General features: G+C 39.4%; 7 protein-coding genes across 19 annotated transcripts; 2 read left to right on the top strand and 5 right to left on the bottom strand.

The window, feature by feature from the left end:
* Nucleotides 1–9,870: 9,870 nt before the first annotated feature.
* grk7b (G protein-coupled receptor kinase 7b) lies at nucleotides 9,871–16,599 on the bottom strand. The gene is made up of 4 exons (XM_042414533.1): nucleotides 16,000–16,599; nucleotides 15,402–15,839; nucleotides 13,896–14,167; nucleotides 9,871–11,604 (listed from the first exon to the last, which is right to left on the bottom strand). The coding sequence occupies exons 1-4, from the start codon at nucleotides 16,597–16,599 to the stop codon at nucleotides 11,280–11,282; spliced, it is 1,635 nt and encodes a 544-aa protein (XP_042270467.1). The 3' UTR covers nucleotides 9,871–11,279.
* A 2,394-nt stretch (nucleotides 16,600–18,993) lies between these two features.
* Nucleotides 18,994–21,158, bottom strand: rnf7 (ring finger protein 7). The gene is made up of 3 exons (XM_042414344.1): nucleotides 20,913–21,158; nucleotides 20,722–20,769; nucleotides 18,994–19,463 (listed from the first exon to the last, which is right to left on the bottom strand). The coding sequence occupies exons 1-3, from the start codon at nucleotides 21,076–21,078 to the stop codon at nucleotides 19,345–19,347; spliced, it is 333 nt and encodes a 110-aa protein (XP_042270278.1). The 5' UTR covers nucleotides 21,079–21,158; the 3' UTR covers nucleotides 18,994–19,344.
* Nucleotides 21,159–25,582: 4,424 nt separating this feature from the next.
* Nucleotides 25,583–53,230, top strand: LOC121898996 (transmembrane protein 255B). Of its 2 annotated transcripts, none has more exons than XM_042414541.1 (10): nucleotides 25,583–25,788; nucleotides 26,095–28,421; nucleotides 30,304–30,443; nucleotides 31,189–31,251; nucleotides 38,519–38,608; nucleotides 40,189–40,269; nucleotides 40,792–40,877; nucleotides 41,053–41,212; nucleotides 46,543–46,647; nucleotides 52,146–53,230. In XM_042414541.1, exons 2-10 carry the CDS (start codon nucleotides 28,358–28,360, stop codon nucleotides 52,293–52,295), a joined length of 939 nt encoding a protein of 312 aa, XP_042270475.1. In that variant the 5' UTR covers nucleotides 25,583–25,788; nucleotides 26,095–28,357; the 3' UTR covers nucleotides 52,296–53,230. The 2 variants fall into 2 exon arrangements, with proteins under 2 accessions (XP_042270475.1, XP_042270476.1); XM_042414542.1 differs by having other exon boundaries at nucleotides 25,595–25,633.
* Nucleotides 53,231–69,314: 16,084 nt separating this feature from the next.
* On the bottom strand, nucleotides 69,315–97,851 carry rasa2 (RAS p21 protein activator 2). The gene is made up of 24 exons (XM_042414622.1): nucleotides 97,775–97,851; nucleotides 94,572–94,695; nucleotides 89,513–89,616; nucleotides 89,327–89,421; nucleotides 86,729–86,805; nucleotides 83,603–83,686; nucleotides 82,596–82,668; nucleotides 82,361–82,437; nucleotides 81,700–81,801; nucleotides 79,429–79,582; nucleotides 78,927–79,075; nucleotides 78,450–78,564; nucleotides 77,965–78,039; nucleotides 77,744–77,867; nucleotides 76,055–76,161; nucleotides 75,867–75,950; nucleotides 75,484–75,561; nucleotides 75,309–75,382; nucleotides 74,014–74,120; nucleotides 72,552–72,634; nucleotides 72,062–72,270; nucleotides 70,981–71,084; nucleotides 70,360–70,540; nucleotides 69,315–70,266 (listed from the first exon to the last, which is right to left on the bottom strand). Exons 1-24 carry the CDS (start codon nucleotides 97,830–97,832, stop codon nucleotides 70,236–70,238), a joined length of 2,469 nt encoding a protein of 822 aa, XP_042270556.1. The 5' UTR covers nucleotides 97,833–97,851; the 3' UTR covers nucleotides 69,315–70,235.
* Nucleotides 97,852–97,938: 87 nt separating this feature from the next.
* trip12 (thyroid hormone receptor interactor 12) lies at nucleotides 97,939–143,862 on the top strand. 9 transcript variants are annotated; one of them, XM_042414610.1, is made up of 43 exons: nucleotides 97,939–98,037; nucleotides 98,768–98,848; nucleotides 118,837–118,983; nucleotides 119,362–119,487; nucleotides 119,699–120,486; nucleotides 123,453–123,558; nucleotides 124,800–124,936; nucleotides 125,160–125,243; nucleotides 125,354–125,449; nucleotides 125,547–125,698; nucleotides 125,886–125,921; nucleotides 126,031–126,126; nucleotides 126,604–126,696; nucleotides 126,798–126,959; nucleotides 128,145–128,213; nucleotides 128,347–128,512; nucleotides 129,148–129,265; nucleotides 130,128–130,284; nucleotides 130,590–130,743; nucleotides 131,242–131,470; nucleotides 131,693–131,811; nucleotides 133,670–133,877; nucleotides 134,242–134,342; nucleotides 135,080–135,254; nucleotides 135,440–135,581; nucleotides 135,798–135,989; nucleotides 136,146–136,297; nucleotides 136,401–136,558; nucleotides 136,855–136,928; nucleotides 137,057–137,256; nucleotides 137,589–137,716; nucleotides 138,093–138,244; nucleotides 138,439–138,581; nucleotides 138,706–138,862; nucleotides 139,084–139,182; nucleotides 140,742–140,856; nucleotides 141,130–141,284; nucleotides 141,748–141,912; nucleotides 142,058–142,222; nucleotides 142,347–142,460; nucleotides 142,671–142,765; nucleotides 143,060–143,163; nucleotides 143,267–143,862. In XM_042414610.1, the coding sequence occupies exons 3-43, from the start codon at nucleotides 118,886–118,888 to the stop codon at nucleotides 143,461–143,463; spliced, it is 6,177 nt and encodes a 2,058-aa protein (XP_042270544.1). In that variant the 5' UTR covers nucleotides 97,939–98,037; nucleotides 98,768–98,848; nucleotides 118,837–118,885; the 3' UTR covers nucleotides 143,464–143,862. The 9 variants fall into 9 exon arrangements, with proteins under 9 accessions (XP_042270544.1, XP_042270545.1, XP_042270542.1 ...); XM_042414611.1 differs by lacking the exons at nucleotides 97,939–98,037; nucleotides 98,768–98,848 and adding an exon at nucleotides 115,199–115,282; XM_042414608.1 differs by lacking the exons at nucleotides 97,939–98,037; nucleotides 98,768–98,848 and adding an exon at nucleotides 115,619–115,726.
* zbtb38 (zinc finger and BTB domain containing 38) lies at nucleotides 100,049–112,992 on the bottom strand. 4 transcript variants are annotated; one of them, XM_042414618.1, is made up of 3 exons: nucleotides 112,559–112,992; nucleotides 111,666–111,955; nucleotides 100,049–104,411 (listed from the first exon to the last, which is right to left on the bottom strand). In XM_042414618.1, the coding sequence occupies exon 3, from the start codon at nucleotides 104,409–104,411 to the stop codon at nucleotides 100,707–100,709; it is 3,705 nt and encodes a 1,234-aa protein (XP_042270552.1). In that variant the 5' UTR covers nucleotides 111,666–111,955; nucleotides 112,559–112,992; the 3' UTR covers nucleotides 100,049–100,706. The 4 variants fall into 4 exon arrangements, with proteins under 4 accessions (XP_042270552.1, XP_042270553.1, XP_042270554.1 ...); XM_042414619.1 differs by lacking the exon at nucleotides 112,559–112,992 and adding an exon at nucleotides 112,225–112,552; XM_042414620.1 differs by lacking the exon at nucleotides 111,666–111,955.
* fbxo36a (F-box protein 36a) lies at nucleotides 113,085–115,164 on the bottom strand. The gene is made up of 4 exons (XM_042414623.1): nucleotides 115,045–115,164; nucleotides 114,471–114,579; nucleotides 113,780–113,952; nucleotides 113,085–113,548 (listed from the first exon to the last, which is right to left on the bottom strand). Exons 1-4 carry the CDS (start codon nucleotides 115,162–115,164, stop codon nucleotides 113,399–113,401), a joined length of 552 nt encoding a protein of 183 aa, XP_042270557.1. The 3' UTR covers nucleotides 113,085–113,398.
* Nucleotides 143,863–144,179: the final 317 nt, after the last annotated feature.

The following is a 144,179-nucleotide window of genomic DNA, read 5'->3' as shown; positions in this document are numbered from 1 at the left end:
AGGAGAGATTAAGGTAGAAAAGACAAGAGAGGAGAGTGATTTTACTGATACAAATGCACATACAAAGAGAGAGCATAGTGATCTGGACAGTGACTGAGAAGTGGAGTTGATCTTTAAAGGATCTTTCAAGTCTGTCTTAAAACAACAGTCAGGTGCCCAAATGAACACTGAAAGAGGTTTTGCTCGTTGTTATCATTCCTCCTGTTCATACTGGCCATTATAAGATCCCCTCCAAATGTGATTACATTGTAAGTGATGGGGGACAAAATCCACAGTCCTCGTTTTGAGCAAACATGTATTTAAAAGTTAATCTGAAGGTAATATGAGGCTTCAGCCATCTGAGTTAGTCAAATAAAGTGGATATCCGCCACAGTTACAGTCTAATTACTAAAAAAATCAATTTTGTGTCTCGACGGACAGTGTTTTCCTGTTCAGCTGCAGTGGAAGGATTGTAACAAAAAGAGGGAGTGTGGCCCTAAAAAGACTGTAACTTTAAGACATATTGATGTGATTTGACTAATTTGGGAAACTGAATCTTCATATAATCTTTAGATGAACTTGTAAATACATTTTTGCACAGGAGGACTGTGGATTCTGTCCCCCATCACTAAGATTGTAAGTGCATTATGAAGGGATCTTCTAATGGTCAGTATGAACAGAAGGAATGATTACAGCAAGAAAAACTTGTTTCAATGATCATTTGTGAACCTGACTGTGCTTTTAGGACAAACTTTAAAAACTGTGAATCTATCCTTTAACTCAAGATGGATGACACCTGCAGCAGGACTCCTGAGGAACTTGGCCGACTGGACATGAACATAAAACACACAGAAAAAGGCTCTTTTGAGACTATTGACTTTTAAAAAAATGTGTACCTCTAACCATGTGTTATGATAACATTGTACTCACCAAAGTAACTGCTGAGATCTCTGAACACGATGACATTGCTAAAAATAGGTCTAATGGGGCAACGAATGATCATCAGTCAGATGATCATACAGGCCAACGGTTTATCAAGATTAGCTACCACTTTATCTGGAGGGAAAACAAAAGTGAGTGCAGCCCTTAATGCTGTTAATAATCCCTCATTACACAGGAAAACTGTGAGTGTGCACAGTTACAGCAAGTGCGGTGGGTCAAAGTTGAGCCAGGACGTTGGTCTGTGCACATGGGGAGAGAACATTTGGCCTCATGTGACAACTCTAATGACTGTCATTTACACTTGTCCTCAGGTGACTCCAACGACTCCGATGACTCTAACGTTACAGCAGCCAGGAGCACTAACGAACCAAGTGGTACCAATGACCTTGATAATGACTCCACACAGGTTAAATACCTGGGACTCCCCACCAGCCAGTTAGAACTGAAGAACCCCCTTGGATGAGAGGCAAAACATCTTCAAGTATCTTCAACCAAGTCCATTTGCCCTCGATTCAACCCTCCTTGAAAACCATGATGACTGAGAATCTTCACAGACAAAGGAGAGAACAATTTGAAGTGTATCACAATATTTACCGAGGTTAGAAACAGACTTTGGTGATTACACACCATGGATGTGAAGCATCTTCATTAGGTGTAGACACTAGTGGACAACCTGGTGGTGATGGGGAGCTGGTGGGTTGTGCAATAATAGGTGTGAAACTAAGAATGACAGAATTGCAATAATATTTAAAGAACAGCATCCAGGGGCTGACTGGCTCACTGAACACAGGCAGATTTTGGATCAGATTTCAGTTCGAACATGTATACACATGTATCTGAGAAGTTGACATTTTGAGTAAAGAATGAAAAAAGTAGACTACTACTACTATAGTTTGTTTCATGGTTTGTTAACTTAGCCTCCGCAGCTGGTGGAAGTCTGCCGAGTGGCAGCTTCTGTGAGCTGCTGGCCAATCAGAACAGATTGGGGTCATTGGGAAGGGGGCCTTAAGGAGACAGGACCTAAAACGGCAGACAGAGGCTGAACTGAGGGACTGCATAAAGGGTCAGTATGAGTTAAAGTTTTCTGAAAAACAACCTGTATATGTGTTAGGGATGTGCAGAGAGCCCAGTATCTGTATTTGTATCTATATTTGTTTAGGCAGCAAAATTATTTGTACTTGTATTTGTATTTGAATAAAAGTGGAGAGAGGCTTAAAAATCCTGTTTTTGTTTTTATTACGCTTTTAATTTTAGAAAATTAAAGTATTACAATAAGTGTTCATGAATAAACAACCTTACGAGGGAGGTCCCTACACCGGGTCTCAAACTGGAGCCCAGATCATAGACAACTGTGCTGACTACTGATCTAAAACTTAACTCATCACCTCATTGCAGACAGACTTCTACCTATTTATACACCCAGAACACAGAGACAGCACAGCGTTTATTGCCTATTTTTTACAACCTAACTTTGTTGAAAGGGAAGGGGAACGACGGAAGGTTATGGAGAGTCCCTCGGGAGCACTTTGAATCTGTCAGTAGCTCAGTTTTATCTCTGGGGAACACCCCCAATTCCGGGAGTGATGTCCAAATTAGGAAATGTGCGTCATGTAGCAGGTGGATGTGACTCCCTTCGTTGAGACCTGCTGATAGACATAACAGCGGAGCAGAGGAGAGAGACTGAGATAGCGATGTAACCAACCTGCATGCTGGTATTTGACTTTTTTTTTCCTTTCCAAAAACAAATAATTTTTAAAATATTTGGATAAAACAAATATTCGTGTAAAACCCACTATTTGTGCTTTGCCGAATAATGTATTTGTATTCGGGCACATCCCTAATATGTGCATGATGTGTCCCTTTTAAACTTAAAGCTTACAGTTAAAGTTGTAATAAACCATATTTTCCTTTAAAATCCAACAGTAAACCAATGATAACAGAGGTTGTGGCAAAATCAGATTAGTTGAAGTGAATAGCAATAACCACACTGAGTCAACGATGCAGGAAACATGTATAAATATGAAATGATTAGTGAATTGCATGGCACCTTTGGGACACCTGCCACGGCATGTCTGACATATACTCAAGGAAATATGTGCTGGTGTGCTGGTGGTGTTTCAAGAGAGCAGATACGTTACCAGCATCAGTAGAACCTTTTGGCGAAGCATCGGTATTTGGACGAACATTCCTTTGTGCTTGCAGTTTTATGCGGTGTCCACCTCCAAAATAATATATTTTTTTGTCAAAATACACATAAAAAAACAAAAACTACCCATTTTATGTGTACCGAAGAATATTTCTGTTTGAACCGTTGTGCTTCTGTGTTGGATCAGGAGACCTTGGGAAAAAGGGTTCCAGTGGAAAAGTGCAGAGCTCTGTTGTGCAGGGCATGGAGAGTTAACTATGCATGCAGGGATAAACAAATGGTACTGGAGTCACAGCAGACCATGTCAAAAAACATCTGGGGGCAGTGTGTGTCTGTGTGTGTGTGTGTGTGTGTGTGTGTGTGTGCGTGTGTGTATATATGTATTTGTTCTGGCATATTTGTGTGTGTGTGTGCATTTGTGTGTAGGAGCCAATAGACCACATCCTCCTGATGATCACAAGATAAAGCTCAGCCGATTAATCCCGTTATATGTTTGAATATAAAACGTCATTCACCAAAGATAAAAATAAGAGCGATAAGGTTACAGTGTGGAGTTTTTAGATTTGAGGCGTGTTACCGCTGAAAGCATTCTCTGTGTTATGGCCACCGTTACTGAAACGGCAACTTGAGCTCAGTTGGATTTTAAATGCCAAGAGATACCCTGCAACAAGAAAGAGCCTAAAGTAGCCTCCCTAAATTAGCCTGTCTGTCAAAACAAGATGTAGTGCCTCTGAGGACGCAGCATCCAGAGAGAGCACGCTAGTGAGCGTGTATGAGACAGTGTTTTCCATCTGGGAACTGACATTATTAATCATTTTTTCTGCTCATTAGGATGAAAAATGTTTTGACTAGTATTTAATTAGACTACAATATTTTATGTTGAAGCTACACAGCAAAGTTATGGCAGCATATCCTCATTATATGAACCTGGAAAAACAGCATCCATCCATCCATATTTCCAACAACCTTTTCCTCTTTGACCAGCTCCTCATGATCAGATGCTCTTGAATCACCCTGATCTCATTCTTTTGGTCACTCCCAGGTCTTATTTGATTGAAGCAGATGTTCTCTCTCCAGTCACCTGTTGATGAGGTAACTCTAGCTCTCGGTTAGGATCAGATGTCATTAGATGATGCACAACTTTAATTGGGTGTTTTGACCCTCAACCATTACGGCTCCCAGCTGGTGGGTCAGCAGAGCTGGCCAATATGCCCCCTACTCTGGACTCATCTACTTCACATCCAGCTGAGATGCTCTCCCTACTTTTGCAGAGATACATCCCTCTTCCTCCTTGCAGTGATACCCAGAACAGTCACGAAGCACCGAACTGATGCTGCATCTGACCTCAACAGGGAACAACCAAGCGGGCCACTGTTTGTCTCTGCCAGTGGTGGAGGAAGTATGAGGATCCTTTAAAAGTAGCAAAGCTGCAATGAAAAAATACTCCATTACAAGTAAAAGTCCTGCATTTAAAATCCTACTTAAGTGGAAGTACTGCAGTATTATCAGCTAAATTTACTTAAGGTATTACAAGTAAAAGTACTTGTTTTGTAGAAAATCTGCCCCTGTGGCTAATATATGAAATATGTTTAATAAAGTAATACTGATGAATCAATGTGTAAGCATTTGACTGATGTAGCTGGTCTAACTACTTTATATACAGTCAGCAGGTTTAGTCCAATGGTTCCCAATAGAGTTGCAATGATTAATCGATTACACAGGAAATTAATCAACAACTATTTTTGAGTCATTTTTTAAGAAATATTCTCAAATTCTTCTGTTACACCATCTCAAATGTGAATATGTTTTGGTTTCTTTAGTCCACTATGATAATAAACTGAATATCTTTGGGTTGTGGGAAACAGGGATCAACACTTTTCTCAAACGGCTATTCGATAATTCAAAAAAACAACAAAAATAAGCATCAGCCGCAGCCCGAGTTCCTAAAGGGTCTTCTTGTGAATAAAGCAAAGAATTAAAAACAAAGGTCTGATACAATAATTTGGATTCATTTTCAAACTTTTCTCTAATCTTTCATTTCTTTACTGTGAAGTATTGGAGAGTTTTACTTCTTTGGGCCTTAAACAGTTATTTATTTGACAGTTTAAAGGGGAAAATGTCTTTTTGGTGGAACTGCTAAGAACTCATTGACGTCTGAAACACAAGGAGCCACAACTACACACTGATTTTTATAAGGGGTCAAAAGCCAACAAAGTTACAAGAAAAGTTACTACTATTTTATTGTAATTCACAACTGTATCATATGTTATTTTATGTAAACTATTAATCTGAACAGCAACTAGTAACTAAAGCTGTCAAATTAATGGAGTAGTAGTGGAGTAAAAAGTACAATATATCCCTCTGAATTGTAGTGGAGTGGGAGTATTAAGTAGCATAAAATGGAAATACTCAAGTAAATTGCAAATACCTCAAAATTTTCCACCACTGGTCTCAGCAATCCTGAGCTAAAGGTTCATATTTTGAGGCTTTCCTTTCATGTGCCTCTTGCTCCTGTTATTAGCGCTGTGAGTTGCACTACAGTTTTCCTTGTTTCTTCTGTGGACAAAAGCACAATTTCAGTACACGGATAACATAAAATGATGTGAAGGACAGCATGAAGGCTGTAAATTGAAAGTTTTGCTTAGGCTCCCTTTTTAAACCGATGCACCTAACCATTGGTCAGTCTCCTTCTAACCTTAATTACTCCTAAGATTATGTTCCTAAACTCTTCCAGCTGCATCTCAGTCATCTAGGGCAATTTGTACTGCATGAAACGTGACATCATCTGAAAACAGCCGGGATGCCAGCCTGCTGTCACCAACGTGGACGCAGAACTCGGCTGACATCCTGTCCATAATGAACGAGAAACAGGGACAAGGTGCATCCTTTTAGGAGTCTAAACATTCTGCCAAGAATCTGAATATACCTCTTCCTCCTCTTCCTGTTAGCATACAGGGACCAAATGAGTCATGGTATGAAGAGTACCTGTGAGGAAATACCACATCATCTGCTCATAGTATGAGGAATAGTTTGTCTCTTTTTAGTGTTGAGCAGACCTGCTAGTATATACACATCCTACACTTCTTTGTCGGTAAGATTTGATCCATTAGCAGCTGTGTATCAGCACACCCCAGATGTCCGAGGATGATGTGATAGAAGTGAATTTAGTGACACACACACACACACACACACGCACATACACACACACACACAGTGATACTGCAAGTTTGAACCAAAGTGACAGACTGGGAGAGGCAGGTTACAGAGTCTGGGAGCGCACACTAACCACAGAGATGGACTTGGATTCAGTCCAGACTGCCTTCCACGCCAACTGTCAGTCATATTACACCGCTAACAAAGTATGCAATAAGTACCAGCTAATTAAGTCAAACTGGATGCAGTCTTAGAAACCAATACCACCTCACAGCTTACATTTCTGTTTTCGTGTCACTGTCATCCAACACTGTAGAATCGATTGCTTTTATACCTGTCACTGAGACATAAACACACACACACACAGGCGGGCAGAGACGTCAACACGAACACAGATGCCAAAACCTTCTCGGTCAGTGACCCCCGGAGGCAGCATGTTGTACTGTAATTAAAGTATATTAACACATGCACCATGACTGTTTTTTTCTTTCACAGTCCAGGAAGAGGGGTTGTAAAGTGTTTCCCTGATACAGTATTCTGTATCATTATATCCCCCCTCCCTGCGTTTGATGTGCTGATCTTCAATCAGCCTGCAGTGGAGGGGTGAGGAACATCAGAAAGCTTTATACTGCCGCCAACTCGGGTTTCAGGATGCTGTAACTTTTTGAACTTTAAGCTGTTTCCTTGGGATTTTCTACTTGTGGGAGAGAATTTTATTCCTTGTGACAGGTGACCAGAGAGCAGAGTGATGGGAAAGGGTAAACTGTGAAAGTTAAGAAGTAGGATAAAAAGTTTGGTTTAGGCCTAGCCTAATAACCAGACTGAATCAATGAAGAATTTAGGTCCATACACTGTATATTGTATATTATATAGTATATATACTGTGCATATACATCTGCTTTGCTAAGTGTTACTGCTTTAGCAGATACTTGATACTGTGAGACTTTGGTTGGACACCCAGAAACCAACCAGTACTCTCACGCTCGAAAAATATTATGTGGCCCTCGGTTTTACTGTGTGTCAAGTACTTTGAAGCAGTTTCACAAAACACAGGAATGTGCACCATCTGAGCCCAACATAAAGTGAAATAATTAACGTCTAAAAACTAGATTTTGACACAGGTTCCCTCCTTAAGACCAAGATTAGGAAATGAAAGACCCCTCTTAGTTGATATTGTACTTTAATGGTGCAAATTCCGCAACAAATTTGTAATTAATCAAGCTATATCCATCTGATATTAAGTAAACTTGGGGCTCTTAGGGTTCCTGGATGTCTGTGGCGGTTGCCTGCTTTGCTGGGCGGATAATCTAGCCTTGTGAGTGAATCACTTATTTATTCATTTATATAGCAAAAATGTAATTTTTTCAGCATAAAATCCAAAATCTCCTGCAAAAATTCCCATCAGTCATTTCCATCTTCTGAGTCTTAAAATCTTATTTTCTTTAATCAAGTGAAAACAATCTGCTAAAGTGCTAAAGTGGTGACATAACTTTCCCTGCTTCCAACACTATTCAACTTGTTTCAAGAATTCTGTGCAAATGTGTTATTTTCTTGATCCTAATTTCCCTTCAGTTATCCATTTATAGAAAGTTCCCAAATATGGGATTTGATGGGAAGGAAGTGGGATTATTTTGCCCCACTGGCAGCATTCTTTTCTTGCTGAAAGAAAAATAAGTCTTGAAGGGTTGAATATGAGACTAAATGACATAGACAGATGATTTTTGCAGTAAAGGGACCAAAGATGGCGGGGAGATAGGACGAGAGCTGACAGTGTGGGACTGTTTACAAGTGTGTGTGTGTGCGTGTGTGTGTGTGTGTGTGTGTGTGTGTGTGTGTGTGTGATCAAGCTCTATCCGTGACGTTGTCCAGCCCCTGGCAGTGGAAGGGGACTGAGGTCTGGCCGCCATGGAAACTGCCCATTGGGCCTCAGTGGGGAAGAATATCACGCACACACGCACACACGCACACACATGCTCTGTTTCTGTTGGACCGCCCTACAGGAATTCACTTATTTGTGGAAATGTTAAGAATTCAAGCAATGAAGCTTAGAGAATTGAACGTTAACCAAAAACGAAACACTTCCTGAGCGGCAGTAGGGTCACTCTGGTGGCTCAGCACAATGAGGCTCATACCATTTGCTTCTAGGTCCTGAGCTCTCTACAGTGTAGTAAAATAAAATGCCATGAAAAACTGATTTTATACCAAAAATAAAGACGTTACTCGCATGCTGGCTATGAGTGTGAGACAGCGAGTAACGACCTACCGTCTTCTTCCTGTTCAATCTCTCTCCCACATGGCTGCCTTTCACTTTCCTTGCATAGACAATAGCCATACTGTCTCGACTGTTTTCTAACCTATCCTAAACACTCACACACACACTCTCACAGACACACCCTCACGCACACATGAGTGCACATACAGACACTGATCAGTGCGATTTTCATGTTAACATCAATGTAAATGCATGCAGACACACACGTTTGCAGGGAGCACAAATACAGGCGCACACTCACACCCAAAAAAGGAAAAAAGCAGCAATATCACGGGTGTGATACCATCCTGAGGATGCCAGGGCAGAGCTAAAGTGTGGCACATGCCTTTGATGTGAATCCAGAGCATGGGCATGTAACAAACGCAGATACCAAATTACACCCTGTCCTGCTTTGATCTCTAAAACCCCATGCCTGCTTCTACAGAGGTAATAAGATTGTGTGTGTGAGAAAGAGTGTGTATCAGAGTGTGTATATGAAAGTGTTTATTCAGAGGTCTGCCTGCATGATCAGCTGTGACACAAGCATGCAAAGATGCATATATTTGTATGCATGTGTGTGCGTGTGCATGCATGAGTGCAAATGTGCAACGATCTGTGCAGTGTGTGTGTTGCAACGTGTGTGTTTGTCTATTGGAGGGCAGCAGTAACTGTGACGGGCCGTTGGGAACTAAACCCTGGCAGAGGCTTGTAGGCGCCTGGTAAAAACATGTTCCTGGAGACCTTTTGCCGCGTTTGTCTTGTCGTCACGTTGTCCACAGTGGACTCCCCACTCTGCCTTCGTAGCCGATGATGATCAGGTTGCGTCTTGGATTTCCATCTGAACCACCCTCTAATCTCATGACAGTCGAGCGTGAATGGAACCACTTCTCAGCCCTGTAAGGTCACCCGCTCACAGGAATTAGCACAACACATGTTTATGTGTCCCTCATTACCTAAATGCGTCTCAGATTTTGGAGTGATACACCGAGTGATGGGTGATGCACTCAGAATCAAACACTGAAGTGACACTATGTCGTAAGTATGAACGTACTGTGGTTGATATGTTTTAAAGATACAAGCGCCCTCCTGTTTTTCAAACTGATCCTTGCTGATAGATGCTGATAGATGATGCACCTGAGTTGAGCAACAAGAGGATAAACAAAATAACTGCCGGACTGTTAACCTGTAACTTTGAATGTCATCACGTAGAAGACTTCTGGGAACTGAAATCATTACACGCAGTGCAGATATGACGTAAGAGAGTTGCTTTTTTCCCCACTCAAGCCTTTTGAAAATCGGTTTTATTTTATCTTTCTTTTCTTGCTCAAACATTTATTAAAAAAGATAAGAAACATTTAAAATACATGAGCTCAATCATTACAAATCAAAATATGTCACATAAAGAATTGAAAAATAAATATTAAATTACAAAATTACATTTAAATATTACAAAATTTGATTGGCACGGACATGCTTTGAGTACATTGTTATTTAAGGCTGGACACGGGTAAAATCAGTCATCTGAGTCAGAAAAAAAGACACCTGGGTGGCCCGGAGATCTAAGATGTTGATCATTTCATTGCAACGCCTCTGGTTCGAGTCCAGACAAGGATCTTTGTTGCTCGCTATCAAATCAAGGCAAAAATGTTTGAAAAAACACCTGAAAATGAAGAAGTTCCCTCAAGTAAAAGCTGTAGTAGTGTTTGTTTTGACTGTAATCACTGTTGTCCATCAGGGGCTGAAAAATCCAAGATTATGCAATACTTACAATATTTATTAACAGCAATTGGAGATAAATGTTCTGCTATCATGCAGCAGGATCCATATATGGATACAAGAAGTAACCTTCTGTGAAGGCTGCATAGATTAGGTTTTCAGAAACAAGCGATGTTGTTTGTTGTTGCTATGCTGTAAGTAGTTCACATCTTTTAATTATGTTATGTATTGCCTGTAAACACAAGATGATTTGGGGAGCAATAAAGGGGGTTGGCAATGCCTCGTTAAAGCTGTTAATATCTTTTTTTTTAGCGGGAAAGTAGGACAGTTTGTCTCCCTGCATCCCCTTGGTAAAGCTGAACGAGTCATCCAGTGCTTGTAAATACCTGAGCAGCACAGCCAGGCTAATGGGGGATGGTGATGATGAACAGTGCTGCGGGAGGTTGAATGCACTTCACGGGTGTCTGGCGGCACTTAGTGGTGAATGTCTGCTACTGAGAGACATCAGTCTGTGGCACTGAGGTCACATGCGGTGGGTCCACTCACATGAGCAAAAGGCCTTCATGGCATCTTATGTGACACTTAACTCTTTCAAACCGGTGTGTCGCATCACTGCAAATACTGATCATAATTCTGCTGCTATTCAGTGACACACAGCCAGTATGCAGCTTGTTTACAAACACGTGTAAACACTTAAGCCTGCCAAAATGGCCGAGTGATGTAATGGAAACTATGAACGCACTGGGATCTGCTGTCTCACCAGGAATAGAGGGCAAAGTATGAAGCAGCGGCACAATGTCAGCATGTGTTACCATCCGGGCATGATTCTGAAAGCAGCAATGGTTTTATTTTACCACCGAGACAGATGTCCCATCATGTTTGACTCTAACTTCCAAGATGATTCTTCTTAGAAAGATTAAGGCAAAAGGCTTAAGGCAAAAGGCAAAGCTGTTGGTACTTAAGGTGCTTAGTGTATAGCGTTATAGCGGGCACTTCATATCTGTAAGACGAATTAAATCAAAGGACATTTGCATGTTTTCAAGTGTTCAAAAGGAGTGTTGTTTTTCCCATATTGGTGAGTAGTTGAGTTGCTTACAAAATGATGCACGTCCTGGATCTCCATACAGCTTCACGATCATGGCTGCTCAGTTTGGGGTCATTCAGTTCATCGAACAACCCGCAGTCAATCATCTCCTTCTGCCACTGGATGGAGACTGCGCCTGTGCTGAACTCCCTGAAGAATTTCTCATCCTTGGCATCGAGCTTAATGTCATTGACCTCAGAGGTGACCTTGAACTCGTCTGTGTCCTTGGCGTAGACCACGTTGGACTTTGGCACCCAGGGGGGCTCCACCAGCCCTGCGTCCAGACGATGGAAATCGATGCTCTTGAAAAACACGTGGTTTCGTGGGTCACCACTTGTCCAAAAAAGACACATAACAGGTAATGATTTTACTATTGAAAAATTGGACAGTTTTACTTGATAGGGGGCAGGTGAAACAGTGCAATTGGGCAATAAAAAGAGTTCATTAGGGGGCGTTAAAGGTTGGATCAAAAATCCATTTGATGATGATATACTGTGATATATTAAATTCTCACAAGGTTACATTATTCGTTAATTAATTTAATACAACTGATTGCTTCATTACTGTATATGCTTTTCTTAACACAGTTGCAAGACGGAAAAAACAGGGAATAAGACATCCACTATCAGTGAAATAAGAGAAATAATAGTAAAATAAAATAACAAAATCAACAAATATAAATGAAATACAAGTAGAAAAGAGGTCAAACTAGTTAAAGTACCCTACACACCCATGGTACATCCCACAGGTTTTTCAATTATTTAGCCTGGTTAGAGCTCTTCCCAGAACTCTGTGAGCATGTACAGACTTTGCTTAATAGGACTTTTTTCACAGCAAACATTTTTTAATGTCATTCTAGTAAAAGTGTGTGACTAAGGACATTAACTATGGTTCTGGGTAAAACCTGAAAGTGGTGCAGCTAAATAGAAGTGAGCCATCGTTAATGTGATAATTTACACCTGTGCTTTTCCTACTGTGACATGTGAAAAATGGTTATTGACGTCTCGCTCACTCTCCTGCTACCTTTACTGTAGCTGCACATTAAGGTGGGATAGCTTTATTATTCTTATTAGTGCATAAAATAAGGTGACTTCATGTAAATCACACCCAATTCCATCTAAGAAGAAAGATGTCCCATCCTTAATTTATTGGTAAGATCAGTTCCCTCATACAAGTGAGCGCTCCGATACACCCAAGTGGCTGCAATTGGAGTCACAGGCAGTAAGAAACTTCTCTTTCAGCTCTTCTGTTTTGAGGATTATTCAACTGCATCTGGTGGAAGATAGTTTTGTCCTGCAAAACTCACTTAAAATTTGAAAACAAATTAAAAGGGTGGTTCAAGCACCTGAATTTTCTGTATATTCTCCTGTTTGTTTCAATCTTGTTTCAATTTAATTTCATTTAATCCCAATTTGATCAAGCCTTTACTTACTGGAAGGATAAAAGTCTGACAACCATCACAGACTTGTATATAAATAATCACTTTGCATCTTATATGGGGCTGAGAGAAACTTTCGCCCTTCCTCAAGCCCACTTTTTAAATTATTGAAATTTTGTTGAAAATAATTTTTGAAAACCCACTCAAGAAACACTCTTTTTATGCTTTAATGAAACAACATCCTGACTCTAAACATCTTGTCTCAAAATTTGTGCTGCTGTTTTCTAATATGACTGTTGTATCATCAATCCATGTCAAACATGCCTGGGAGGCAGATGTTGGTGTAGAGTTGACTGATGAGGTGTGGGGGGAGGGGTTGGTTCAATTAATGCAGCTGATTCATTTCAAAGTCACGCGTAGATTACTTTATTCTAAAGAAAAGATTACAAGCAACACACAAGGTTTTCATGAAAAAGTCGAGAGTACCTGGTTCCCAGTTATTACACAACTTAACTCTCCTGCTTGTTAGCAGAATACCCTCCTGTCTGATATCAAGTTTTGCCATTCTCAGCCATACGCTTTTTTAAATGTTTTTCTTTTTTTAATGATATAGGCTGAAACATTGTTGTATTTTTCTCTGTCTAGTCTGGCTTTATGTGGTTGTTGTCTTTTTTTAAATTTTGGTTCTGTTTTGCATCAACCAGAATGTGGCTGCAAAATGAGGAGGAAGTATGTAGTACATTAAAGTATATAAAATCACTTAAAAGGGGCAGTTCAGAAGAGATTTAGAATTACACCAAATTGGGGAACTTACGAACGATAGATTTAATTTAATTGTATTTAATGGGAACCCAGCTGAGAAAAAACAGAATATGTTGTGATCTCATTTCCTTGTTTAAGTGCATGATCTGGCTGGTGTGTTTTCAACAAATGTCAGAGTATGTTTTCATAAATTCAGCACCCCCTCGTGCTGGCAGGAATCTGTTGCTTCTGCAATATAATTTCTCTGATCTCTGAACATCTGAACATTGTTATGTAGACTTTTAATTTAGGATGGTACTTGTATAATAGCAGGATAACAGCATGTTTTCATTGGTTTGTGGGAGAGTTAAACATTGGACATCATCAATTAGACATCTATTTGGATCAAAAGTGCTGCTGCCAGGTAATGAACTGTGTTACTCATTACACCTACACCAACAAACCTCATGTAAGGAACTTAAGTTTGAGGGGTTTTTTTACTTACCGGCACCCAAGGCGTTGGTGCACTCTCTTCTTCAAAAGCCGGCTGATGATATCTTTGGTGGGAGAATCAAAGCAATTGTGGTCAAACTTGCACTCATCCTCCAGAGTGCGGCGGGTCACCTCGTCATTCTGCACCTTTTCTCTGAAGTCTTTAAAAGGCAAACGGGCAGCCACCATCTCATAGACGCTGCAGCCCAGAGCCCACCAGTCCACAGACATGCGGTAATTCTCTTGCCTCAGTATCTCAGGAGCCATGTAACCTGACGTACCGGCCTGACGACACACAGAGAGAGGAGAAAAAAGAAGAATAAGGGAGGATTCAAATCTTTCTCCATAATTGAGGGTATACAAAGGTTTTGCAATCTTACAGTCTGTTGAGGTTTTTAGGTCTATTAAAATTCTGGTGGCCAGGGACAACTGTGTTTTTGTGATAGCGCTGCCTTCTGTTTCTATAAACCAATGGTTCTCAAGCTGGAGGTCAGGACCCCCACAAGATAAATCTTTGCTTTTTTCTTGTGAATTACTTGAACATGTTACCTGGATAGGCCTCTAAAAATGATGGACAGGCATATACAACTGGTGACAAAGGGTTATGAGTATACATTGCTTCATTTTGAGGGGCCACAAGCTAAAAAGGTTGGGAACCACTGCTATAAACAGCAGTGTAGATAAACAGTATAACACTGAAAGACAAAGATTCAACACAAAAGACAAATGTATGCTATAGTGAGTTTAAAATGCTTAAAACTCATCTACAAGGAGATTTTAAAAGATACTATTGTAGGTCCCGCGGTGAGGTCAATATGATGTACGCTTTTCTCAAAGGTGGAAGAAAGTTTGTGAGACCAGACAGACTTATCTAGTTTAGAAATAATTTCAGTCTGTTAGAGAGCATCTTGACCTGCATCCACATGATGGAAAACTAAATTAAATAATGAAACATGGAGACACAAATACAGACACAAGAATGCAATGTGAAAAAATCTAAATGGGGGCCTGACAATCAAACATTGTTAAAGCAGATAATGTTTGCATTAGGTACACTTCATCAGGTCTGTCAGCTGACAGTTGAGGCTTCATTGTCCCGCTTATATCCCATCTCTAGTGAATGGAGACTCGCTGTGAATCTCCTGACTCATCTCCTTGTACAGACATGTGGAAGCCATCGTTGGTATCAGTGATACAAAGATTAGCCAGATAATGCTAACAGGCTCTGGTCAGTGTTCCATACATTTCCCAGCCAGTGCAGCGTCCAAGTGGGGATGGGGTCAGGCACCTTTTAATAAGATTAATTTGTGCCAAACAGGGTTATGATCTTGTATGTTGTTGGTCAGAGCAGGATTAAGACCCATCATATCTATTCCTGGTAAGCTACTTGTAGTAGTGTGTGAACAAATATACTGTATTAAGAGGGAGGGAAGATGAGCGGAAGAACAGTGCAGTGAACTTCAGGGAGCAAAGGTCACAAAAAGGTAGGTTCAGCCAAAGGACAGGTCATTACACTAACCTTCTGGCAAATCATTTTGCCCTTTGGCAGCTCAACAGCCAATCCGAGGTCTGACAGCCGACACTGGCCTTTACTGTCCAGCAGCACATTCTCAGGCTTCAGGTCACGGTACACAATGTCCATCGAGTGCAGGTGGAGGATCCCGGTGGTTATCTGGGCCGCATAATAAACAACACGATCCATACGGATGCCCCGCTTCCCAAGGTCGTAGATATGGAACCTGAGGTCTCCTCCATTCATGAGGTCCATGACCAGGCACAGGTGGGTACTGTTGTCGTAAGCGTAGGCCAGGTTTACGATGAAAAGGCTGTTGACCTTCTCCAGGATCTCCTTCTCCACAAGGGCCAGCCTCTCGCCACCTTTCTTCTTCAAGCGCCTCTTATCCAGCTTCTTGCAGGCGTACATCTGGCCTGTGTGTTTCACCTGCACCGCACACACCTGCGAGACAGTTTTATTCATTAGCTGTTCTTCTTTTATTGTTTGTTGTCTCTATGCCATCCTAAAATATATTTCTGCACTGTCTTTCACTCAGTTGTGAGTTCATCAAGGTGTTTCCTAAATAGCAATTTGAGATTGTCATAAGATGCTGGACACCTACCTCACCAAAGCCACCTTTTCCCAATATCCGAAACTCATAAAAGTATTTGTCAGTGATCGTCTGTTTCTCATACTCCTTCCACTGCAGAAACCTATAAAAGTAGATGCTTTCCAGGTATTCAGAGAAAGGTTTGCCTTTCAGGAAGTCCCGTGTGGCTTCTCTTATCTTGCTCACCACCGCATCGTCAAAGTTCTCGTCTGATAACTTCTTGCATCCTTCAGCAGCCTCTCCTGTTAGGTAAGAGAGAAAACTCCTGGACTCAGGTTGACAGTACTTGGCAAGGACTCTCCATTTGGCCGTCTCTCTGGTTTCCGCTTCGGCAAAGGTCATGTCACTCAGCTCCTCCAAGAACTCAGCAGCAGCCACATACTGTGAATTCGAGGCAAGGAGAAACTGCTGGAACAACTTCCTTCCAATAGGCTGCTGCTCACACAGTGACTCGTACTGTTCCTCTGCTGCTGCCCGCAGAGCAGAGGACTTATTTGGTTTGGGCAGCGTCAGGGAGGCTCTCTTCTTTTTCAGCTCATTGCGATCTATCTGCTGAGCCTTTAGGTAGGCCGTGTTTGCCACCAGGTTGTCTAGTCCCACGAGGTCACCCATATTGGATGTGTCCTGTGGCCCGCCTGTAGGCAGCTGGGCCAGATAAACTAAAACACTCAAGCTCACTCATCTGCAGGTTCCAGTCAGAGAGTGAGCACCTCAAGCACCTGCACCCTGAACATCCTCTGCCTCTTGTGCCACGCCTCTTTACGACCATTAAAAGTACAACTGTCCTTGGGGATTTGTTGGTAGCTAAGTGTCTATGCAGGCTTATTTGTAGACGGCACACAGGGAAAGTAACTTATGTGGTTTGAACTTAAGAGGATTTAGGCTTGTCTATTTTTAGAAGATGTTAAGTGCCTGTGCACAGTAATTGGGCTGCCAGCATGACATGATGAGGTGGCACATCCTGACCTAAACAAGTTATGGTTGATTATGGCTTGTTAAGAGATAAAGAAGCCACTGAGAGAGCAATTTGTGTGTGTTGTGTGTCGTATGCAATGAAGTAGGTACACTTCATACTTACTAGAGGGGAAAGAATGAGGACTTCACTGACTTAACAGTAATTAAGCAGCCTAAGAAATTAATGTTCATAACAGATCAGTGATGCAGCTGTAGGCGCAGTCATTGCTGAACATTCATCAGTGTTCAACAATGATTTTAAAAGCCCCTGAGATACATACTGATCATCAATATTCCTCTGCACAACAGTGGACTATTGCCACACTTCCGCTTATACATTGTGTGGACAAAATAACATGAACACCTGCGTAAACTAATGCAATTAAACAGCCTTGCTATAGATATTACACTTCCAAAGCTGAAAAGGTTCAATATTTTCTGAAAGTGTCAGAGAAATGTTGTATGAACTCTGTTATCTTTTGAGAACACAGTTGGTATGAAGTGTTGCTGTATAAAGATGCATCACATGGTAATGGTTGTATTGATAATTTGATGGTTAAGCTTATCAGATACTTCTCAAATAAAATTTTCTGCTTCCTCCTGTCTGACATTATAGTAAATTGAATATCTTTGGGATTCAAACGTACTCAGGACAAAACAGGATATTTGCTGACATCCCCTTGAGCTCTAGCAATTGTGTTTCGTATTTGTCACAGTTTTCCTAATTAAATCAATTTCATAGATGATTAGAATATTATTGGCAGAATTAACTGATAATGTAAATAATTGTTAGCTGCAGCCGTAATATCAATTAAACATCACATTCAGGGTCCTACTCGTGTGAAATTTGCTGGATGAGACGTCAGGCAGTGCCTCATGTTCACTTCCCTCACATGGTCAACGGGTTTGAAGCTACGATCTTCCAGTCATTAGTTGCACGTCTAAGTGAATTAACCCAATCAGTCTTCCCCTCTTACAATATTCCCCCAACAAAGAAACTGTGTTCAACAAGGAACACGAACTGTCCTACACAACAGCAGCTGCAGAAAATCCACAAAAACATTTTTAACATGTTGATGCACTCTATATGTTTGAAAAATTCTAATTATCATCAAATCCCATGTAATTATTCCACAGTGTGCACATTTATCACATTAAATTTCATTGATCTTGGCTGGGTTTCGCCTTGCATTGAAAGCAATGAGAAGGTTAAGCTTTGAATTGGAAGTAGCCCAGCCTTACCATCCATGTATAACATAAACGCTAGTGGTGGTATGGTGGTTAACATGGCTGCCTTCCAGATAGTTCACTTTGACTGCCAAAGTACTTATGGTGGTGTTTAGTAGCTTATTCTGACACATCTTGTCTATCAGGATCTCATGTACAGTATGGGCACCTAAACTGGATTAATCTAGACCTCCGGTTACTGTGCAGATAAAGTTGCTCATTTTGTGAGTGTGTGTATCAGTGGAGATAAACAGTTGATGTTAAGATCAAGGTGGTTATGAGGTTAAAGGTGCCAAGTCAGAGATGATGCCCTTTCCCAGTGACTATTTCAAATGCGAAAAAACATGTATTTAACAGATAACTTCGTCCTTCAAGCTCTATACTGCAGACATGATACCTGTTTTAGTACCAAAACTAAAATTATATTTTTGAGAAATTATCTTATAAAAACTGAACTTTTACTTAACTATTATTAAACATTTTCCACAAAAGCAGTTGTACAATAGTCTAAAACTTGCATAATTATGCTTTGATTCAGAAACTGTCTGATGAAAGAAAAAGAAAAGCTGCATAGCAATTTTAGCAGGAATTTGGTGCCAAATTTTAGTACTTGACAGCTTTTAATTCTTGGTCCAACAGAGACGTTTCTGTTGATAACAAAAAAATGTTTGCTACTCAGTATTTAGCAGGCCAATGTGCACTTTTTCAAATCTGGTATTGAATATCTGTTGTAGAGCTGCATCAATTTATATTGCTTATATTAATTATTTGCCAAGCTTATCCACACAAGTAATACATACACAAACTGAACACAATGTTTACAGCTATACACAATGTTTTTTATTCTTAAAAAAACAGTCACATATTCAAGATGTGCCAAACACCACCACCAACAATAATGTAACGCTAACAAATGACCAAACACTGCAACAAGTTTCATCCATCTCTTCACGACTCTTCATCCTTCCAGGTCATATCAACCAATCGGTGACCAAGGAGTCTGCGCTGCTTTATTTTGGCCATACTCCTCCTTCGCCACTTGGAGTACTGGAACATGCAATCATATGTAGGAGGGGAGCTGTAGACAGTGGCTCTGTAATGATCATTGTCAAGTCTGACACCACTTTTGGGTGCATTCAGGTGTAGTCTGAGAATGAGACTGCCTGGAGGTGGAGCTTATTTGCCGATTCTCTGAACCACCCAGTCCTGCTGGCAGAGGGGACAGCGATTGTTCTGCTTCACCCACAGAGACATGCAGCAGTTATGGAAGGAGTGGTTGCACTCTCCCCACACAACTGAAAGACAGAGACGGACAGAGCATGATGAGTGACATGGTGAGAGATAATGGACGAGCACCAACAGGGAATAAAACTGATTATCTTTTAACTGGTACTTTTATGTACACTATGATTTCAGTTCAGTATCACACTTTTGCAAAAATCACATCTCTTGGTGTTGTGCTTCAGTGCAGTGAAACAAGGTAGTGGGGAAGCTTACAGAGACTACTAAAAAGGAGAAATTATAATATACTGAGCTGGTTATGATACATTTTCAGAAAAAAGAAACTTACAAATATGGTATTTGTTATATCTTTCTTCATATAAATAATGCTTACAATATTTACTCTAAGATGGCTATAAAAAAGCTGGAATAATCCCATCTACAGAATAAATGATGGTAGGTAATCCAAATTGACTGAAGCTTTTTACATTTAAAAACTATCCTAAAGCATGTTTTTGTTACAGTCTAAAACTGTCAGTGACTACAATACAGCACCAGAACAGCCATTTATTTCAATATCATTTAATTCCTAAATGATTTTTCATATTCACAATTAAATATTTAGACTATAAAATGTCAGAAAATAAAGAAAAGGGCCTTTCACAATTCCCCAGAAGCTACTGCGTCATCTTTTTCTTGATATGTTCAGCCAGTGCTCAAAATCAAGACAAATTTAAACTGATGTCAGAGAAAAGCAGCGTCTGCTCACATTTGAGAAGCTGAAACTGGAAAATGTTTTTGCTATATTGTTCAACTTATCAATTTATCGAAATTGTTCCATTATATTCTGATGATCAATTAATCATCTGAGCACTAACTGTCAGTTATATTAATTTAGATTATGTCAGTGGTTTATAGTGTAGGTATCCAGTAATCCACTGGTATATTGTACTGTTAACTGGTTCATGATATATGTCTTTATGCATTGCACTGCTTTACTCACATTAGTTATATAACAGTTACTTTGCATGTAGCTCTTATCAAATGTTGACTTATGTCATTATCACATTCATTTCAAACGTTATATAACTAAATAATGTGTTTCACTGTCTCTCTGTGCAGATTCTGGCTGATTTAAGTACATTTGATTGACATTAAAACGGTAAAAAGAGGAATTTAAAGCTCCTTCCTCTGTGATTATCTGGCTTGGTGGATTTCCGTGACAGCTAGCTGAGGTTAGCTGGTTGGATTAACCTGCTGAGTAGCTTTAGTCGTGTGATGACTAAACACTAAACACTACTAACAAGTTTTTAAATGCTGACATGATCTTACCAACACAATCCTCCTGTTTGTTTTCCGCCTGGCATCGGAGACAAGCGTCTGCAAATGAAAAAAGACACGTTACAGTTGCACGACGCCTGGGACTGCAGATAACTGTTAGTTAACGCCGGGTAACATTAGCCATGTTAGCTTCACTGACTGAGCTAGTAGCCGACTAAACGCCGTCAGCTCCCCAGACTCACCCATCACCTGCACCCGACAAATGGCACAAGTGTCACATTCAACGTCCCAGCTCCACATGGCTACAGCATTCCACTTCTTTAAGGAAAACATCTTGTCCCCGCCCGACTTAGAGCCCGAAGAAGTGTTGTGAGAGAGGACTATACCCGGCTCGTCACCGTCATCCATCTCTGCTACACAGCTAGCTAGGCTAAACAAAATGGACGGAACTGAGGCGATGCTAGCCCCGATGCTAGCTGGGTTAGCAAGCGTCTTGTTGTCATAGCGACAGGAGAGGGCGCTGTTTTCTAGGATATAAAGTAACTGCTCCTAATATTATGTCCACCCCATTAAGGGGGGCAAAATATTAGGAACACTTTTCAATATAATGCACTCCAGTACACCACCACCCACTACGACCTCAGTAATAAACATAAAGCAGAATTATCACATTTCTGACAATGTCAACAAAAACTGAACATGTATAAACTTTGTAAATGTAGAATTTTCTGTTGTATTGGATTGTATTAGATTGCACAGGTGTACCTAATGAAGTGGCCGGTGAGTGTATGTACTATAATTACTTATATATGCATGTCTAGGGGTATGTAAAGATGTATATTTGATTGTTTAAAGACATTTGGTTTTTATTTATATACTAAAACAGTGTTTTTGTTCGTCACCTCAGGGCAACATTGTGCAGTTAGACCACTCTTGTTAGGGCATCATGCATGGAGATGTGCTGGGATGCATAGTTATAAGACTGCAAACACACACTCGAGCATATATGTAAAGAGAGAAGCTAAGGCTACACACACACATATTTTTTTTGGGGGGGAGGGGGGGGTGTTGTCCTCTCAATGTAGATAATATCAATCATATATATGATTAATATATTATCATTAATATATTACCCCCAAAAAACAAATGTACACTTACAGTTTTGGTCTTCCATAATGGGTGATTAACAGTGGGAAAAGGCTTGTTGTATTCAAAATAAATACTACATTAATAATAGATTCAAGATTCCTTTATTGTCATTTCTCGGTACTAGAGTACATTGAATTGAAATTCTGTTTCTCCCACATCAAAAACACTTGCCGAATAAGTTATTTAAACAAACGTAACTATTAAAAATACAAGATTACTAAAAAATATACTTAGCAAATATATTAAGGAAGTTTCAGAAACATAAAGTAATGGAATTATATAAATACACACAAGTACACAAAAGTATAAAAGCCTTCAAACCGGAGCAATGGTAAACATGAGTATCCTTCAAGATTTTTCAATTCGATTTTTACAACAAATTTGTCCTGTAAAGGAAGTGTGGGAAAGATTTAGGCTAAATATAGACTATGCCTGTGTTTTTTGCAAGTCAGATAGGGAAACAATATTTCATTTGTTTTTTCACTGTGCTCATTCAAATTTATTTTGATTAGATATGCAAAACTTTATATATAGGAAAATGTGTACTAATGTACAGATGGATATATTTGATGTTATATTTTGTGTTCAGTGGGATGGATAGCAACATTACCTACCTCTACCTCCTACCTAACTTGGTAAATTACATATCTGCAAGAAATAGTCTGACTCCAAAACTGCTTTCATTGGTTTGTTGTTGAACTCAAGCATTATGGCACCTTAATTGAAGACGTGAAGAAAAAAAAGCCAAGAAGACTTTCAATATTTTAAAGGAAGTTTAGAACATTTTATTTGAACTCTAAAATGACTCACAGTGAATGGACTTTGGACTCCTCCGGTTTTTATGTTTTTTTTTTACTGTTTTTGTATGACAATTGTTATTATACCAAATGTACATTTAAAATATAAAATATAAAGTCAAAAATATACTAACAAAATACACACACAAACACACTCACGCACACACACACACTATTAACTATCAATAATGTGTAACACAAAAAAGTTTGTAGTCATAAAATTCAGGCACTTGCTTCTTTATATGAATACATATATTTATACATAATTTAATAATGATACTGCCATCTGTTGGCCCAAAGGTAAAATGTCCAATTCTGTGGACAATAAATTATATTCTAAACCATGTGTGTCTGTTTCTTTATGTGTACTGGAGGCTCTGTGTCTAAATGTGTCTTTTCTTCTGACAAATAGTAGCAGATGTAACACTAGGCTGAGCGTTTATTAACTTAAATTTTATTTGTATTGCAGGAAAGAAGTGAAAAAAAGGCACTAAATACCTCTGCTCACTAGGTTATGTACCAATCAGGTAACACCTGTCTTCAATCAGGTTTAACGACTGCTTCTCTCATGCTGTAAAGTTTATGCACACTGACGAAAGGCCTAATAAATAACTTTTGTAAATTTTGTCCTTCCTCTGAATGTTTCAAAGATGTTTCAGTCCCTTGTTTTGACTCGAAGATTTTTTTCAGATTCTCTTAAATTATTGCATCTTCCCCAAATCTTATTGATTCAAGGTTGTTCTTGCTGTGCTTGACCTTGATTTATACAATATCCTTTAGCCAGACTCTCAGTGTGGAAGCTTTTGTTCATTGTAGAATCTAAGAATAAATTATTTTAATATGTTAAAATAAGCCAAATTAATACCAGACTCTCATTAAATATTGAGGGGAGTTGTTCAGTTAAGCGTGAAGTGACTGAAGCCAACTTCTCTTTTTGAGACAATAAATACTCTTGAGTTTCATTGTAAACTTAACCATGAACTCATGGACAAGATGCTATTGAAACAAATGTCTGTCTGCAAGTGATGATGAAGTACTCCCTTCGAATGTGAAAGAGACATCCCGCATTAAACTTCACAGTGTGACATTCAATGTCAATGTTAAACTATTCTTATGCTGCCCCTGCAATCAGAAATAAGAATCCCTGCATTAGGTTCTTCTTGAATAACCTCCCATCAAATGTGTCAAAATAAGTCCATCTACTCATTATTATGGGAAAATGTATAATTTAATGCACCTGTATATAGTATCAAACCCTCATTCACCCTGCATATGAAAATGCATGAATGAAAAATCTAAAATTTAAGAACAAAAGATAATTGAGATTAAGGAGTTGCTTCATATACAATTCTGGTGAAAACAAATGGTTTTCAGCTCCTTTATTTGATGTCTTTTCATTTAATTTCACTGGGCATGATTTTTAATGGCACAAATGTTCAGTAATGCCTTCTTACACTTGTTCAATTACATACAAACATTATGAATACATTGTGGGTTTCAATGTCAGCTCATAAACTACTAAAACCTAGTCTGACAATGTGATCTAGCATCACCAGATTTACAGAAGTTAATCTGTAAATCAGTGATGCTCCTATAACGTTTACACATCTCTATCTATCAGCTTTGTAGTGCCGCCTTATTCTAACAGTTGTTAATTCAAAAATATAGACTTTTTTCTCTCTTTCAGCAATCAAAAATTCTGCACAAACAGATCAGAAGCTGTGAAACCACTAGCATTCACCTTTTACAGTAGACAATATAGACAGCAAACACTAATAGTGTGTTTAGTTAAAATACCAGCTAACTAGTCAGAGTGTAAGTCCTAAAGCACTATGGGAGTGTCTCATCCATCTCTGCTGTCTGTCTTGCACCACTTCTGCCCTCACAGAGTCTATTTTCTCAAGAGCAAGCTGAACAGGCATCATGGCAAGCAACATCTGTTTTTCTTGAGAATTCCTCAAACAAACCTGATGGCAGAAAAAAAGTTCAGGGGCCAGCTGAGATGGGAGTGCACTGTCAAGTCATCCTTGATGTAGTGTGTGTGGATACTCATTATCTCCACCAGGTTTAAGCCTGGAAGGAGATCATGTGTTTGGTCATGTGTGTGTGTGTGTGTGTGTGTGTGTGTGTGTGTGTGTGTGTGTGTCTGTGTGTCTGTGTGTATCTGTCTGCAGCTAATCTTGCATACTACTGGACTTATCAGTAGTGCACATTTATCACTGTATGCTCAACGATCTCTTGTGAGAGGTTTGAAAAACCTATTGTATAATGCCAAAAGCTTACACTTTCATCTTGTTAGCAGTCCTCGCCATTTTACGATTTCCGTTACGACATAGCAAAAGGCATGTCCGGTAATCGGCTAGGCTAAAAACAAAGCTTACTTAGTCTGTTGCAGGCCACATTTTGGCCTTTGTCGTGACTCAAAAACTGACATCCATAGAAAACTTTGGTCTAATCTTGAACTGCAGCATCTGCAGATTAATTCCATCTCCGATATGTTATGATCCACTAAAGTTAGGAACAATACAGGATGAATACATCCCCATTTTTGTTATCTTCGCCCCTATCTCGACTGTACACACCTGGTGGAGATCTGAACTCTATCGAGTGCACTCTTCTCGTTCCTCACTGAATTTACTCCCATCCTAAAACACAACCAGTAACACACAGAAATCTGTTTTACATCATGTATACTGTATGCAGGCATGGTGCCACGAGGCCCTCTAAATTTAGGTTTTAAATAAAATCATGTTGTCTCAAACCCACCTCACAGCAGATAACATTACCATTTCTTTCGATATGATAAATGAGACAAATCCCTTCTGTGTGTTTCTGAGTAAGGCACAGCATGGAGATAGCCTACACAGTATGCATGTGTTATCTTTAATTTATATCTTCATATTTTAAACGCCAGGTGTGACCTGGTATAGATTTGCCTCAATCAATCAACGTACAGCCCTCCCAAAGTATCCCAACAGGTCAGACCAATAACTCCACCTATGACTTCCAGGATCACAGTAAGTGCACTGGGAGAAGAAAATAGTGTAAAAAGCTTTGAGGGTCATGCTCTTTCAGGATTAAATGTGTTCTAAATTCATGTTTTAAACAAGGCTGTATGTTGTGCAGATCATTTACACCAAAACAAGGAGAAACCAGATTTAAACAAGACAAGGTAAAAACCTCATATATGGCTGGACCGACTGTGTATGGTCAATGTGTGAAATTGTGGCCAATTTGTTACAGGGATAGTCAGTGGTAGTGTCTATAATGTGAATTCCTGGATATTAAGTGTGCATCTGCAATTTTCTGTAGTGGTCCCAGTAAAATTTGTTGTTAAAATGTACAAGAACAATTGCCTACTTTCCACTCATATCTTGGGATGTTTGAATTGAAATATAACTTATTTTAATTATAACTATTCTAATTATCTTTTAACTCCTGCTTTTTCATCTGTTTCTATCTGTCTGTAAACATATAGTCTCATCCATTAGCATGCTACGCTAACAGTCTGTCACCGCTGTGACATCTCTCAGAGCACACAAACACTGTAAACACACCTGTGACCTGCCCAGCACAGGGCTGTTAAACCAGAAACACCACGGCTACACCTTATTTTTATACAGTTTATGGGCTACTCATAGCACAGCACACCTATGCTAATGATGCTAGCCATGCTAACTAACTGCTAGCCGCCGTGCAGGCAGGTAAATTGGATCCATTGCGTCTCTTTATATCCGTGGGTTGGTGCTCCTGTCAGCGTCGCAGCCTTCGTGTGAGAGGCTTCAATCAGTAGATGTGTGTTTTTAAAACTTATTTTGGGACGAGACAGTTTCTGTTACGCCCCCTAAGGACGTAATATAAACTGTGCCATTTCATTTTCAAAGAGCAACAGCCAGTGGGGAAACTCCAACATTGAGCCGGCCAACCAATGGTGTAACCTCATCAGTCATTGAGTCATTGACGGACATTCGGGGTTATAGGGCTGATCCAGCAAAAAATGATAGTATTATATATAAGAGTTTCATACACTAGCCAGAAAACCACACAACATGAGATTAAGTGTTGAATTTAAAGATTGAATTCACTGTCTCCAATAACAATTAACCATCCCTGAGTTTAGAAGAGAATCTGGTGCTTTGCCTGCCGCTCAGACTGAAGGGCCATGTTGTTAACTCAAATTTGATTCTGGCCATTAAATCACTGGACAGAGTGTGAGATCTGAGGGGCACTTTAGATGTTTGGAACTGGGCTAAGTAGAGCTGACTCCTCTTATCTCGGTATCTCCACCTATCTGTCTGCTCCATAAAAATGATTTATCACGCGATAGATTTCCCTGGCTCTAAATACTGTATGTAGAGTTTCTTGTAACTATGTCCAGCTGGCTGTTGGGATTTGATTGATTACCGTGACGATTGGGTGGTCACAGAAAGAAGGATAAACTCTTAACAAACTTGTCACTAATATGGATGAATTAGAGTTATTACTCTCCAAAGGCCATGATGATTATAATCATTAATGATTTATGAAGTGTTTTTCCAACTAAAACAGCCTATAAAAGCAGGAATTTCCTTGTAATTGTGTAATTGGTCTGGATATAGATGTCATTTTACATAAAATTTTATTATCTTCAGTATGTTTCTTCACATGTTTGCTGGAATAATGAGGCAGTGTTCAAGCCATCATGGCTGCAAGTTTAGTGCTAAAAATTTGAGTGAGAAAATGTGACATGCCTAAAGACGAACTCCAAAGCTTGCAGCAGAATTTCACCATTTACTATTAATATAATTGTAGCCTACATATGTGCAGTCTTTACAGTGAAACATCAGTTTCATCGTAACAATATAGTGTTGAATAGCTTGACATAATGTTTCTGTTCTTGCTCATTGTTAACTAGTCAGTGCATCATGCCAAACATTTGGCCCAATCCACATGGTATGACAAGACACCATTATATGTTAAAATAACAAAATAAAGCCAATTCTAGTACTACATACAAAACAAAGAGAAAAATAATATTAATAATACATATTCTGGATTACCAACCAGCCAAAGTGGGCACTTGCCTGGGCACTTCAGTGCTATGTGCTAATTTAATTGAAAATTTGATTGGGAATATGTACCAAAAAGAAAAACTCATGATAATGGCTTTTTAACATTGCTGCTGCTTTAGTGCTAAATTAGATGGTTTCTTGAAAAAAATCTGTCAAAATCAAGTTTTAGGATCTTTATTGTTACAGCTTATAGTAATAACATAGAAAAGTGTGCACATTTCATAGAGAGTGGGAGGAATTGGGGGTTAAAAGAGGCCCAGCAGCAAATTTTTGTCTCCCCAGATGTTTAATCTGTCCAGGCATAGAGGTAAATTCCCACTGATGAAGATCTGCTTTAGGAGATGTGTTCACATGATATGCACATGTTCTCAGCAGCACATAAAATAAAATAATATGGTGTTGCTTGATTTATAAGAGTAATATTCTTTTATTATTGGCACCACCACTTACTATTGCTTTGGCTTCCAGTAATTGTTAGAAGTAGCTTATGTGAGGACAGCAGTGCACACACACAGGTTTCTGACTGTCCTTGAATGCAGCAAAGGCCGGAGCAGATGCACCCTGCACACACAGCTGCACAGAAGTAGACTCACACACATACACACAGCAGACTCTTGCAACTGCTCAGGGTTCAGCAAGCATTCAGGTGGGAGAAGAGGGACTTCTTTCTTTCAGATAAGTGGAGCTATCATGACTGCGAGAATCCAGGGAGTGGCGGGCCAGGACAAACCAGTGCCAAAGAGCCGTGCAACAGGTAATTTACACATGCATTTTTATTAATGTCATATTGAAACTGAGTTAAACAGCTTTAAAAGTTCAGGTTTTAGACCATTTTTGCCAAAATGATCCTTTTCCTAATATATGTTAATCAAATTTGTATCAGTGAGACAGGTAAATGTTGCCTTTTTTATTTTTCAATATATACAAACAGGTGTGCTTCCTGATATGAGTCTATACTTTTAGTGTAGTTCATTGCAAAAGTTCAGTGATATATAGTTTTTCACATTTTTGTGTGTCTACTTTTTAGTAGAAGCCTCAGGGTGCCGACTAATTTCACAAAAGCACATTTAGCTGTGGTGGTTTTATACTCTAATGATCATGGTCATGACTGAAGTTTATGGCCAAGAGGATACGCTGTTGAAATGTAATTCAGTCGCTTTTTACCATAGAAACTCAATAATAAGAGGACTGCAGGGCAAGAAGGTTTGGGTTTATCCTTTAATTTAGAAAGTCTGTGATGTTGTTGTACAATTCAGATTACTGTACTAGTTTTGAGGTTGCGTGCACTTCCTAAGAAGAAGAGAGGAGAGGAATTGAAATAATATGTGAACTCTCATTTAGCATTTTACTAGCTATAATCTTGTCCTGTGTGTGATGTTTGTCTAACAACGACACACAAAATTAAGAAGGAATTGGAGCCATTTTTCTTCAGTTTACACAGAGGCTTTATAACAAATGTGTTAAAGTTTTGTTTGTTTGTTTGTTTGTTTTAGCAGTGTTGGCAAAGGAAGAAACAAAAAAAACAAACAATGTAGGTGGCTCAGTGATCATCAGACTTTAGTACAGAGTTGGTTGAGTTTGCTTGTTCACTGTATTTGTGGGTTTTTCTTCAGTTCTGCTGGATTGATGAGCATATAATTTGCTGACATATTTGAGTAAATACAAAGAAATGAAGGACAAGAGAAAGAAACACTTCATTTTTAGGATAAATTGGATAAATATGTTTTAATGTGTGGCAACAGTTGCCTCCATGTAATGAATACAACAAATTGTATCTAATAACAGACTAAGTAATGTCAGCTGTGGGACATGTCTGTAATGAATGTGGTATGTACTCTTCAGTGGGATTATCTCTGATCTTTTATTTTTCTTATTAATAGGAAACCTGCTTGTTGGTATAATATAGCCTGAGGATTACAAGCTGAATTTTGCTTGTTAAACTCAGATAGTTTGTTTGTTGACCATATTTACACTGAATATACAGGAGCAATGGAGAATAATGACACCACTTTGTTTCAGTTAGGGCTGCAACTGGCGATTTTTTTCTCTATTAAGCGATTAGTCGTTTGGTCTATAAAATGTCAAAAAATGGTGAAAAATGTCAATCAGTGTTTCCCAAAGCGCAAGGTGACATCTTCAAATGTCTTGTTTTGTCCCGACCAACAGTCCTCCACCCAAAGATATTCAATTTATTATCATACAGGACTAAAGAAACCAGAAAATATTCACATTTGAGAAGCTGGGATAAGATAATTTGGACATTTTCTTCTTAAAAAATGACTCAAAACGATTAATTTATTATCAAAATAGTTGGTGATTAATTTAATAGTTGCCAACTAATCAATTAATCGTTGCAGCTCTAGTTTCAATAGGCTGAATTGTAATCATTCATGGCATTTAAGTTGAACAAGATGGAGACATGGGGATTGAATCATTGTTTTTAAAATTAAATCGAGTTTAATTAAATTAAATCAAATTGAGTTTGTTTTATCGACCTTGAAATTAAATTAGAAATATACAGGTAGGCAGCTGCCAGGAGGCTCACAGCTGGCAAACATGTACTTTTATGTTTCAGTCTTAATGTACTTTGCCATGTAACACGACTTTGGGTTTTCTTCCTACTCTGTGGGTGGCAGAGACGATGATGAGGGTCAGGAGAGCTCTGTGGCTGGTACTGGGCATGCTCAGTCTGTCCCTGCTGCTGGTGGTGCTGGGAGTCTACATATCGACCCGCACAGAGAGCCTGACTGTCTCTGGCTACACTTCTGGAGTTATTGTAAGCAATATTTATTTATCCCTTGAGAAATTCCTGTCATGATTTATTCAGTGAGAAACAGTGAGATGACACATTGATATGATTTTTTTTTAAAAAGATGTAAAAATTGGGTTTTCAGTTTGTAGCTACCAGGAAATCAGCTGGAAGTTTTAAAACACAACAAAATATCCTCCAGCATGTGATATCCATTATGAAATTAAAGCTGCAATCCTTTAGTCTTGCAGCGCCGGCCAATAGTTTTGTTTCACTCATTGTGGTCTGAGGGGCGTTTTTTTGAGACAGACACAGTTTTAAGTAGGCTGCGAAATTGATGATTGACATTGCTTTGTGCTTTAGTCAGACATCAACGTGAACACTTCCTACAGTGATTGGTGCTTGGCTGGCATTCAAGTTTTCTTCTTTTTTCCTGGAAAAGCATGATCTTGAAATTCCTCCTGAACTGTATCCACCATAATCAGTTTCACTGGCAAGATTCAGGCCACGCAGTTGCTGAATTATGCTTTATTTTATATGTTAAAACACCCTTTGAAACAGTATGTCCACAAAATTGTACCAAATGAGATTTATTTCTATACATATAACTGTGAAATGTTAATATTGCCTTGTCATTCTTCATTTTACAGATTGATTTCCATGGTAGAAAACTAAATCATAACAAAGTGTCACAGTTCTTATGAAAAAAATGAACAGTATTTCTTTATTTTGCACAACACTTACTGTGTTCATTATACTATGTTCTCTACAGCTGACCCTTGGATCATTCCTGGGACTTCTGGGACTCCGCCTGGAAGAAAACCGCAAGCAGCTGGTATATTCTTATGCTGTACTTGAATCACTTCATCTGACACACACACACTCACGCACAGTCACACACATACATCCTCTGTCATAATTTTTCCTCATCTTTTCCCTGTGCACTAGGGGTGGCAAACACAGATGAATTCACAATATGATACTGTCACAATATTCTTCCCACGATAACGATATATCACAACAAAGGCGATTCTGCGATACACGATATATCACAAAGAAACACAAAATATATCACGATATCTGTAACTGAAGAAGAAAGAAAAAAATTATTTCAAAGAGCAAGAAATAGTCAGATAATTTACAATGTTTCTTGACAGTACATTAGTTTCACTGAGCTGCTCGTACTGTTAGCAAGTCTGATAAGAAACAACAGAGAGGTGATGTCATGCTAATACCCTGAGATATTTATTCCTTTTCTGTGGCAGTAAACACAACACACAACCTGCTGATAACTAACTATGCTATATTTAAAATTTTAAGAGACATTCAGGGCTAACGACGGCAACATTAACATGATAAACAGCAGGGCTACAGCTACATACTGACCCTCCCCCACAGACACACCGGAGACACTGCTAGCTCAGCTACAACACAGGTACCGCACAGAAACTTTTACAAAGAGCCATGAATGTACTTCTAGTGACTGTCAAAGCTCCGGCGGACTGTCTGTGCTTCCAGCGTGTTCATGGAGAGTCTGACAGCAGCTGATCATGGCTGGTTATTTTACTTGCATTTCTTCTTCGTTGTCACATATAATTGCCTGACCACCACCAGTTTGTTCAATGTCTACATAAGGAGACGGAGTGTAGTGGTGCTCTTGTAGTGGTAAGCCAAAGTAGCTGAATCAATTCTGAGCGGTCCTATGTTTAAAAAAAACATATTGATACTTGGTACCAGTGTATCAATAATGTATCACAAGTGGAAATATCACGATATGTTGCAATATTGATTTTTTGTCCCACCCCTACTGTGTACACCTAGCCCCAACCTGCCAAAAGGGAGTGAACTTTGTTGCACTATAAGCTGCAATCGCAGTTAGCATGTCTGGCTGACTAGCTTATTGGCTAGCTAGCTTTCTTCTGCTCTTCAAACTGGAAAAAACATGATGGGTCTCATGGAATTGTTGTCAAATTTCTACTAAACTGTATCCACCAAACTCAATTACTATGGTGCTGCTGAATCTTATTTATTTATTTTATATCTCAGGCCCTCCAGGAAATTGCGATTTTTTGCAATAATTAACACAAATTCAGGAAATCTCTGCAATATTTTCGAGAGCTTGCAATTTTGCTAAATTACCGATTTGGACCAATTGTCGCATTTTGTGTCGACGTAACTTACGTCAGCACAGTGCGCATTCAGGTGGAAGATGGACAAATCCCACCTGCCAACAAAAATTACTGCAAAAATTTACTACAAAAAGTTTGTTAGTGGAGCTTGGAGCTGAGATTATTTTGTCACAGTACAGTCAGGTAGGCGTGTTGAGGACTTGGCATAAAATAAAACAAAATTTAATATAGACTGATCTGCTCATTTTAATACATTTATATTTATTGAAATGTGGTGATATCTGTACATATAGAGCCCCAGAGGCAGTGCTGTTGTTCTGTCCAGTAAAAACATGAAGCTTCACTTAACATTCAGACAAACTAATGTGGCAACTACAATTGTTAGATTGTGCAGAAACATTACAACCAGTGGTATATCACCAAAGAGCTGCAGATTAGTTCACTGGATCATTTTCTCTCTGGGATGATGACAGAGGACTTTGGCTGCTGCTGCCAGATGACCAGCTGGCCTCACCCGGCCAGCGGCTCCTCAGATCTCTGAAAACATCGTAACAGATTTACGAACAGGTGTTATTTGGATAAACTGACCACATATTGGGAATCTACATGGTTTCTTTATCGCTTAAAAAATATTAAAACTTAATAAAGTGACATATTAACAGTCCAAGAGCAAAAATTACAACAGTGTCACTCAAAAAGATACCATCGCCCTCGGATATCTTTGTCGGACTGCAAGGCATACTAATGTAGGCCCAGCAAAAACCCTCCTGTCTACACCAAAACGCTGACAGAGTTGAAACCAGTGACACTGAAAAAAGCTGACAGCATAAAAAAAACCCCTGTCACTGACAAATGACAGGGAAAACATATCATAATGCAAAAAATACCAAAATAAAGTAAGATAATAATATCGTAATCTTTTTAATGCCCGTGTTTTATTTTTCAGTGGAGTTTTTTCAGTGCCAGTACAACTTTTTCCAATACAAGTGTTGCAACGCCAATTCTTTTTCAATTCAGGTTTTGTTTTCATTGCCAAAATTTAACTGCCACTATTCTGGCCCCATAAAACCGCAGCTAGTGTTACCCAAGATAGCGTTATGTTTGCAAAACACTTTGGCTTGTCATTTTCTTTTTTAATACTAAAACTGAAAATATAGTTTTGAAAATAGAAAACACGAACATTTGCCAGGGATGCTGTGGTGTAAACATCCCAAAGTCCAATAAAGACCAGTACAGAGCTGCTAATTTTACCCTAAATGCTGATAGCACCCTGTTACACAAATTTTTCCTTCCTGCTTTAGCCTCAGTCTTTGGCATGATATCATATGTATAGCTATCATGTGCGTATTTAAGACCACTTTTTTAGAGCCTCTTTTAAACCTTTTTTAAAAATCTGTTCTTGATGAATGAGTGTACAGTTTCTCAAATATAAAACACTGGCAGCTATCACACAAATGAGCTAATTCATGAGAATCTATCTGGTATTCATCATCTGAATGTACTGTAGTGCGTATTTGTGTCTTTGTGTCATTTTATTTAACTAGCCTAACTACATGTTCAATGTTTTGAACAATGCTAGCGGCATATGGCTGGATAGCAATGTCTATCTGCCAGTTGATCACTCGGTCCACCGTTTATCTCAACAACTATGAGATGGATTGCTATAAAGTTTTGTACACACATTCATTATCTCCAGAGGATGAATCTCAAAGCATTTTCAAACCTGCATTGTTTAGCCCAGTTGAATTGGACTCGTTTGTTTTTTTCCCTTGGTATGATTTGTTTGGACAGGTCTGAACACAGAAATAATACTGTGCTGACCAAAAAAAAAACAAAAACATTGCGATCCTTTGAGGATGTGGTCTTGGTCCAGTCCCAAATGAACACTGGAGCAGTTAATTTGTGGTGAGAATGTGATCCAACCTAATGTAGATCCGACCCAACTATAGTGCACTTCGCAGACTAGGATGCGGATTTGTGAAATCAACAGTTGCTAGCAGCTAGCCGGAGATTGAATTGAGGTCTGGCCTGGACTAGCCCAACGAAGAACATTGCCTTCTTGATATTTGGACTGATAGCACCTTCTTCTGGACCCTCTTCCTGTTTCTATATTCTTGCTCCCGCTCCAGATAGCCTACACCTCAAGGCTTTTAGTGATGCAAAGAAACCAAACCAACTCATTCACTGAATTGGACCAGAGCAAATAAACTCTAGATTTTAAAACTCTTTTACTGACCTTGGTGAATCCCTGACTTTTCCTCTTGCACCACCACAAGGATGACACTTGTGCTTCAAAGAGAAATATCTTGACAACTAATAGATGGATTTCCAGAAATTTACAAATGATTCAAGGTCCCTAGAGGATACTTCTAACAACTTTGGTGATTCTCTGACTTTCCCTCCAGCACCTTGAAATGTCTCAAACAACTATTGGATGGGTTACTGTGAAATTTGGTATACACTTTCATGGTCCCCAAAGGCCAAATTGCAATAACTTTGATCTCTTGACTTTCCATCTAACAACATCTGGTCAAAATTTAATTTTGTCTAATACTTCGGTTTATGACCAAATATCTGCAAAACACATGACAATCCCATTAGCCACAGCTGTACTTTATGTTCAGCGCAAATTAGTAAATACTTGCATGCTAAACCAACAGAATGAACATGGTTAACATTATTCTTAGCATCAACATGCTACCATTATTATTCTGAGCATGTTAGCATGCTGATGTGAACATTGAGCCTCACAGAGCCACTAACATGGCTGTAGACTCTTAATCTTGTTTAGATGTATATCCTGTTCTGTATATGAAGCTTACAGTAAATCATTGCAGTAGAAATAAGGGGAAAAACAGACTTAGATGCTAATCTGCGCTTCAGTCCTTCAACATACATTGCTTTCACTAAAATACAGCTCTAGATAAGGCAACTAGTCCCAGTGTTATTTCTACATTTGTGACACATACCTCTATCTGCTCATCACTGACTGAGTTTTATTTTTTCACTGGTGACATTTTACTGAGTCAAAACAATTTAAGAGCTAATAACAGTACATTAGATAGAAGTACCAAAAGTATGTCTGGTCACAGTATGAGAATGGGAAATGAGGTAATTTGATTATTTCTAAGAAAAGAGCTGTGTATGTTGTTGCTTACGTAAATGGACTGGCCTGCTGTAATCATGTTATTCTAAAATGTTCTCTAAACAAACTTTCCAAAAGTTAATTATCTCCTCACCCATGTATCAGTGTCATGTCTGGGCCATATATTTATGGTCTGATATACTCAGATAAGTGTTATACCTTTTTTCTCAAGAAATGCTCAAGAAATATATAATTGAAGATGAATTTACAATTAAAAGAATTTACAATTAAAATTTACAATTAAAACAACAACTCTGTCCTTTTTAGACAGCATGTGCTTTTCTTCTTCCTCAACCACAGGCTTCAGAAGTCAACTTTGCATGCATGGTAAATGCATAATCGCGTTGTCAGATTGGCCTTAAATTCACTGACCACATTCATGCTTTTAATTTAAATCACCCTGTTGTCTTAAGGGGGACATATGCTTTTTGTGATTTTCTGTTATTATTAAACTGTTATGATGTTGGATATCTATGTTAAATTTGGTTCCAAAACTTGAGGTTAACATATGTAGAAATGCTCCCTGCAAGTCAAAAGCCAGGGCTTCAGCCTGCTCTGCACGATCCGTTTGTGAAGTTTTTTTCTACTTTGACGATGAGCTGACGTCGGCTTGTTGCATATGCCCGTAAATGGCTGTCCACTTCATAGCCTTTGGTGCTAAGGTTGTTACCAAGGTTTTATGTGTTGTCTACGTTGTCCATTCTCACATTTCGGATCATAGTTTGGCTCAAACATGTATGGATGTATTTAGGAAGTCTCCATGTTGAGTAAAGAATGAGTAAAATAAGTGAAATTCTTACTGCAACTGTTTGTTTACTTCCCGAGCCAACGGAAGTCTGCTGAGACGTAACCTCCATATGCTAATAAATCAGAACATCGGGAGGGGGGCCTTAAAGAGACAGGAGCTAAAACGGCCTGTTTCAGACAGAGGCTGAACTGAGTGACTGCATAAAAGGCCAGTATAGACGATACTCTTAATGCAAAGATATTCCAGTAGAGCCCCAGAATAAAAATATAGACCTGGAAAAGTGCATAGTATGCCCTCCTGAATTCAGGACAAACCTGCTGCTGGTCAAGGCTGGGGTATGAGTGAAACAAACCCGTTTTGCCATCCAAACATGTCTAAAAGTTTGGCAAGTTGTGAGAGTGTAATTTATTTTAAGTGGAGTTTAACAAGCAGTGTATTCAACACATGTCTGTCCTGGCTGCACATCACCTCCATGGCTTCCAACATAAACACAGTTTATATCATACACAGACTACATATAATGGAATATGAGTCGATACAGTAAAACACTACATAATATAACACAAAAAAACACTTGTATATGTTTTGAATACTTATCCAGGCAATGTGGAACTCGTGAAACAAACAAAACAAACAAATGTAAAAAAAAAACACTCAAGGAGCAATGTGCCAGAATGAACAAAACAGAGATTTAAAACAGACAGTAGATACATTTTTTTATGATTGTTCATTGCAAACTGAAGGCACACTCAAAGAACCAGACGTGATCTGAGCATAGTACTCATGGTCATTACTTTATCCTTACCTGATACGATATCAAAAGATACTGTCAAAACAATCCCAGTTTATGTCAAAAAGGTTAAAAACACCAGATCATCATGTCCATGAGGGACGTGAGGGCATTTGTGGACAAGACTTCCATTGGTGAAGTTTTTGGATAGAGCTGGTTGTGCTTGGTCACGCTTTTAATCCATTTCAGTGGTGAGATAAATTTCCCTGATAACAACTTGAAAGAGATGAAACTAATTCAGTGCAGAATAACATTCTGTTTTCACATTCAATTTATTCAGCTGTCGCCATTTTTCCAAGATGTGGTAAACCGAGATTGTGATTAATGAAGAGCAGGAATAGAAGAAAGATACTCTGTCTGTTCTGAGTGCTGCACAGTGAGTGGATATAGCTTACACTGTGTTAACACAATTGTCTTGCTTTGTTAGCTGTCAAATAGGCAGAAATAATGTTAAGATTTTGAACAGTCACTGTTCAAACAAAGAGGACTATCACGTTTCTGATATCAGGCCTTCAGAGAAAGGCTTTAGAGATCTCACCCACAGCAGCCACGTGTTTCCTTCTGCCCTGGTTGACCTGCAGTTTACTGTAGTGGATACAATTAATCTGCAGTAGCAATTAAAAATTAAACAAATACAGTATCAGCACAAAATATGTAACAAATGCCGAGATTGTTATAAGAGGCTGTTTAATGGAAAACAGTATTACCCAATGTTTAAACAAAGTCTGTGTTCACATCCTGTAGTTTTCACAAGGGAGTAATAAGACATCGTTCACAGCTATTAACTACTTAAAGCTATGTTTTCTTCCAAATAACTTTCTTTTTTTAAACTGCCCCACGAAGAAACCAAATAGCTTCACATGTATCAGATAAATAAATAAAATCGTGGTTTGTATGTGTGTGTTTTGGGGGATACAAAAGTATATATACATGTATGTGTGAGCATGTATGTGTACATTTTTATGTGTATGTGTATTTTACTCAACCATTTGCACCTTTTTAACTATCTCAGGTCACTTTTACTGCACATATGTATATGTATTTAAGTATATTTATGTTTTTATTATTATTACCTGGTCCTGTGAGGAACAATATCTCATTCTGCTGTATGTATATTCTTATGGATATCGTTAAATAAACTTGAACTTTGTTAGAAAAAATCAAGTTATTTAACTCAAAGTTTTCAGTCATAATCAGCGTTCTTGCATTCAAACTGTGCTCTCATGCAAACCAAGTCATTTCAAAAATTCAACATGTAAATTCCTTCCTTTGTGCTTTATCCTTCTCCAGCTGACTGCTGCGATAGTTTTCCTCAGCTTTGGGATCATCTCCTCTTTTCTGTGCCTGGTGATTGATGGTGTCTGTATTGTCTTAAACCTGGTGAGTTGCATGCCCTCGTATGTGTATATTGTGACAGTAGATAGGTATCAGATGATGAAACTAAGCAGTAATAGGAGACTGTGAAACAATAATAAACCACTGCGTCGGTTGACTTGGATCCACCTGGACAGCCTCTCGGCCCGCAGTGTGTGCCAATATTATTCTGTTGGCAATATTGACACTTGACTCAATTTTTCCCACAAATTATAGCTCAGTCTTTATAACATTCGCCAGCTTTGTTTTTTGTTTTTTTTGTTTTGTTTGACCACATAAATTACCAGTTGTGAAAGCACATGTGAGAAAAAAAAACTGGACTTGACTGGACTGGATTTGGTTTTAAAGATGTTTTGACCAAGAGGCTCCATCACTGCAGAAGTATTGAAGGAAGTCTAGTTGCTTTTGGCCTAAAACACACAGACATGAAGACCTGGATGACTGAGAATTTTCAGACACAGTCACTGAGTTTGATTGATGTTAATGTTATAGAGAGCAAGCAGCCTCCCTAAAAGAACAACTGGTTTAAAAAAGCAAAGAAGCATATATACATTTGTTGCAACTCTTAAAAACATCACCAAGCAGTGCATGACTTACATGTCTGTCTGATTTTTTATCTTTTTGGACCAAACAGTCAAATTTTTCAACAAGGATGGGACGGCTGCTGATTTTAAATACTGTTTGACACCATAATGTTCTTAAAAGTTTAAATTACATGCAGCATAGAATAGAAACATGACAAAAGGGAAATAGTGCTTTGATTTATTGTAACTATAAACAGCAATTTCCTTTAAAAAAAATTAGATGATGTAATCATGCTTAATCACAGCACTGCTGTGCTTTCAGAAGAGTTACGAGAAGGGACCTCCCTTTCTAAGTGTTTCAGTGTGTTGAAGAGTCTATTTGCTGTGTAGTGTTTAATTTTAATTTAATTTAATTTCTTAACTTAATTAGTTTATATTCATGGTATTGGTTTTAATGCTACATCAGGAAATAGTTGGAAACGTGTAATATTAAAATAACCACTTTAAGATGTAGCCCTTTTTGTTTTTGTTTTTGTACTACAACATCATTGACTGGTCAACATTATTCCCTCGAAAGACCAACAATCATTAATCAGAATAAAAAAGAGCAAATTACCGCTTGTGTTGAGTTTTGTTTAACCACACAATTGTTGGAACAGAGTTTCCAAAACTTCATAGTTCCAGTCAACATCAGTGTAGGTCCAAGTCAAACAACACACTTAGAGGCCATGATGGACAAAGCAACTTCTGACAAAGTGTTATATGATGTATTCCATAATATATATCTCAAAATGTTGCCAATATAGCGATCAGGAGAAACAATTTCCACCTTTGTTTTACCAATTCTAAAGAGCCATAAAACAATATTCAATCAAAGTGGACTGAGTGTGTTTTGGAAAAGCTTGTGTTGTTGTCATATTGTACGCATGGCCATCTGGATTATCTTGTATAATAAATGTCAGTTCATTTTTATTTTTTTCTCACTTTGTTCTCACTAAAATTGGATCTGTCTTGTTTTGAAATGGAACTTGTGGCTGACATTTCTTCGTAAATTTTTGCCAGGACATGCGGCCACTGAAAGCAGGAAGATGCCAGTATTACAGCAGTGGCAGCAGCTACATTTATGAAAATTTCTACACCTCTGTGAGTACTGCTGTGTTACTATGTGAATGATGAGTAGTATTTTATACTATACTACTAGAGGCAACTGACAATCCTCCAGGCACTAATGGGGAAAAAGGATCGCGAGTTTAGTCCAATCCAGCAGAGTATGAATTTATGTAAAATACAATGCCACTTTACTCAAAAATAACTGTGACATCTTCCTTTGGGAGGTACTGACATACCTGAGAGCACTGCATCTTTACCAAAAAAGGCCCACATTTGATTTGGGATATTGGGGCCATATTTGCTATTTAACATGTGGGCCATTTCAGGTTCACATTCATTTTGTCTCGGCCAGAAGAAGGCCAGCAGTGCCACATCATTGCCTGAAGTAGCTCACTTCCATATGCTATATGGGCTTCCTCTTCAGCTTCAGGTTTATTATACTGGACTATAAAGAGAGAATTCAGTCTCAATATGTCATCAGTACTGAGACTAATTTCTCTTCATAGATTTATCTGAAGTGCACTGTGGTACAGTTGAACTTGTCTCTTCTTGCAGGTGTCGTGTTGGAATGTAAAGGAGTCTTGCAGCATGACGGTACGAAGTGGCACCTGCTACTGCTGCGACCTGTACGACTGTGCCAAGTGAGACAATGCATCATCATGCGTGTATTATTACCACTGTCGTACCATTGTTTTTTAAATAAGCACACATTACCACACCAGCGCACCATCTCAGAGGGTCACAGGCTTTTGTTATTTCTACCTGTCATCCTCCAATTTTTGTCCAATAAATCAAAGCTGTTGTTTTGTTCTCCAGCGGAGGCTATCTCAGCAACTACTACGAGTTTGTTGGAGTGCGCAGCTGTGAGGAAGTTTTCACTCTGTACATTTTGATCTGGACCCTCACTGGACTGAACCTCGTGGCCTTTTTCACAGGCATACTGACCACAGCAGTACTTGGCAGCATCAAGGACTTGGTAAGACACACAAACAAACACACACACACACATACACATTTCTAAAGTGCATTTTGTGTGTGCACATGGTTACATGATTTTATTTTACATTGCAATTAAGAGCAAGTAAGTATATTACTGTTATATCCACACATACAGACATAAATCAGACCTGCCCAGAAGGCTAAATGGGATTTTTTCTGGATATATGTAAGGGTTTCTCTTTCTTTTCAATAATGAAACATTTTTGTCTGCACAATGGGAAGAGTTATGTAACTTTAGATGGATTTAAAGCAGCATTCATTGATTTTTAGCTACCAGGAGGCAGAAGCACTCCAAAACAAGCTGGAGCACTTTGTCTTTACCTTAATTTACACCACCGAGAACGAGAATTGGTCTCTTCACATATGCGTACAACTTTCACTGACTGTTTTTATTTTTACTTTTTAAGTTGACAGCAACTTTGTGGTGTTGTCACACAATCACCATAGTTTCTTACACTGTGGCAAAAAACATCAAATCTGGATGAACCTGAAATAACGTAGGCAGGGATTTTGGCAGAGGTTGAAGCTGATCCAAGTATTTATCAAACACTCACTGCCTGCTATGCAGCATCCTTCATATTCTGGTGCTTGCTGTTTTCACCTTGCAGTTTTACAAACAAGGAAAGGCAACAATCAATACCTTCTGAGAGAGAAATCTGTCCCATGACCTCTCTAAAGTTGGCTGGATGCTGGTTGCTCTCAGTATTTCACAGACCAAAGTTCAGTTGGACTGAAACTCTGCACAAAAGCAAAGGAGGCAGGAAGCACATCATGAATGTGAAGCATTAAACCTGAGTCACCAGGATGCTGCACTGTTTTCTATTTCAATAATCAATGAGAAAACTGTTTTTATTTAGGAAAATCACTTTCACTGCCAGCGTTACATGCGGATCAAATTTAAATGACAGCCAAAAGGGCTATGGTAGGCCATATCCAACAGATGCACCACAAAGGTGACCTGCAGAACAACGCCTGCCTGGAAAGTTGAAATTGATAGCATTCAGCCACACGATGAAGCCTTAACCCTCCTGGCGTGAAGCATTTCTCACTGATTGTTTTTCATGCACAAGATGTCCACTTGTAAATTTATAAGAAAACAATGGATAAGTGTGGGGATGTGGCTCACAAAGTACAGGAAATTTTGACTATGTGCTGTCCACAATGTTCTACCGTGCAAGCCCAATATGGGACTCATTGTGAAGAGATTATGTCTGGCTCAAGGCACGATGTAAACGCAGTCTCCAGACCTGTCAGTGAGAATCATCCCACCATGATCGGCTGATGAACATTACACTGAAAAGACAAGTGGGTTTAGAAGAGGCCTGGAGTGCATTATTAAAATTTTAGAGATGGTTACACAGCAACTGAACCTTCATTTTCTGTGCAGCTTTTAAAGTCGTAACTTCATGCCTGAGGTATTACTTTTAATATTGAAGTTTATGGGATATCCGCTAACAGAAAGCTAACTTTATTCTTGGCTTTATATCTTAGCATGGTCAACTATTTAATGGGCTTATAAAATGCTTATTTTGTTCCAGGCTGTTTCATTGTGTATTTAACAAGTGTCAGCCAAGAGCTTTAATCTCTTTCACAGAGGGGTTATAACATTGGGTGGTGTTTTAAAACACCAAATGACGGATACTTTGCAAGTTTGTGGTCTTGGCATTCTTTGGTTGCATGCTTGCATGTTATCTACTAAATTCAATCTCATTTCAAGGAAAGACAAAGTAAGTACTCCATACAGTATATACTTGGGACTGATGTCAGGTGTAAAGAATATAAAATGGCTAAAATTGAGTGCAGGATTTTTAGGATTTGTGGAACAAAACCTGGTGGGAATGCAATGTGTTCCTAATCCATGACAAGCATTTTTAATCATAGTTACATCTAATTTGGTAAATGTGGTGCTGCTTCAATAGCATACCAACAAACAGCCTGAACAGATGATCTCAAGACCACATTATGCATTTGAGGGAAAGAAAATCAGTCTGGTTTACTTAACCATGAGAGTATGACTGTTAAGAGTCTCGCATGCTGTAGTGAGATGGCTGGAGAACAGTCACTACCAAATCAGAAACACTAAACTGGTAACAGGTTCACATAATTGTTCAAGTCCACATCTGTCCGAATGCTGTTGTGTTGCAACAACACTCTGGTGTACTGGGGCGGCAGCTTGCCTGCATAATAAACTCTCCCTTATCTCTCTGTCGATCCCAGCATGTTTTTATGGTCTCTTAGAGAAAAGTAAACACACAAGGTCATAAATGTCATTTGCAATATTCTGAAGCCTGTGTGGCTTTAAATCAATCCACAACTATGTCCAGTTCTGTTCAGATCAGAGATTTTTTGTGCAGCAAGACAAACATAAAACAGTAAGAATAAAAAAATCACTACTAAACATGACTGCGATAGCGCCTGCACTCACACATCGATTGCAGATGAGTAATGCTTGTTGAGATCAGTTCATGTGGCTGTAGTGCTTGTGGTCAGTTCACCTCTGACCTTTGTGACTCTCCTCCTCTGCCATTAGTGGAAGTAAGAGCTCAGGAGACAGGATGTGAAGTTAAAGACCACGAGAGCTAATAAAACATGAAAAACACTGATGGGTGTGATAAGTTAAGCAGAACCGTCTCTGGATGCTAAACCCCTCTTCATCAGGGAGGAGACACAGAGTCCAAGACATTTTTCCAACCAGCCGGAAGCTGAGAAAAAACATTTTCTATAATTTTCTACATTTGAGAACTTGTTGAAATGTTTTGCATGTTCATCTTATTACAGCAGTTTTCAGTTTGAAAGGAGATTACAGCATTATTACAGGAGCAAAAACTAGTGTCAGTAAAAGTTTTGGTTTCCATTGTTCTACATGTGCTGTGTTTGATGTCAAGTGATAGCAACTTTGGGGGGGAAATTGCTCTCAGAATGATATATGGTAATATATACCAGCTATGTCCAAATTTAATAATACAGTAAGTGATGTATCCTTAGGCTTTGCACCAAGATAAGGGCCACTGCTCCTGGTCGCTGCTCCTTCCAACTGAAATCTATAACTGGTCTGGACATCTTATTGTCCAGAGAACAGACAGAAGAGGAAGGAAGAACAAGAACTTTGTTCTTTAATGATGGATTAATTGTTTTAAGCTGTTTTTTTTATAAACAAAAATGCTACAAATTCACATTTTCCAGCTTCTCAAATATTCATATTTGAATATTTACAGCCCTCTATGTTGGTAAGTTAAATATCTTTGTGTTTTGGACTGTTTGTCAGACAAAACATGCAATTTGAAGACATTAACTCAAATGTTTGATCTAATTTATTATATTTTGAAGACCAAAAGATTTATTGAGAAAAAAAAAAAAAAAAAGTTAGTTCCAGCTCTGCTTGATTTGTCTGTCCAAGGAACCAGCCTGGTCGACACCAAACTGATATCAATCTCAGCCCTGACCCCAATTGTCATGGTTTAGCTGCCTGGATAGCACTGAACCAAAACAAAAACCTCAGTCTGACTGGTTTTGGATCTCAGAATCAGTTTCAACTGTCCCACTAAAATCTGCATTGAAAACTGCTAACCTAGCCTCATTAAACAGCAAAGATTCAGCGTGTTTGTGGTCTTTTGAGAGCTCAGTGGGTCCTCTGCTGCCAGAGATTGAGCTGATCTGCACCGAGTGACCCCAAATACTGCCCACAGACCACACAGACTCTGTCCTGCCATCATCCTTCACCGAATGCTGCCAAAGCTACCATCTCGCTATTATACCATGCAAAAAGTATTTCTGTAAATAATTTAGGGAGTAGACTTCCTGAACGGTCATAGTTTTCTCTCAGTTATCTGTAGATCAGCAGTTGGAATGTATTCAGATTTTCCTCCTCATGGTCTGGAATTTAATATGATTAAATACTTAAATCATTGATCAGTCAACCACTCTCCCACATTCCACGTCCTGTATGATGTGTGTGTGGTGTGAAAATACTCTAAGTAAACTTCCATGTAGGAGTGGAAATGTTATTACTCCTCAGCGTGAAATGAATCTAGTATCAGAGTCCCTGAGGTTTCCATTATTGGAGTGGTGACTTATTGTCCAGTATTGTCCATCCCATACTTGCTTCATACCTATGAGAAGATTGATCATGTTATAATATTTACATTAATTGTTTTGCAGATGTTTAACTTTTTTTTTTCCTATCTGGCTGCAGCAGATTATATAAAAAGGCAGGGAAAGTAACAGTTTGTAAAATTTATAGATTCCCAACAGTTTGGGGTTTAACCTCAAGTGTGCTACAGACAGACCACCCAAATGGAGACCAAAACAACACTGAGGCGCAGATTCATCAAAAATTATTTTGCAGGGAAGAATGCATGTATGCATCACCAAAATGACCATGAAAGACCACTCGTCACTAACTGTGTACACCAAGTGTCAGATGTGCCACAAAGCAGCTCGAAAAAATGTAGCTTTTTGAACCACAACCTGACCTAAAGCAACTGGGATGCAGAATAACATGTAGAAAACAACGTGGTGAAATGATTCAGCATCAGACAGTTAATATTATAACATCATTATTATTATTATTATTATAGATTAAACTTAGTGTTAGTTCAGGCAGAGCATCAAAATCGCGCTTGCGATTATTTTCTTGATTAATCAATGAGTCATATGATCTATAACGTGTCAGAAGATGGTGGAAAATGTCAATCAGTGACGTCCTCAGATGTCTTGTTTTGTCCTGACAGTTCACAGTTCACAAAACAGACAGTTTACTATCATAGAAGAATAAAGAATTCAGATATTTGGATATTTGGGATATTTTTAATCAAACTAGTTGATTGATTGATTGATTGATGTATTGATTGATTAATTGACAGTGTCTCTGACTGAACTGATTTTGAAGCTTTCAGTTCAATCTCCAAGCCCAAACTACAGGGTCACATTCACATTTGCACAGATTTCAGTCATGTAAATAAGATGTTTGAATTGTGATGGTTCCAACTGAATTTCTCATTTGGGAGGAGAGACATGAGTCTGTCCGTGGTGACCCGCCCTATAAGTGCTGACCTTTCCATAACTGTGCACAGAGTGTTCAGATCATCTTAATCTTTTCATTTCGAAAGTCTGAGCACGACAGTTTTCATTTATGTTTATGCATTGAGCTGTATATGTAAGAAACTTAACAGATCGTTACAGGTTGTTAATATAAATTTATGGCTCTTGAAGGGATTTAAATCAAACTGTGTCTCTGTGGGTTTCTGTTTCTTCGAATGTATGATAATATTTTGTGTGTGTGTGTGTGTTTCTCTTTATTTGTCTCAGAGGAGTAGCAGCCAAGCGTCCAAGCCCTCTGAGAGTGCAGCATCCTCCCCCACAGCTCCTCTGCTGATGGACGCCAACACACACAGAGCACACCAGCTCCACACAGTCAGTGTGCACTGCAACACACAAACACACACACACACACACACACACACACACACACACACACACACACACACACACACACACTAGCAGAAAACTGCATCAGTCTCTTCTTTATGTTTCTCTTTTGATCGCTCTCTCTGTCTTTATCTGTGTTCGTGAGACTAACTCAGTCATGCAAACAACACAAACCTCAACCCACATCCTTTGACTCACAGTCAATTGAAAATCATTTATATCCAGGAAGTACCATCCTATTTCTCTGTAGAACAGGGTTTGAATGAGCTCCATCAGTCTGATTCTGTACGTAAAAACTGAACACACAAAGCAATAAGTTGCAACAAATGTAATTGACACTAGTGAGTAGGACTTGTTAAATGCATATAAAGTGAAAACAATACTACATGGAAAACAAGTTACTATTAATTGAAGAAACAAACAACAATGGTTTGTACCATTTAAATTTTTTTCTTGTTTTTTATGGTACTTCTTGCATTTTTTAGGGTTCAAGGTTCATTTTAATTGTCAGCAAACTTTTGCACAATGAAATGCTGTTGTAGCCCCCTTTATGCTACACACACAAACAATATATTAACAAATATTAAATATTTTAAATTAGAATAGAATAAAACAATCACTTTGGAAATAAGATATAAAAAAGTATATAAAAGTAACAGTAAACAATATTTAATTGTGAGAATATGTATCACCAACAAATTTACAAATATTTTCATTTTTTCAATAGGTGTCCCCTTCTTCCCACCCCTTCTACCCCTACCCCACATACATACATATAAACATACACACAAAGTACACAACATCAAAAACTGAGGACCCTGACTGAGAAAACTGAGATATGAACTAGCATTAGGGTTTCCAGCCTACATTATTCGGTATGTCTATTTGGGATGTCAGTGACATAGTGTCATAGGATGAGTCAGTCAAATGAGTCAAGTCAGTATATTAATCTGAATGATCAGGGGATACATTCTGTGAATTATTGAAATAAGAGATCAGGGGTTGTATGAAAAAAACAGACCCTCTGGTTGTAAATTAGATTTTTTTTTCCAGTTGTAAAAAAGACAGGATGTAGTTGGTGAGGGAGTGTCTGATTTCCAATGTAGGAGTATTTTTCAGCAGGCAATTAAAGAGGAAAAACCAATGACACTAGTCTGTTTAGCAGATAGACCCGCATCCTCCCAAGGAACCCCAAAGATAGAAATTTGAGGAGATGGATATAGTGTCAAAGAAGGATTACCAAAACCCAGCCAGCCTCAGACATGACCAAAACATATGGGATAAGTCCCCTGGTGCTTGAGAGCACCTGCTGCAGACATCTGCTATTTCAGGTTATATTTAAGATAATTTAGTTTTATTGGAGTGAATTTTATGGAGCACTTTATGACCTGGCTCATGATGAAGAGGCATTTACACGTTCCAGTGCCTCCTCCCACCACTGATCAGAGAATGGAAACCCTAACTCTGCCTCCCAGCCTGTTCTGATCTTAAGTATGGATGAAGCCAGAGTCAAGTTTGGCAGGCAAAAAAAGGTGGTTGTTACAAATGGCTGCTGAAACAGAGGGTGAAGTCCATTCAAATCTCTGTCTAATTTGGCCTCAGATTTTCAGTGTGGAAATGACAGTTGGGTTATTACAGTACTTAGAGGGCGATAATGTTAAATTACTACAGGCTCCAAGAGAGGATGTACAACAAGATTTAGCCTCCAATTGGCACCAGTTTCTCTCTGGCTTATTCAACCAAAGCAAAACATTTTGTAGGTTGGCCCAATAATAACAGAAGAGGTTTGGTGAGCCAAAATGTCTCTGCAATAGGAATATGCGAGCCCTTGGGTTTTTGCCACCCCAAATGAATGATGAAAGAATGCTATTAATCTTGTGAAAGAATACTTTAAGGAGAAAAATTGGAAGGCATTGAACTAGATATAGATAGCTAGGCAATACATCAGTTTTACAGATTGTACCCTTCCAGCTATAAAAAGGCATAAGCCACTCCATCTCTGCAAATCAGGCTTCATTTTAGTTGTCAGGGCAGTGAAGTTATGTTCCTGAAATGCATGAACAGACCTGTTGATATTAACAGCCAGGTATGTAAAGCCTGGCTTGGAAAGAAGAAAAGGTATGTGGGACTGACATATGTTCTGAACCAAGTTGTTAATAGAACATTCACATTTCTGTATATTTAATTTATAACCTGAAAAACGTCCAAATACACTGAGAATAGATAAAATATGCAGAATGCTGGATACCTGGTCAGATATGTAAAGAAGCAGATCTTCAGCATATAGGGAAACTTTATGCTCAGTATCCCATCTCCTGACCCCAGAGAACATGGTACTAGCCCTAATTGCTATAGACAGGGGTTCATTGGCAAGGGTTAAAACACACCTTGGGAAATGTATAAAGTAAGCACATCCAGGAGGATATTTTGTCTCCAAATACAAACTGTTTCAGAGTGAAAAAGAGGTAAAAAAAAGAAGAAAGCTTTTTCAGCATCAAGAGAGACTACTACCTCAGGACTAGTAGGAGCGGGAGAATGAATGACACTTAAGAGTCTATGAATGTTTGTAAAGCAATGACGGTTCCTCATGAATCCTGTCTGATCCTCAGAATTTACAGTAGGTGAAATCTTTGCTGCTACCTTTGCTAGTATCCTTATGTCCACATTAAGGAGTGAAACTGGACGCGATGAAGAGCAGTTTGTGAGATCCTTGTCTTTAAGAGGTGTCATCTGGAGCCTTAGATGTATGTAATTGGGAGTAGAATGATCTGAAAGCACCATTAGGGGTCATGGGTCCATTGTAAGGGTGTCCAAGCTGTTGCAAATTTGTTGAATTAATCGTGATGCAGTTCTGCTCTTCAACTGTTGGGTCAATAGACAACCTGCCCAATCCCCATGTTCATGCAAACACCCCGTGTCTTAAAGCAAGATTATGTAACATCTGCTGAACAGCAGCAACAGCAGCCTCTGCTGCAACATCTGGTAATTAAAGGACGTTGGTGTATTTAATTCTGTTGATAACAGGGCAGCCAAAAATCTGTCAAGTGCGAATAAATGTTTTCATTGATCGCACAGGTGCGCCTGAAAGTTTTCTCCTATGTTCCTGTTTGTATTTTCAGATATCAGCCTTATTTTACTGTTTCCCGATCACTTTCAGCCATATCGGAGCCAGAGCTAAGATACATACTAGCAGCCACTGGACTGGGTGATGATGATGTGGATGGTAATGTAAGTCAGTCAGTATAATAATAGCTGTTAGCAACTACATTTTAGCACACAGCTGCTGTGGGTTCAGATGTTGATGATCACAGAAATAAGATCAGCCAGAAGCACATTAAGGGATGTCACAACAGTAAGTGTTGAAGTCTGTTCCCCTTCAAATAGTGTTCCCTCATGTTACAATACTGTGGTACCCTCACTGCAAGGTAAAATAAGTTGTTTAGGCTACCTGATGGAGATGTGCTGTTTGCCGAAAATGCACTAAGAGCCTGTCATCCGCAACTCTTCATCAAACCTCTCACTGTGGCTGTTTCTGCTTTTACTGTTCCTCTCTGCAGTATTTCTAAGTGATCTGCTGAACAAATAGCTCCAAATAACTCCAAATCTTATTGTGTCAACTTGTTTTTATTAAAGAATAGAACCACTAACGCAGCCCCGCTAACAAAGCTCCGCTAACTCAGCGATAAACACTTTTCACTACCTATAAGCTCTTCACAGTAAAATCCTTTCATTAGTTTCTAAGTGGAAAGCTTTTAATATGAAGCAGCAGCAGGAAATGGAGTTACATCCAGTTGACTGCTATTTCTTGCAGGTGATGGTACCTACTCAACCCAAGTTACAAAGTGCAAGAACATGTGTTCAGGGCACAGAGGTGGAATGAAAGAGGCGCCATTCTCTCTATTACATGTCAGTGTACCATCAAAATTATTTTGAAGCTGTTATTTTAAGGTAAAATAGTTGCATAATGTTGGTTTAAGTAAAAGGTGTTCAGCATCTTTGGTGGTTAACAGGTTTAACTCTGTTTGGACACTGACTTTTTCTTTATAAATTTCGGGTAAACAGGCTGCAGAGTAACGGCGATATAGGTCTGTTAACTCCTATTGCCATTTTTTTCACTGTCTATTGCCATACGCAGTATATGAGATAATGTTACCCCTAATACTTGCCTTCAGGGTTTCCCATAGTAAGGAGGGGGAAGTTCCATCACTTCTGTCATTCTCCAGAAAAAAGGTCTATATGACCTGGGAAATCTGCTAACATCTGCTAACAAAGTGGGATCTAGTTTCCAGACGAGAATTTTAAAATTTAAAAGTAAAATGATGCAACTGGAAATGTGTGGCTAAACACAGGCAGCTGGTTGTGATGTGAACATGACCTGCGGTAAACCGCTAACTACTTAGTTCTCATTGAAGATCACATTACTGTTTACATCACTGTTCCCAGTATCACGCTCTAAAGAGGGATATTTTCTCTGTGAGCTTGATCTGCATAATTCCAGGCAGTAATTCATCCAAATCCAGATGCAAACCACATCCTGTTTGTCTATGATTTACCTCAAAACAGAGCACAATACTGCTCATTTCAATTCTGGAGTTTTGCTCATTAGTGGTGCTGCAGGGTGATGTTTGATGAGCAGGTTCTGGTTTTGTTTACCAGCTGGTTGATGAGCACATGGGGTGACATGACACACACTTCTGTTTGATGTGCCTCCTTTACTTTCATACAAATGCACATTTCAAAATTTGGCGATGGTAATGTGCCAGAAAAGGTAGCTGTCCACCAATAAAAATGGAAAAAATAAACAATGGAGGTTTTAGAACATTAAAACTATGCTTTATAAGTGTTTTGTGAAGTATAAAGTAAGTGCACACACAATGTTTTTTTGGTGAAAAACCTTTAATTCTGAAAAAAAAATCAGCACTTACCCACAAACAGAAGTTGTATAAATCTACCGCTGCAGTCTCCACACTTAACCACCCACATTTGACCAACTTATTTGGTTGTAGTAATTATGTCTCAACCTATGTAATAAACCCATGTGTTTAGTACCAGGAATGCTGTATTTACAATCAGAGTAGTAAACCAGTCTCATAATAATCCTCAATAAAGCTGTTTACTGGAATTTATATCAACAGAAACTAATCAAAGATTGACTGTGAAAGTTCAGCCTTGACCGTGGAAACAGCAAAAACATTGATATGTTTTGAAAGGTTTGGAAAAAGCTTGTAAGTGGATGTTTTTTGTCAAACTGATCAATGGAAGATTTTACTAATAATACCAGATACCGTAGATTAGACCATTCAGCTTTTTTTCTTCTTAATTTCGTCATTGGAAAGGAAATGACTCACTACATTTATTGTGAGTCATTATGAAATGTCTTTAGTACACATATGTGGGACAGTGGGCAGATGAATTATTTCCCCGACATTAAACTCTACTTTTCTTCTTCTCTCATTCTTTCTCATCCTGTCCTGCTCATCCAGGGAGCCTCTGTGTATTTCCCCCCAGCAGAAGGGACAGTCGCCTCACAGAGTTTTCCCTCATCGTCGACTCCTCATACAGAATCCAACCCTCCTCCCTTCGCCCCGCCGTCCAGCCTGCTGCCTTACAGAATCCACAGCATCTCAGCCTGAGCTCCACCGGCACCCCCCGACCTGCAGCGTTTCACCAGAAACTGACTAGAGAGGACAGACAAAGGGACAAACAGATGCTTTATTATTATTGTTCAGTGGAAAGGAAGGGAAGCAGGTACTGATAAAAGCAAAGATATGCTGGTTTGAATATTATGCCGCAATATAAAGATTTTGTTTCCCAAGTTCTTCCTGTTTTTCACTTTAATTTGTATGCAAATATTATTATTCACTGTATTGTTCAAAAATATAAAGGTTTGAAGTTGTAAAATGTTTGTAAATGAAATGTTATGTAATATAAATAAGTCGACTGCATGTGTACGAGGGGGCGTGTAGGCTGTAAATCAAACCATCCCAAACATCAGTGAAACCTAAAACACACAAACACAAAACATGAACCTCATCCTGACACAGTAGAAATGCACCACAGACAGTTTTAAAAAGCTAAAGGTTCTCATACAAACTGATACACACACAAAATTGCTTGTTTCATGCAATATTGTAAATTTAAATAGTGATCATTTAATTTGTCCTTTCAGGCTCCTCTTACATGTCGCATACATACATGTAATGTTTCCTTTTTTTACTAACTGTGATCCTGTAGAAGATATTTTGCATGACTTCATGTTAAAGTGTTCATTATGTGTCAGGTTAAACTGCATATCTTCAGTGTTTTTTTCACTGTTAGTGTCATAGATAACAGTATTAGTCTGGTGACTTGTGCCTGATGTTTCTGTCATCAGAGGATAAACTGACTGTGCTGCCAACAAACTGAAATGAGAACAGTGTAACTTGAATCTGATCTTAGTGACACATGTGAACATTTTTATATAGAATAAGAGATTAATCACTGAACCAACTGATCAAAGAAATGAAATATATCAAAAAAGATTGGTCTGGATTCTGTAATCCTTCATATATGTTATAAAAAAATAAACAATTTATGTGATAAAAACATTAAATGACCCTTGTCCCTTGACCTGAGTTTGTCTGTGCTGTTTGTTTCTTTTTCTGAGAGTATGTTCACTGCATTTGTAGTCAATGAGAATTTAGTTTTGTTGAACTCAAATGTACCTTTCAGGTTTAAAATCTATAAATCTATTTTTAATACACTGTATGAGCCAATTCGTAACTTAATTTTCAGTTAAATTTCAACACAGTGCTGTACTAAAACAAATCTAGAAAAAATATACACACTATATAATATACACACCAGAACTTCTTTTTACAACTCTAAACTAAAAGAATTGCTTCATTACACTGCTAATATAATAAAGATATTTTTAGTAGTAGAAAAGATATCCACATTTTCTGCAGCACAATCGTATTTATTTGCAAGCATATGCAACAAAACAGAGTGCGTGGCAAGGCCTGAGGAGTGTGAGGTAGGTCTGGCAACAAGATGTTGGGGGAAAACCAGAAGGACTGTCAGCACACCAGCTCTGTGGGAATTACAGGGAACTTTTCCTCTGTTAAACACTCCTCAAGACTTCCAGTCAAAAAATAAAAAAGGGTGAGGAATTTCAGATAAAAATGTCACGATGTATGTATAGTGTTGTGTTTGCCAGATTAAGACAGACACGTGCAAACATTCAAACAACATACATGATTAAATAGAGTACATGCAGGCTTCCTAATCTTCCAACCACAACATGACACATGACAGAATAGAAGAGACAGTTCCCAGTAACGAGTGTAATTGCACCGAAATCAACCTAAATAACATGAAACACTTGACCCCCTCAGCAAAAATAGTCCACACCGGTGTTGAAAATGAATGAGCATCATTAATGAAGACACAGTTGTGGTTTAAACCAAGTTGTACTAAAAGACTTATATTTAAGAACTCTTGCATACCTGCTTAAGATGTGATACTTTTAAAACATAAAAAACACCTTCAGTAAAGTAGTTAAATACCAAACCGTTTAGAAAGCCAGCACCATGAGGATATGTCAGAGTCACCAAATAAAGTCATAACAATATACACAGTAATTGTATATCATGTGTAAATCTCAAGGACATGATGATCCCACAGTGGAAAGATGCTGAGAAGAAGAGCAGAGATCCAGACACATAGAGGGAACAATAACAATGCAACAAGTTTAAAATCTTCGACATTTGACAGTAAAATATGGTCTGGGGGTGATAAATGACCACAGAAAAAGGAGGCTACATAGTTTTCAATATAAGCTCAACCAGTTGGCTTTATTAACCTCATCTCAAATGACTTCCAGGAAAACATAAAAGAGGAAATTGTAAAGCATGGGTCAAATTTCAACAGAGAAATCCAGTGACCTCAGATTAAGAACAGCCAGGCTGTCACTCATACGCTCCCCAAACATTCCTCTGCGGAGGGAGTTGTGTGACACCGCTGAGCCTCTGTGGACTGACACAGCAGTCCTGTAAAGTAAAAAACGGGTCAGACAGTCTCACAGTTGGGTATAGGATGAAAGTCAAAACATGCTCATGGTTTCGCTGTGAATGTGGAGAGTGTGACGTTCCCAGACCACTGTGAGAATGCCCAAAGATGATTCGGTCACATTGCAGCAGCAGGGCACCGCTGAGGTTCAGAGAAATGCCGTCCCCGCTAGTAATTGCACATATGTAATGTAAATAACCAGAAAGAGAAGGGAAAATTGCCAAACCCAGTGACCATAAATGGCACTTTTCACATACTGTGTGTTTGTCTCTGTCAAAGTCAGTGAGACATTGGGTAATAATTGCATGGTTTTGGGAAATGCTTCACCCACTAAAACAGGTGATGTGGAATAAATAAAATGTTGCCTGGAATATGAATTGGACAGCTTTGAGTTGACTATTCGTCTTTTCTGTTTTACTTAACACTATAGGTGGAATATTTATAGGTGGAATACACATAATTGATAACACTTCAGGCCAAAGTGAACTTAGTGTCAACTCAGAATCACAATGAAAAGTCCAAGCCAAATAACCAAGAAATGCAATCCACATTGCAATTTCCTACAAAAAAAACTGATTCTTTGAAACAGACAGAGGCAACAATGGCAATGGCCTGATGACCACATTGGTCAGGCATGTAAGGCTGCTTTTCCAGATTCCAGTGCAGCCAAAAAATTTTTGGATGCACCATACAAAGTGTGCTGAAATGATCAGTGTTGGCACTGTATTTTCTTAAAAGACTGCTGGCTGATATTGGCGACAGCAAATACAGTCTCCTTCTTGATGAAAGCACCGATGTAAGTATCTCAAAGTATCTTGGGATCATAATTCGGTATTTTAGTGAGAACAAGGGAAATGTGGTGGGATGTTAGATCAATAGCCAGAACAGTTGTAGCTTTTCTCGGGAAGTGTGGCCTCAAGAGGGAGAACCTGCTCGGCATTGGCACAGATAACGCATCTGTGATGACAGGAGTGTACAACGGTGTGCAGGAGAGTGACTTAAAACATCTGGTCCTCATCCGCTGTATGTGTCATTCACTACAGGTAGCTGTAAGATCTGCCTCCAAAAACACATTTCCACGTAGTGTTGAATTCCTTGTTAGAGAAACCTATAATTGGTTCTCTATTTCACCAAAGCGCAGAGAGGCATAAAAGGCTGTCTATGAGACAATAAACTGTGAGGAGAAGCCTGATAATTAAGGTCTGTGCCACACGCTGGCTTTCCATGGAGCCTGCAGTGTCCAGACTCCTGGATCAGAGTGAGGAATTAAAATTGGATTTCAGCCTCATCATGGCAAGTGAACATTGCTACATGGCAGATGTTTTACATCCCATGTACAGTGACCCACAGATCATCCTGTACCTCACTTTTTTAAAATCTATAATTAGTGAGGTGCAGTCTGCTGTGAAGGCTTTAGAGGGGATCAGCTCAAGCTGCTTGACTGTTTAATGAGGCTTATTAAGTCTGTCTGCAGCACAGTCATTAACCTAATGGCAAATTTTGACATGCTCCAAGAGCCAATAGACAGACACATCTCTCCCAAGCCGTACTTTGGCTATACATTTGACTCCAAGGCAGCACAGCTGAATCTCTCTCTTGAGGAGGAGGATTGTGTGCGAAGAGTGTGAGTGACACCATCTCCGTAGCAAATGAGCTAAGAGCGACGCTCCCAGATAATGTGGAAATATTGCAGCACATGTCTTTGTTCAATGTGGGAGAGACAATAAAGCACGACAAAGAGCCTGGATGACATCACAAAACTTAAAAGCCTTCTAGGATATTGCCCGGCCACAAATGACAACATCATTAATCAGCGGTGGTCCATTCACCTTCAGAAATGAGAGGAAACAACAAACATCATGGCGTTCTAGGATGAGGTGAAGAAACACAGAGCACAGCAGGGATAAACCCATATGAAGACTTGGTTTCTGCTGCAGTTTCTGTCCTTTCTCTCCCACACTCAAATGCTGAGGTAGAGAGACTGTGCAGGCAGATGGGTGTCATTAAAAACCCTCAGCTCTATTCTATATATTAGATACGGTTTGAGGAGGCTGGAGATGCACGCTATGAGCACAAACTGCCAGATAAGGTGCTGCAGCTCTTTGGCACTTCAATTGCCTATTCGTTGAAGTCATGTCCTGCAGCAGGTTCTAGCTCTTCCTCTGTACCCAACATCGCCCCACAGGGGGAGAGCACTGAGGGTGATGATGATGAGTTCTGTCTCAACACCCTCATGGAGTGATCTGGAATCAGATCAGAATCACAAACAGCTTTACAGTATTGTTAAATAGCTTTTTTTCACATACAAAGAATTTGCTTTGCTTTTCCATTTGCTCTGAACATATTTGTCTGACAAACAACCACATATACATGTAGGTCCTACAGTTCTCTATACATTTACAATCAACACTGATTGGACCTCCCCATAAAAAGTGCCAAAAATTTCCCTTTAAGTTTTTTTTTTTTACTTTTACCTAGGGAGTTCTCTGATGTTCCTCATTTCAATTCATTTTTTTAAATCAACAATCCTGCCAAGATAAAATGTTATTTTTAATAGCCTAAGCCTAACTCTTAAGCTAAATATTTATGTATTAGCTTAATAATTGTATTACTTCGTAGCATGGAGACACCTTCAGATCACTTCTAGTGATTCAAGATGAATATGGGGAGCAATGTTTGCTCAATGCAAGCATCAGACTAGACTTCTCTACCTGTTGGCATGATGTCTACATACATAACTCCTTATTTTATTTCATTATTTTGTCATTACTGTCTCTCTGTTCTATTCATAACCCATCAGAAAAAATGCTATAAAATAATCACAGAAGAAACACTGCAAATCTTTTTTCTTTTATTTTTTTGCAAACGACTCTAGTAGCAACTCTCCCTCTCCCCGCTTTCTCACCGATCCTCCCTTAGCTCTGCTTTCCATCCACTCTCTCCACTCTCTGTCCCTCCTCTCATTGTGCCTTCTGTCTTCCCCTCTCCTTTCTCTCTCCCTCTTCTCTCCTCTCTCCACTGCCACTCTCTCTTTCTTCTCCTCCCTTTCTTCCGCTCATCATTCTTTCTTCTCCTCCTCCTGGAACTCTCTAAGAAACGTGAGCCACTTCAACTCATGTTTCTTCTTAGAGCTACTTGGAGTGCTTAATTCCTGCTCTTGAGGACAGACCACTGTTGCAGGGGTTGGTGCCATGGCTGAAGAGACGAGGTTTGGTGGGGTTATAGATGGTCTTTTGCTCCATTGCCTCATCCACGGTATCAAACAACTTCCAGTTTACTGCAGTGGCCTCTCCTCCCTCAGTGCTCACAGCTGTGCCAGGTCCCTTCAGTTCCTACAAAACAACATATACAAAAGTCATCTGATTCAGCTGGATCAGCTAAATAACACGCTTGCCTCCCATTGTTGCATTTCCCTGATTTTGAGTAAGGCATCAGGGTGTATTATCTCTCCGCCAGGAAGAAATACACCTGATGCGCGTTAAACTCAGAGTAAGGGGGATATGTGAGCATCATGTTTTCCTCCATCAATCTCCACACAAGAGACGAGAAAGATTGAACTCAGTGGCACGAATACTGCTGCTGCAACGTTTATGGGATGGCCAGCGGTTACTGGAGAGGGCAATAGGTGGAGTGTGGCCTCCGACAGAGAGCTGACACATCAACTTCCTCGAACTCCAGGCCATGTTTGTGGTCCTCCAACTCTTCAAGTCCCTGGTGCAAGGAGGGAGACTTGTGTTGGGGAGGACTGACAACTGCACCATGATGGCCTACATCAACAGGCAAGACGGAGTTCAGTCCGCTGCTCATGTAAAAACATGTTGCTTTGAGTTTTTAAAAGTACATTTTTACTGTTTCGAGGAGGTTGTGGAGTGGTGACAGAACATTCAGAGGCGTTGCCCAACCCTTAAAGCAATGTCAGGTAGCCGCAGGGGACAGGGGACAGGAAGTTCATGCACAAGTAGTAGAAGCACATGCATCTGCACACAGTAAGGACTGTACATAGGCTTCAGGGATCAAAAAGCAGCATGCCTCAGCATGATCTGTGTATTCTGCATTAAACTTTTAATAACCATTTTCAAGTGTCTGTTTTCCTTCACAGATCCAGCTTTGTACTCTTGTAACGTGAAGACATCTCACACTGTGGTATAAATTTGACCCTTAAAACACAAATATTTTCCTGTCATAGAAACTTTCAAAAATGTATTCCCCCTAATAGAAGTGAAGACAGCTTGCAAGCCCTTATGTTGTTACATATAGCGATGCTGACAGTGACAGATGAGAACAAAGCAGAGGTTAAACTTTGAGCCCAGCCCTCTGATTAGTGGCATTTCCCCCAAAATCCATTGTGACCTCCTAATAGAGGTTGAATCAATGATTAAACAAGGCTTAAGCCCGTGAATAATAGTACAACACAGTGTAGTAGAGTATGTTGCATAAGCCTACAAACTATAATACACGCTGTTCTGTGATTGATTCTGCCCAGATGTGCTCTGATGATATTTCAACCTCATCTTTCACATCTTTCATCTTTTTTATTTGTTATTTTTATTGTGCATTATAACTGTTCTTCATCCAGCTTTTGTCAAAAACGATGTAAACTCACTGAATACTGCAGAGGATTGTCAGAAGTTATACAGGACTGCCGTGTCGTGAGGAAGAGGCTCGCTGTAATAATAACCCAGTGTTGGAGTGTTTTCCTTCTGCGTAGCCCTTCTCGCAGGACGTGAGAGTGCAGGGTCGGCAGCGGGACAGCATCCTGCAGCTGGTAGAGACCTCAACCAGGAGTCTCCCTGAAGGCAAGGCAGGTTTATTTGTGTAGCACCATTTACACAGAAAAGAGACACAAGGTCAATCACATAAGGCATAAAAAAAACAACATTTAAAAGACCAGGAGAGGGAGAACAAAAATCAATTGAAACAGAATAAAATTAAATTAAATCAAATACAAACTGATAAAATAAGGTTAAGGCTTCTTCCCTGCACACGTTAACAGATATCTGTTAACATAACATATATCCTCTTTATGGATGTTGGATTTTTAATCATTTCACAAACATTTTGACTTCCAAATGTCAAACAAGCTTTAGCTCAACCATCCATACTGGAAATACTGCACTCAATTACAAGAAGGTTCACTACCACCTCCAACATCAACAAACCTCTCAGTCTTTCCCGCTGTGTTACTCTTTGTCAAAACTCCTGTCAATCAATTTAGATATATAAAGAGAGATATAGAGAATGGACTTAAATATTACATGTATATATGATATGTTTTAATGACCATGTGAAGCCACTAAATCAATAGCTTGCACTGTGACCTTTGACAAAAACACCAACACTAACAAAACAATGTCTAAAGAAGACATATGGAAGGACAAAAAAATCTCTAATTCTGACATTTCTCTTGTATTATAGAGACCAAGGCTGCATAGCTGTCATGTTTGTCTGATCATGTTTCAGTTTGTCTCATTACTTCAACAAGACTAAGAGTCAACAGTCATGTGAAGCTGGACTTCCACTGGTTTCATCTTTAACAATGTGTTGTATTTTAAAAGCTTGTTATATTATCCATTGTGTCAAATCTTCATCTGAAAAGTAACTGAGGCTGTCAAATAAATGTAGTGGAGGAGAAAGTACAATATTTCCCTCTGAAATGTAGTGGAGTAGAAGTATAAAGTTAGCATAAAATAGAGATTAAAGTGCAAGTACATCAAAATTGTACTTAAGTACAGTACTTGAGTAAATGTAATTAGTTACTTTTCCCCACTGGTCACTGGCATGGCCTAAAAAATGACAAACTGCTTCATTTAAGTTCTCACAGGATGCCGCAAGAAACTGCTGAAATGCAATGAGGAGATTTAAAACCAGCTCACCAGTTCATCCTGCAAATGAGATGAATTGAAGGCTTGCAATTTCCAGTTGTCAACACTGGTTACAAAGCCAGGCTGACATATGATGCTGAGCCTTTCACTACAAAACATCCCATGGCAGTATAGAGCACGTAACACTCGACTGTCCTGGTTATGTCAGCCATTATTACAGTTTTGAAATGCACGCCTGTTTAGAGACAAATAAGTATTGCAACACGAGGATCACACAGCACCCTCCTCCAGAGAAGATTTATGTTCCCATGGAGTAGGCAATACAAAAATACATATATTTTCTCTGCACCTCACCTCCCCTGCTGCCTTCCTCACAGGTAGCTCAGACTTCAAGGAATGTGGAAGATAAAATTATATTACTCCCAGGATACAGACTGTAGTTTATTAGGTGCTTCTGACAGAACACATCACTGGGAGCTCATTTCTGTCTATGTGCTCATTATCCACAAGTATGGATAACAGCTTTATATGTACTATATAAGCCTGTTTATTTTATGAGCTACCAGGTAAAACCCAGCTAATGTGGGAGCAAGGCTAGAGAGCTTATCAGCTGAGAAAAACGGACCCAGCTTTTGTTAATTGTGGCACTGCCAGGGAAGGGAAGAAAAAATGAGAAATATAAGTCTATCCATTCATTCAACTCCCACACAAGTCATCACTGCGAGGGCGTAGGTTTGGTTTTAACTTTGGACATATTTTGTCGGATGGCCAAAATAAACTGTTGTGTATGTGCACTTGCTCTCTATCTCTCTTTTCTCTTTCATATGCACACGTACACGCATAAAGAGCTTGACTCTGCAAAAAGTTTACTATACTGACTGTGTTTGCTCATATAACTTGCCTGAAACAGGACTTGTATCATTATTTTGTCTCTGATTTAATCAGATATTTACAGATATTTATTTGATTTATTAAAAAAATGGAGACTGAAATACACATTTAAAATTGACACTTGATAGATTTTCACAATTCATGTTAAAAGTAAATCACCCGTAGTTAATGTGCTACTCTGTTAAAAACCAACTATCTGCTGTCAGACATGTTTAAACCTCACCTGAAATTCTGCAGCTCTGTTCTTACATTTTGTTGATTTTGGCAACAAATCAAGTTTCCTTCAACTAAATATTGGATTCATTACAGAACATTTATATTAGATCAGTAAATACTGACACTTCAGTTCTTCTGTAAAAAGGACTTGATGTCTTATTTCCACTTTTTGCCAACAGCAATAAAGTTGTTTGATAAAATGACATCATGTTTGAGCAATGATCACAAATTAGCTAAAAGACCTTAAAAACAACACCTGGAATTTAAATATAATATCAACTGATTAACGTTAGTTTTGTCCAGTGAAGACGTTTTTAATACGCGCCAATGCATCCCTGGGTCATCCGAAGAAAATAATTCTTCAGATGGCCAGATAAACTAATATTCACTCTGTTTTTCACTGTAGCTACCTTTTACTTTACCCAATCTTCTGAGGGAAATATCCAACTTTTTAGCACCAAATGCTACATCGCTGAACTCTGTCTGCTGTATGTTGATGGCTGATGGTTGCGGATCGTGGGTTTCCATGGCTTGTGCCTGCTGCCAAGGCCCACACCTTCTATTATTATTGTTATTAGTTATATTTCTATTATTATTATTATTATTATTATTATAGTTGTTATTGTTATCATTGTTGTTACTGTGCATCTCTGTGTCTCTCTCGCTCTCTCTCTCTCCCCTCTCCCCCTTGACCTGCTCTGTATGAAAAGTGTCATGAGATAACTTCTGAATTGGCGCCACATAAATAAAATTGATTTGATGTGACTTGACTGTAACGCACAGTAACTTTATCAAAGCTTTATTGAAAATAGCTGCTGATGGGGCTGATGAGAACAGTAAAACAGTAAAAGTTGTGGGCCGTAAAACCAACACAACAGAGTCAAAACAAAGGATCCAAAGCTCCTAAAAGATGAGAGGAACTGCAGAGTCAGTTGATAATTAATTGTGAGTTCATCACTATGAGCAATCAGTTTCACATTATACATTTAATTTGATCCATTTAGTAAATATTAAATATTTATTGGTGCAGCTTTTAAAGGTATACCATGCAGGATTTGTTAAACACACAGCATTCAAAGTTGACCCCTCCTCCCTGGCACTAAGCGAGCTAGAGAGTGGATGAAGTTACGTTCTAAAGCACAAATAAACACACTCACACCTCCGCACAACCCTGCATAAAGGTGCCGCATTGCTGGAGTTTGTGTGAATGCAGAGCTTCATCCTGTCCGCTGTGGCTTCTCTGCTCTGTGTGTTTGTAGCTCAACCCCGCCCTCGGTCAAGCAGACACACAGACATGCAGCTCTTTATACATCCACGACACAGAGACAGAGAGCAGAGCGGAGCAGAGGAGAGAGACGGAGACAGCGATGTAACCTGGTCTCTACCCTACAAATCCCGACCTCACATCTGTGTAAAGAAGAAGAAGCCTCTCGAGCAGAGTCTTGTAGGAATATGCTGCATAGTATACCATCAAATAGAGTCATCATATTCAATATTTTGTTACAAATCCTTTGCTGTTAGTGACTGTCTGAAGTCTACCACCTTGTATCTGCAGGCACCTTCACTTCTTGCTTATTTGGGTTTTTTGCCTCAGGTCTTCTTTAATTTTGTCATCATGTTCAACTATGCTGTAGTTCTCTAATTTCTTGTTCTATTCTGTACCCACAACATCTTTTGCAGGTCTGTTCATCCTGGCAGAGGGATTCCTGCTCTGTTGCTCTTCCTGAGGTTTCTTCCATTTTTTAGGGAGTTTTTCCTGCAAATTTGTGATTTGTAATATTGGGCAATATAAATAAAACTTGACTTGATTTGTTTTCTTGGCATTAACAAGCACTTGACTTTCTGACCCTTAAAACAGTTGGCTCGTGTGTACGTTTAGGATGCATTGTCCTGAAATTGGGGGACTATACTCTATAAAGGGCTACCTGTCAAACCACTATTAACTCAATATGGATATTAACACATTTAAACCTTCCAACACCTTTAAATCTGAAAGCCAGTACTTCATCACAATCATTTTAAATCCAAGATGTTGGAGTATAGCAGCGTCCTAACACTTCAAAGGTATATGCAGGTATTTACCGTTACACGCAGAGTTAAAACATGAAGCTGCTCCCTGTCTGTTGCCACTTATCATTTTTTCTTTCCCCGTTGACTGATTTTACCGTTGAAATGGGATGAATAAAAAACTCTAAACATGAGAATTTAGATTCTTCAGATGCATTCTTAGCTTGAAACATACACAACAGCAGAAGAATTTTAGAGAGCCGTGATGAAAGGAGGGAAACATCACAGCCACGGCGCCAAAGCACGTTGCCTGATGATATGAAACAGGTGCACTGCACACAAGGAGTTGTAATCAACTTTGGTGACTTTTGTTGTAGAGAGTAAAACAAGTCTGTTTTTAAAAAAAATAGACAAGAGAGAGAGGTTTAGCTTCTAACAATACAATATATAACATGGCTTCAATGTGAAATTCTGAATCTGAAAAGTAAACACATACATCATTGAGTAAGGTAAAGAAAATGTGTGTAGCACTGCAGACCTGGGAAGTTTCCATCAGCTCTGCCATGTGAAAAGGAAACAGATGTGTGTTGACTTAACAACAGATTGGTATTCAGGTACATCGATATCAAACGGGTATTTTACTGCAGGGGAAACGAGCAAAGGATGGTACAATTTAAGAGATCGTGCTGTTTAAAATGGAGCCCCGAAGTCCTGGAAGATGATATTTTTAAATTATATTTTATATTTTTCCCCTCAGAATTAGCCTCTATACCAAACTTCTGAACCACAAATCTATTTTTCATAAATACCTCATTGGGCATTAATAAATGGGTGATAAATCCTTACAGGACAGATTCATAGTTTTTCAAGTCTGCCCTAAAACAACAGTCAGGTCAAATAAACACTGAAATATGTTTTTCTTCCTATAATCATTCCTCCTGTTCATACTGACCATTAGAAAATGAAATGTCCAAAATCCACAGTCCTCCTTCTGTGCAAAAATGTTTATAAAGTTTATCTGAGGCTATTATGAAGCTTCAGCCGACCAAATTAGTCAAATCAAGTAGATATGTTTCAATGTTACAGTCTTTTTAGTGCCAAAGTCCCTCTTTTTGTTACTATACTTCCACCGCAGCTCAACAGGGAAACACAAAGAGGGAATTTGATGCTAAAAAGACTAAATGTGGAAGATATCCACTTGATATGACTAACTCAGACTGCTGAAGCCTCATATAAGCTTCAGATAAACTTAAATGTATTTTTGCAGCCAGCAGTTGAGAAATTGGGAAAAAAAAGACCATTAGTTGGCTTTAGTTGCACTTAAAACACAGCCGGATATGTCTGTAGGTCAAAATGTCAACAACTTGGCTTCAGCTTGCAACTTTTGTGTTCAAGAGACTCTGTTAGAATCAAACCACCACATTAGCTTTTCTAAAAATCCACTTTATGAAGTAATAAATGGAGGCTCGTGCTGTGAACCAAAGCAGGAAACAAAAACATGGATCGGAAGCAGCCTCTAAGTGCCACTGCTTATAAAAAAATCACATTTCATCAGTTTATTACTGACTGGATCTGAGTTAGACAAGAAAACAATATAATAAACGATACAGCTGTTTCCTAGCTTCATAGTCTTTCAGTGGTGGTATGATCAGTACCACATTCAGCAGAAAAATAATTTTCATTACATAATTGTGCTGCTTTAAAGGATCTCTGGTTTGCTTTCTGTCAGTATTTGGAGATTAAAGCTGGATTTGAGGAACCAGCTTCATCCTGAGATATTGTTTTACAAACCTGCCCTTTTACACAGAGTAGCTGAAAAGTGTGATGGAAATGGATAATAGTGTGAGCACTAGTCTGTTGATGTGTGTTAGACACACATGTAGTTTCCACTTGTCCTCACTTCAGAGTCTGAAAGCAGACTATTAAGTATAATTATACCACATAAAACTTCAAAACCTCCCTCCAGACATGTTTTAGGACATATGAAAATCCTCTGCTTGTGTTTTTTCCACATAAAATTTTCAGGTACCTTGTTAATAATCCTTAAAATGACACCTACTGCTTCTCTCTCATTGAAAAATACAGAATATGCAAATATTGTTCATTACAAAACTTTAATAGTTAGACAAAAGATGTCTCCTACTTCACTGTAAAGTCTATTCTCAGTGTTTGTGCACTGGAGGCTTCAAGTTTTCACATTATACTTGTATAAGTTGTTCACTGGTCCACAATTTGCGACAACTAGTTGTGATGTCACAAATCGTGCTCATAGGTACACAGCTTAAACTCAGCTTTCCAATGAGCACAGAGAAACTTTCTACTTTCAGCAGATGAAAGTGAAAACAGCCTTCTAGCGTCAAACTCTGCACATACATCATTCAGCACAGTGAAGCTCAAACATCCAACTGAAGGAACAAGAAGGAAAACACATTTCTTGACTGGAGGGGGACTTTAAAGAGTTGCAAGATCATGGGCCAATATTTTTACAGCTGGTTAGTGAATTTCAAATCCACCTCCATAACGTTACTAACATTCCTACATATCATGTAATACGTGTATGTACGCACATCTGTTTGCTTTGAAGAACAGCAGGCTTATTTTAAAGCGGCCGGGCTGATGAAAAGGTCTCAGTGGGTCATTTCTACATCATTTACGTACACATATTCTTCAACCCAGGTCAGTGTAGCTCTGAATCTGTTTATGGCATGTTAGATGAGTCAGGGCTGTTTTCAAGAAAGGGGTTAATGACCCTGGAGCAAAATTAAAGGTTTATAAATGACTGTAGACTGACCACAATTCATTTTATTTAAGCGTGATTATTGAAGAAAAAAGGTGGTGCTCTGTGAGATGTGTCTAAAATCAATAACCTGACCTTTCTTTCTATTAATGCTTTGCTCTTCATTACAAAGGTAAAGTGTTGCAGAGCTTTTAATTCAGACAAACTTGAATAACTTTGTGATCAGTTATAATTCATCACTCAGAAATAATCCAGCATCCTGCGGCACAGATTTGACATTGTTTTGCTGCAGCACTGAATCCGTCACACTAAATCCTCGAGCTCTTCATAAAACCTCCCACATAAAACCAACAAACCACAGCAGGTTACGACCACTGCAGTCCAACCAGCTTCTATTTCAGCTCTTGAAATGTTCTCAAGTCAACTCTTTGTCTTTTGAAAGTCAAAATATTACACAAACAGGAGAAGCATTGGCAAAGTGTTTATTGTAAATTGTTTCAAATGGACACAAAAAAAAAGACCATGTATGGAAAATATAACATTTGCGTATAAAAAGAACAGACTTTATGGAGACATTCAGAAGAGATGAGTTGGAGATGTGAAGATGCCCTCTGCTTTCTGCAACTACTGACTGTACACTGGACAAAAGCTTTTAAATTTCAGGAAAAAAACAACCTTGTAAAGTCTTCAAATTGACTTACAGAGCAGATGTAAGTTGAACATGACAATGGCAGGGAGAAAAGACTGTTTTTTTATAAATTATTTTATGCCCATATTTAAAAAGAAATTTAAGGAAACCACGGGAACAGACCTTAAAATCAATTTTTGTTCTTGCACTCTTCTCCTCAGTTTGGTAACATTAATGATATGAATTTGGCCTCAGTCCAACGTGTGACTGTCTTTATGCTCTTCAACTACTACCAGCGTGTCCTCGTGCATCTCATCCACATCCTAACAAGGACTGGTCTTATCGGAGGAAAATGTGCCAACATGGACAAAAAAACCCCAAAAACAAACAAACAAAAAAACAAATAAAGAACTTCCCTTATCAAAAAGCAGATAACATTTTTAATTAGTGACCGAGTGAATGAAAATTAAAGCCCAAAACATCTTCATACACAAATGAGCACGCTACCAGAGAGAGTACTGGCCCTTTTTAAAACTAGCAATGAAGTTGACATGCAAGCTTATTTTTTATAATAATAATAATAATAATAACAATAATAATAATAATAATAATAATAATGATAATAATAATAATAATAATAATTTTATAAATAGTTTAGATTCAGATTATTGTTGAAATTTGGTCCAGAGTAATCTAGTTGAACCCAATTCAACCGAAAACTTTCACACAGACAGAGTTCATCCAATGATCAATCTTTTAAAAAAAAAAAAATATCAATCACTTTACAGTTTTCTTTAGGCTCCGATCAGGCAGTTCATTCACTTACAGCCTGCATGTGAACAGAATCAGTGCCAGCTGCGGATCGGTGGAAATTTACAGACAACATTCACTTCAGTAACACTGCATTAGCTATCAACAAGTGGAGGTTTGGCAGCAACTACAACCACGTATGGTCAGTGAAGGTATCGCTTGGGGACAAAAGCGGCCAGCCTTGAAGAAGCTCTGAAGACAAGAACAAGGTATCGTACCAGTATAGCAACACATTAAAATCAGTGTTTAAAACAAACAAACAAACAAAAAAAAGATACAAAAACATTTTCCTAGAAAAATATATTGTTAAATATACAAGACATGCATGTTAGAAATATATGACGGACCAAAGACAAAACAAGTTATTTCCACGAGCAAAAAAAAATAAAAAATACACGGTTCACCCTGTATTATCAGCATTCAATGTTCAACTTTTGTTGCGAATATAAATTCAAGTTTCTTTTGTATCTTTTCAACACTTCATTGTTCAGATGGGCAGATGACGAAAATCATTAAAGGGGAAAAAAGTGGCAAAAAAATCCAACAAAAACAGGATTTAATAAAAAAATTGTTCATTAGTTCTGTCCAGCACAAAAATGATTTGTTGATTAATCGATGTGTCGAATATTATCATGTAAGTGTTTTAAGAATTTGGTTGCTTGTTTAAGTTTCATATCATTATAAATTGAATAGTTTTCACTTTCTTTCTCTTAAAAATAGGAAATTTTATGACATCACATTGGGCTCTGACAATTTGTGATATGCACTTGTAATTAATTTACATAAATAACTAAACACTAATAGAGTCATCAATAGGGTGATAATGCCATCAAATGAACACATCTTTTAACTTTTATACTAAACAGACTTTTGAAGTGCTTGACTGTTCTGGCAGTGGAGTGCATCGCCTAACAGCCGGGGAACAGTTAACGATATTTAACTCTTATCCACAGAGAGCCACATTTCAAACAAATTCTCTAAAACCATAAAGAACAACAGCTGAAGCTGTGAAGTGCTGCTCATTAAATTATTTTTTTTTTTAAAAAAGGAAAAAATGACAATGTGTTTGTTGGTTGCTGCGATTGTCGGGACTAATTTTAGGGGTGACGGGGCGTTAATTTATCATTCTGACTGACTACTCTCTGCATTTTCTGTATCTTTTCTAACATAAGCCACTACAGATATGTTGCAACACTTCTGCTCTCAACGTGACAGCACAGACCTGATGTATACCGTACCGATACGATTCACAATCACAGGGAAACACAACTCTACACCACAAACATGTGCTATCAGGATTCAAAACTAAAACGCATGCAGTCTGCTTGCCTTAAGTCACTAAAAAGTAAAGGATATATTAGCAAAAACCGTACACATGAACCAACCATTATTTATTTTTATTATATATATATATATATATATATATATATATATATGTATGTATATGTATATATGTATATATACACATATACATACATATATAATTTGTCTCCATTTTTAAAAGATTTGTATTCAAAATACATTAATTCTTTTTTTCAAGTCAAACCTATGAAATTGTCTTTGGTCAAGAAAAATATCTTAAAATCTACAGGCTATATAAATGTTATTGTACAGGAATGAAACATAAACGTACTGGAGATCATGTAACTGATCAAAAATGGGGAAGCTGATACCAAGTATCTAATCATTTCTCTCATTTGGAGTGCTCCAAATATTTAAAGTGCTTCTGCATTATTCCCTCAGCATTTAATGTGAAAGACACATCCATCAAAGTAAGGCAGGTCGGTTTTTTTTTCTACTTAACTCTGAAAATATATACATTTGTTCAGAAGAGGAAGGACACTACGAGAGTAGAGAAAGAGTGTATATAGTGTACACGGGCACAAATGGAGGACAGTCCTCCAGAAAGATGATGATTATCATTCAACTCTTAGGACAGATGTCAGAGCAAATCCTTAAAAAAAAAAAAAGATTGTGAGAGCATCATCACAGCTGTCGATATAAAACTGGGTGAATAAAAAAAATTAGCAGCCTATTCACACACCATCTAATGATGCCTTTTTCACACAGCTGTAAAAGAGGACATGAATTAAGACAAGGAAAGAGTCTCTTTAGAAGGTACCTAAAGGCAGAGGAGGGGAGGAGGTGGCGACAACGCCTAAGGGGTCGCTCGTTTCGAGGACCGAGTTCGTTGGACTTCCTGTTCTTAGGCTGTCACTGCTGTAGTGGACTCATGATGTCTGGAGGTCAGGGTGTATCGCTCGTACTTCTCCTGGACACACGGTGGGCGTCCTTTGCTGGAACAACTTCCGGGGCTCCTTCGGGACGCCCATCGGTGTGTCACTGTGGTGCTCTTTGTGGTGTACTGCCACCTGCTGGCATGGCTGTCTCAGGCCACACCTGCTTGCCCTGGTTAGGAGGTTTTCCCCACGATGGGGTTGTCCCTGAAACAGAAACAATAACAAAAGATGAGTGAGTTTTTCTTTCTGTGCGGAGGCGCAGCTGTGTGTGGGTGAAGTCTAACAATCCACACTTACAGGCTGCCGTACTGCGCTGTGGTGTCGCTCCTGATGTTGTGCTGCCTCTGAAGCTCCTCCATGATGTTTCGGAGCTGTTTGAGTGTCTGAAAGGTCTCTTTGGGTTCCTGAATGGTGAACTTGGAGTACTCCTCCTGCTCTCGCTGAGGGCCCTGGTACACTGCCATACTGGCACATGCATCTAAGGAGCGGACACACATCAGTAGACAGTTTGAGTCTTTATGATTGAGGTCATGTGACTGACTTTGACAGCCAAGAATAATACATTTTCTGCTGCACTGTCCTACTAAAACTAAGAGCTAAGAGACCTACATCAAATCAAAATCGTCAAATCAAAACTGAAAGTCAGCATTTCAACCTCACAGTCATTGTTTAAATTCTAATCCATCATGCTGGAGTAAAGCCAAAACAACACTTCATGTCTATTTCACAATTTGGACTTAGATAAGTTGAAACATCTCTGTATGAATCATTATAGAGGTTATGACCTCTAATAATGATGTAATGCTCCAGGAAGCCACAAGTGGTTTGGGCCAGTTTTTGTGACATTTGACAACAAGTGTAATCAATAAATCTCTCCTTCTAATAAACAGACCCAACATTTCATGAGGAGACACTGACCCTCCATGTTCTGGAGCTTGGTGTCGTTTGAAGAGAGGAGGGAGAATATTCTCTCAGTTTCCCGATCGCAGTCTATGTCCAGCTGCAGGTTGGCCAGCATGGTGCTGAAACAAGAGAGAACAAAACAAAATGTATAAAATGTGTTTGGTAGGAGTGAGTAGCAGAGAGAGGAGGATAATATTTCCATCTGTAAAACGAAAACACAAATCCAACTGAGCTTTTCTATGAACTCTGTGTGTTAAAAAATATAAGAAAATACACATAATGATTAAAAAAAAATAGAGCTGAACAGCTTAATGAAAGAGACATGGCAGTTTGGAGATCATAACATGTGATTCAGGTGCGACTGCCAGTTTCTTAGCATCCTCTAACCTGCAGATATAAGACATAACGCACGTTTTTATACAGATTTGCGATTTTGTAGAATATTTAGTGGCGATCAAACAGCTACAGAAATAATAAAGGTTGCGTTAAACTAAAATAAATCAGCTTTTTTATTACAAGAAAAAGAATTTGCTAACATACAGTACATTTTGATTAAACAGTCATGGGAACTACATTTGGAAAACTTCATTCAAAACTAAGTTTTTTTGTAATTTCCTTAAAAACAAGACATGCAGAGATGAAAACGAAGACTGAAAACATCAGAAACACCTCTCTCCAAAGTAGTGAGGGTCTGCAGGGCATTTTCTATTATTTTTCTGCCTTAGTTCGTAATTGCATTTAAACAATTATCACATGAAGATACGTTTAGTGCCTAAAGTTTAAGGCAACATGAAGAGCGTTGTGCGGCGGACATAAAACAGCCCACCTAGGTTTTGTGTTATGAGCTGTTGTGTATTTGTTGTTTCACACAGTTTCCTTCTTGTGTGTTCTGGGGTCGGCTCTCTCTAAACAACATCACTGTTTTCAGCTGAATTTACCACCAGTGGCACACTTTCAAAACAGCGGTGAGCAACTTTATGAAGTGTTTATTGGGATCGGCAACATATGTCCCACAAAACAGCAGCGAGAATATTTAATAGATCGTGTATTTCTTGTCTTGTTGGTGGTGATGATGACGATGAGGGGAAAGACTCACGTTGTGCAGGGCTTACAGCCTGGTGCGTTGTTACTCTGGCTTTTGCAGCACTGCCAGGCTCCGCTGGTGTAATTGGATGGGTGGAAAGTAGCGAGACGTCCCTCGTTACAGCGACTGACCTGGCTCAGGACCTCCAACCACTCGCTGGCTTCTACACAGTTTCCTGCTTGCACGTACAGTGGTTTCTCAGAGTGGATCACCTGAAACATCTGACATGACAGAACCAGCAGTTCTTAGATGAACGACCTGAGCTTAATTTCGTTTTTCAAGATGATCTCCAGGAAATTTTGCTTCTTCATGCCTTAAAAATGCTGATGTCAAAATTAAGACTCACATTCATTTAATACACTGTCAACAAATGCTCCAGAGACAATGGATACAATATTTCATCATTTGTTTATCTTAGCTTGAGGAACTGGTGGTGGGATTTAAGTTTCCGTTACAAGGGGGCCACACTTTCAGGAGTGATGACTATATGTCTCAGGCTTACATTTTTGCGGTTAAAGGCACTTTCATCCAGTTTCTCCACTGCCTGGATATTTTTGACATTGATGACGCAGAGGGCCTCTTTCCCTAAAAAGAAGAAATCATTCTGTTAAGTTTGTGTCAAGACTAATACAAAGTGACAGTCTGGAGTATTAGCAACCTATATTTTAGGCTTTTTGTTTATGTTAAAACAATGAGATCTTGTAAAATTAGATTATTTAAGAAGAGGGTGTAAGTGAACAATTGTCTTTTTTGAAATAATAGCACTTTTTCTCTGTTGTGATCTACATTTTGAAATTGCCTCCCATGACAGATGCTAAGGCTGGTAATATGCCGCACATTGACAGATTTGGTGTGTTATCTCAGGTAAAATGGGATGTTAAGAACCCAAAGAAAGCACTGCATCTTCCTTCACTCACAGCAGTGTGCACAAATGTCAAAATACACACAAAAGTTACATTCGTCGCCATCCAAGACAGCAGATATGACACAATCAACAACATTTCTACAGATTAGACAATATGCACACTGCAGCTCCACTCATGTGAAGGGTCTAGTATCAGAGGTGGCTGACAACAAACTGAGACTATAGATCCATAATCTGTAATTCATGATTAGTAGGTTTTTATAAATTAAACATATTGTTTGCATGTGAGTTTAATTACAGTTGCTGCTCTAACCTTGCAAAAACAATTCAACCCAACTTTGATGGAGAAGTCAATTTTCGATAGTGACTTAAATCTCTCCACGACAAAAACAATTACTCTAATTTATCACTACATCTTTTCATTCCCGACACGCTATGCTACAGCCTCAACCTCTCAATCCTCGACCATTTCTTTAAATCTGTTGAGAAGATAGCATTCACTCCGTTCCCCTCCCCTTTAAAATGCGATAAAAACTCATCATCCCACATAATTAACAACCCATCAGTTAAGGCAAGTTTAACACATACTTAACCGTCTTGTGACCCTACTTCATTCTATTTCTGTGCCTGAACAGCCCATAAATCTATTAAGTCACATGTGCAGGCAGAGAAGGAATTCTACTATCTGCTTTTAATGTTACACATATATCTACAGGTAGGATAATATAGTTTCCTTTCCGGCAATTTAACACAGACAAAATTTTAAAAAACAATTTAATTCACATAGAGATGCATATATATATGTACATATTGATGGAATACTCACAAATTTATTTCATCTATAAGTGACTGAAATAAAATAATAGTAAAATAAAGAACAGGAAAGTTTAATATTGTCAATTTCTCTTACTTTAATAAACAAGAGTTTCAGTTAAACCTGCTATGAATAAAACTGGAAAAGGCCGTATTTTGGCGCCATCTGCTGGTTTTTATCAAGAACGACACTGTGACAGACAGACATGCATGCAGCACACTATATGTTACTACAAGTTCTGGATGAAAAATATATTTGGTGTAAGATGATAGAGGGTGGTCTCACCTTTATGTTTGTGGTAGGAGAGCTCTCTGTTGGTCACTCGCAGCCATCTCTTCTTAAAGTTTTTCTTGCCGAGGCGTTTTCTCCCCTGGCCACGTTTCTGTACTTCCCTATCACAGCGAAACACCAACAAGAGGATTCAAAACTGACACGTTTTACTGGAGGTAAGCAAATAAACAGTTTCAGTTACATTTAATTATTTTAAGCGTTTGTTTCACTGAAACTGTCCACCTCGACAATTTATTACACTGGAACAAAATTGATCTGGAACAGTTTATTACACCTTTATGGTCATTTTTATAGTCTGGTGCAAGATTTAACTTGATTCTTTTATTGTCGATCCATGTCTGAATTGAACGTGTGTTATGGGATTTTTTAAGATCACACAAGGATTTAAAGTCTGGCCACTCTTTTCTTTGTGTGTGTGTCTCCAAAGTCGCCAAAACAAAAGTGAAATACTAAATCACTGCTGCAGTACTTCAATGCTTCATCTTCACTCTGATGGATAATAAAGCTCAAGGCAACTGTCCAGGCTGCATAAGTTGTTTTTCATATTATGCAACAATGAATGTCTTCTTCTGAAGAGAGAAAAATGGGCCCAATCCAGTATTTCCCAAATATTCACAAACAATACTACAACTAAACAAACTCTTCTGTGGATGAAGCTGTAGTTTTACTGGTGAAATGTCTGTAAATGAAAACATAACACTTCAGTCGCTGCTTCCTAAGTAAAGCTTCCTATTGAGCAAACATTGTAACGATTTCATTTTAAAGCTTCCTGTAGTGTTTGTCAGCGCTGTCAGCGACTGCAACTCACTGGAGCAATAATTGCAGAAGGTCGACATACAGATAAGCATGTTTTCCTAAAACATTGCTTCAATTTTGTAAGGAAGAGTGACAAAAGAAGAAGCAGCCACAAGGAGCTGATTTGATGAATTTGATTGATTGATTTGATTTGATGGTGAATGAAGCTTGCAACAGTTTGGAAATATGAAAACTCCTAACATCTCACCAAAATCAGCATCACTTTAACTGTGCTGTTTCTGTTGCATGGAAAAGCAGCAGTGCTATGCCTGCATCACTCTTTTATTATGAAGAATGGTGTTTCTGGCTAAATACACTCCACTGATGTTGCGTTTCATTTTTTGTTCTGAGTGTGGGTTGAAGTTCAGTGTGATGGGAGGAGTCCTGAGAGTATCAAAGCCAGCCCCGAGCGTAGCTCCACACAAAAAAACATTACTCTTAATCTTATATCTCCTTTCCTACGGATTCTGGCAGGGTTCATAATGAACACTCACCCCTCCTTGAGAACCACGGCGTCCTCCAACCCGCTGGACCCTTTGGAGACGTTAGAAGATATCTCATCAAGAAACTGGAAACAGAGTAGACAAACAAGAATACCAGAGCTAACAATTAGAAATGAGAAAAAACAAAAAACATTCTATAAATGTTTGAGAACAATAAAAAATATACCTGTTTAACTTTTTCAATACACTTATCTTCTTGGAATGATTTGAAGAAGTCATACATGTAGGTTTCTTTGAAACTAGACTGAACGGAGAGAAAATAAAGACTTTAAATCAACATGTGACTGATTAAAAAAAGGCTGCATTTTATTGTATTTTTGATTAACAAAGAGTGGCACTCAATGTTTTATGACAGTTGCACATATACTACAGTACATCTAACACTGTTCAGTGTTCTCAGGCCAGAATAAAGTCTTCTTAATGTCGCACAAATGCCTTCATTAAGGAATCATGATTGAACTGAAAGAGTGATGCACCCGTCTTTCCTTCTTTGCTTTAACAGGCTAAAGTCAGAACTTCTCATTGCTACATAACTACCGTTCATCTTACCAGTTTTTTTGACAAACTACCCCAGCTGCCAAGTGTCTGGATGGTTTTTGAGATGAGTGTGAGTGTGCGGGAAATCTCAGGATCCTAGAACAAAAGAAAATGTAAAATGACAACATTGTGTAAGAAATATGTGAATTCAGTTTGTATTCATTGAACGGTCAGCTGTGGTGCCACGGTCATGCACTTACAGGATGATGGGAACGCAGTTGGAAGGAGTGTGGAGAAAGAACGGCGACAGCAAAGAACCGCAGGAACACAAAGCTGCTGACAGCTGAGTACTGAACATGAGGGTCAGCTGTGGAGAGAAAGAACATGTAAGAACGGATTCTGGCTTTACTAAACAAGCTATATCGATCAATAAAATCTTGATGACTTTTAAACTATCATCATTTTATTATGATTATGTCTTGCTTGTAAACAAATGGAGAAGTGAGAAATAAGCTACTGTAAGATCATATTTAATTATCTCTAACTTATTTTTAAGTTAGGCAGGTAAGTGACGGTGGATGCAAGCGGGGCAGAGGAAAAGGTCAGTAGTAAGTTGTCAGTCTGGCAGTAAATGTACAGTACAGACTACAGTGTGTCAGTTAATAAATGCTAAAAAGTCACGTCTGTTGTTTCCCCAAATGCTGGAAAAGTAAAGGGGGTTAGCTCCAAAGTTAGCAACAATGGGCCAGCATAACCCAAAGACACAAAACAGAGAAATAGAGAACAGAGAAATGTGTGACTGCCGAGTTTACTATGCACTCTGTCCCTAACACCGGCTGTCCTGGATAACCAGTATCACGAAGCTGGTTATCAACTCGTTCAGTCAACTCCTATACAGCTACGAGCACGTTCATGTGAAACGGGGTTGTTAATTACGAATGACATCATCAGAACCATGAATGAAGTACTTCATATGATATGAGATGAAACTGTGATACCAAGTATCTGCGGAAAAATACTGTTTTAGGGACAGAAAAAAGTCATATTCAACAAAGTGAAATATAACGAGCCTGTAATCATACAACAGAATAAGAAAATGTAGAAACACTAGAAATACTTTCCATATATTAAAAGTAGGCTAATAAGGATTAAAATACATGTAGGTATTATTATATATGAGTTAAGTATAGAGTGAGTATTTTTTTGCTATTTAGTTGGATGATGAAGAAACCATTCTGAATATGTCACATAAAAAAACTTCAATGTAATGCCAGACTTTTTCTGTTACCGAAGCAAAGAGTGGAAAAGTAGTTAATGACTGATGAGGTCTATCTGACTGAAATGTGGCATTTGTGTGGGTTATTTTTCTAATAAAAGACGATCTTTCGTGTTTATTTCCAGTCACCATCACACAGGAGTCTCATGTTATTCTGAGCTGCAGTAATGGAATCAGAGTGTAAAATCATCCACACTGTCAGCTGTCACTCCGGGGAGAAAATTAACTTAAACAATTAAAACGCAGCTAAAATCAACATTATGCTCCTTTATTGTAAACTCAGGACTTTTGTCCATGTCGGGATCCTGTAGGAATGATGACTCTTTACTTCCAGTGATCTGATTGGTCAGTGGTCGGGGTGTTGACAGGTTGAGATCCGATACTCTGAAGTTGACCTGCTCCGGAGCAGGTTAGCGGTTCATCATAAGTTACCATGGTGATTTATCCCAATTAAAAGTGAGTCAGCTTTATGATACCGGAAAACCTGAGTAAAGCCCAAAGAGAGCAAACCTAATAATCTTGCTTCATGATACAGGCCCCTGATCTTCTCATATTAAAATATGCACATGTCTTTTGCAAGGCTGGTTTCTTTTAGATGTCTGACAAGCAATTCCTGTGACCAAGTAACTACAAAGATGCCACAGTAGCCTCTTATACAAGCTCAAGCACGTACCTGGGAAGCGTTTGCAGGCCAAGTGTCTCAGTGACCTGAAGACATCACACATTAGTGGGGGACAGCTGGCACTGGACTGGGTGATGGAGGAGAAGACTTTCTGCACATAAACCTGAAGATTCTCCTATAGAGGGAACGCAAACATGCACATATGATACAGAGGAAAACAAACCAATGTCTTGAAAAGGTAAAAAAGCCCATCAGAGTCTGTAAGCATTTACCTTGTTGACCTCCACATTGTCCCCTTCCTTTAGTTTAATGGGGTCAATCTCACATGTTTTGTTGGATTCACAAATCTATAAACAGATTAAAAAACACAAGAAAGCAAACAATTAGAGCCAGACGTAATCTGTTAATGTGAAATCAATGTTTGTGTGTATTTTAGGTTTATCTGAAGGACAACACGAGATCATTGCTTTTTTGTCCTTGACATGTCAAAGAACTCAAATTAGTTTTTAAAAAGGTCATGTAACCAATAATATAAAGTCACACATATAATAATAAAAAGATGTGCTTGATTTGCTATTGCTTAAAACATTACAATTACTATTCATACAAGCTATTGGGAGGAAATTCAAAATATATCTGCTTGTTTGCAAAGACAGTCAGCTATTCAAGTGGAGTTTTCCATATTAACCTCAGTGATTCATGTTAATTCTGGCATCTATACTGGAAATGTGAATATGTGTTTCCTTGTTGCTCATACCTCATCTATTACAGGCTTCAGGGTAACAGCCAGGTAGTTCTTTCCCACAATCTTCATCATGTCATCAATGCAGCGCGTTGCCAGTGAGTTGCCACGGAATATAGTGTTAGCCTCCCTGTACGGACACAGCAGTATTTCACTAATTTGATTTTCCCTGTATTACTGAACATTTCTTGACAGAGTAGTTCTGGTTTAGATTAGATGAGAACATTCAAAGAACAACCCAGTTTTGAAGGGGACAAAAATTGAAGTATGTTATTCAAATTTCCTTTGTAAATGCTTGTAATTGCCTTCTGGTTTAAATTTGACTTTGGTTATGTTATCATAGCCAATGGGAATGATGGCAGGAACTACAAAAATAACACAAAGAAGGAACTTAACTTCAAGGCTATGAGAAGTAACAATTTGGCAACGACTTTTACTCGTCTACCTACACACCGCTCTGTATCTGTAGTGTAGGCATGTGGGATTACTCACTGAGTGTTGTCCAGCTCTAGCGCCGCCACAGCAGAGACAAAAGGCACAAAACGATTGTGGTGGAGCAGCAGTCGAACCATGGGCAGAACAGCCTCATATCGCTCTCTGCAGATGTCCCCCAAGATGTGTGCTGCTGACGCCGAGATGGGCTGATGGTGGCGATAAAAAAGAGAGTGCGGAAGGTGAGTGAGTGAAAAGGGGAAATAACACAGATTGACTGTACTGAGGAGAGTAGGAGAGAAGGAAGTAATGGAGAAATAACACAATGTGTAACTAATGAATTCCATGATAATATCTAAAAACTTTCTATAAGAATATGACTGAGGTGTTTTAGGTTCACACAAAGAAAAGCTACATTAACATTATTATCTATAGAGAGTATTGTGCTCAAAGGCGTCGGTGCACGTCGGCACAGATTCTGCAAGTCTGTGATTTTTTAAAATTCTTTTTTGAAAATTTCTGTCTGTCTTAGGATTTACTGTAATTCTAGCAATTGCCCAACCTTCACATCTGGGGATTTGAGCAGCAGGTTGCAGAGTGGTGTGTAGTAGGCAGATGGCAGCACCGTGTCTTCTATGTAGGTCAGCTTCAAACGCAACGATCCTAAGTCATCAGACTTGGACTTGCTGCCGTTGCCTTTAGGTTGGAGGAGATACCTTTAAGACCACAGGAAGACAGACTTTTTGTTAGTGAGCTGTGACGGGAGGAAAAAAAAACACAATGCAGTGCAATACCATGATTAACCAAACTGCTAAGAAATGGTGATTCTGATAGACCACGACCCTGGACTACTGCTGTCTGCACCACTATCAACACTAATCACAACTAGAGCAATAAACACCACAACATACTGTATATCAAATTAGACACAGATAACATAATGAACCAAATAACTTTAAGTGTGCTGCTGCTTTAAAGAAACAGAGACTGATGGGACAGTCGCTCCTGCTGACCTGAAACCAGCTGCTCAGCACAACAGAAACCAACTGTACCAACTATTACCAGCTAAAAAGACAGCTGAAGAAAAAAATGGAGAGAATTAAAGCTTGCTAAACTTCATTGGACTGAAAAGGAGGCAGATATCCTGAACCTGGTGTGAATACAGGAAAGGATGTGCAAACAAAATCAAAAAAAATCACCTTATAAAGGCAATGAACACGAGTAATACTGCAGTATAGACAGCAATATGTAAGCTACAGACTTTATGGAAACACAGTGGCTTGTATGCTTGGTCTTCTAACTGGAACAATTGTGCTTTTGGGGAAAAAAAAATGCATTTGAGGCTCATATGGAGCAATGTTTTAATCGACAGGCATAATGACTTGATTTTTACAAAAAAAGCCAAAACCAAACAGTACATACCCAGAAGATCAGCTGTGTCCAAATATCTGACTATTAAAGATACAGTAAAACATCTTTTAAAGAGGATTTGTAACTGTAGCAACTGTTGCTCTGAAAGCAGCTCAAACATCTCGTAAAGGGGGTTTCTAAGTGCTACTAAACAAAGCTAATGCCTTCCTGTATATACTATATAAATCAGACAACTGTCTTTGCCATCTGCTCCTTATTTTTTCCAGTCGTTTAACAATTCTGGTGGAATGAGTAACTTCCACTTCAATTTAAAGCATATGTTAAGAGACAGTTAAGAGAACATTGCTCATATTTCTGCTGCATGCACGTCCTCCCAAAAGCCAACAGGTGGAGCTAAAGACAAACTGATTAAGCAAAGAGTTGAACTGCAGTGTTTCTAAAGCTGCAGCTACGCACTGAAGGTTTGTCTTTAAGCTGCTTGATCTGTAATCCTGGCACACAAAGTCGCTTCTGTCAAGAAGTCAACAGATCACCTGCTCTGATTTTATGAAGCTTGATTTTCATGTGTGCAGCATGGACTATTTCCAGCATAAACATAGGACATGAGGTACTGCCACCATGCAAAAAGCCACCCACGCACTCGACTCACAGCCCTCATGTACTAACAGATTGCTATCTGGCATAATCCCATATCACCTACACTGACGCAAAGCTGGGAGACACACACACACACACACACATTCAGTGGAAAAACCACCGAACACTGAGAAATCTAGGAAGATTTTCAAATCACCGTCTAAAAGGTTTGAAAATCTTAGAAGTACAAGTTTTCCCGACAGATATACAGGAAAGAAATCCTGGACAGAAAGACAAAGCACCTCCTAAGTGTAAAGATTTGATCTAGTTAAGAGGAAGGTGACCGAGCCATGTCGTCACAATGACAGTGTCTGGCTTGGTTTTGTTTATTGCCAGCAATCTAATACATTTATAAAAGAAACGAAACACATCAGAGCATTCATTCAGTGAAAGAACAGTGAAGTCCTGGACTTATTTTCGTCATTGTCCCTCATGTTTCACAGTCCAATAACTTCTACCAAAGAAACAGACTAGCCCCATTTGAACTAAAAAAGGTCTTAGTCTCCTATTATCTTTCCTGAAAATCTAAAATGGGCCTATTCATTTACAGCCAATGCAGTGCATGAAAGCCTTTAAGGCAAAACAATAGGTCTGCGTGTGAAAGGATCCGACTGCATGTGGCTGCATGAAAAGAGTGTGGCCGAGGTGACTGAATTATGAGTTGTATGGAAGAGATGGTACATATTTGTGACCTGTTTTTAAAAGTCTTCATTACGAACCAACAGGCTTGTAACTGAGAGGCACAGACACAGTAGAGAAACTGGAAAGTATAAAACCTTCATTATCCTTTAAAATGTGAAGTCATTTTCTTATGTCTAGTGCTTACCAGGCCTTGTGGATATGGTCATTTCTCAGGATCTTGACAGGCACCCGCGTCTCCCCCAGAAACACATCCTGAGCCAGATTCTCACTGTTCCACAAATCAACTCTGCAAAGGCAGAAGATGCAAACTGAGACCATGTATTTTATGTACGAACATATGGCGTTAAAATACAATCAAACTACATGTACATCAGGTAACACAAAGTTTTTGTTGCTGTGTGTGTTCAGCACAAACACGTAACCAACCAATTCCAATAAATGGCAAACAGGGGTTTTTAAAAAAAAAAAAAAAAAATCACTTCTCTATGGTGCTTACCTGTTTGGTGCATTAAAGCCAATACAATACCCGTGCAATGACATCACCTCAAATCCAAACCTCAAAACCATGCATGAGTGTTTACCTTTGAATCTGTCTAGCCTTACCCAGTGAGCTATGAGTCCACTGTGATGGGAGCCCCACATATCCTTAACCAGAAACCAAGGCTCTCTATCAGTAGTCAGAACACACCAGATCCAAATTCACTTTTTTGTCCTCAAGTTGTTAAGAAATAATTTTTCTTCTGTCAAGACTATAGAGGGGGAACGAGAGAAGGAGAGAGAGAAAGAGAGAGAGACAGAAAGAGTCACAGAAACACACAAATGAGAAGGAAAAAAAAATAACTTACTTGATCTCTAGTTTTTCAATGTCCTCCTCCTCCACTTGGAAATGAGACTTTTTAGAGTAGCTGCTGGACCGCGTGACCTGGGGATGGACATGTCAACCAGTTCAGGCATCTCCAACACTTTCCAGCGAATTGCCTAAAGGCTTCTCTGGTTTATAATTAGACTTGCTTACACACACAGTGTTTTTGCGAGCCTATCATGTGGTTAGACAGCAAAATGTGTAGGTACAGGATTTACCTCAAAGAAGAAGGTCTCTTCAAACTGAGGGTTGCTGGTTTTCTTCTTTACTTTTGTTTTCTTTTGGTCGGACCTTAGGAGATAAGTTACAGAAACTCTTTTCATGAAAAGGTTCCTTAAACGACTATTCACATGATAGTTTATGATTTCCATTGCTTTTGAAATTCAGTTTTTTGTTCTTAGCACTAAGATTATGGTGATTTTTAAAAATCTGCACTGAGGAGCAGCTATAAAATAAAGTCAATAAAGTGCAATTAATTATATTCCTGTCTTAGCCACAGTTCCCTTCATCAACTACAGCTGGTGTAAAATGGATCAACATCAAACTAGTTTTAGCTGCCCTCCAGTAAGTCTCAGAATTGATTTAACATTGTTTTCATATGTACTGCACCACATGGTCTGGTCCCTGGTTACTTTGGTGAACTCATGACCCTGCAGTATGTAATAGAAGCTCCTCAGATCTAGTCTTACTAGTTGTACAAAGGTCCCAGTTTGTGGTAAGAGGTGAGTTGACATTTACAGTCAGCAAGACCTACAGTGTAAATTCATTTAAATCACAATAAAAACGAAACAAAAAGAAAAGCTACACAACTGGGCTCTTGATTTAAGACTTGACTGATTGACATAGAAGCCACACAGAATAACACAATGTTGTGATGTAGTTAACATTCACTACATACATATTTTAGGCCAAACATATTTAGTTGAGCTTTATTTTACTTTATGATGTTATGATTAATGTTTTCACCTTTTTGTCTTTATCGTTTAGTGTAAAAAAAAATTAATTACAAAACATGAATCATCTCTTCATTTAAATTGGCAGCAGTCTCCATTTAGTATCATTAATATCAAACTGTCAAATCAACCTAGCAAACGAACTGCTTCTGTACTTGCACACTAACATGCACTAACATGCATAGACTAATATAACCATATACAGTATATGTGTGTTGTTAAGAACAGAGTACTCCCTTTATTATATGTCTGTGTGTGGCATTCAGAGTTACCTGGCAGGTCCAACGAGTGACACGGTGGCATAGGGGTCACAGTTCTGCCCACTGATCAAAGGCAGTCCCTGGCACTCGATTATCCTACAGGTGTCATGAAGAAATACACAAGGACGTCAATTAATACTACAATTACCACGATGTTAGAACAAATTAAGCTTAATTTCTGTGTTAATTTACATCAATAGTGTCTCAGTTGCACTACTAGTCTAAAATATATTTCATTTACAGATCATCTTCCACTCTACATGATACTGTGCAGCTGATCATCTTGCAACATAATTTTCAACATTTCAAACAATTATGAGGTGACCTAAACATCGGGAGAGATTAGCTTCCTTCAGAGCATAAATGGTAGATAATTTCTTGTTTGTTCAACAGATTTTCTCAGTGGAAAAGCATTTGTTTTTAACCCTCTATGTTCTAGATTATAACTGCACCAAGTGAAAAAAAGGAGGTTACTTAAAACAGGAAACTTTTATCAAACTTTTTATTTTTATTTGGTAATTTTGGAGTTGCTACAATGGGGATAAACAACCACCAATGTTAAACATTTGTGTCTTTTTTTAAAAGAAGACATTTAATCAGAAAAACAATGTGTTTAGTTGTTTCCTCTGGTATAATGCATGTGCCACAACAGATAAAAAGTCAAAAAAGCTTCCGCACTCTGAAAGATGTCTCAGAAATCTCTCTCTTTTTATTTTTCTATTATCTTCGACGGTTGAGCACCACAGAACAAGAAATCTGCGTGACTGACAAACGTAGACATCGGCTTAAACAAAGTTTAAAAACAAATTAAGTCAAAAAGTCAAGTAATAGCCAATAAAAAAAGATAAGAATCAAATTCCATTGCATCATAATTTTTTTATCTTTCGCACATATTCTCACACAAACACACACGATTATGTGTGAAGGAAATACTACTTATATAATACATTAATTACTTTTAACCCAAAACAGTCTTGTGGATATACTCCAATACAACACTATTATTTTAACAATGGTGAAGAAGCTTGAGCGTAAAGTCGTCAGATTGTCAACAACATAAAAAAAACACACTACGCATTGATAAAGTAGTGTTACAGTCGCCATTTAGAAGTACTGCTTTGCCCTCATGTGTGGCTCGTGTCACACAGGGACCACTGCTTTTTTCACAGGTGTTTCAGGTGACAACAAACAGACACTGTAGGCACCCTAAACAGGATGTGGCTGCTAAGCAGGAGTCACCGGGGAATAAGAATGAATTCAGCTCTTCGCTAAGTGAGGCCAGAGGGAGAAGACATGCAGAGAGAATGTCAGGATGTTTGTGTATAATCTTCCTGGGTGTCATGACATTATTCCCTATAGTCTCCTTTGCATCTATTTTCTTACTCAGCCCCACCTCGCTCTGCTCCTATCGTCTCTGGTGTAATCATGCTGCAACAGGATGGCATGCAGACATAGAAAGTGTGCAAATTATAAGCTTGACACCTGTGATTCTGACTTTGCTGCCCTGTCTGCGCGGGCTGATGTTCATCATCTGTGCGCATACAGCACGAGGAGAGCTGAACAGAGAGCAGGTGACAGTTTAAGCAAACAATCTGAGTGACACAGTGAATGACGGCAGCAGAAAACCACAGAGCTTGCAAGTGTGTGAAGCGCAGGCTTCCTGCTCAGATGCCATCACTTCCTCTGCATAACCCTGCTCTCCAAGTATGAATGGGGGGTGCAACAACAGGAGGTGCGCACATGCACACTTGTACGTGTTCTTTATATGCTAACCAAATCCAACAATGAGCGTTTTTTTTCTGAGCAGACCATCATCTCTGGTTATTATCTGGTGACAGTTTTCACTTGTGACAACATTTCTAACTCAAATGTCCAGTTAGGAGGTAAAGGTAACAGATAAAGTTATGTTGTGACACATGCAAACCTTAAAACAACCCACTAAGTGCAAAGATCGGTGACTGATAGGATCTTATCAATGATTACCTCTGTACATCTATTTAAAAAGAGATCTTACACCATATTAGTCAAAGCACAAATATTGCATTTTAAACAAATACTTTTTTTCTGACAATTTTTTCTGGTACTATTTTAACTTCAGGTGTTTCAAAACTATGTACTGAAAAAAATGTATACAGCTTAAAATAATTTGATTTGCTGCAGTCTGGGGCTGCTACTAAAGATTATAACAGTTTCTGATGTCTTGAAATAGCCTTTTTGTCTGACCAATGGTCCCAAAACCCAACGATATTTAATCTACTACACTGTAAGACAAGGAAAAGGAGTAAATCCCCACATTGGAAAAGCTGCAACTATTTAAATTTTTTGCTTGAAGGTTTGAACTGAAGATGTATTGATTATTAAAATAGTTGCTGATTACCTTTTTGTCAATCTAATTTTCTGTCTAATTGTTGCAGCTATACTGCAGTCACCGTTGCTCAGAAGACAAGGGGAAGGTTTCCTCTGTCAGTAAGCTAAAGTTGCTGTTGTTGCCTGCGACAAAAAGCTAAAATACAGATTCTGTTTGTTTTGGGAATAGTGCGGCCAAAGACTCCCTAACCTCTCAGGACAGTGGGGGTGTTGTGTCTGCCCCCAGTGTCTCAAACCACACATCTAAAATAACAATCTCTGAAGTCATTGTTTAGAATGATTGTCCACTTATTTCTACGTTCCTGACTGTCTGTCATATCCATATGTTTGATACTATAGTTAAGGCCAAACAAGGGTTTAAACGCGGTCTTGTTCTGTCCCTTTAATTGTGCCTTCACCCTTTTCATTATATTATTGCAGGCAAAATCTAGTTTTGTAGTTGGTTTGCACCTGTATTTTCTGTTTGTTTAGTTTACAAATAAGATGCATACCCGATACCTGATCCTCTTGTGTAAAGTACTTTAGCACAAGCTTTTAAATTGTTGTAAATAAACAAGAAGTTGAATTTAAAGAACAGGAACACAATTAAGACAACTAATGGAGAACAGAGAGGAAGCAGGATTTGATCGTAGGCCAGAGGAGGGACTCATGTGGTTCTCAACTTTTCATTTCTAGCATGATTTCAATTTCACTTCAAACTTGTCAAAATTATACAACAACCAACTGGATCAGATGTCACTTGACTAGCGACAAGGGGATCTAGATACTCACCGGACTAGTAAGTGTTGACCTACTGAGCCATTCTCTGTAATCACTTCATTCAGTTTCATCTCCAGGTGAACCTTGCCCTGTTAAAATACGAGGAGAGGAGAGCGACAAATGAAAACTTTGAAATGACTCATGTCACGATATCTGTTTTACATCAGGTCTGAGTCAAAAGTTTCTCATAAAGTCCCAGGTTACAGTAAGGTGAGGTGTGCTTTCAAGTCAGTGACAGTGAATGAACACAGATTTATCTTTCTTTACTCCAAGTTCACCAAGTCAGTAATTAGCTTAAAAAAGGTAAAATATGATAGAAGTGTAGGATGTATTATTCAGCCTAACTAACCACTAACCCCATTTTTCAATTCACTACAGACATGCACAAATACTTTCATTGCATTTAAAAAAAAAAAAAAAAAAAAAAAAAAAGGAGTCATCCATTTTTCTCTCACTTTCATATTTGAAATAGCTTCTTGTTATTCTCTGTTCTTACTCGAGCTGTTTTAGGTTAATGGAGGTACCATGTGTGACAAGAGCCACAGCAGCTGTGAATTTTGTAATCATTCAAAAGGATCTTTACGGGGTCGGATGTGGTGAAGGCTGCCGGTCTCGCCTTCGGAAGTGTCAGAGAGAAAGAGAGAGAGAGAGAGAAAGAGAGAGAGAGAGAGAGAGAGGGAGAGAGAGAGAGACAGAGAGAGAGAGCTAGCAAGAGAGAGAGGGAGCTAAACAAAACGCCCACACACTTGCACTCTGTCTCTGCAATTCAGCACTTGGCTGAGATGGCGAGTAGTTCTTTCTGATGCAAGATAGGCCTTTAAGCCTGTATAATGCTAACCAAATGAGTCAATATCAGCAGCAAATTAAACACTCGTATTACAACTACCTATCCCCTCTGTTTGGAGTAATGAGTCAATGTGGTCACAACGCTGTTTGTTGTTTGTCTCATATGATTTCTACCATTGTAAGTGTCTTCATCAACAAAACAGGTTCACTAGGATATGAGCTAACACAGCTCACAGGGGTACGTTACATGCACAGCCGCTGTTTGACTACAAACCAAGAGGCATTGCAATAACACCTCCATCTCTCACTGATGTAACTTTGCAGTTGAAAGTGTCTACTTGTGAGTGAATCAGTGTAGCAGCGGATACCCAGAATAGTCTGGCGTGGGCTAATGGCAGCTAGAGTCAACACGTTAGCTACAGCAGCACACAAGTGGTAGTGTGCTGTAGTTTCACCCAACACAAGCAGACCACAAACTCATCTGATCAAAGACAGATACAGTTGAAACAAAACAACCCACATACATCATGTCCTATATGTAATAGAAAGTAGAACAGCAGACCTGAAAAATGTTATCAATAACATGAAAAGCAAAAAAAAAAACAGTTTCAACACATAAGGCAGACATTAGAGCACAAACATCTCATAAATCAGGACTATAGCTACAGTGTAATATCATAATCATTAGTCACTGCTGCGACAGCAAGCTTACGGGCTAAAGTAAGCCAGCTGCAAACAATCTAGTTTAGAAGTGCAATTGATGTACAAAAATAAAAATTAAAAAAAAGTTACAAACTCATTCAGGGAATTCAATGGCATCAGTTATCAAGTTGTTAATCCCACAGAGTATTGACTTCACCAGAATATTTCCTCTTGGGCTTTGAGCAGGTCGACATACTGGTATTATAAAATAATGACTATCTGGATTTAGCCAGTATGCAAAGTCAAAGTAACCATCTTCTACGCAGTCATAACAACAAAAGGTAGAAGTGAAGTGGTGACAAATACTTCATAAATTTTAGCAAGACTTTTGAAACACTGAGATTTTAATCCTATACTGGTTCTGGTCAAATGCAAATTCTAAAAGCAGCATAAATAGTGACTTTCATAAGAATAACATCAATGAACAAATATGAAAATATTATTTGTAGTACTAGCATTTTCCACTGTACTAAGCTTCAAAGCCCCCTGCTGTTGAAATCCCATCTTTGACAGGTTTGCAATTTTTCACAATGCATACTACAAAGTGTTTACAATGTGCAAACTGTTACCCTGTAATCCTGTAGATATACGATTCTTGTTTAAAAGTCAACAAGTCTCACAGAATTATTTGACCTCCTTCATGTCATGACATACGACTCTGCCAAAAACATTTCAAACATGAGTCTTGCACATTGCCTTTCATTCTCCTGCAACCGGACTGCTCAGATAGTTTTTTAGTGTGGGCCGACAGCAGCAGCAGCAGCAACCAATCGATGAACAGAGTTGAGCCTGTCTCTGCATTTCAAACTGTAAAAACATGACAGCCTGCGCAGAGACTATTAAACCTTACTTTGACATGGAAATGATCTTATCTGTATGCAAATTTTAGACTACATGCGAGTGAATTTCCTGCTTGTTATGTTGGGGTGCTGCACGTTATCAAAGCATGCATGCCGAGCCAAAGGTGAATGGTTGTCACTATCAAGAACTTCAGTGCCAACTTCAAAGCATGTGGAAGACAAACCCAAAGTTTTTACATTATAATCAGGATGGGATACACTGTAACTTGAGTGGCAAATGTGTTTGTGACTCATCACTAAAAACCTCTTCCTTAGAAATTACCTGAACTTCAGAGTTAGGATCGACTGGATGAAGGCTAAACCAGTGCTCCTTTCCACTGTATTTACACAGGTCATCCTTCCGGATCGACACCTTGCCTGAAAAGACAAAACAAACAACTCATGCAACAACAACTCATCTATTGAGACAGGAAAATATACTTGTGTAAGTGTGCTTATTGTGACTTACCAACTGGTAAGTCCCTTTGGAAAACGCTCTTGGCGTAAACATAGAAGGATAAACACTGAAATGTACGTGGGATCTCAAAGTAGAAGTCCTCTCCATAGAATGGGCTGTAAACAAAAGGCAGAGGTTTAAACAACAAGATTTTGGCTTTGGGGGAAAAAAAAAGAAGTGTATGAGAATGTGTGTAGTAGGTGGTGTAATGTGTGATAAACTAACCAGATTAGTGGCTATAACCCAGGTTACCTTATTTGACCCATGACACATAGGATTAATCAATGATTTGTGAAACTTGACAGTTGATTCTTGACATGGGCTGCATTAGTGTTAGTCAACTTTAAAGACTTGTTTTGGTGTAGTTCATAACTGTTTCCAATCCAAATGAACCTGTTTTAAGAACTAGGATCAATTGTTTTTATGTAAATGTAAAAAAAAAAAAAAAAATCTGGCATCTTCTACACACTTGCAGTTTTTAATTGACATTTCTTCTCCTTCCAAAATCATCACACAAGTTGGTGCTTGACTTTTGGAAAGACTGTCTGCACCACTTGCAGATACTGGGATTTGGACCACATTCACATCTGCTGCTCTACCAGGTCTATAGTAGTGGTATTTCTGTACCCAGCAGGTGAGCATCCGCACTGATAGTTTTTGAAATTGCTGGGATAGGCCGAGACAGTGACTCACACCAGCTGCCGTTAATAAATGATAAAGTTATGTGAGTAATGCAATCATGTATGTGGCAAACAATTGCTGTCTGTCGCTTTATGCACTACCTGTTCTTTTGTAGTTTTACTGTTATACTGTTGTTAGCTGATAAAGATGATTTGATACAAGATCAGATTATGTGGAAAAGAAAAGATCGGTGTTGTGCTACAGCCTAAACAGAACAATATTTATTGTCATTTATGTGCCCAAGTATCATAAACACAGGATTGTGTGAATTAACTGGGAAATGAACTGTCTGAGCAGAAGGTGGAAGACACAGGGTGCCCTTATGACTCATCACTGTGGTGGGGAATGTTGTAGCTATGCTATGTTGCTACGTTGTAGCTTTAAATCTGCCACCATTGCCATTCATCCATTCTCCTCCGAACATTTCTTTTCATTTCTTTAATATGCAATTGTACAGTGTACAAAGAAGAATCTCTGAAGTGGGAGCTGGACTGAGTAAAACCCCAAAAATGCCTAGAAAGGGCAGATTTAGATTTTGTAATGTGCTGGGAAGTACCGTTTGGAGAAGAGAAAGATCATATGTTTAAAAGGCACCAAAAAAAAAATAATCTACCAAGAAAAATTGTGGTGGACACTATTAACTAGGGCTGCAGTTAATTATTTTTGTTTGTGATTCATCTGTTATATTCTGGATTAGGGCCCAAGACGACATCTTCAAATTGCTTGTTTTATCTAACCAACAGTCCAAAACCCAAAAGTATTTAGTTCACAGTGACGTAAAACCGAAAAAAGCAGCAGCGAATCATCACAATGGAAGGACAAGAACGAGTGAATGTTTGCCAATTTTGCTTGAAAAATGACAGAAAAGATTAATCGATTATCAAAATAGTTGCAGTTTTTCTGTTGACAGGCTAATCGACTAATCAAGTGATCGATTCAGTTCTACTGTCAACCAGCAGGTCTTCAATTACATCTGGATTTACAGAATGAGCAAAGGGTCTGAAGCATTAAACATCAATTTAGAGCTGCAAATAGTGGTTGATTAATCGATTCGTTGATCAACAGAAGATTAATCAGAAACTATTTTGATAACTGATTAATCCTTTCAGTCATTTTTTAAGTAATAAAATGCCAAACATTTCATGTCATTTGTGAAAATCTGCGGCTATTCTTGGTCTTGTTTGATATTGAATTCATTATGTTTGGATTTTGGACAGCTGGTTCATCTACAGACATTGAATAGAATGATTAATAGAGAAAATAGTCTGCAGATTAATCAAATAATAAAAATAATCTATAAATGCAGCCCAAATGAAGCCTATCCCAGCATGCTGCTGAGAGATAGGGCTGTGACATAATTCAATGTTATCATATACTGACTTTCAGGAGAATCGTGTTGTAATGATATGATGGTGACGTGTTACCGTTTCAACAGCATGTGCTAAACACTGTACAACCTGTAGCCTTGCAGCAGAGTGGTTTAGATCTCTTCTGTTGAGCGCAGGACTGACTGCCCTGTAGGCGCTGGCAGAAACACAGAGAGCCCAAGCATCTGTGCCTCTCTCTCCTGCCAACAAAATTACCTCGCGACCAGGACTACGAGCTGGACAGCTTGATGTGACATAGCTGATTGTAGGTTAAGCACTACCTCAACGTACATGCTGGCTGCAGATGGACCACCTGTCCCGAACAGGCTGAACGGTACTTAGACAGTTGTGCTGGATTAACTGTTCATATGTTCAAGTAAAACTGCAATCCTTGTTGTTCAGGTTTTTCTTACAAGTCACCTTAGACCAGTTAAGTCTGTTCAATCGAGGGGGAAAGAAGCAAAAGAATTCTCAAATGAGCACATAAGATAATCTAAAGAAGTATCAGAGACATTAGTTCAGTTTATAGGTCATGTGCCTTGATCAATTATACTTCATGGTTCCACTTTCTCAGTCCCATGCAATTCTGTATAAAAACTCTTTATTAGTACCAAGAGAATCTGGTCCTACAGCTCTTCAATCCCTGCACCGATGCTTCCTTCTACAATTTTGCATCCTGGATGGTGAAATATCTTGCCTGACACCGCACTAGGTTTGGCCAACACATCCAGCACACACCCACGCATCCTACTCAACATCACATGGAATTATGCACTTGTAACCTCCCCATTCTGCACACTCTCGAACATACACCCACCATACTACCGTACCTTCCCTTCTGTTGTCATCCTAGCTTCTAAATAATGTGAGAATAGCTAGGTAGAACCACTTGACCACGACTGTTTGAACATGCCTGCTTTATCCAGGGGATTAGCTGCAATTAGAGCTTCCATACAGCCTTTAAACCATTAGAAATAGGAACCCATACAATAGGCATGAGTCAAGCACCGTTGCATAAAAAACACCAAATTTGAGTGATTATTAAGATGTGCTAACCAGAGGCTAAGGTAGTTGAGAGTGACACAGAGAGAAAGACAGGGGAGAGCGTGGGAGGACACACTTCCTCAGAGACTGTAAAATCCTTTTGAATGGCACCGAAATCAGGAGAGAGGAAAAAAAAAGAGCTGTTGCGAAACACCTCGAGAAGGCAGGCCCATGTTTACAGTGAGATGTGCAATGATGTAGATAGAAACCTAAAAGGTTTCCTGATGCCCATCTCCCACACCTTTCTGTGAACCGCTTGTGAACATGCAGCTATTGGTAAAATAGCTCGTTTCAGACAGAGTCACTTGTTTGCTAGCTCAATTGGTACCCCACACACATTCAGCTCTGAGTCACGTATCGACAGTTTCGAAGATGTAATCAAGTGACTGCATTTAAAACGGACAATTCTCTCACGATAGGGCTACAACAAGTCCCCAACCAGAGTTCTCAACAGGTAGATTTTTTTCAAGTCTGAAAACAACACCCTGAAAATTGTACAAAGAATAACAGCAGCCAATAGTAATACTCCAAAAAAGGCTTCAGGCTGTGCAATTCTTTTGGTTTCATTTGAGCGAGCTATGTCTTACATCCAGAAGAATACGTTACCAGTTGAAAATCAAAGTCACTGAACTTAATGCTATGCTCAGAAGCACTCATCAAGTGTGTAGCCAAAACTCTGACATATAAACTGTATACATGGCTAATATATTATGGAAGTTATATGTGGCTGATAAATCAACCATCTATATTGGAAAAAATAGGGACAATTAACATAGTTCCTCAAATGGGATGTTGCATATTAGGCCATAATATCATGATTTTAACTTCAGTAATGATGGCAGTTCAACAACCAGATACATACAGTTACATTCACAGGTAAAGTACCAGTTAAAAGTTTGGACACGCCTTCTCATTCCCTTGAATGAGAAAGTACAGTAATCAAGTAATCTATCAGATATTCTGTCAATGAGTCAGAAATAATGACAAAAATACTGTCCAAGGTCCAACAAACTTACAAAGGCTTTCAGTATATAATGTATACAGTATTTAGAGAAAAGCAGCACAAGCTAAAACTACTAAACTAAGCACAAACTATTACTACAGTTATTCCTACAGTAGCAAATAAAAATTGAAGTAGCAAATTAAAGCAATCGTAAAAAACTGTTCACTACAAAGTTGAAAGATTTACTTCAAGGAGGAAATAACGCAAAAAGACACTGAACCAGAAACTTAAGCCCACATATAAACAGAGGGATGTTTGGATTTCTTGTGTAGTCAACATTACTTGCTATTGATGAAGTGTGCAATGACTTTACATGATAAAACTCCAGACGCTAAAACTCTCGTTCACAACTGCAATCTCCTCCCCTGAAGACTTTTCTTCTTCTTCTCCTGAAGTACTAAACTGACCAGGAAAATAAATTATTACTGTGTAGTGAATATATTCATACTACACAATTACACTTTTTTAATTACTACACTACACGCTTTTTTAATTGATGATATGGAGCTGTCCTGAGTATTGATTACCAAAGTTTACACTTCATTACTACGAGTAATACTTTCGGCTATGTCTGCTATTTTTTATATTAGCCATAAACCCACCCAAACTGCCATATTTTTTAATAATACATCCCTAATGCCAAATCCTACCGATTTTATTAATCATTATTATTATTTAATAATAAACTTCACTATTCATTTACAATGTGTCAAAATGTAGACACTGTAAACTGGAACAAAGCCACTAGTCCGTGCTCAACAACAGGACAAAGAATAAATATAAATGTATAAATATAAATATAAATGTTTGAAAGTTAACCCTTTACTGTAATATTAACCTCACTGACACCAAACTGTACCGTAAGAGCTTTAAAACTGGAGCCTTAACTGGAAATAAGACAGTAACAAGATGGGGTTGTAAACTGGAATCTACATTAAAATGTACAAATAAAATGTTACAGGGGTGATCTGCTTACCTGACACTTTTGTCAAACACCTTGGTGCGGAACACCTCCTCCTGATCAAGACTTATGGTGGAAAAGGTACAGAGATCCCTTTGTCGATTTGGACCTGAGACCGGACCCAGGTTTTTAGCTTCACCTGCAACGCCAAGAGAAGAGCATCGTTACCATCTTGACTGGCCTCAAAAAGACACTGGTCTTTCTTTCCCAAATTAAATGAAAATATAGAGTTCTTAGACAATCTTCATTCATACCGTGCAGTAGTACAATCTAAAGATATTAATCTTACATTAAACAAGGTACATGTGACTATCAAGTGAACTAGATGACATTTCAGCACATTTTTTAGACCTTTGAGAGTTTCACAGGCATTGAAGTTTTAGATCTTGAAAAATCTTGACAGAGCTAATTCATTGCAATACACTAGTGGAAGTGTAGAATCTGGCAACTCTGAAACTCATTTAAAATGCGTCTGGATTACAAAGTTTCTACTGTTCATCTTCAGAAGAGATAAAAAAAAAACAAACAAAAAAAAAAAAAACAAACCAACAAAACAAACTTGGCCTTAAATAAAACTGAAGTTAATTTTACTGAGCCTGACTCCACACAAGCTTATCTTAATTAATATCATGATTGCAATCATACATGGTACACTTAAAATTTGTTTTTATATTCAACATCCTCATATTTGTATGGGGACGCTGGCTGTTGTCGGTTATCAGGGCAAGCTGCAGAGCGGATGTAGCTCAAGTAGACTTGAGGCTCATATGTGGTTAAAAACATGAAACATTGACTTCCTCAGTATAACCAATGGTGACGATACAGCGCTGATTCACAAATGACAAACACCTTTGTCACACACACACATCACTTGCACACTTACATTAACGCACGCTGGCAGGCCCAGATTACAGCCATAGGCTTTTATGCAACACATACATGAATAATGCACAAAACAAAGGCGAGATTCAAAGATTAAAAAAGGTCAGTACAGCTGAATAGCAGCCACTCAAAATACAGCACTATCAATATCTTCACAACGAGTCAGATTTGGACCAGAGGATTAGTGGGACACACAGTGGTCTAAATTAGTCCTTTAGCATTGAACAGGTAGCCTAAGCTCAGGTGGAGTCCTAATTAAGAAAAGCCACCACCGAGATCAGGTATTTAACAGGCTATTAATAATGGTGTATGGCTAATCTTAAGAATGACCAGTAAAAACAGCCGAGTTGTCGCTAAGCTCGGACCAGGATGACCTGGTGGGAGTAGAGCGCACAAGCACATATGCACACAGACACAAACACATACTGTTCACTACGGCTTACCAAACCTACAGCCAACTCTTCTCTTCAATAACATTTCCACTAAAACAGAAGCACATCACCCGGTGAAAACCATGACCTAAAGGTCAGAGAGTATGCTTCAACAATATCTGATTTAACTGCTGACTATTTAGATATTTCGCCTATTGGGTTTTCCCCAAATCTATCGTAATAATGTGACAAATAAGGGAATACATCTATAAAAATATACTGGCCATGCTTATTAGAAAAGAATACATCTTTACAGAATGCCACCTCCATTGATGTAGGCTAAAGGAAAAAGGACAAAGCGTCAACGAGGAAGAATGGAGTTTCGCAAGACTGCAAAGTGAGTTACATGCCATTATAGTTCCTCTATTTTGTTCTGCTTACCGTTTTCTCATTAATTCATAGTAGTGAAACTGACATTTGTTTTCCTATTGTGTGCCTATGCATACGAGCCTTTCGTACTATTTAGCCTATATTCACCTGACAGTAAATACAGAGCCAAACACTTCTAGCTTGTCAAGATATCTGTTTATCAATTTGTGTAAAGTAGGTCAACAGCCACTTTACACTAATAAAATGTGTTCCCAGTGCAAAGTTTTGTGCTTTTTCCCCCTTTTCATATAAACTGAAAATAAAAGCACATTTTTAAACTGGTTTCTCTTGAAGATTGACACACAGAACTTTTACTTTTTTTCCATCTTGATGAAGATGAAGCAATAACACCATGGCAAATGTATTCGTAACCAGAATCTATTACTTGTGATACCATCACAGGAAAGATACTGCCACAGTGGTGTAGACCAGTGGATATGTTTTAACAGTGTAATACACAAAACTGCAACTTTTTGGACATCCAGTTATCGGTTGAGTAAAAGCGCATTACAGGAACCGGTACTGCTGAAGTGTTTTGAATCTCTGGATGAAATGTTTGAAAGAAAAGCAGCCTTACACAGCTTAAATTTAAATTAATTGGTCAAAAAAAAACACCAATTACACATTCAAAACACTGGCACACAACCCAGCCTGTGAATGAGGATGAGGAAACTGGCTTGTAAAGTATTTGAGTTTAGGCCAGTGTTTCCATTAGATGCAACGAGACAACCATATTCCAATAGTGACCTTTAATCAGTGATGATACTGGCTAATTGTATTTAAAAATATCTTGAGGGCCGCCTCCACATGCTGGTCAGAGACTATAATTCAGAGACCTGAAGGGAAACTGTGCAGCTATGTGATGATATTGAAGTCAGATCATCAGGTTGGTCACTTCCTCACCCATCAGCCAACATACCAGTGTGATATTATGTGCGATGATTGACAGCAGTGATATAGATACTGCTTTATATTTAACGCTGGGTATGTCTGACTGAAATAACTCGAGTAGGAAGCGTTATAAACTCTTGTTTTGCTACCTGAGACGATTTTTATACGCGTTAACCTATGTGATAACTTCACATTGTCACTGAAATTAACTACTTGACTGTCAGATGCCTGAATGGGTTAGTGACGATGGACTGCTAGCCTGTTTTGCCACCCAACGTTAACTTAGCTTACAAGGAAAGCTGAAGTATACACAAAACGCCCACGATTTTTTTTAAAAAACGTTAACATTTCTAATACACAATTAAAAACACCCAGTCTGCTCGTACAGCTTCGTTGTTGGTCGAGTAGCGCTGCTCCATGAATGAAAGCTCACAGCTAGTAGCTGCTGCTAGCAAGCTAAGCTAAGTTGACGTTAACCAACAGCCAGCAGACCGACCAGATGAACTGGCTGTCTCTGCCTCCACACGGTCGGCTGTTGGTAGCACACCGCGCCCCTCCGGCTTCCCCTGTCGCCGCTCGCCTCTTCTCCCAACCTCCCCCCTCCTGCGAGAGACGGAAAACATCGGCTCGCTAGTCAAAACTTACATATTTTCCCCCGCAGGCTCTGTAAAATCCGAATCCCCGCGTCGTCCTCTTCCGCCATGGTCCGAGCTGACTGTGGTCGCTGCTCCGGTGCTTTCAGCGCTGGTTGATCATATCCGTTTATGAATGCAGGCAGAGTAGAGGAAAGACAGCCCCACTGCCGCGTCACGTCAGGCTCTGTACACACTGGTGCCTCAAAACGTTTGGATCAAGCTTCCTCAAAAGTCGAGCCCCTTTTGCCTGGCTAGCACTTCAGTCTGGAGACGGTGTGAGTTTTAAACGGGCTTTAATGTCTCCCTGCTGGGTTGCTCAGAACGGAACAGCGGCAACACTTGGCGGAGAACCTAATTTAACTTGTGGAGCTATTTTAGCCAGCTAATCTTAAATACCAGCGCTTCAACCTGTCCGTGTTTGTTGGCGCACACAGTTTTAAGATTGCTGAAACCACGAAGAATTGATTAAAACGTTTTCACTTTTGAACCACACTGCAAAAACACACCGCGCTCTAAAAACGCATGGATTAATTAGAAACAAATGCACACAAAATGTTTAATTTTTGCAAGCACATGACAGCTAGTTAGTCTATTAGCACTCTTAAAAGTTAGCAGGCTAATATCCACTTTTTAAAGTGCATTTCAACCTATATAAAAAAAACAGAAGTTTAAAAGAGCATGATGTGCTACTAAAAATGATGTTAGCATCCATTGTAGTTGTTATTTCCAACATATTTGCATTTGGCAGCAAGATTATACCCATTTGTATCATTTATCAGTGACATTTTCATTGAACAGATAATGATTATAAAATAATGATTGTGTCATAGCAGGGTTTCAGATTTTTTGTATTATTATGCATGGGAAGATACGGTACTTACAATAGGCTTTCCTGGTGAACATGAATGCTTAAATTATCAGTTAAATTTTAGTCATTTTGAACAGTGTTTCCCAAATATAATTTTTCTGGATTGACATCCTTTGTTGTCTTCTGTCTTTCAAGGTGATGTTGCCTTTGTTTGAGTGGAAACACAGGCCTGATCCTCATCACTGATAGTGACAGGGAGCCTGGAGGCGCAGTCAGGTACTGTAACTATTAACTTTTACAACCAGTTTCTATGTAATACCAATGCCATCTGCTAAAATCTAGCACATACTAGTCCCCAACACCTAGACACTGTGAACATCTAATCTAGATGTGTTTCTGTGTTATTAATTTACACTTACCGTTAACTCAGAGGCATGTGACTGCTGATGGAGTGACTTTTTAACTGTACACACAAATGTCACACAATTCTCTACTGTCTACCTTCAACGTTTGGTCACATTCAGGCTATTGACTGAATGAATTATGTAATATTTTATATCTTTATCAAATCATGTTTTTTAATATAGTCATTCAGTCCATGTAAGGAAAATCTTATTTTGTGACCAGGAATCCTATCTTTAACATGTGTGTTACAACAATGAAAATATGTAAAACTGGCTGGTCATCATACTTTCTATTTTACATTTGTATCTCATATTTTATGAAAGCACATTAGCAGCATAGATAGCATGTGCCCTTTTGTGTACTGAAGTGATTGCATGCAAACATATGTTTGTTTCACACTATACTATTACAATATGAAGATTTTACTTTACATTTAGTGCAACTAATCTTTACTTATCTCAAGATTATAACCGGCTCACAGAAAAAGTAAAAATGAAATGTTTCCACTTTTATCTGAAATAGTACAAATAACACGACTTGAATTGTTGCAGCCACAGCTTTAATAGGTAGTCATCCCTTATTAAATGGCAGATACAGATACAGGGAAAATGTTGCCTCCATGGCATAATCAGACTGCTGAGATGTACCAAAAAGTATGATCCACCTGTTACTTGGCAAAACCCAGTCTTAGAAAGTAGAAAGGAAGTCAGGAACATCTGGAGATCATATCTTGAGGCCAAACTCTAGATTCAGATATGTGCGGAGAATTGAATGAATGAACTTCTCAGAAAGGCTGCTGGTCCCTGAAGGACCAGAAGGAGCAGATGACCACCATGTGGCTTTATATTTAGGAAATTGTTTGCTGTGGAACAGATTTTGAACCAATATGACTGTTAAAATCTTACTGTTGGCGTCAGTATCAGAGTATCAGTGTTCCTGTATGTTATGTTGGTCAGTGGTCAGTGGTTGATACCATATCTTTAGCTAAAGATATGGCTAAGATATGGCTAAAGGAAGACAGGATGCAACTGTTTAGAATATCAACAATATTTATTTAAATAGTTTGACAGGTTTTATACATATTAAACACACAAAAGTATTAACTGTAACCTCAATGGTGCCATGTGGTAGAAATTAGAATTATAACAATGATGCTTAGAATTTTAATTGAATTATCAAAGTATTTAACCAACAGATTAGCATAGTCTAACTATAAAGTGCAACTCACCATGTCCAGTTAACTGAACGGAAGACTCAGAAATGTGACAGTTGCAGGACTCATATTGTTTTCCTCATACATATATTAAAAAGTGAAGGTGTTGCCACCCCTGTTCTGAAATTACACATCATTTTAAATCATGAATTACTACTCTGAAGTAACATTTATTTCTTTTCTTGATGTTACAGTCATGTCACTGAGTCTGCCTTATATGCATAGACAATGGAAAAAAGTACAGTCTGTGTCAGAAGGTCCTATATTATCCAAAAAATATCTTCTACAAAGGTGAAAAATCACTCAGTCAGTTGAGTTTAGGAGGGAAGATATTACAGCTTTAACCGACATAAGATCCTCGTGTTCAGTGTTTGTTGTCCTGTAGGAACATTTTATTGAGCTCTGCTACAAAGACAACATTACAACTCTTACATTTACAAATCAAAGCAGTGGCTCAAAGTCAAGTTTCATTCATTTTCTCTTTTGCCTACAGCTGGCTGCCGTCCTCCGGGGGCTTTAAAAGAATGGCTCCTCTTTGCACACCCATTTCTCTGGCTTGTGTATAGAAATGTGGGTACCTTTAGAGTCAGAGTCATTTCTCCTTGACAGTTTACAGGACTTCTCACGATCATTGTGACTGTTTGTTCTTGACCCCGACAAACTGTCCTTGTTGCTATCGCTGTCTCTGTCACAGGCTTGTTTTTTTGAAGTGAGATGCATAGAATGCATTGCATTGATTCGTTTTTTGGCCATTTTGTGTTTCATCTTTGAGGGTGTCAGAGAGAACAGTCGGTCACTGCAGGGCGATAATGGACTTTTAATGTTGGAAAATGACATCTCCTGGTATGGAGTCAAAGACATAAAGTCAGTTGTATCCTCAATTTTAGGTTTAATTTTATCCAAGGAAAAATGTCCTCCTTCCACCTTCTCACCTTTCATGTCAGTACTCTCTTGATTGTCAGTTTCCTCTGTTTTGATAAAGTCTTGTTTATCATCTTCACTCAGGTGTGCTGAGTATTTAGAACATGGTATGAAGTTGTCATAATTGTATCCCTCCTCCATTGTCTCCTGGTGTTTTTTCTCATGGCTTCTCTTGGTGGCAAGGTAGAGAAAACGCTGGGGACAGAAGGAGCAGCGATACTTCTTCTCTGGGTTGGGGCTCCGGGGTGTATTATCAAAGCAGGAGCCGCTCTCCATACAGCTGTTGCAGATGTAATCACTGCCGGCAGGTGCCTCACCCGGGGGACCTTGTTTACCACAAGTCCGGCAGAAACATGGGTGGGAACCAATAATGTGTGCTCTCAAACCAGTCTCTGTGATAAAAGAGCTGTCACAGATGTCACAGTTGTAGGTGGCCCTCGGGCTACAGTTCCTGCTAAGACTACGCTTCAACTCTCCACTACCACCTGAGATACTCTCTTCTGTCCGCCAGCTGTCAAGTTGGGCCTCACTGTCAGCAGCTCTGTCTACAGATGTTTCAGGATAACGGTGAAACAGAGCTTTTCTGTGCTTGAATCTCAGCTTCTTTGTCTTCTTTTTAGCTTTGTAAGAATAGTAGGGACGCCAGAGCTTATCAGCTGTGTCACAGTCATTGGGATCATCATATGTCTCAGGGGCTGTAGCGGCAGGAACTTCTGGTCTGAGGCGGAGCCTGGGGCTCTCCGAGTTGTCCCGTACTGGAGACTGTTGACTTTCCACTTCGCTCAGTTCTCTGACTCTCCTTTTCTTTCTTGGGAAGAGCTTGGATCCTTTGATTCTGCGGCGGATGATGGCTTCATTGCCTATTTTCACTGTTATCTGGCAGAGAGGCATTGTGTCACCATCCGCTGATGGACCAGGGCATGCAGGTTTGGCAAAATACGTCTCCGTCTTTGCCCCCACCTTTTTATCAAGTACTAGTTTCTCAGTGCTTGACTGGAGTATCTCCTTGGTCATATCCTCAACTCTTTTTGCAGAAGCTGATAACTCACCTAGCTTTTTAACAGTGTTCAAAGAGTTTAAGAATGGCACATTATGACTGATGTGCTGTGAGCTAATCAGATCGAGAGGATCATCTTTCTGACCTCCTGCAGGAGAATCTGTGTCAGGTTGCAGAGAGAAGGTACTGTTATAGTTGAAGGGTGACCCTCTATGCTCAGCCTCTTTTCTTGTGCCTCTCTGGTGACAGCTTTCCAATTCAGCGTTCAAACTTTGGTCAGTATCTTGGTCACATGGTTTGTCAAAGCTGATACGAGGCATGACAGGGGACACTGTCTTAGTCGTTGCCATGAATGTCAGAGGGAATGGAACAGTGTCAGGGTAGCTGATCATACCATTTTTTTCAAATGGAGGGATAGGAGAGTTGCTATCTGATGGAGCTTGATCGCCTCTTTCACCAGTCTCTGAATATGTCTCGCTATATGTCTTGTATTTTCTCTTTCTAAACTTCATAGGCAGGAGCCTGTAAAGTTTGATTGGATAAACACTGGCTTTCAGCCCACCATTGGCCGATTTTTTCTTCACAGCTAGTGTGGGATCAATGCCATGAAAAGACTTCTGATGGTTCTTTAAGATATAGTAGGTCATGAAGGTCTCCAGGCAGAAAATGCACTGATAGCGGCGTTCACCTGTGTGCCAGAGTTCATGCTTGGTACGGTACTCTGCCAAAGCAAACACTTTATTACAATAATGACAGGGATAGGCCCTCTGCCAGGAATGTACATTCTCGTGCCGCTTCAGACTGGATAGGGTGACATACACTCGTTTACACACACTGCAGTTGTATCTCTTCTGACTACCACCTGGCTTTATTGTCTTCTCCTCCTGCGGAGGCTCTGATTGGTCCATTTGAAGAGGCTCTGGACTGTAAGGGGCAGAGAGGTCAGCAGAGGGAAGCTGTGTCATGATGTTCTCCATGTGCGGCGTGTCACCTGAATGGAGGTCCACCTCTCTGGCTGATATGTCACTGGTATCTAGTTTAGGTGGGCCTCTCACAGGCTTGGGACAGATCTGCTCGTGGTTGCGCAGCCGTTTGAGGTGTATGAACTTTCTGTGACAAAACTTGCAAAACAAATGACTAACAAAGCGCTTTTTATGCACCTCTGAGTGAATGGTGAGAAGAGCTTTATTTGTGAATATCTCTGGACAGTGGTCACATCCATAGATTGAGATGCTGTCCTCTGTGTGAGGAGAAAGAGTTGGTGGATCTAAGTCCATTTGGACATTGTCAGTTGCCACTGGAAGCACTGTGTCTATACGCTTGTCTGTTTCTGCCTCTGAAAAAAGTGGAGGTGGTGTCATGACTGCAACAGGTGCTGCCGTTGCACCATCAGCTAATATGGGGGTGACAGTATTTGGTTTATCTGTGTGTGGTTCAGCTGGTGCTGGAAGTATATTTCTACACAAAGTGCCTCTCAGCCTGTGGCGCTTTTTAAGCGGGCCTGCATTCCGGTACATGAGTTGCTTTGGCTGTGATATTGCTGGCTTACAGACTTTCTTGTTGTCCCACTGACTGTTATCTTTTTCTTCAGTGGCTTGGCTTACTGCATATGAGTGCTCTGAGAGGGCCTGGGTGGTCTCATTGTTCCCGTTGAGGCAGGAGGTTGTAGGGCAACTTGCTGGGAGCTGCCCCACATCTGGTGACTGCCTCTCACCATTGGTTTGAACCAGAGGGGTGAAAGGATTGTTCCCAGGGCACACTTCATTGATGGAGAAGGCATTGGTGATGCGTGGCCCTCTGGCACTGTCTATCTCCTCGGGCCTGGGGGCTTCCTTCTTTGTTTTTGTAGGCACTGGGGCTGCGCTGGAGTCTGTGGAATTAACATATTCGGGTAGGTTTTGAGTTATGCCTGAGTCTAGTTTCTCTTGTTCTGCAAGCTTCTCCAAGAAAGGAATACCAAGTCTTTTTCCCGCTGCCACTAGGCCCCCTGTGTCCTTTGCAGCAGGTGATGTCACCTTCGAGCAGTAGATAAAGTTGAGGATACTAGCGAACACCTCAGACTTCAGGTCCATCAACTCCAGCACTTGACTGGAGCTCCATGTCTCAGGAGTTGTCAGAGCACTTCTGAAGTAACCACTGCAGGCTGCCAGGATGTTCTTGTGGGCCCGAAACTTAACATCCTCCACCACAATGGTTACATCGCAGAAAAGGCCTTGTGAGCGCTGCTCATTGAGCTTGCTTAGCACGGTGTGAGGGTGAGAACTATCCATCAGGTTCTGAGTGCAGGGAGACACCACAGTCATCTAAAGACAAAAACAGAAGAATTTATTACATCAGAGTTTTACAAAAGTGAAAGTATTGTTATAGAAATTCAGAAGGTACAGAAGGTGCACTTTCCATATTTGAAAATAATTTGGCTCTTTTAGTGTTTGAACACTAGATGGCAGTAATGTCCTGACAGATAAGTTCCAGTGGCAACGGTTCTGGTGAGTCATGTAGACCTGATGTAGATTGGTAAGAAAAAAGCGATCATGATCTCCGTCGTGTTTCATCAAATACCTTTATAAGGTTTGAAACATAAAGTAGTATTGAGTTTAAGTCAAAGAGTTTAAGAGAAATGTATGAAGGCTTGTGCCACTATCCTCTTTTTCAAAAGTGATTTCTGGCATTTTGTTCTCCCCTTTTCCAATTCTTGTTTCTTTCCGTAGTAGTACTATAAATTTGATGAAGCTGTCTTATCTGGTTTTATTATGTAGAAGAGATGTTACATGTCAGTGGGATATAAACAAAGGCTAAATTAGACATATTTAAAAGTTTATCTCAGACAGACCTCACTGATGAAATATTGCAATGAAAATACCTTTCTGTTGATATTTCAATAACAGTTGTTAATCAGTTGTCAGTGCTAAGATGTTGGGCTATGATTGCATTGAGGAATGGGTTTAAATCCCAGCTGTCAGGAAATTTGTGAAAAGGGAAGCAGAACGGACATTAAAACTGTCAACATGCTGCGAGGGAGCTGCTTAGTGGTCAACAGGTAGCATTATAAAAGACCCAGGGGAAGGTGTCCCTTGCTGCCTCTTAAAAATATTGAATAATAGATTTAAGTCAAAAGGTCAGACTAAATTTATAATATTAATGAAAAATATATATATATAGATATAGATATAATAAATTTATATATATAAGATTTTTGACCAAATATTTGCCGCCATTTTCTGCCATTTCCATATATACAATTCTGTGTCATAAACAACCTAAGTACGTTCAGGTTGGTTAGACTCTAATCTTTAAAAAAAAAAACCCAGCAGTACTCTAAATACAAGGGAGGTCTTGTCCTGCACCTGCTAAAATGTGATATGACTCATTTGTCATAGCTTTTTTTTCCATTATTCCTACTGATAATTCAGTTTGGGCAGTAATTCATTCAGTGTGCCACCTACAGCTCTGCACTAGGTCTGTTTGTACAGTTGTCATGATGACAGTCTTATTTTTGTCAATATGAAAATAACATGCAGACAGTTATGCACTGGTGGTTGCATACTCTCTGCTTCAGTTGTCTCTGTTAGTCGGCGGTGGAAGCATCCTTTCACTTGTCTCACATATTGTTGTCAACTAACTACAGGAAACCGTTAATGAACGCCTCATGAGAGGGGTGGCAGCAAGAGAGGAACATTGAGATAATTTAATGTAGCACATACGTACAATAGTCATTGCTGTGAAAAGTAGAAATATTGATATGCTTTTGCTTTTTCAAAGGAGTTAATTTGCTAATATTATTGTAATACTATATATTAAGGATACGCGTCTTCCTGTTGCTCACTTGAACACACGGCTGCATTGTTTATAAAGGCAAAACAGATTTCTTGGCATAGTTTTTCTATATTGATGAAGCAGCATTTGTGGATTATCTCGATTGTTACAGTGAACTGAAATGATCCGCAATCTGTAACTTTTAGAGCGAGTTATTTCATTCATCGTCAGTTTGGAAGAGGATGTATCAAACAGCATGGCGTTCATACTGTGGCCCACTCATGTCTGAGTCAGTCTGCACTGAAACACTTGGCACGTCTCACGCAGACTGCTGACTGCACCTGCTAAAACACACTTGCTGCTCTTCTAAGTGATGAATCATCACACCAGAATCAACGTTATTTAAATATCCAGCTGAAGCTCACACAGAAGTTCCTGCTTTACATTATTGTTATTTTTATCATCTTTTGTTTACGTTTGCAGTGTTAGTCATACTGTGACTGTGCAAATCAGCGTGAGATCGTGGCAACTGCTACTCTGGAGGCGACGCTTCTATACTTAGTATCTCTCTCTCTTGTGTGCAGTTGAAAACAGGAGGCTTAGTTTGTCGTGATCCATATCCTGATTGAACTGTGCAAATTATATTGTAAATATGGTGTCAACTCATATTAAATTAATGCCAGTTCAATGTCATATCTAATTTTGTTTCGTGTTTTGCAAAACTTTATCCTGGACATTACACATCAGCTGCAACCTGGTTTTAAAAACAGTATTCTAAATGTAATAAAATTACTGTATTTTTTGTCTACTGAAATGAGGTTCAGGTAATTTTTTAGTTGTATCATTTAATTTGTTTTTTCATTCATTTCCGATTTTGTGTTGTGTGCGACAAATACAATATGGCCGCCGTTCTGTAAAGGCTCTTATATTGCTGTAAATGCAACCAGCCTCCTGCCTCCTTTCTCATACAGGCCTCCGTTGTCATGGCAACATGCTATGGCGCAGCATTTATTGGGATTCAGCTGGATGGCAAGTGACTGTATTAGCTGTCCAGTTATTCGGTCGCCTTTCTCCCACAAACATCCTGCCCTTTCTGAGAACCTGCAACACACAGCAGCTTACAGAGCAATTGAGGTTTGCCTTTGTCTTGAATAAACTTTGTGTATGTGTTGTGGTCTGAGTGTCTTTGTCTGCAGCAGAGATGCTACCCAAAGGACTTTCTCATCTCAAAACAGCAAGTGACGTACCATGGCTTTAGTACTAATTTCAGTGTTTCTGCTGTTTATAGAAACAGTTTCATCTTGACATCTCACAATCATTTCACAATTCTACCAATTGTTGTGGTTTATTGGCACCACATGCTGAGCGGAAATTTTGAATTTGTCATCAGTGCTTATGATTTTGCCACACCCAACCTAACTTTACCTTGAAAGCTCATGTGAAATCTTTTAAGTCTGTAAATAAAATCCCCTCATACCAAACCACAAACCAAGAAATGACAGTATAGTATACAGACAGTCTTGTCAAACAAAGAACGAAATGTCAAAGCAAAAGCCACTTCACGCATCTCTGCAAAGCGTACTTCCGCAAAAAAAAACAGGTTGTAAATTGAGGGAAACCATGCAAAACATACCTTAGAATATCAGAGAAAATGATGCAGGCGAACAGGAAACAGTGTCATGCAGTATCCCTTTTCTACAACCCTCAATATGCACTACTATACATGAGAAACAGTTTCATCAGAGCAAGGCGAAAGTAGTTTTTTCTTCTATGATGGTCGCTGATCAGTGGTGTTGACAGAAGCAGAGCTTTTTCTGACGTCTTTCTTCCTCTCCCTCCCTCTCTGTGTGCAGATGACATCCAGCTCCAACGTCCTTCGCCTCTATCCATGCAGCCCAGGTCCTGGGCTAGATCTGCCCTGCCCTCCTCTGGCTGTACCTCTTCTGCTCTGCTACAGCTATAAGAAGGACTCACAGTTTATACAGCATGTATCTAGACTGGAGAGTGGCTCTGCCTTTGTGCTAGCTGGGCAATTGAAGCGTTCGCTCTGGAGCCACTGAGCAGGAAACGGCAACTTTTATTAAGCATGGCAGAGGGCTGAAGGGAGAGCGGAGAGATGCTGAGTGCTACATCACGCACCAGCTCTGTACTCCATGCAACAGCCAGAGAAAACGCTCAGCTGCATTGCTGGTAGCAGGAGTCCTCTGCTCTGTGTACATAAATGCCGTATTAAATCTCCCCAGAACCACACCAGCCAGATCCCGATGCATCTCGATGTTGACCAAAAAAAACCCCGTCTTTTGCATGAAACAAAACGATCTCTCATAGAAACAAGATGCACCTTGAATGCATAACGCCACACCATCTGTTTCATGCTTGTGCACAGTCTCAGTCTGTGCAGCAATATATTACAGCAAAGCCCTTTCGTCCGCGCTTACGCAGTCACTGTGGTTAGGTAATGCAGAACACGAGAGATAGCAGTGACTACTGTCCTGTTGTGTATTACAGCAATAAAAGGACAGATATTCATCAATGCTTTTTCACAGTATTGCAGCATGCAAACTGAATGCAAGGCTGAGGGGAAAAAGCGATTCCTGCTATCAGCGGGGACTCTGGGTATACCTATATAGAGGCTGCTGATTGATGCAAAAGCAGCAGATGCGTCAGCACTGCAGACGAGGGGGAGGGGAGGAAGCTGAACCCGGCATGGCACTCTGAGCCTCTCGCAAGCCTCTGAGGACGGAAGCAGCTCTTTTATTTACACAACTGAGTGGAGGGTCATATGACTGTGTAGGTCTTCAGCTCATGCTGGCCATGACCTGCTTTGAACTAGTTTCAAAGCCGTTTCATTTTATGTCCTGTTGATTTCACATGAGAAAGTAGCAGGTGCCATATCATTATGTATGCACTCACTCATCGCGCGGAAGGAAGGAAATGTGCTATTCGTTTGTGCTTTCGTCTCTTACGCTCGATAATCACCAAGAATCAAAGCTGTTGTATTGACCCCTTCCCTTTTCTGTGTTGAGTAAAACACGTTATTGTGGTTTCATGAAAACACAAGTAAACAAAAGCTCAGTCTTCTATTTTTGGTGCTGACAGTAAGACCTTCTTCCTTGAAGACCACAACATTAGCCCAAATAGCAGCTGGTGTATCAGCTTGTCAAGGAGTTAATCATAACTCTTTACTGACCTTTTTCTGACTACATAAGTTATAGATAGTGTATATTCATGTTCATAAGTGACAGGTTTTATAGATATTGACCTGCTTTGCTGCTGTGTAAATTACTGATGTAAACAAACTTGTAAAAGCAAAAGAAAACATTAAAAACTTAGATTTAGTTGTTATCTGTATTAAAATAACTGTCAATCCATTTGAGAGTGGATCAGGTTCCAATCCTTTGTTGAGGGGTTTGGTGATGGTGCTACCTTTTTGTTTACATAAGGATGATGAATTGGGCCTTCAAGGCTTTTAAAAACTGCACACAAAATTTTTACGTGCAACAGCCAAAATTCCTCTCAGAGATATAATATAAACTTTTCCACAGAGTCGGGATAAACAAACAAAAAAAAGACTATAAAGTAAAGGTACCCAAAAGGTGCTCTTTAGCGCTTTAGTACTTGCAGTTTAATGAGGCACAATTTTGGGAGAAAATATTTATTAGTTTTATAGTTTTATTTTATTGATTTTTCCATAGTGTTTCAGCCTTTTTCAAGGTTTATACATGTAAATGCTGCATTTAAGAAACAGTAAAAGCATCCACTAGGTTAAGCAATTTGGAACAAGAAAATCATAATGTTGTACTACAGTAATTGCAGTATTACATCAACAATGTATTAATAAATGCCAAGAAGGTTATGTTGCACACATTTATTGCATCAAATACAGCATATCCATTATTCCCATATTGAAAGGTATAAAATCCCGTTTCAGAAATGGAAATGAGGAGCACTTGCACCAACATTAGACACAATATTTAAATGTGAGGAACATAGTCCACTTAAAGAAAAATGGATTCAAAATCTGTGGTTTCACGCCTGTTTTTGAAGGATACTCTGGTGTTGTATTTATTGGTTGCTGGGTGTGGCAAACACTCAACATTCAGCACCTGCCATAACGCATTTACATGAACAATCAACTGTAAAAACAAATTCAGAGATAGCTTAAGGGTTAACAGAGGTTAAAGAGATGAGAAGCAACATGAAGTGGTACTCTCTAAGGGTACGTGTCAAGCTCATGTTTTTCTGAATGAAACTATTTTTACAAACTTGCCCACAGACAGCAAGGAGATCCTTTGATGTCCTCATAGTTGATTAGGCCTGAGAAATCCTGCTGTAAAATGGGACTGTGTGTCTACATCCATTCATATTTTGTTTGTGACAAGGTGTTGAGTTACATATAAATACGTACACATATGTGTCAGAAGCCTCAATATCAACACCCACACACCACTGAGTGTCCCTTACATCATACAGATCATTCTTGATCTTTTGATGGCCTTTACCTTTTCAAGATATTTTTCCTCTTGGTATTGCAGCTCTGTCCATTCATAGCAGCCACCTGTTGGTGTGTTTGGCCACTCAGTGGTGGTGTCTTCTATGACTTCAGTGCATACCTTCTATAACTGGAGCCAGAACAGCTAAGTGCTAACAGCTAAATGTGGAGAACAAGGGGGGAGCCTGGCTGAAGTGCAGCAACCACTGACCAGCTGACTGATTTACTAAGACTCCTGTCAGTCAAAAATATCAACTTCATGGAACTCTAGTTTTCAAATTCACTGCAGAGACACACATTAGAAGAAATGAAAATGACTTTTAAGATCCTAACTTCTTTTGGACAAAAAATATTGGCCTTATATTGAAAGAGAGAAGTCGGAGGTCTTTCCTTGACTTATTTGGGGTGTTCTTGTAGCCACCATTCAACTGCATCGTACAGCACTTTGCGGTGACTTAAGTATTTAGGTCAGGAAGAGCAGTGCCTTTTTAAAGCAAAATAACAGTTTGGTTTGTTTTTTTTAGCTTTTTTGTCTCCTCATCTCAAGTCTTCCTCAGTAACTTCAGTGCCAACGACATGAAGTGAATGCAGGTTTTGTCTTCCAACATAAAAAAAAATCTCTTATGTATATGTACAGTATGTGCTGTATACCTGATGGATGGCTGTAGGCTGAAATGCATCTGGTAAATCAATAAAATAATGCTTTTTAATCTTTTTTTTAAGTCTTAAATGTTATTAAAACCATTTTAACCATTGTGCCATTTAACTGCCTAGGCTGTCATTAATCTTTTTTCATAATTGGCATACTTTATATTTATAAGGATATTTTAAAGGACTGGGAATTGATATTTAGATTGATTAAAGAATGGAGAAACTGTTAAGTTTAAAAAAATTCACATACAAAAATGATCTGAAGCTAAATTGGAATCAAAACTGCAAATGAAAGTAAAATCCATTGCTCGGACTGAAAGTTGATATTAGTCTGTATACCACTTCATACCATTGCGGATTTCTTATTTTATTCAGTGGAGCCTATCAAGTATTATGTAAGCAGCACTTTGTCACCTACACTTAGTACCACAGCTAGGATGAGTCCAAAACCACAGGACAAAGTATACAAGCCTCTGTGTGTCTGATACTCAGCTGCAGCCTGTGGGGACGCTGATCTGCAGGGAGGCAAAACAGCAGTACAAGGCTGAGTAGGCCTCATCCTCATTCTCAAAGCATTCACACTCTTAGCATACAATGACACTCATCCCTAGTAGCTTTTATGTTGCTACCATAACAAGCACTCATACTTTGAGTTGCCTACCAAAATGTGTCTGTGCGGAAGGTCTTGCTGGGCCTGTCTCTGCCGCTGTGGAAGTCTCTCTGGTGTTTGTTTGGAGGAGGAAAGCAGAGTGACTACCCGGCTCCCGTTCTCCCTTTTGGCCTAGATTAGGCCTTTACCATCTTCCCTCTTCACAGTTGTCTGGTAGCTGTCTGTGGACTATAGTTCTGGCAAAAGTTCCCTGTTCCTCTTATTGCTGTGTATAGTTGCCTTCTGGAGGCTGCTGCCACTGCTGCGTCACTCCCGCTGCATCACTGACCCACAAAGAGGAGCTGAGAAGGAGGGGTGGCGTGGTGAATGTGTGGAGGCAAGGGATAAGCAGAAAACAACCGGCACTGCTCTACACTGCTCCAACAAATAAATGGATGAGGCTTCCGCTCTGCCTCAGTTTGAGGCCTAGTTGCTGCTGTGGTATTCAGGAAGTGGGTCTGGGAGACAGATCCTTTATTGTTACGTAATGAATATTTTTCCTCCTCAACCAGACTCAGCTGAGAAGGCGGTATCCAGTGTTCAGAGGCTAATAATAGGCAATAGTACCTACCAGTCAGGGCTGCATGCGGTCATGTCAGATCACTCAAACACCCAGCTATCCTTTGAGCAGAAGAATATTTAATTTTAAGGGGAGTCTTATTGCTTATGGAAAATGGCGGCATTTTAACATGTGCTGTCAAACATCTTTTTCTTGTTGTTAACACAGGACAATGGAATGCTTTATGTTTTATGTGTCTGTGTTGCAGTTCTTTTTGCGACAGCAGCTATAAAAGAAACAAGGACATTACTATGGTATATAGCTGCTTTTGTTTACATTTATTGTACCATATGTTGTCTGTGATCCACTAAGGTACCTTTTTAGAAACAGAAAAAACAGTGCATACCTTTGTCTTATGTTACTGTAGCTTGCTTGTACAGGTTTCAGGTGAGGTAAGACCCGTGTGGCAGATGCCCTTAAAGACGTATTTGTACAATCACAATACTCCAGAATAAGTGTGTTGTGGTCTTAAGGCCTGGTCATGGTAACCAGAATTACAGCACTTGTTTTGCACACGTTACCCAAGGGTTTATTTGCTTGATCCTCCTCCTCCTCCCATCATCTGACTCTAGTTTTCATTGCCATGTTGCTCCCTCTGCTGGCTGCAAAAGCGAACAAAGCACAGACTGTCATAGTAACTGGGCTGGCTGTAGGGCTGAGGCAGCGCTGAGTGTCGAGGGTCTTCAGCAGAGGGCGCAAGAACAATTCACTGGCAAATGTAAACAGGAAGTATATGGTGAAAATGACCATTGACCTTGATATGATGTCAGCAACACTCCAGTTGTTGAAGTGTTTAATATTTTTTTTGTCATAGGTTCTCCAAATGTATGCTTTAAGAGTTTATGATTGAAGGAACCATATGGGACACTAAATAACATAAATATAATTTATTAATGTGACAGTGATGATCACAATGTACACTCTTTGCAACATATTTAATTTGCAGGAAATTGTTTCTATGTATTGAATATTAGTGACATTACATGTCAAAGTAATAGGATAATACCGATCTGTTTTAAAGATCATTTGGTATTTTAACTCTAAATCTGAAACTTGAACTCTCACAAAACATCACTGAAAATACAGCCTATTGTTTCACAAAGGGCAAAATTAATACTGACTATCTGACTGTCAACACATTTATATTTTAATTGTATCAGAACAGTAATTAAACTGTTTGGTTGCTTCACTGCTGCTCCTTCTTGCCACTGGTGTGGAAGAAGGTAAAATAGATCCTCCTCCAGCCCATAGCATTGGCTATGCCATCCATGTCACTGGTGAACTCAGGACAGCGATTCCTCACAATCTGCTCCCAAAACTTCTCAGAATTGCAGAGCTGGTACCGTCCAATCAGAGCACAGCACAACAAAACAAAACAAAATGGAGGTCTGGATGTCAGTGTACACAAATGTACTACACATATGCCGTAGACAGCGCAAAATAGAAACTAACAAACTCTTTTTGCATCACCTGACTGTTAAGGAATATCATTCTTTAAACAAAAACAGTTTTACTGGATGTGACTGTGTTAGGTTAATATAAACAGCACTGTACTCGAGTTTCTCACCTTTCTGAATCTATGTGAGGTCTGTGCCAGCTGTGTTATATCTTTCAGCTGCAGGTAGGACAGGATTTTGAGTAACATGTCGTCAGGTAAGCGCTCCAGGTAATCAAACTTTCCTTGACAAAGAGATATTGTATATTCGAGAATCCTCTGCCCAAAAATGGCACCAACTTGTTCTGCAGATAAAATGTGGGAAAGTACAACCTGGACATCAATTTCCTGAAAACCCAAATAAGCTTTTTTTTGTCAAATGATAGATTTACTTTAAAGCAAATAGCCTAAACATTACTGCACCACTTCTCAAACAGACTTAAGAAGAACAATTGTCAAGATTTTCAGCATCATGAACATAACGTAAGGCTACTGGGCAGTAATTAGGTTTAGAGATGCAACGATTAATCAATTGGCAGAAAATTAATCAACTATTTAGTAATTTTTAAATCAAAAATGCCAAGTATTTGCTGGTTTCAGCCTTTCATATGTGATGATTTAATGCTTATCTTTGTCATACATGATAGTAAACTGATTATCTTTGGGTTCAGGACTGTTGAATGAACAAAAAAATATATGAAGAAGTCAGGCATTTTTCAATTTTTTTGACATTTTATAGACATCTATTAATCAAGTAAATTGTCAGATTAATCAAGAATGAGAATAATCGTTATAGGTTTCTATTGTGGTGAAGAAACCTTACGCTGTGGCATTTTCTGATGTAGGAAATCGTGATGGGATGTCTTCAGCTCCTTGGGTGCAGCACCCCGGCATTCAAGTCGCAGAGAAATCTTCCATGATCTCAATATAACCTCAAGTTAGACAAAAACAAAGAGTTGTAGGACAGAGTGATATTTTGACTTAATACTAGGAAAACTTTACAATGCATTGACTACTGATGGTCATGTGGATCCAAAATACTATTTATGTATAATAATAATAATAATAATATCTTGAATAACAAATTACCAGTTAGAGGATACACAGAGGCATAATGATTTTAACACACTGCAACATTTATTTTACAAGTCATATACTGTATTCCTTTAGCATACTATTTACCTCACATCAATCAGCTTGACATGTAAAAAATGTATTAGATGGTACAGAAATCTTAGCTCAAAGTGCCTGAAAGTAGCCAACAAAGTAGTTAAATATCACTATTATTAGCCCAGCAAGGTTAACTAACTTTTTTAGTTGAAACAGTGACTTTATCAACATTTAGTTATTCTTTCTGGCTCTACTTTATAAATAGAATGCAATAAAAAATACTCTACCTCATTTTTGGTTATAACAAGTTGGAAAAAATCTTTTGGAGGAGGTGGACCCTGACCACTAATTTGAAACAGTTGCCCCTCGAGCAAGGACGCCATTTTTGGACGCAGAACTGTAACCATGACAACTGAAAAGCAACTGAAATAACAATATCTACTCAACGGCAGAGAAGACTGTTTTTTTTCATGGATAATATGTTATGTTAAATATGTTACACTGGTGTGATGTGATGACAAAAAGGTAATGCAAATCAAATTAATTTATAGATAAGTGTTTTATGTGCGTGTATTAAAGGGGGGAGGGGGAGGGGGTCACGACCCAGCGGACTGATACTTCATATTTGTGACAAGCTAATGTTACTTCAGTGTTGCGCTGATGTTTGTATACCCGCAAATAAAAGTTAGTTCCATCTTTTGGTCTGAAGACCTTACCAGCTAGCTTATATATATGTTTACAGAGAAATATACCCAGTGCTCGCAGTGACATTGTTTTTCTAAAAACAAGCAGATGCCGAAAGCTTAGCGTTAAAATGAGAAGTACCGTTAAGTAGTCCCTAAGCGGATGAATCAGGCGGATGTATATTGCAGTTGTAGGCCCCTCAGCTGATGTGAAAGTAGCAGGGTTAGAGAGAGAAAAGAGGAGCTGGTGCACTGTCTGTTACAACTACAACACTGGAACAAATAGGTAACAACATTATACCAAAAGGTACAATTTTTCAGTGACATCTCATCCAACAGTCTTTTGGACCTTCGAGATGGTTCAATATAGAATAACATAGGGGGAATTATGATTCAGTGTTGCGAAAATATCTCGAATCCCGTCTCTGCTTTCCTGTTTTTTTGTGTCTAAAAATGTATCAAGAGGCCATTTCTTTTTGCTAGCTAGCGTTAACGTGCTAGGTAGCTGTTAGCTAGACAAACTAGTCAATTGTAACACAATTTTTAACAAAATTGTGCCCCACTCCAAAAAAAGACTATATTCGTGTGGTGTAACGAAGCTAGTAGTTTGTCAAAGAAATCCCATTACCATCCTGTCGAGCTGGCAAAAGCGTAAGCTGGCGACAACAAGGCTCGCTAATATTAATTAGCTTGCATGCCAAGGTTAGCTGGTAACAGCTATAACGCTGTTGTTTGGTTTGACAACGCTCAGCTAACTTGTGTGACTGCCCTGCAGCAGTTTATTCTGTATTCGTAAGGTCAGTAATTTATTGTCAGTCGGACAGCTAGCTTCACTAATACCAACCAATAACACCAGCTTGTCCAGCAAACGGCCAGTTGTTTATTTTTTGTCAGCTTACTGTTTGCGAGTGAGCGGTCATAGGAAGAAACACTCGCTAAGCTAGCATTAGCTTGCTAATAATTAGCCTAGATACTTGTCATTCTGGCTCGGATGCTTAACATAAATACAATGCTTGGCGTTATTTTGGTCCCATTTACCCAGCTCTAAATAGGAAGTGTGTGATATGTTGACACGTTGCTTGTTAATAGTCAACTTGTTTCTGTCTGGCTAACGTTAGCCACAACGCTAACCAGCGCTTTTAGTGAGAGACAGGCATTGGCCTTATGTCAGCTTAGAAAACATTAAGTGATCCTCACAGCTAACGTTAGATGTCGTCTCAATATTCGCGTTGACAGTTGCTAAGAGAGTGATCCAGGATCTACCTGATTACCCATCAACTTGACAGTTATGTATTTTTGATTTGAGCACCCCATCAAACAGTGTAGAAGGTGAGCTAGCTCGCTTGCGAGACATGTATATATTTATATATATTTTTTTCACTTTAAACTTGATCGCCAGCCAGACACAGACCAGTGTGTCACGGCAGGGAGAATACCAAGTTAGCTTCCGCTGGTTTAATGGTAGCCTGCGAGCTATATTACATTAAACCGCTTTCGAAAAGACGGTTCAGTCGATGCTGCCATTTTCGATGTGAAGCTAATCTCAGGTGGACGTAATCGTTAACTTGACCCATAAGAGGGCCCGTCTTGGCCATTCAGTGAAGATTTCGCCGTTTCATACCACAAACAAGGTAGCTATTCGGAATTATCAGTGCGTTTAGTTAGGGAGCTAACGCTAAATAGGTTGACACACCGGTACGCCAACTACGCATTTCCATCTAACCACTGCTACGTTAGCCAACGTAACTTTAACGAACGAGTCTCTGGTATGTGATTACTATCCTTTTTAGCGTTTTCTCGGCATAATATTCAGAAAGCAGTGGTTACAAGCTTTACAGGAGTTTTTGTATAGGTAGGGATGTGACTAAGCCACTGTCAAAATGTATGGCACTAGCTAGGATATGAGTGGCTAAACATGCTAGTCGGTGGTGGTAGAGAACTACGTCAGAAATATAGGCCTCTGTAAATCATGAGTATAAAAATTGGACACAGCCGTGCTTGTTTAGTGGTGTATTAGAAGAAACTTAGTGCCAGCGAGTGTTTCAAGCTGCCGATCATTTGATGTGCTTAACTAATCACATTATGGGCGAGTGTGGGGGACCAGTTGTCAGAATGGACGAATAAACAAAGACTAGGATGCACTGTCAGTGCAGGCCTAAAATGGCCCTGTGAGCTTGCCAAGTATGGCGTATTTATATGATCAATCATATCATGATTTAAACCTTTAATAAATGAGTAAATTTAATAATCTCTTTTCTAGATGGCAAAATGTATTTAAGTTGTGGTTCAGTAGTCTTTGTGTACCAATTGATAAAATCATCATACAGTGTGTATGTGTGTGTGTGTTCAAAACATATCAATCACTCATCACCTGTCCTGTTATCAATGCCTTCATGTCATTGACCCGTGGGAAATCCGTAACTGATACTACTTTTAATATGTAAAAGACATTTTCTTTCACATGCTGACTAAAAGGATTACTCGATATAATAACAAGTTCTGTTGGTTGGGTATCTAGGAATGTTAAAGTCATTTTAAAGAGTATCAACTACTTTTAAAGGTAATTCCTGTTTTGTATAGTTTGTTTGACTTGCAGTCTTTCCCATGGTTGTTTGATTTGTCTGTGACCTTAATCATTTTTACTCAAATGAATCTTGGGTCGTTATTTTAATGTAAACCGATATTCTAATGATGAACATTACTATTATTGTTGTTATTGGATGAATGAATGCCAGTTTACCATTCATGATGGGGGTTAAAAGTAAAGTATAAATAAATTATAGCATTTACAGTAAAGGCCAATCTGTACATGACATCATGATACATGGTGACAAAATTGTTTTGAACTTTTGTATGCAGTGTTGTCTCTAAAAACCATAATGTTATCATTTCATACACTCACTAATAGTTCATTTTTAAGGTAATTTAGTGGAACCTATCGCAAGTGGTTCATATAAGTATATGTATGTATGTGTAAATATAATATATCTGTAAATTGAGCTGTGTGGATCTTGCTTTTTTGTAAAAAGAAGAATACTATTACTGACCATGAAATCTTTTTTATCATGGAAATCTACTGTACATATATAGTTCATATTTCTTATTTCACACACACATTCACATATATATTTATGTAGTTTCTCATTTCAGTCTTAACTCACTGTTTTGATTGGATGTTTCTGCCCCTACATGAATGGTAGTTTGGGTGTCAAATTGATGATATGAGACAGTCATGCCTTTGATCATTTCAAATGCACTAGAGTGGTGAGCTTGAGCTTAATGGTGCAAAAGCTTTATCAACTGTCACATGCAGCACCTACAGCGGAGCAACTTGTTTTAAATCAACCCACTGGTTGTAGTAGAGTATTCTTATATGGTTTCTTTCTTTGATTGCAGTGAATGGTAGTGTCTAGAAAGGGTATGTCCCTTCAGGAGAGAGGTGCCAATGTCCAACCGGCCTAATTCCAATCCAGGGGGGTCACTGCGCCGTTCACAGAGGAACACTGCTGCGGCCCAGCCACAAGACCATACAGTCGCGGGAAGGTGAGTCTACCTTCACACTTGCCGTTCAGTTTTATTCAAAATCTCAATCCTATGAATTAAGTAAGAGGCAGCAATCATAGTTTGTGGGGAACATTTGTTGTATTTTTTATCAGGGAGCAACAAATGAATTCTATAAAATCAGTAGAGGGGTGTTTGTACTCAGTTCATGGGTGGGTGTGTACTAGTGCTTTAATCATAGCCAAATGGTGATTAACTCAGTTTTAGCTGTTATTCATGCTACTCCAGAGGTGTTAATGATCACAGGATATGCAGAGGAAGTCAGCCAAAATGATTTGGGGATTGATTAAATCTTTCTTTTGTGGCTTAATTACAAAAAAACCCACACTGTTACTTGCTCTTTAATTTCCAACCTTACAGGTTGCAGTCAGAGCAGGTAAAACATAAAGCAAATTCCCCACCTGAAAGTAGAAGACCTAATTCTAAGGCTTCCAAAGCCACACCCAGCTCAGCCACTGGCCAGTCCAGAGGGCACAGCTCAAGAAGGTACCCCTCCTCTCTATTTGGTACTTCATTGTGTGTGCGTGTGTGTCGTAGGGTTTGTACTTTATCCAGTAACGTCATACATATTGTACATCTTTGGGTTTTGTTTTAAATCTGAATGAGTACAATGAATGTGGCACTGTAATTAATCACTTTTCACGGTTGGAGGAATATTCTTAGATGGTGTTTTGTTGTCTCTCTTGCTCCCTGGCAGAAGCGGTCTTACTCTGTCCGTGGCTTCATTTGTGCTGCAAGACGACCCAGAGGCTGCGGGGACATCTGAACAAGAGCGACCAGGCCACCAGTCAAAAAGTGAGGGCACCCGAGGGCTGAAAAGAAGTGAAGCTCCTGACCAAATTAGCACCCTTGGACCGACCCCTGCCAAGAAGCCCAAATCGCTCCCACCACCCAGAGACAATACCTCAGAGACCAAGAAAGGCCCAGCTAAGTCCAAGAAGAGATCACTTGCTTCAGAACCACCTGCATCGTCAGGTCGAGGCCAGAGCAAGAAGAGCGGGGCCGCTGGGGCCTCACCAGTCCAGAAACGGAAGAAAGCGGACTCTCTCCCCGGTCTAAGTAGCACCGCTGGGTCCCTCCCCAATCGTACCGAGGGCAGAACTGCAAAACCCACCAAGCTGGCGTCTAAATCGGCCGCCTCAGCCAAAGCTGGGTGTAGCAACGTGACAGACTCCTCCTCCTCTGCCTCCACCTCTTCCTCCTCCTCAACCACAGGCAACAATAGCGCCACCACGCAGGGCGCCAGAGTCAAACAGGGAAAAGACCAGACCAAGGCACGTCGATCTCGCTCAGCCTCAAGCCCCTCCCCACGGCGTAGTACCCGGGACAAGGAGCAGGCCAAAACCGCCAGTTCTTCAAAGTTTGAGTGGGCAGCACGCTTCAACCCCAAAGTCAACCTGCCAAAACCTAAACTGTCCCTGCCTGGATCCTCAAAAACTGAGACCTCCAAACCTGGGCCATCAGGATTACAAGCTAAACTAGCAAGTGAGTCATTAACTGTTTATGCATCCTCTCTCTTCATAGTAGAAACATTCATTTTAATCCACTTCAGAGCCAAAAGGTCTTTATTTCACTGAATTTTGGCAAAGAGACAATTTCAGTACTATTTAGTATGATATCAGAAATATTTGTGTTTCCTATTTGATTTGATATGCTGTATCCCCCATTAAGTGATGGGAATTGTAATTGCTATTAAATGGGATTGTAATTGTGTGAAAAGATTGAGGGGTTAAACAGGGTTATGACGAGCTTGTAAAGGGTCAGCACATAATTCTCGTGTGCTTGGATGGAGGTTACACCTCTGGGATTAAATGTCACAGGACCTATGATCCAAGCAGCGTCACAGCATCAGTTACGAAACCTCACTCTTCACCGCTGGGAGCAGATATATTTGGTATTTGGTGCCGCTTAAATGAGACACAAACAACACCGAGGTAAATCATACAGATAATTACTGGACTTAAGATAAAATTTATTATGCATAGTTTGTCTACATATGTGGAGGAAAAAGGTCTTATATAGGCATATGTGTAACTTAAATGATACACACATGTATCTTATATGAATACAATTGGTGACACACTATGTACAATAAAGTGTGTCTGTGTGTGAGTGTGTGTTTGCGTTTGGACTAGCACATCTAGCTTGCATGTGTTGATTGCGGGCTGCACTGAGCAGAGGGGACGGCTCCGATTTCAGACTTAAGCACCAGTAGCCTGAAACTTGAGAATGGTTCAATACATAAATACTGCTGGTCACTCAATTGTCAGCGTGGAGCAAATGTATCATTTCACAGGTGTGATAGACATTTAAGAATCAAACGTATAAAGACTCTTTAGTAAAGTAGCCCTTGTTTTGGCTTTTATATGGTCTTGGGATTTGTGAACACATGAGTTATAATATCATGGAAGTGCAGATTGTGTCTTTTTATGCTGTCACAAGGTAGCATTGAGGTAGCATATTTCTCTCTCAAAATGGACTCTGGTGGTTTGGGACTATGCTAATAGCTAGGAGGTTGAGTTAACATTGCATTCAGTTTTTATTGACTGTGTGAATTAGGGAAGGTATTGTGAGAAAGTTTTGGATACCTGCCCTTGTTTGAAGGGTGAGTTTGGTACCAGTTAGGCTGATATTTAAGTTTTAAAAAATCCTGTAACAGTATATTGTCTGATTAACACAGAACATTTTGATAAGGATCCCTTAATTTTTATCAAATAACTATGACCAGGATATGCATTGAGCAGGAAATTTTATTGAGAAATTGAAAAATAAACTGGTCAGTGCTCTCTGGAAAAACTGTCACGACAATACTGTTTTGATGCAATTTTTATTTTATGTTACCATTTGTTAATTAACAAATGGCATTTCTCTACTATTTTTCATAACCAAACAACTATCGTGTTTACATTCTTTGTTTCTCACCAAAAAGTATAGTGTGTATCGTTGAGGCCTGACAAACATGTTGCAAAGCCAATGTTGTTGATGTTTAAAATCCTTCATTGTTTACATTCTTGTTTGCTAGCTTGCAGTCTTCTTCTTTCGTTCTTTTGTTGGTGTATTGCTTCATGTACTTGGTGCGTCATCACCACCAACCACCATAGTGTAAATTGGTGGCAGGAACTGGGTATTGCATCCTTGAACGTGTGTGCATGACAAACAAAATGGGGACGTATCCATAAAAATACTCCTCCCATAGTGCTTCTAGTCATCAAAACCTCCACAAGGTACCTTTTTTAAATGTTTACGTAATTGGTAGACAGTAGGTGAAATATACAGAGATATTACAGTAGAAATCTGGTGTGTATAATTAACACATTCAAGCGAGTAGTAGCTGTCCAGGTCAGTGTGGGGTCAGGCTGTTCTAGGGAGGTGAAAGGATTGAAACCGCGGTGGGCTCTGTGCCATGGGCCCACTGCCCAAATGGAGAGACCCCTCCTAAGTTGGCTTGGCTTGTTGGCCCACCAGCTGACCAGGGGTATGTTTGAGGACAGGGGGAGGACTCATAAGCTGCTTCTGTTTAGAGGAAAGAACTGCATTTCACTCACAACGTGTTCATCTCTCTTTAATACCTTTAACACACGTAGGTTGTGTCACTTTCAGCATGGTGAGTAAGCATATACAATTACGTTGCATGTAATTCTGTAAGGCTGTCCATCGGGCAGTGCCATTTTGATCACAGTGAATCATGTTACTGCAGCTTAAACTATAGGAAGAGATTTGTGACTGTGTCGAGCTGCGTTAGATAATTTGAACTTTTATTTGAAATCTTTGGGAAACCTGTGCAGAAATTTATGCGAGGGATAACCGTTTGACCTGCTGTAATTCAACAGAGTGACACTAAAGTGAGGGCAAATGAAGTACGAAATGGAAATTTATTGTCCTTATATCTTTTATTAATTATGGTCCTAACATTTAAAATGTTTATTTTTATACTACTGAATTATGAGTCACAGATCTAGCATGAAGGTTGTCCTGTCATAGGGCCATGGTTGGGTTACTATTAATACCCATGCAGTCAGTGGTACAGGGCTCTAACCAGACAACACTAAAGCTACTCAGTTTCTGGAGCCTTTATTGAAAAATAACCCTTTCATCATGAGTCTTTGGTCTCACATCTTTATCAACCAGGATTTGTCATACACCTCTTAGCAATAATTGTGATATTGATAGATATTTTCTGTTGTGGTACCGCAATAAAAGATAGTTTGAAGTATGCTGTTGTGTTGAGTAATTCAAACCAGCTGTTTTGTGAAACTTGTTGTGGATTCCAAGGATAGTTATGACAGCTAGGTAATAAATGTTTGTCATCATCTGACCTGTAGATCAACACAAATGTCACACTGTATTTGTTTTATTGATGATATATTTAAGCCAGCCAAAGTAATTGATACCAGCATTGGTTGCTTTGTCCACAAGTATTTATATTATGTCACTGTTTTTTTTCATCTAAGGTTTGAGAAAATCCACTAAGAAGCGCAGCGAGTCTCCTCCAGCAGAGCTCCCCAGCTTTCGGCGGAGCACACGCCAGAAGACCACGGGCTCCTGTGCCAGCACCAGGTATAAATCACAGTGACTTAGTGTAAGACTGTAGTGTAAACTGTAGAAATTGTAAAAAGTAGTGTACATGAAAATTGTGAGTCTTAAGTCAGATGATTCGTGCATATCAGCGAGGGTAGACTTATCATTTCTATCTAATATCCCACCACACACTGGCAGTGTCTTGGCGTGTCAGCTCTCCAGAAAAGCAGCAGTTTTATCACATTTACTTACCAGATCAGCACATCCCTGCTGACAGTCTCAGAACTGTCACCCCTTTCATCCCATTTTTTTGCAGGCCTGTACATTTATTTGAGTATTTAAACATGCTGGTGTTTCTGCCCTTAGGTCAGGATATGGTGAAAGCATGACTAAAAAAAAAAGTTGATGCAAACCTGCCAAAATTCTCAAAAAAATTTAATTTTATCCCAAGAATGTGAAATGTTAATGCATGAAGTGACGGCCACTATGACCAATAAAATGTAATGCAATCTTTATCAGTATTGCCGGTGAATGCTTTTAGTTATTCAGGTCATGGGATATTTAATAGTACTAGTAGGAGCAGCTAAGTCTAAGGCAGCTGGAGCTTCTTTATAATTCTGAATATGTTTTACTGCTCATCCAAAAACCTCACTGGGCAGAGCAGTAACGGATCCCAATCATACTGTCACACACAAGCAATTTCAACCCAGCAGTAATCACAGGACGATAGTTAGTTTTCAAAGCAAAATGGCCAAACGGGATAAGGAAATCATCCTGATGGACCTGACAATAAAGGACTGTACTGTCTCAGTTGATGAAGCTATTTCACAAAACTCAATGATGTTATTGTGTCGACCGTCACTACATTTACTTCCGCCTTCATACTCAAAAATCCTGTTGAGAGCCTGGAATTGAAACAGATGCCAAGATCAAATTTGTTAAAGTAGAATCCTTCACTGAACATATCAGCTGCATGTACGGTATCCATTAGAATGGGTAAAAAACCCAGATGTTGACGTTTACAGGACAGCTGACTCACACAAATATCCAAAGTCCAAAGTTTTGAAACTGTCAACATCGAAAATTTTGAAAGCATGTGGCTACTGAGCAGTTGTTAAAACAGCACGTAGGACCTGCATGAACATAATTTCCAGAATGTAAAAAAATACCCAGGGGAATCACTGCTGTGTATACTTTTGACTTGGAGTGGTAACACAGAAGGCACCAAGCTTGTAATTATTCTGCTGTCGCTCATATTGTCTCTGCTACTATTGTCACAGTCGGCGGGGCTCAGGCCTGGGCAAGCGCGGGGCAGCCGACGCTCGCCGACAGGAGAAAATGGCCGACTCCGATAATAACCAGGATGGGGCCAACTCATCAGCCGCTCGCACTGATGAGGCATCACAAGGGGCTTCAGGTACTTACCCCACCACCTGTTTAATTCCTGTTTGGCAATAAAATACTTGCCTTTGTTTTGGACTGTTTTGAATGATCAAGGATTTTAGGTTTCTGACAAGTAACAAAAAATTGAGTCATATTTAAACTTGATTTTAAAAGATATTAGGTCATTGACTTTAAAGACCATTTCTAATGATTGTTTAACTTATCACTGTGGGTTTTGCTGTGTTTTTTGTGTCCAGCTTCAAGCTCAGTTGCCGGAGCAGTAGGCATGACCACCTCTGGAGAGAGTGAGTCTGATGACTCTGAAATGGGAAGGCTTCAAGGTATGATAAACCCCCCTCTGAGATATGAGTATTCTGTATTCTAGGGCATAAAAATGTATCTACACATGTCCCTGGATTTTTTCTAAACTTGGCTGTTTTTGACCCTGTAGCTCTGTTGGAGGCCAGGGGTCTCCCTCCACATCTTTTTGGGCCGCTTGGACCCCGTATGTCGCAGCTGTTTCACAGGACCATTGGCAGTGGAGCCAGTGAGTGCAAATTTCTTACCCGTACATCTCTGTTTGTCTTGTCTTGTAAACTCTTAATGACTGTTAAAACTGTGCTCCCCACCCCTCATATTTCCAGGCTCCAAGGCTCAACAGTTACTGCAGGGCCTGCAGGCCACAGGTGATGAGTCTCAGCAGCTCCAAGCTGCCATTGAGATGTGCCAGCTGCTGGTGATGGGCAATGAAGAAACACTTGGCGGATTCCCCGTCAAGAGTGTGGTGCCCGCTTTGGTGAGTCTTACTCTGTTCGACCATTAACCTCTCTCTGCTGAACAGACATTATACAAGACTGTATTGTGTTTTTTATATATATGCCTCACTGACATGTTAATGCGCTGGAGGAAATAACCTTCCACATTGCTTTGTGCAGTATGAAATAACTACTGCTTCCTTATAATTTCTCCGATTTCTTTCACAGATTACACTGTTACAAATGGAGCATAACTTTGATATTGTGAGTATGGTGAAGTTTTATTGCTGTAAATGTGTTTTTTTTTCTCTCTCTTTTACATTCATTGTTTTTTGTAATGCCATTGTTGTATGGCTTTTATCTATGCACACAGATGAATCATGCCTCTCGTGCACTCACGTATATGATGGAGGCACTCCCTCGATCCTCTGCTGTGGTGGTTGATGCTATTCCTGTCTTCCTGGAGAAGGTAAGCCACTGCTCTCTATAGCCCCTTTCATACAGAGGTCCCACAATATTGCTGTAAAGAAGACCCGTCAATATGCTAGCTTTGCTTTTTTACACTGAACCAAACAAAGCCGGCATAATGCCGCCCCCGTGTGTGATTTTTAGAAAGCATGTCGGCGTTCTGGAATCAGAGGCGTGACGTGTAACACAACAGCGATGATGTCTAGTGTGTGTTGTCCCGCCATGCCGGTTGTCTCTTTTTTTCACACAGACGTCAATCCGTCAATGTGACTACCTCCACTGCCAGCTTAAAGGGTGGGACAACAATGCCACCCATTCCGTGTTTATACCTTTTTATAAACAACAGCGAGGCAGAATAATGGCGCAACATTCCCGCCTTGAACAGGCTGTGTAAAAGGGGTTTCTTTTATAATCCCTTGTTAATAGTAATTGTGGCCTTTTGATATGCTAATACACAGTGTCACCTTCTTGTGTGCAGCTTCAGGTGATCCAGTTCATTGACGTAGCAGAGCAGGCCCTGACTGCCTTGGAGATGTTGTCAAGGCGACACAGCAAAGCCATTTTGCAGGCTGTAAGTGTAACACTTTCTCTTTTTGTCGCAACATGTAAATCGTCCTCTTTGTTTATCTGCAACTGTACACCACAATAATGTTGTCATTTCATCCCTCACAGGGTGGGCTGGCTGACTGCCTCCTCTACCTAGAGTTCTTTAGCATCAATGCTCAGAGGAACGCCTTGGCCATTGCAGCCAACTGCTGCCAGAGCATTACTCCCGATGAGTTCCACTTTGTTGCTGATTCTCTGCCACTGTTGACTCAGAGACTCACACATCAGGTACTTGTTTCCTCATGTCAGCACACTATGAAATATGAAATGCAACGCCGTCACAGCTGGATATTGGCTGGAGTGGTACTTGGTGGTGCTCCCTCTTTTCACTGTTTTAAAAAAAAAAATTAATATGCAACACATTGGATTCAATATGAATTCAATAAGAAAAGTTAATTAAAAAAAAAAAAGGCTTTAGGGTTCTTTATTATTCATCAAATTATCAATAATGAGGCCTGTGTGAGGAAAACCATCTCTATTAGTCATACCAGCCTACTAAATGACCAGCTTTAATGTTAAAAGGACATGTTTATGCCGATTTCCATTTTTCAAACGGCCAGCATCTTAAATGCATTTAAGTGAAGTGGGAGTAGCATCAAGACAAACAGAAAGTGGCTGGCTTGTGTCATCTTGTGCCATGCCTGGTTTCTTGTTAGGTAGAGCTGAGTGTTGTCGGTTTTAAATGCAGATATGTTTGTTAAAAAAAAAACATTCAATCCACCATCAATGTTTAGTGTTTTCTGATTGTATGCTAAAAATGATGCATGAATTGACGCATATTTTGTGTGACAATCTAAATGATAAGACAGTATAGATCTTCTCATTGATATGTGCTATTTTAGTGTTGTTTGACAGCTGTCTATAAAATGCATAAAATGATGAAGAGTAATAAATGCTGCCTGCTAACAAGGGCTTATGGTAACTGTTGACCTTCTGTCAAAACACTTTCATCAGTTTTACAACCAAAATTTGTTAAAAATTAAAAATAACACATGTTTTGTCTGTTTGTAAGAAATCAAAGAACAATCTTTTATTAGCTTTTGAAAAGGTGCAGGGCCTAACTGAGAAAAATATGTTTTTGTAGTTATCACCATCAATTTAATCATCAGCTTTTTAGAGACATGAACCACCTTCTTTAGTGAGGTCACTTAAAAAAAAGAAAAAAAAAGAAAGGAGTCAGGTTTTGATTTTATGTGGTTCAGTTTATGACAAGAACAACATAACTGCTACAGTTGTACAGCGATAGTGGCTGCTGGATGTAATTACAGAGATAAACAAAACCAACTCTGCCCTTTTTTCAGCCTTTTCCTACAGAAATGAATGTTCTTGAGTTCACTTTAAAAATTCAGTATCTCATCTTCAGTGTAACACGTTGAAAAGACTAACAGCTATATTCATTTAACCTCCTTTCAGGATAAAAAATCCGTCGAAAGCACTTGTCTCTGTTTCGCCAGACTGGTGGACAACTTTCAACATGAGGAGGTTTGTAACTTGTTCTTTTGTTTTGTTTTTTTAGACATGACACTCTGTTTTCTGCTTTTGTGTTTGCCGTCTCTGTATTGTCTCCTCCATTTGCCACGCAGCTAATGTTTGTGTGTGTGTTTTAAATCAACAGAACCTGCTGCAGGAGGTTGCATCACGGGACCTGTTGACTAACATTCAGCAACTGCTGGTTGTGACCCCTCCTGTACTCAGCTCGGGGATGTTCATCATGGTTGTGCGCATGTTTTCCCTTATGTGCTCCAACTGCCCCTGCTTGGCAGTCCAACTTATGAAACAGAGTGAGTGACCCTTACACACACACACACACACACATACAACCTACACACACACCTTTGTCACGCAATTATTTCTTGCCCCTTTTATCATTTACAGGACAAAATATCTGAGGGAAAATGTAAAGACGCACTGTTGTTTCACTTTTGTGTTCAGTTAAAGACTGATAATGGTCTTACCAACAGTTATTCATCCAGTATCATTGTAATATAATTTTAACACCTGTGACTCTGGATCATTGTGTCTTTTGAAAATATAACTTAATACCCTAATTATCACTACACTAAAGCTGTGTTCAAATAGCAGGTGAAGCAAATTATCACCTTACTTTGTTTGTGAATTTGAGTGTTTTTGTATTCTCTGTTTATTTGCCACAATCAGCCAACTGATGTAACGGTACAAAGTTTAACTTGTAAAATTATCTTCAGTCTTTTGCTCATCTTAAAACATTCTCACCTCGTATAGACAAATCTTGAGCTAACTTGGCCATTTTTGTCTGTTCACAAGAACTCACATCTCAAAAATTTACTTTGCATCCAGTCTGAGCACACTTTTAGCGGTAGCGTTGGAATATAATGTGTTGAAGATGCAACGCGGCGGCTAACAACAGAAATGTCTTGCGTCACCTCTTTTTAAACAGACATAGCAGAAACTCTGCGTTTCCTCTTGTGTGGTGCATCAAATGGCAGCTGCCAGGAGCAGATCGAACTGGTACCCCGGAGTCCCCAGGAGCTCTATGAACTGACTTCCCTCATATGGTAACATCCATTTGTTCTCTATTCAGATGTCCTATGGAGTAAGATCATGCTGGGTGATATGGGAAAAATTGTATTAACTGCACTTTACTGCGCTTGAAGTCATCTTGTCTTAAGCTGTAAGAGAAGCCACTGTGCATGGTTTGTCGTTGCCTCTCCATCATACTCTGTGACTGGGTATTGTTAACAAACAGTTCTCTTTCTCCCAATCTAATAATCCCAATGAAAACTGTTGACAGCAAACTCTGTGGATTATCTGGACACAGTGGAAAGCAGTGTTGCTGTTGTGTTTTTCAATTGTCATGTTTCAATGCTTCGAGCGCCACAAATGAAGTTATTCAGTTACATTGTATTTGGGTGGCGGCAGAAACGTCAGATAGCTACGTATCTCAAAATGTCAGCAGATAAGCAGGTAAACCCACTACTATCTGCACGACTGGTTAATATCACACATAATATCTGACTTACGACAAGCCTGCAGAATATTCTCAAATCCTCCTCTCATACTTGATTTGATGATTTACAAAAACTAATTTATCAAATACACAGATGTAGAGCTTAAAGCTGTGCCACAGATGTTACACCTGCATCTCCCTGACCTTAAATTACAGACACAGTCTTTGTCATTTTCATATAAAGCTTATTTTCTTTTGTTTTTTTCCCGAATTTGAACAAATTCATCCATAGAACAAGCGTTAGTTTTCTGAAGGAACACCTATAAGGTCATATTACATCATTTCATGTCTGAAGCATTTGCGTTAAGTTGTTTAAAGAAAAATCAAACTCATATCACATAACAGCTGGTAAACTAAAATGAGATTAAACAGACTTGAGCATTTTTCTGAAACTGCTCTTCCTCTTACAGTGAGCTGATGCCCTGCCTGCCCAGAGAGGGCATCTTTGCAGTTGATGTAATGCTGAAGAAGGGCAGCGCCCAGACGACAGAAGGAGCGATCTGGCAGTGGAGGGATGACCGGGGACTGTGGCATCCTTACAACCGCATTGACAGCCGCATCATCGAGGTATAAATGCATCAGAAGCTACTATGTCGCACATGTATTGTATTTTTTAAAACCTCTAAATTTGCCATGAAATAATCAATAATGGAGAGATGTATTCTCATTTTTTGTGCCGTTTGTTAAATGTTAAAACCAATATGAAACTTAAGAATTTATAATAGTAATTCTGGACCTTTGTTACACTTAAAGATAATTACATGACAGCATTCAGCCCATTTACATTATGTTGGCATCTCTAAATAAATATACACAGATAATCTTATATGCAAGGCTGATTTTGGGTGTATTTGGTGATTGTCTTGCTACAGACAGCCCACCAGAATGGGGAAGATGAGATCAGCTTGTCAACTCTAGGCCGCGTGTATACAATTGACTTCAACTCTATGCAGCAGATCAATGAAGACACAGGAACAGCACGTGGGATCCAGAGGAAGCCTAATCCTCTTGCCAACCCCAACACAGGTAATACAGACATTTGTGTCAAGATGACAGTGTTTTGTATTTTATCTTAAAATTAAAAAAAAGCCAGAAACACTTGGTGGGTTGATCCACTTATCAAACTTGTAAAGGAATAATCCAACAAAAGCCATCAGACACTCACCGCCTGTTGTTTTAAATGGTGTTTAAAACAGTGTTTTAGCTTGCTGCTCTGTGAAGGATGGCAGCTGTAATCAGCTTGGATTCACACAATTATGATTTCAACATTGACCCAGTTCTGTGGCATAAAAAATATAAAAGGCAATATTTAACTGCATTGTTGTAATTTTTTGATCCGACAAATCTGCCATGCATGTACTGAGTGCAAGTCAGTGCATGTCAGACACGCAGATTTTTGCTGCTTCGCCCATTTCTCACACTTGAATAAGTTGATGTCAGTCACTTTTCTCCACTGTGTGATAGCTAAGCTGTACAGTGTGATTTTTAAGAGGTAAAAAAAAACTGTTCACTGTCTATTTCCAGGGAGTCACCAGGAGGTGCGCAGAGAAGATGCACGAGCCCAGCTGATGAAGGAGGACCCTGAGCTGGCAAAGTGCTTTATTAAAACTCTCTTTGGGGTCTTGTATGAGGTGTACAGCTCATCTGCTGGCCCCGCTGTTAGACACAAGTGCCTTAGAGCCATCCTCAGGATCATCTACTTTGCTGATGCAGAGCTGCTGAAGGATGTGCTGAGGAACCATGCTGTGTCCAGGTAACACATCATCCAGGCTTTTGGCTAATTTTAGTGTTGACATTACAGCATGATCAGAAGGTTATCATAAAGGAGAGAAAAATAGTTAAAGTATATTCAAATACTACATATTTAATAATATAATCAAACACCAGACAATGATTGTTGACAAGCAATCTAAGTGTACTCTTTGAGTTGGCAGTAAACTGACTTGTATCTATTTTTATATGTGTATTTCTACAGTCACATTGCCTCCATGCTATCCAGCCAGGACCTGAAGATTGTAGTGGGTTCTCTGCAGATGGCTGAGATCCTCATGCAGAAGCTGCCTGACGTCTTTAGTGTCTATTTCAGAAGAGAAGGTAGTGTATCATCCCACTGAAAATCCACCATAGTAGTTGATGTACAGTGATTTTTAAAGATGAATGTTTAAAAATTAGATTTAGATTTCCACAGTAGCAGACCTGCCAACCTGTATGCATTTTGTGTAGCAGGTACACATTTTGACATCAAAGCACGCTGGTACAATTTGTCACTCTAAGCTAATAATGAGAGCAGTTGTATTAACCAGCTCTAAAATATGTATTTCACACATAGCCTCAAAATAGTCTGTTCAGGCTGTTTTGGGTTTTATAGCTACATTGTCGTCATCTTTTCAAATTAGCTGAAAATCATATTTTCAAAAATCACATTGGCTTAAAGTTTGATTATTGTGGAGGTGTAAACAAAAGAAACTATGTAAATGCAGCAGCAGTGGTAGATTAGTTTGTAGTCTAAGTGAAATATTGTTCATTGGTAATCTGTGTTTAGGCAGGTGAAAGACAAATGGACAAACATATGCATAAAAGACCAACTAACAGTATTGGGATCTGCAGATATTTTATTGTAAACAAAAATTTTCTTATCAGTGCTTCCGTCAATTTTTGTCTGTTTGACTGCTGCATGTATGCAAATGATGTACAATAATTCATTGTGCGAGCAGCAGTGATTGGCATCTGACGCAGTTCGGTCGCCCAAGTGGTGCTCAAAAAATTCTTCCAGGGTTGGCACATCTGCAGTAGACAAAGTGGTAAATTTCCTCCACTATATATAGCTGATAAGTCCATTAGGCTTATGGTTTCTTACAGTTTGTAAACTTTGGCTGTAAAATGTGTTGCTGGCAGTGTTCCTTTGTATTTTATGTCCAATACAGTATCCCTTTAGGGAGACCCAACGTTTGACGTACCGATCTGCAATCTTCAGCCAGATCCAAGTTACTCTTACCTAACTTAAAGGCCTTTTCATATTTTCCACGTTCTGTGTCTGCGGGCAGCTGTGGACTTGCACAGGGAAGCGCACCCGGTTCCATTCATACTTTTTTCGAGGGTCCGCGGACACAGATGCGTTCCACACGTGAGCAGTAGTAAACAGGATTGCAGCATAATAACTTTCCAGAGTTGTAAAATCCAATCTGGGAGTATTACAAACCGCGGTGCAGTGTTTTTCTGATCAGCCTTTAAATACAATAATCTGTTACAACATCTGGACTTGCTGGATTGTATTTCATTGCCCCACCGGCACTTTAAACAACACGCCCACACCAACATAGTCCTTTTGTATTGTTGGCTGGACCGACCACAGACCAGCCCTATAACTGTGGTTGTCCGTGAATGAGTGACTGAAGTTACACCATTGGTCGGCCAGCTGAGTATTGGAGTTGGAGTGTAACAAAGCGGTACACAGTTTGGCTAAAAAACACATTGACCATATACGGTCCAGCCATATACTAGGCTTTGACCTAGTCTTGGTTTTACACAGGACTGTTTTCAGTCTGAATGCAGATGAAGAGTTTCTGTATGTTGCTCAACAACAAGAAAAAGTCAAAAAAAGAAAAGCGGCAGCTAAATGAGAATAAGAATACAGTACATGCATACAGCAGATGAGACGGGCATCCCTGTTCTCTTTACTCCTCCTACTCAGAGACCCGGGATTATACAAGTAACTTAATGTTTGCTTTCCTAGCATATGCACAGTTGACATGCTTGCTATGCGTACAGTCTGCGCAGTCATACGTTTTGGACTGCACGCGGACGTCTGCAGAGGGGCTGCGTGGAACCTCACGGACATTGGCGGATGACGACATTTACGTCACACGGGTCCTCGCGGTCACGTATGAATTGGCCTTAACTGAACACGAGGTCTAAGGTCTGTGTCCTGTGTCCTGTGTCCTATCTTCTCCAGGTGTAATGCACCAGGTTAAGAACCTGGCAGAGTCTGAGAGCTTTCTAGTCACAAGTCCTCCGAAGGCTTGCCCCAGTGGTACTGCCAGTCTGTGCACTACCACCATCAGCACTGCATCCACCACATCCGCTAATAATGCAACTCCTGACCTGGGCTCACCCAGCTTCCAGCACAGCATGGACGACTCACTGGACCTCAGCCCACAAGGGTGAGTATGTGGCCATGTGTGGCTTTGGTTTAACTGTTATTATAAGGGTTTTTTAAATAACTTGTAGCACAGGGCTTGAATTCATTCAGACTGGAAACTGAGCTCATAAACACATATTGCACTCATGTCCTCCAACCTAAAAGCAGCTGGAGCCAATTACCTTGCCTGACAGCTAGCTCTAGAAATTCTATTGGAAACTATTTATGGAAAATATGCAAATAACTGTGTTTAGGAATTCATGTATGTAACCATGTTTATTGTTTGTTGATGTATGTATCTATTTCAAACCCTCCATATTTAGCAGTCTCACATATTTTTGTACTTTATCCAAAATCATTGTATTAATAAATGTCTCTCCACTCAGGCGGTTAAGCGATGTCCTAAAGAGGAAACGGCTACCTAAAAGAGGACCCAGAAGGCCCAAATACTCTCCCCCAAGGGATGATGATAAAGTAGACAATCAGGGTAAGTTATATCGTTACTGTCACTCTAAATGCTATGTTTAAAGGTCTTGCCACCAGTCATGTGTGCATTAAAAGACGAGGGAAAAAGAACTCTACATTGAATAATGTTTTGTCCACACTCAAAAAAAAAAATATTGAGAAATGCTGAAAAGTACTATTCCTCCTCTCTTTTTGAGAATAACAGAATCTATGAAAATGCCATTATGGAGATGTCTTAGGTGCCGCACAGCATTCACCACCACTGGTGAGCAGGCAAGGTAGAACTCTGAAAGCCGTCTGTTGCGTTCAAAGGATTCTTGCCACATTTTATCCCCAAAATATCTACAAGAAGTAACAGTAAAAGATTATTGCTCCAGTTTTTTCCTTTACTAAATTACCGTTTAATGTTTTATGGCACTATGATACTGTATGTAGATGTATACTGTCCAGTTTCGCCAGCCAGCTAACACCTGAATAAACAATGAGTGCTTGGATCGATGCTAAGAAAGCCACCCGTGAAACTGTTGCATGAAGAAAACATATCTGCTTGTTTATTTTTGTTCTTTGTTTAATGATCTATCATTTTGAAACAACAATATTGACGGCAGGTGCTGCTGCTTTTCAGGACTGGCAAGTTTGTCGATGATTCCTTAAAGCACATTTGAACGGTCATGAATAGAAATGGCATTGTGTGCTCTTAATTATGTTTTTAATCTGCTTTATATTTATATACTAATCTATATTACGGGTTCTCAACAGCTAAAAGCCCTACCAGTACTCAGTCACCCAAATCGTCGTTCTTGGCCAGTCTCAATCCCAAGACCTGGGGCAAGCTCGGTGCCCAGACTAACAATGCCAACTCGGAGCCCTCACGCACAGCAGGGGGGAGTGGCTTGGCAAGGGCACCTCCCAAGGACTCGATTTCAAACAACAGGTATGATGATGATGATGAGCGATTACTGTTAATATGTTGGTTTTCCACTTGAAAGAGTTCGGGATTATCCAAATCACACACGTTTTGTGGTTGAGTGTACAGCAGTATGATCAGCCACTGGATGAGCAGGTAACTCAGACTACCGTCTGCAATCAGTGAAATGTCTTGTTTTTCTCTTTTTGTAGAGATAAAATCAAGGCCTGGATCAAAGAACAGGCAAGTAAGTTTGTGGAGCGCTACTTCAACTCTGAAAATGTGGACGGCAGCAACCCTGCACTGAATGTACTCCAGAGACTTTGCACAGCCACCGAGCAGCTCAACCTGCAGGTAAAGAACAGTTAATCACCAAGCACCAGCTAACAACAAATAAAAAGGAACATGTTCTGTTATTTTACAGGTTGTCAGTAAATTTGAAATGATAGAACTGGTAGCTTACAAACCTTCATCAAGTTAATATAAGTTAGACAATAACATTTACAGGAAAAAAATGTTATCAACTAGTAATGAGACGTTTTCCTGATGTGTTGTGTTCCTGTTTTCAAGGTGGATGGAGGTATGGAGTGCCTGGTGGAGATCTCCAGTATTGTATCAGAATCTGACGTGTCGTCTTTTGAGATCCAGCACAGTGGGCTGGTGAAGCAGCTCCTGGTCTACCTGACCTCCAACAACGACAGGGACTTGCTTAGCCGTGATATCCGGCTCAAGAGGTTCCTGCATGTCTTCGCTGGCTGTCCGGTGAGAGAAGACATCTTGTATTCGAGCATTTATAGTCTGTGTGCAGTTGATGCTGCACATACACATGAGAAGTTTGGAGTCCTATGTTATGTTTGCTGTGTGTCTTGTACTCTGTTCATTTTAACCTCCTTTTCTCTTCTGCCATGTGGTTTGCAGGTTCCAGGAATGGAGCCTGTAGGTCGTCTGGACCCAACAGAGAACGGGCCTTACCTGGCACTGGTGCACAAAATGAACAGTTGCCTGAGCCAAATGGAGCAGTTCCCTGTCAAAGTGCACGACTTCCCCAGTGGCAATGGCAATGGGAGCAGGTCTGTGGAGTTGTTGTTTGTGTTTTAATCAGAATAACTTTGTATTTAATCATTTATACTGTTTGGTACACATTTGCTGAATGCAATGAATCTGTCTCTCCAGGGGCTCTCAGGCACTAAAGTTCTTCAACACGCATCAGCTCAAGTGTCAGCTGCAGAGACACCCAGATTGCACTAATGTTAAACAGTGGAAAGGCGGCCCTGTGAAGATTGACCCTCTTGCTCTGGTGCAAGCCATTGAGAGATATCTCGTCGTCAGAGGTGAGGGACGGTTCAGTTGTGTTTGGAGAGGTTGTAGACTAGTTCCTCCGTCACTACAGATGGAGCCACGAGCAGCTTGTTCAAGTGTATGACATAAGTGAAAGTTCATACTGATACCCTGTCAGCTTCCCCCTGAAAACACCGCCGATTGAATTCTATCAAGAATCCTGTTTTTTTTCGTTTGTTTGTTTGTTTTTCTCAGCATCGACCAGATTTTATTATCTGTTCTTATAATGAGTTCATTATTCACAGTGTTTACGCAGTTGGGTTGCTAACTTGAAGTCTTGTCTTTACAGGGTACGGCCGAATCAGAGAAGAGGATGAGGACAGTGATGATGATGGTTCAGATGATGAAATAGATGAGTCACTGGTATGTGACGCTGTTCTTGCCAAATGAAGCTCAGCTTTTAATCTGTACACAAACAAATCTGTGTGGATATACGTATTGGCCTTAATCTAACTTTAATATTACTAATTTGTAATTCATTGGTTCCCTAGGCGGCCCAGTTCCTGAATTCTGGCAGCGTGCGTCATAGACTACAGTTCTACATCGGTGACCACTTGCTGCCATACAACATGACAGTATACCAGGCGGTGCGGCAGTACAGTCTTCAAGCAGAAGAAGAGAGAGAGTCCACAGACGACGAGGCAAACCCACTCGGGCGAGCCGGCATCTGGACCAAAACGCACACAATATGGTAAGAATGCGTGTTCTTTATCTATACTGGTTCATTATGAATACAGAGGGGAGGGTTTTTTTCCTTTTTAAGGGGGTGCCCTCAAAATTAAATTAACTTTTAACTGTCACCTTTGAAACTAAAGAGTAATGGTTATTCTTAAATGTGTAAATCACCATCCATTCCTTTTTAAAGGTTAGTTTAGAAATTTATGAAAACCTTCTCTCATGTACTCCTGGTTTATTGTCATAAAGGTAAAGTGGGGAAACAAGGCTTTGTTTTAGGTGTAAAAGTCGATGTACATGCTCATCAAAGCGCACAGAGACAAAATGTCCCGTCTTGTTTCCTGACAGGTATAAGCCTGTAAGAGAGGACGAGGATGGCAGCAAAGATGCTGTGGGTGGAAAGAGGGGCAGAGCCCAGACTGCTCCCACCAAAACCTCACCTCGCAACGCCAAGAAGCAGGATGAGCTGTGGCATGGTGAGAATCTGTCATATAGTGTCTTATAGTGAAGAATTTCTCACACATGGATTTGATAATGCCTAACTATTACTAAAAATGACACTGTTCTGGCCCGGTGTAGATTTAGGAAAAAGTATTAAAGTTGTGTATTAACTGTTATATTGTAAGGTTTGACATTGTCAGACTATGAGCTCAGCAAAGTTATTTTTACTGGGGGAATTCCTGGTTTCGATGTTTACAAAAGCAAGAAGCAATTATTTGAGTCACCAGATTAAGAGAGTAATGTTCTCTGCATGTGATCAGTGTTTAAAACACACAGCCACTTTTTTTTCTGTCTAAATAAAGTCTGAGTCTGTACAGTCAAACTTCATCTGATGATTCCCATCACTTCCAGATGGTGTGTGTCCCAGCGTCATCAATCCCTTAGAGACATACCTCACTTCGGAGCCACCAGAGACCATAACCTTTGACGACCCCTCTTTAGAGGTCAACCTGCTGCTGAGGGTCCTGCACTCCATCAGTAGATACTGGTTCTACTTGTATGAAGTAAGAATTATGAGAAGCAGGGAGCGACCGTGTTGTCAGTTTGTTCCTGTTTTATGTCGCTTTGTTATCTCACTTTTACACCTTTAAAAAGTTAGTGGTAAATGTACACAGAGGCATGTTTTGTGTTAAATTACTTGTCCTCATGAAATAAGTAAAATACACAAAGTAACATATTTTGTTGTTTTGTTTTGCAGAATGCTGTGTGTAAGGAAATCATTGCTACCAGTGAGTTCATTAACAGTAAGCTGACAGCCAAAGCCAACCGTCAGCTACAAGACCCGCTGGTCATCATGACGGGGAACATCCCCACTTGGCTTATCGAGCTGGGAAAGACATGGTAAATATTTCATGTCGACTGAAAGGAGGAATTAGTATCAGACCTGTCACCTGTTAGGTACGGCTTGATAACAAAAACTTGCTTTGTTCTCACAACACGGATGTTGTTCTTTCTATCTCTACAGCCCTTTCTTCTTCCCATTTGACACCCGGCAGATGTTATTCTATGTAACTGCCTTTGATCGCGACAGAGCCATGCAACGCTTACTGGACACAAACCCTGAGATCAACCAGTCAGATTCTCAGGACAGCAGAGTTGCACCACGTCTGGACAGGAAAAAGGTGCAGTGTATTGCCACATTGAAGTGTTAGATGTAACATTTAAAGGAATCCACCAGTTACTGACTTTGTATCCTGTAACCCGCTGATACTTTATCACTGTGGATGTCATTAGTCAGACTTTGTACTCTGTTTTTGTTTTAAATCAAGGGTACCTGTAACATTGTTGTTTTTGTACCTGATGTTTAGTGTATTAAATTCCTCCGTCTCCTCATTATTTTCAGAGGACGATAAACCGTGATGAGCTGCTAAAACAGGCAGAGTCTGTGATGCAGGATCTCGGCAGCTCCAGGGCAATGTTGGAGATTCAGTATGAGAACGAGGTACCTGTAGTTCTTCTATCTGAACGATGCCAGAAGTTGCACTTTGGTGCATTAAAAGGCTTTTCCTTCAAGTTCATTTTCTTTACTTTGGCTAGATTGGCTGTTAGGTGCCATTATTAATGTACTGAAATCATCAGATTTTTTTAACATGCTTGTTTTGTACTTTAATTACTTCCTATATTTTACTGGCTATTGTTGATGTTTCCTTCTTTTAAAGTACATTTTATTGAATATGAATTGACAACACAAGGTGTAGAATATAACAAAAGGAACATTTACCTCCATCCAAACAACCAACCATCACATAATAACCATACAGAAAAATAAATAAATAAATAAAAATAACAATAATAAATGTATTTATAGGAGGAAGAGATGAAATATGAGAAAAGGGGGGAAAAAGGGAGACAGTATCTCCATACTCCAGACAAGTTCTCCATCCTGAATTTAGATTTGCGTTGCCATTCATAGAGCGCCTGATTCTATAACTTCTAGTAACTGGAGAATCTTAAACTGTATCTCCCTTAATCTGTCACAGGAAAAGGATGATTTAATCCCTTACAGCTGTTTTTTCCAGTACATGGTACCGACTCGTCTCGACTCTACTTACTTTACTTTTCTGGATTTTGTTGTCCACTGCAGATTGTGACTCCTCAATGGGAGGAGTTTGTAGAGATTCACTGTCTGTGATTGGTCAAACACAAACAGCACAGCTGCTTTGGTTGTCTGAGTACCACTTCATTCATAAAACAAGGAAGTACTCTTAGTAGTATTTAGGACGAGGGGAAGACATTTCTCTTGGTTTGATAATGTTAAAAGTGAAGTTGGGCTTTTTTTTGGCTTCCTGACTCATTTTAAAAAAGACAAGTGGAAAAAGAGAGAGAGCAGGAGTGAGAGAGACAGTGGCGGTGGTTGAGCGAGGAGAGAGAGCAGCAGTAGAGAAGTGAATGAGAGAACTGAAACGTTATTTCATGGTTGTTTTGTTTCGTGGCGGTTACGTTCTAAAGCACAAATAAATAACCAGCGAACACTCAACAGATGATTTACTATGGAAACAGACACTCTTAGTTTCATTTTCTTCCTCTGCATTTCTCCTCTTCATTCATTCATTTTCCACCACAAGATGTCCGTGTTGCGCACGTGATGATTCTAGTGACGATTCTCTCTGACCAATCAGTGGTCTGCAGTGTTTTCATATGACCTTTTGGTATCGCCTCAGCTCACTTGGGACCTCAACAGAGGTGATGCCAAAAAAAGTACTAGATACCAGGTACTATCCACAACTTTGGCCTGATGGAAAACCAAAAGAGTCAAGACGAGCTGAGCCGGTACTATGCGATGGAAAAGTGGATTATGATCCCATCCCAGTCATCTTCAATGTATTCTACACACCAGAACTCTTTCCCATTTGCGAGAGAAAGTACTTGTATCAGAAATGTCAGATGAAATTAATAGCGATAAGATAATAAAAAATATAATAATAATAAAAATAGATAAAGTGCTGATGTGTTGATGTCTTAATTATGGAGAAGAGAGTCTTAATGTTTGTCATCTTCCAGGTCGGCACGGGTCTCGGCCCCACTCTGGAGTTCTATGCTCTGGTGTCTCAGGAGCTCCAGCGGGCCGATCTGGGCTTGTGGAGGGGCGAGGAGGTGACTCTGGCCAATCCTAAAGGTACCACCTCATGCTGTTTTTACTGAAAAGCATGCAATGTTAGGTGTGACTTATTTTCACTTCTTTATTGAATGTGAAACACTGTCACAGTGAAATTTCAATAATAAGGTATCCTGATCACCTGTTAGTGAAGGTCAAATTAGTCAGTTTACTCCAAATATGATTGTTATGTATGTAAATATACATGCTTGTGTATTTATATGAAAATGTGATGCTACATGTAGTAGTTTTACTTGACTTATTCTAACTGTACTTTTGTTTCTGCTGTAACAGGAAGCCAAGAGGGAACCAAGTACATGTTCAGCTCCAGAGGACTGTTTGCTGTTCCCTTCGGCAGGACAACCAAACCAGCACACATAGCCAAAATCAAAATGAAGTTCCGTTTCTTAGGAAAGCTAATGGCCAAAGCCATCATGGACTTCAGACTGGTAAGAACTTTTGAGTTTTTCTCACCTGGGTGTCTTATCGTCAATATGCTCGTACTTTTAACTGACCACGGGCATGTAGGACTTCTTTCCTGCCCTTCTGCTCTTCTGATGGTGCTAAATTACCTGAGATTACCTGATTAAATAAAGGTTATATATAAATTAATCTTATGTAGACATGCTTTAGTTAGAGCCTTCAGGCATAATCAAGCTGTCTCCTTAATTGTAACAAGATGCATTTTTAATATTTCCAGAATTGCCCCTTGATTTGTTTCATCATAGATGAGATGTAACCATTTTTGCAGTTTATGTAGTTCACAAAACTTCATACAAATCCCAAGATGATTGGCTTTGAGTCGACATCCAATACATGTTCTAGCATTTCAAACATCACATACTTTTTATGTACATGTGTTTTGATCTTAACTGAATTTGTGAATTAATTTCATCCGTGTTATTTTTCCAGCTGGACCTGCCCCTGGGGCTGCCATTTTACAAGTGGATGCTACGGCAAGAGATGTCCGTAAGCTCACATGACCTGGTGAACATTGACCCCGGTGTGGCAAAGTCCATCCAGCACTTGGAGGATATTATCCGCCAGAAGAAGAGGCTGGAACAGGACCGATCACAGGTAAAGAGACGACTTCCTCACGTTATTCTGTATCAGTGACACAGAACCCTGCTGGATTTCGTTCTGTCCGATTAGAGACAGCTGTAGTTTGAGAAGAATGTAGTTCACTTGCTATTACGCTTAAAACCAATCTGTTTGTGTGCAGACGAGGGAGACCCTACAGCAGGCACTGGAGAGCCTGAACATGAACGGCTGCTCAGTGGAGGACCTGGGTTTGGACTTCACCCTCCCAGGATTCCCCAACATTGAGCTGAAAAAGGGCGGAAAAGACGTCCCAGTCACAATCTACAACCTGGAGGAGTATCTCAGGGTATGTGATACAGTTTTTCTTGCTCTAATTTTTCTTTTTTTTTCTCTAATTATATCATTCTTACAGTTCTTTCTCTTGATGTAAACCTTTTTTTCTCCCCATTTTGTCTCCTCTCTCCCTCCAGTTGGTGGTGTACTGGACTCTAAATGAAGGAGTGTCAAGACAATTTGAGTCATTTAGGGAAGGGTTTGAGTCAGTCTTCCCCCTGCATCACCTGCAATATTTCTATCCAGAGGAGGTAAACAAATATTTTACTCAGTCATTGCAAATAAAAACACCTACATTCAAATTCAATAAAAACATTTGTTGGTCCACAGATCCGTAATCTTTCACTTCAACTACAATTATCCTACACTGCACATGTACATACAAATACACAGGAGGAGTGTTATTAGAGTCTCTCTATTCTCTTCTTGAATTGTTCATTGTCTCGTCTCTCCGGCTGCAGCTTGACCAGTTGCTGTGTGGCAGTAAATCAGAGACGTGGGACGTCAAGACGCTGATGGAGTGCTGTCGACCGGATCACGGCTACACACATGACAGGTGAGATAACACTGCCTCCAAATACCTACAAGTTTATATCCGCCTCAGTTATTTACTTAGATCTAATTGTGTTATGCAAACCAAATAACCTCATGTGACCTCTGAGGTAACTACAGCAGACAGAAAAACACCACACCTAAGTCTGTCACTAATAAGACATTATGTTATCACAAGTATAGAAACAGTACTGGGTTCACCGCCATCAAAAGCTGAAGGCTTATACCTGACAATTCACAGGTAACCTATGTTCTTAAGACACATGTTTGACGTGTACGTCATCCATTCTTTCCGCAGTCGTGCCGTGCGGTTCCTGTTTGAGGTGTTGAGCAGCTTCGACGCCGAGCAGCAGAGACTGTTTCTGCAGTTTGTCACAGGAAGCCCAAGACTGCCTGTCGGAGGTGAGTCGCCTCATACACACTCATTCTTATTAAATCTCATTAATATAATGTGAAGGCGTGTGTTTACTGTAAAACTCACCCTGGCGTCGCTCTCGTCTCTCAGGTTTCCGGAGCCTGAATCCCCCTCTGACGATCGTGAGGAAGACGTTTGAGTCGACAGAGAACCCAGACGACTTCCTCCCCTCAGTCATGACCTGCGTCAACTACCTGAAGCTGCCTGACTACTCCAGCATAGAGATCATGCGAGAGAAACTGTTGATTGCGGCTCGCGAGGGCCAGCAGTCTTTCCACCTTTCCTGATCTCTCCACATCTCACATTCAAAATGCCTTCTACAGCGACTGATGAAATCATGACTTCCTTCTTAGTTTTTTTGTAATCACATACATTAAGGCTAACGTGTACAGCCTTCTTGTTAGAGAAAGCAGCTTGCAGAAAAATTAAGACTTTAAATATATATTTGCTGCCCCGGTCTCTCAAAAAAAATATAAAAAATAAAAAAATGGAAAGGTGTTCCATGACTCAAAGAACTTAAAATATAAAAAAAGAGAGAGTAAAACTTATATCAGTAGTTGAGTAATGTTAAAAAAGATGAAAACATCTGGGTGACATTTTAAATTGCATTGCTATGTGATATTTAAAAAAGGGATGTCTCCTCTCCAGAAGTGGTGGACAAACGTCACTGGGTGTGGGGGAGGACGGGGGAGGGCGGGGGGCGGGGTGGGAGGGAGGGAGGGGGGATCCATTGAGCAAGCTAGGTTTACTTTAGCTCCAAAGATCATTTGTACAGACAAATTTGCAGACTTTGCTCATTCTACACATTTGATAGAATAGCTCTTTGTTCTCATGTCTTCTCCCCTCAGTTCGTCCGTTCGCATTCTGTTCTGTATTATATTGGCCCCAGTTTGTGTGTTGCATTTTGGTTTCGGCTTCCCCCTCCACCCCCCCGTGTGTCTTTGCTTAAAGTTGCGGAAACGAGAGTTGCAGTTGGTTGAATGCGGGTAGTGATGAGCGCATA

Source organism: Thunnus maccoyii, chromosome 6, assembly GCF_910596095.1.
Source record: "Thunnus maccoyii chromosome 6, fThuMac1.1, whole genome shotgun sequence".
Taxonomy (NCBI): Eukaryota; Metazoa; Chordata; class Actinopteri; order Scombriformes; family Scombridae; genus Thunnus; species Thunnus maccoyii.
The sequence above is the reverse complement of the archived record's forward strand: the minus strand, read 5'-3'. Positions and strand labels throughout refer to the sequence as shown.

Excerpts from the sequence above, each read along its gene's own strand:
- fbxo36a (XM_042414623.1), bottom strand. The coding sequence starts at position 115,164 with ATGGTTACAGTTCTGCGTCCAAAAATGGCGTCCTTGCTCGAGGGGCAA. Across the intron at positions 114,580-115,044 it reads TTGTTATAACCAAAAATGAG|GTTATATTGAGATCATGGAA; the intron begins GTAGAGTATTTT and ends GTCTAACTTGAG. Across the intron at positions 113,549-113,779 it reads CCTCACATAGATTCAGAAAG|CTCTGCAATTCTGAGAAGTT; the intron begins GTGAGAAACTCG and ends GGACGGTACCAG.
- grk7b (XM_042414533.1), bottom strand. The coding sequence starts at position 16,599 with ATGGGTGACCTCGTGGGACTAGACAACCTGGTGGCAAACACGGCCTAC. Across the intron at positions 15,840-15,999 it reads GAAAAGGTGGCTTTGGTGAG|GTGTGTGCGGTGCAGGTGAA; the intron begins GTAGGTGTCCAG and ends ACTGTCTCGCAG. Across the intron at positions 14,168-15,401 it reads GCAAAATGATTTGCCAGAAG|GCCGGTACGTCAGGTTACAT; the intron begins GTTAGTGTAATG and ends GTGTGTCGTCAG.
- trip12 (XM_042414610.1), top strand. The coding sequence starts at position 118,886 with ATGTCCAACCGGCCTAATTCCAATCCAGGGGGGTCACTGCGCCGTTCA. Across the intron at positions 118,984-119,361 it reads GACCATACAGTCGCGGGAAG|GTTGCAGTCAGAGCAGGTAA; the intron begins GTGAGTCTACCT and ends CCAACCTTACAG. Across the intron at positions 126,127-126,603 it reads TTCCTGTCTTCCTGGAGAAG|CTTCAGGTGATCCAGTTCAT; the intron begins GTAAGCCACTGC and ends TCTTGTGTGCAG.
- rnf7 (XM_042414344.1), bottom strand. The coding sequence starts at position 21,078 with ATGGATGACGGTGACGAGCCGGGTATAGTCCTCTCTCACAACACTTCT. Across the intron at positions 20,770-20,912 it reads TTGTCGGGTGCAGGTGATGG|ACGCTTGTCTCCGATGCCAG; the intron begins GTGAGTCTGGGG and ends TTTCATTTGCAG. Across the intron at positions 19,464-20,721 it reads CAAACAGGAGGATTGTGTTG|TTGTGTGGGGAGAGTGCAAC; the intron begins GTAAGATCATGT and ends TCTGTCTTTCAG.
- LOC121898996 (XM_042414541.1), top strand. The coding sequence starts at position 28,358 with ATGACTGCGAGAATCCAGGGAGTGGCGGGCCAGGACAAACCAGTGCCA. Across the intron at positions 28,422-30,303 it reads GCCAAAGAGCCGTGCAACAG|AGACGATGATGAGGGTCAGG; the intron begins GTAATTTACACA and ends TGTGGGTGGCAG. Across the intron at positions 41,213-46,542 it reads TTGGCAGCATCAAGGACTTG|AGGAGTAGCAGCCAAGCGTC; the intron begins GTAAGACACACA and ends TATTTGTCTCAG.
- rasa2 (XM_042414622.1), bottom strand. The coding sequence starts at position 97,832 with ATGGCGGAAGAGGACGACGCGGGGATTCGGATTTTACAGAGCCTGCGG. Across the intron at positions 75,562-75,866 it reads GTAGTTTGTCAAAAAAACTG|TCTAGTTTCAAAGAAACCTA; the intron begins GTAAGATGAACG and ends CTCTCCGTTCAG. Across the intron at positions 70,267-70,359 it reads ACAGCGCAGTACGGCAGCCT|GGACAACCCCATCGTGGGGA; the intron begins GTAAGTGTGGAT and ends TTTCTGTTTCAG.
- zbtb38 (XM_042414618.1), bottom strand. The coding sequence starts at position 104,411 with ATGACTGTGGTGTCTCCCTGCACTCAGAACCTGATGGATAGTTCTCAC.